Below are 125,839 nucleotides of genomic sequence, written 5' to 3'. Positions count from 1 at the left end.
TTGTTAGTTCGGATGAGCTTTAATCCCATCTTTCTTGTTAATTTAGATGTGCTTTTATCGGATCTTTCCTGTTAAAAAGTAAAATCACAAAAATACTGAACTTAGAGGAAAATCAATTTGGAAAGTCCATAATCACATGGCAATTTCAAATAACAAAACGCATCAAAAACGAATAGACAAGAACTGTCATATTCTTGACATGGTACAGGCATTTTCAAAAGTAGAAAATGGTGGATTAAACCTGGTTTTAAAGCGCTCACCCTCTCACTTTGATGACAGTCTCATCAAATTCCGTTATATTTACATTGATGCGTTAACTAAACAGACACAATAAATAAATAGTCAAAATATGGGTACATCAGTCATAATCGTATAACAATTTTAAAAGTGACAATTTAACAGAACACAAAAACATCTATCTACAAACACATTCATTGATTTATGTGTCTAATATGGATAAGTTTCCATCCTATTTTCTTGTTTATTTGGATGAGCTTGCTTGCTATCTTTTTTGTAATTTCAGATGAGCTTCCATCTTATTTACTTGTTAATTCGGAAGAGCTTTTATCCAGCTTTCTTGTTATATGGTTGAGTTTCCATCCCATTTTCTTGTTAATTTCGATGGTCTTCCATCTTATTTTTCTGGGTTTTTTTTAGATGAGCTTTCATCTTATCTTTTTTGTTTATTCAGATGTGCTTCTATCCTATCTTTATTGTTAATATGGATGAGTTTCGTTTGCTTATTAAGATAAAAAGTAATAACACGCTTCTACCTATTACAAGTACATGTATATCTATTGGTAAAAAAAAATGTTGTTTTCTGATTATTGAGTCTGGTCACGCATCGTTAAGCCTTTTCAAAAATAATATGAACCTTTTTGCTATGTAATAACATAGTTCTATTTAACTTGACTTTCTGAAACATAATAAATATTATTTTTCAACTTTCAAATATATCATAATATATTGAAATGCGACCATTTTAGATCCAAAACGTGATATTTTCTTAATGATTCTTTCATGATTGTATGTCGTCTTGTGTCATCTTAAACAAGTACTACAACTTGTCATTAACTTAGTGCGCAGTATTATTAAGCGTGGAGAGGGCTTACATAGGCTATGCCTGTTGCCCAATCCAATTCAATTTATTTGAATAAAATATTGTTTAAACTAAAATTAAGCAAGTTAAATCGTTTTGACAGACTTATTTTTTTTCTGATTTCTTCCAGCTTTTGAAAATACAGCACTTTTTCACAGATTTTGAAGCAGAAATAACACGATCCAATACCAGATCTTTCACGATTCAATTGCAATGCTTTACCACTATTAGTCATCCTTTCACGATAATTTTTATAGATAACCCTTGTGACACCGGTGTCATCCGAATTAACAAATGAATGTCCATCAGAATAAACAAAACTGATAGTGTGGAAGCACATCCGAATTTACAAAGAAGATAGAATGGAAGCACATCCGAAGTTACTAGATAGATAGGGTGAAAGCTCATCTAATTTAACAAGACAGATGGAATCTTTGAAACTGAAATTTAATGTGCGTATAGCTGTGTGTTTGTTTTATTCCAGATTGACTAGAGAGTAATAAGATTTCACACAACGTCGCATGTATGTACATATCCAAAATCAGGAACCTCTGGCCTTTTTAAGTATTGTGTTTTTATTAAGTTTAAGTTCATTTATATGTTGACTCTGGTGTACATTAATCTAAACAAGTATATTTCATGAAGGGGCCAGCTGAAGCCCGTCTACAGGTACGGGATTTTCGCATTCCATGCGTTTAAGACCCGTTAGTGGCCTTTAACTGTTTTCTGCTCTTTTGGTTGATTTGTTCTGTACTTATTCATCCCCTCATTGTGTTTTTTTTTGTGCTTTGATAATTTTTGTTTTCCTGTCTTTTATTTTTGCTAATGTGCTTTCTCTTTATGCCTTTTTGTGTTTCTTTGTTTGTGTTATAGTGATTAAGATTATTATTGACTGGTGTCCCTTGTTTTTGACATTTTTACCTATTGTGTCTTTGTTTTGTTCACACATCGTTTTTATGCGACCGTGGATTGAACCTGGTTTTATAGCTAGCTAAACCTCTCACTTGTATGACAGTCGCATCAAATTCTATTATATTGTCACCGATACGTGAACAAAACAAACAGACACAATAGGTAAAAAGGTAAAAAAAATAGGGGTACAGCAGTCAACATTGTGTTATCATCTAAATTATATAAAAACAACAAATGTAACGAAGAAGCACAAAAAGGCATACATCAAATTTAACATCCTCATTTTGTTTATATTATACGATTTAATTTATCTATGTAAAATGCACCCATAAAGGATGGAGGGTTTTAAGTACTGGTGTAAAATTGCGCGTTTGAAATTCGCACAGGTAGACATGAAATAATTTTGTCGTTCAAAGTTATCTATAGTTTTGGACTCGAAATTACATACATCACATATACGAGCTTCCCTTTTCAGACATATACCCTAAACTTGACTACATCGGTCACATAAATACCAGAGTATGTCAAACGGGATAAAACCTTAGAATATAAAAACAAAATCACTCACTAAAACAGCAGTTTACCCACTTCATTCTCGTATGGAATATTATATATTTATCAATTCACACGATGTTCGGGAGCTTGCAGATGATACTCAGTATATTAAGTTATCAAATTCTGAGCAAAAAAAATACTGAGCTAGGATTTTGTGAAAGTGTCAAGACCTTCTGATTGATAATATATTCAGTGTCTACTTCACAATTAATACAGGATGGTCTATAGTTTTATAATCTGCGTGAAAATTATGTGAAGAATTTCATCTACTTTACAGTTTTACCTTTATTTGTCTTTGAACTGTTATGTTACATTTGACTCTAGACGTGGTTCGGTATATGTGTTACAGTGAATTTGTATAATCAGGGATTATGTAGAATCCCTGATTTTTCAGGGAATATGTAGAATCACTGAAATCATTAGTAATTATATATAATCCCTGAATATGACCAGTGATTTTACATAATCACTGAACATTTTAATAATTATTCTACATATTCCCTAATATGATTTCAGGGATTATCAATAATGTAAGGATCCTTTGTTTGTTAAAAAATAAATAATATAAACAAATTATTATTTTTTTCTTTCATATTACTTGCCAGATGAAATAATTTTGCTTTTAAACACAGAGGATAATCTTAAATATATAACCAACACAGGGTTTCGAGATAAAGTTGAAGACTTCAAAATTAATAATAATCAACATTCCCTTTATAGCGATAGCTTTACATATAAAAAGAAGATGTGGTATGATTGCCAATGAGACAACTATCCACGAAAGACCAAAATGACACAGACATTAACAACTATAGGTCACCGTATGGCCTTTAACAATGAGCAAAGCCCATACCGCATAGTCAGTTATAAAAGACCCCGATAAGACAATGTAAAACAATTCAAACGAGAAAACTAACGGCTGTATTGTTTGTTGCTATTTGTAAATCCACAGAGCTTCCCGGTTTCAGGTTGTTTGCTTTTGTTTGTTTTGATGTGTTCCTTATTTATGAGGGTGAGTCCAGATATGCGATTCGAAGGCATAATAATTGTATTGAGTTGTTTTCATTTTGTATACCGTTTTATTTTTATTTTACTTATTTTGTATTTTATCTCGAAAGTGTATAATTATGCTTCACTATATTGACTGCATTATCAACTACCAAAACGTTTTTAGCGTCTTTATATAGATTTTGCGAGTTTTGGCGATTTTTTTCGGAATGGAACAGGGAAGACAAACCTAAGCGGTAGTCATACTATGCTTTACTATACTCTGAACACACAGAAAGACATGAATATGAGTAGCAATAATTATATCCAAAACTTACAGAATGGACCGCTCATGCAATGACAAGATTAAACAGCTAGATTTTATTCAAGGCATATAGCGTTGACTATTATACTGGTTATGGTCCAAGGGACGAAGCTACAGAGGAAGTAAAAAAGAGGTGTCCTACGAAATCTTGAGTGATGTAACAGCAAAAAGTACCTTACGTGATATGCTAATAGCAATGGGTGATAAATACAAAGATATGATCAGATAATGTTATATAAGGAGATGTGATGGAGAAGTATGGGTATGGTGTTATTTATGAGAATTTAAAATTATTTAGATCCTATTGTCAGACTAACAACCTTATTATTGGCTCCAGCATATTTCAATACTAAGATATTCATAAATACACATGGTCTTCGAAAGATAGAAACATCAAGAATCTGATTGACCACATCACGATTGATATAATCCTGGTACTTTTGAAAAGGTCTCTAGAAGATGTAAGATCATACCGAGTGGTGTTAATGTTGCTAGTGATCATAAATTAGATATTTTTAAAGTAAAGTTAAAGCTTTGTCTTCAGAGAATAAATAAAAACAGAAGAAAAGACATGAAACATATATATAAGTTACAGATACCGAAAGTTGCGCAGGAGTTCAATCTCAGGTTAAGGAACGGATTTCAGGTATTTGGAGAAACAGAAGGCATGAAAGAACAGTGGATAGATAACAAAAAGCAATATATGAGGTTGGTAGTCAAACACTGGTTTGAATATGCATGTGAACTTTGGGATAATATGGGTATTGTAAAAAAAATAGAACAGCTGCAGCTTGAGGCAGCCAGAATTGTAACAGGTCTTCCTATTTTTACAAGTAATAGAATTATTTATGATGAGGTTGGTTGGGAAACTCTAGCTGAACGAAGAGAAAGAAGGAAGTCACAATTATTCTATAATATTCAACATAATAATGCACCAGCCTATCTTTGCAATTCAATTCCACCAACAATCCAAAGTACAGCTGTTTATCCATTACGTAATGGGAATGATATAATATACCCTTTTTGTAGACTTTCATTAACCCAAGAATCCTTCATACCTTCAACAATACGACTTTGGAATAACCTTAATGTGGTGACACGCAACATTGACTCTTTAGGTAAATTAAAACCGAACTAAAAAATCTTAAATTGAATTCAAAAGCCCAAGTTCCAAATCATTATGACTTTGGCAATCGTAAACTAAATATTATTTTGACACAACTTAGGTGCTCAGCTTCTTTTTTTAATTATGATCTCAACAGAGTCAACATTATTTCAGATCCGTCTTGTAGTTGTGGTGCTAAGTGCGAAGATTCACGTCACTTCTTTTTTTTATTAACCTAATTATTCGAATATAAGAACCAATAAAATTAACGGTACCAATTTTGTTGCACCAGATGCGCATTTCGACAATACATGTCTCTTCAGTGATGCTCGTGGCCAAAATATTTGAAATCCAAAGCTTATAAAAAAGATGGAGAGCTTTAATCCAAAAGGTCCAAAAAGTATAGCCAAATCCGTGAAAGGAATCAGAGCTTTGCATGAGGGAGATACATTCCAAATTATTTAATAATCTACATTGGTTACCAGATAACTCTCTACTAAATTTGATTTAAACTAAACTAAAACTGGTTTTAAAAGACGGGAAACAACCAGAATGTATCACTGCCAACAGTATTCAGTATCCACAAAATTCATGAACGAAAGCAGATAAAATAAAAAAATCGGTGCTACCAGATCGCAATGACAGAAAAAGACAAAATTTTGTACAAGTATGATAAAAGGCAATGTATAGATAATACAACAAAAGCGTGCAGACGATACAGGAAACAAGGGAGAGCAAAACAAGTTATATATGCTGAACAAGAAAATTTCAATCAGTGTCATTAGAGGAAATATGCCTGAAAAGTCAAGAGAGACACGTAATAACAAACGAGAAGGTACAGATATAGAGATGGGAAGAACATTTTGAAGAGATTATTTTTATTTTGCAACATCCACCAGTGCTAGTAAATATGGAGATATTGTTGGTATGAACAGTGAACCACCATTCAACAAATATATTATAAAAAGTATAAGGCCACTCAATAATGGTTAGGCATCAGATATAGACACACTCAAGCTAGAGGATTGAAAGCTGATATAGACACACTAGCAAAAGTCTTTTGCCACCTATTTAAAAAAAGATTTGGAACAAGGCAGAAACACCAACCGACTTGCAAAAGGAAATTATAATCAAACTCTCAAAATAATGAAATTTAGAAGACTGTGGCAGTTTGAGAGCAATAACATTACCATCTATACATGAGAAAGTCTTCTGTATCATCAACCAAATTGTATATGCTATTGACAACATTCTACGGAAAGAACAAGGTGGGTTCCTAAAAGGTCGATGATGTATCAACCAAATATTCATCCTGAAAAATATAGTAGAACAGTGCACTGAATGGGACATTCACCTATTAATAACTTTATTGGCTTACTCTAAATGGTGTTCATCGAGAAACTTTGATAAATATCAAGGCAAACTATGGAATCCTAGGGTAAATCATCAGGGGATTGTTCCATTCAATGAACAAAAGATTTCTGCAACAACTGGCATCGAAATAAACAAGAGTTTAAGTAAAATCATGTGTGTAAAGATTAGCAAAATCCAGACTATTAGCTTTGGACAACAAAGAAATAGAGATGTAAACAATTTTACATACCTCGGAGCTGTTTCAGATACCAGTGACACTGCAACAGCAGAAAGAACAAATAGAATACCGGTACTTCAATCGAAGAAAAATATCGACATCAAACCAATACGTACGTTAAGAACACCAAATTGGAAATTTATAAAAATCAATGTAATTTCAGTGTTGTTATATGGAGAAGAATGTTGGCAAATAAGCGAAAGGGTAAATAACGAAAGTACCAAACACAAAGGAAAATTCAAAACAGAAAGTCCCTTCACAAATAGCAAAATCAAAAGGTCCAACATATCAAACATAGCATAAATGGAGAACCACAGAATTCTGACTCGTTACAAGTATGTAGAAGATGGTGGATCAAACCAGGTTATATGGCTAAACCTCTCACACAGTTGCAAAGAATTCCATTATATTGGCAACAATGTGTGAACATGACAAACATACATAAAAGGTAAAAATGTCAAACATTGGTGTACAGTATTCGGTAATGAGTTTTGTGTTATAATCTTAATTAATCAACTTTGGGCTAAACTTTTTTTCTAAATCAAATAGTTGCTGATAAAAATGCAGTGTTTTTGTGCGTGTGTGGGGTATTTTATTTTGCCTGGAATTGACGGTTTTTATCAGAAAACAATACTATAAGAACTCCGTACATAGACATTGGACCAATGGTGCCTTTTTTAAAGACTAGTTTATATATTAACGATCGAATGTCTTTTGATTATTTTTGTATTCCTGGGTTGCAGTATCGTTGACGAAGATCTTAAAGCTATTTTTTTTATCCTACTCAATGGAAACGAATGAAACCAATAATTTTTGGAATCAAATAGATATAACAATATCACTGTAAATTGAACAAGTTGTAATTAAAATTTAACAAAGGTTGTCTACAGAGAAGACAAACATGCTAGAAGAAAGATGCGCCGGAGAGACAAAGAACATCCCAAAATCTTGAAATCCAACATTAGAAATTCCAAAATGAATCCCTTTCTATTGGTGCCATGTTTGCTTCATCAGCAGATCTTGGAGATTCTGGAGGAGCCTCGATATCGATGATTAGTTCTATAGTATCATCGTCATCATCAGTGTCTGTAAATATTTGAGAATTAGGTATCCACCCCCAACTAGGCTTCGGTCGACTTGGTGCTGAAAAAAATATGGGTTTATTGTCATTAATAAGATAGAATTAACCTGAGTAGCGGACACCATGTTGGATGAAGAATTTTAGGTAAGGGGGGGCAAACTTTAAATTTGTTTGGAGGTAAAATTATCGAAATATTCTTCTACCGTTGGTGCAATGTAGACATCGCGCTGAGAATAACCCATGTTTTGCAAATTTAAGGGGGCGCAAATTAAAACAAGCACAACTTTGCAAGTTAGAGCTATATGTAACAATTAAATTTATCTCAATTACAAATCTAAGAAAAAAATATCAACTAAATTCAAACATAAAGTTCGATAATATTATTTTAATGTCCTTACTTTTAACCGGAGATGTACAACGTTCTTCTTGGAAGATATCCATAACTGTGTTCGGTCTTGATCCCTCTGGAGATATTTTACTTTGGTCTATCGGTGATTCGTTGTCTTCAGAGATTAATTTCTCTTTAGAATGACACTCAGTCGCTTCATTCCCATTTTTAATCTTTTCTGACCTTTCACCGTTTCGACAAGTAGCAGATGGAAGAACTAATTTCATAAACGACATTTCTCTTGGGACAAGCTGTAGAGGTCTAAAAGACTTTTTCTTCTTCTTATGAGTTGGTTTGTCTTTCTTTTTCTGTTTTTCTGTAGTCATTGTTTGTAGTAAGTGTTCCCATTCATCGTTATTCCCATCATCGTCTGATTCCTCTGTAATGTTTAATACATTTTAGTAGTAAAAAGCTTGTTAGAGCTTATGTTTAATATGTTTATAAAATATATCGTATTCCGGTAAAGTTTAACTTACTTACTATATTCTAGGTGGATGTGAAGGAATATACTTTAGAAGTCTTTGCGGATGTGTAAAAAATAACAAATGCTAAAGAGCATCCTTCTCCCCAGGGAATAAGTATAAGAAACAAGAATAAAATTGGGAAAGGAAATAAGGGAATGTGTCAAAGCGACAACAACCCGACCATAGAGCAGACAACAGCCGAAGGCCACCAATGGGTCTTCAATGTAGCGAGAAACTCCCGCACCTGGAGGCGTCCTTCAGCTGGCGCCTTAAAAATATGTATACTAGTTCATTGATAATGGACGGCATACTAAACTCCGAATTATACACAAGAAACTAAAATTAAAAATCATACAAAACTAACAAAGGCCAGAGGCTCCTGACTTGGGACAGGCGCAAAATTGCGTTGGGGTTAAACATGTTTTATATGAGATCTCAACCCTCCCCTATACCTCTAGCCAATGTAGAAAAGTAAACGCATAACAGTACGCACATTAAAATTCAGTTCAAGAGAAGTCCGAGTCTGATGTCAGAAGATGTAACAAAAGAAAATAAACAAAATGACAATTAATAATACATAAATAACAACAGACTACTGACAGTTAACCGACATGCTAGCTCCGGAACCTCAATTAAACTGATTGAAAGATTATGTCTTCATCATAAGAATATCAGGCTCAATCCCTCCCGTTAGGGTTTTAGTATCATACTATCATAAAATATAATAGAAGAACCTAACCCGTGTCATGCCAACAACTGTTTTTTTTTTTTTAAATAAATGTGTTAAGTTCCGATGCAAAGACCCTATAAGTGAATCAATATTAAAGCCACAATATGCAATCTTTAATGACCTGACAACAGTATCGTAACTATATTCCTTCTTAATAAGTCTGTTAAAAGGTTTTGTAAGCTTTGAGGTGAGTACTGACATTTCTGTGCTTTGTAAAGAATATTACCATAAAAGATTGGATGTGAAATACCTGAACGTATAAGATGTCTGCATGTTGAGTTATATTTACGAATTATTTCCTTATACCGATGATAAAATTAAGTAAATGTTTTGACTAGTTTGTGATATCGAAAACCATGGTGTAATAATTTTTCAGTAATACATAAATTTCTCTCGCTAAAATCTAATACGTTATTACAAACACGAAGGAATCGTACAAGTTGAGATATATAAACACCATAAGATGGTGACAAGGGAACGTCGCCATCTAAAAATGGATAATTAACGAAAGGAAATTATGAAAAATCATCTCTTTTATCATAAATTTTTGTATAAAGCTTCCTGTTAATGATATAGATATCAAGATCGAGGAAAGGACAGTGGTCATTGTTAGTACTAGCTTTATTTAAAGTAAGTTCAACAGGATAAATTTCTTTAGTATATATACTGAAGTTGTCATTATTGAGAGCCAATATAGCATCCAAATATCTAAAAGTATTGTTAAATTTTTGTATCAAATGTTGTTTCGATGGGTCTTTGCTAATTTTAGTCATAAATTGTAACTCATAACAATACAAAAACATGTCCGCAATAAGTGGTGCACAGTTAGTCTCCATTGGAATTCCAATAACTTGACGATATACGGAATCTCCAAAACACACAAAAATGTTATCAAGAAAAAATTCAAGCGCAGATAAAGTATCAAAGCATGTCCAATAAAATAGTTCTTTTGTGTATTGCTACTAAAAAATGACATAAAAGAGTTTGAACATATGTACTCACATTCTGACTTTTTAAATGCCCAGTTAATTAGTGAAGTGATTTTTCTTAATAAGAATATGAGGCAAAGTGGTATATAGGGTAGAAAAATCAAAACTTTGAACAGATTCAAAATCACAAATATATGCATGCAATTTATCAAATACTTCCAACGAGTTTTTGACACTCCAAAAGTAATTAATTACACTATTTTCAAAGGCCTTATTTGAACAATTTATTATCAGGTTTTTTATGGTACCAAGTGTACCAGTAAGTAGAATAGACAATTTAGTAGTGGAACCATGGCTTGAAGATGAAATAAATCAATATTTGTAAGGTTTTTTTGTGAAGATTCGGAAGCCAGTACAAAGTTGTATTTGGTTCTGCTTGTAAAGAAGTAGCTAAAAGTTTATGTTTGTTACATATGTCGTTTTCTGAAAATGAAGTCAGTTGGAATGTTGGTGAATTAGTGATTTCCATTTGCAGAACCTCAATATAAAATTTACGTCAAACAATAATGATATCATTGCCAGCTTTATCAGCCGGGACAAAAAACAAATTCCTTGTTCTTTTAGTTTATGTTTGATACGCGAAATAGAGTTTTATGGTTGTTGTTAAAAGTAAAATATTCTTTAAAATGTTGTATACGAATATCAACTATCTTCATTACTGAATTAAAAAAAGAGTCCAAATATTTTTTGTCAGTTTTTTCCCGTTTTACCCATTTCAAACAGTATGTACGGAGTGAGTCGTGGATGATATTACGACACTCATTCCAATTAATAATTGACGGGGGACAATATTTAGGTCCTTTACTGAGGAATGATTTTAACTCTCGGTCGCGAACGATGTTAAGGTCTCCTGTTATGACGTGCGAAATGGGGCCATAAGTGTATTCAGAATTACTGCAATTACATGACATAGGTGTATTTTCACTGATATTTACATCTTTACATAATTAAACACATATTTCCGGGTAGATTTCGTGTAAATATAACAAATAAGAGGGAGTTCAGTATTATCAAAATATCCAAGAATTTGGTCTTTAACAAAATGGTCGTTAAAAATACCGACAATATTTACAATCAAACCCTTTATTGACATACCTTATTTTAATAAAATGTCTTTTATGATCTTCAGGGCGATTAATTTTGGGAAACAGTTTAATGATAATTTATTAATGCCATTCATTATAATTTGAACGATTTGATTAAAAATTTTATTTAATTTATTTATAGGTAAAGAACAGAGCTTGGTTAACAGTAAATGTCTGCCGTTGTTTTTTGAAATAGAAATTAGGTCCGAAATATTTGTATGGCTGGTCCGAAATCAATAAATATAAATGTCTATTATCAAAACACAACTAAGCCACAAAACAGATTCCTGTTGCGAACTGCATTATTCACAATAACTATAACAACATGTAAGCGTCCTAAACAAAACTATTATATAAAATCATGTAGTTTCATGCAATACAAAAAATAAACGAAAGGAAATGAAAATATAATTAAACCAAAGCATGGTCGGTTTTTTTTATAATTTTGTTTCTGTGAATTGTATTGAGGAGTTATGTCATTTCCAGTTGGTAGGTAAGGCGGGGAATTCGACATCCGCAAACAATTTTCACCTCGTTGCCTGTCCTAAGTCAGTAGCCTGTAATTCAGTGGTTGCCATATTTGATTTGTGTTTATTGTTTTGTACACTTTGTTCTTTAGTTATGCTGCCGCAACACTGTCTAAGGTTAGAGGAGGATTACAAATAAATTAATAATAAATAAGCCTTATTTAGAGTTGGCATAGAAACAAACAAGGATATAACATCTAATAACTTGGGCTGGTGCACTTAGAATGTAACTGTTTCATGTATATGGCTCCCGAATTTCTACATTTTAATTGGTGAAGAAAAGGAAGAAAAATATAAATCAGATTATAAAAAAGAGAGTTCATAGATACCGAAAGTAAATGCTCACCCTCTAAGTTATCTTTGTCGAATGTTATAAAACTTCCATCGTCAAGGCTCACGTTCGCATCCTTTTTTATTTTACAACCTCCTGTTTCTCTTCCAAGAAAGTTATCTACTTTCTTCAAATTATCTTCTGTAATTTGTTGTAATCTTTCTGAACAAGCTCGACATTGAAAGTCCTTTCTCTGAAATTTTGGGGAGAAATCATTACACGTTCTGCAATAAAAATGTCTTTTGCAATTCAAAGGTTTAACTTTAACATTCCTTTGTTTGCAGAAATCGCAGTTGCCGCTTTCATAGGACGTCTGCATTATTGGAATACCGTTGAAGGCCATCTTGACAGTTGAAGGTTCTGGTAAAATATCCATGGACACACGCTTTGTGACGTTATGCTGGACGTCAAAGGCATTACACATTATTAGAGATAAGAAAATGTGGTATGAGTGTCAATGAGACAAATCTTCATCCAAGACACAATTTGTAAAAGTAAACCATTATAGGTCAAAGCATCGCCTTCAACACAGAGCATTAGCTGACACCGAACAACAAGCTATAAAGGGTCCCAAAATATGACCAGTGTAAAACCATTCAAATAGGAATAACAACATTCTAATCTACATTAAAAAAAAAACTGATCTGTAAATTGTGTAATCAATATTTCTAATGACAATTGAAAAAAGGTAAAGCCATGCATACTGAAGATACTAAAATAACTGCTTCTTTGTTTTCCACAGACAAACATTTATTTAAAAGATTTCTTTAATTCAATTTATATTAGAAATCTAAATTTTCAAAATCTCGATTTTACCCCAAAAAAATGAACTAGCTATAAATAATACCGAGAACTGTTTAAAAAGTTACCTTTTTTCTTTCTCTATTTTTGAGGGTTTTGTATCTTTTATCCCATGTTAAGGGAGCGCTCACATATATATTACACCCCGTAACATTATTTATTTGGCAGTCCCAACTTGTTGTCTGTCCTAATTTCTTTGTTCGCATACTGGCATCTAATATTAAAATATCATTAGGAAACCAGACTTTAGAATGTGTACAGAACTACACATACTTAGGTATAAATTTTGCATCATCCGGGAGTTTCCAAATAGCAAAGAAAGAACTTTATAACAAAGGAATGAAAGCATATTTCAAATTAAGGAAGACCTTTTCAGTGGAAAGCCCAAAACCTAGTACTTTATTACACATCTATAACCATACAATCCGACCAATCTTCTTGTATGGATCTGAAATTTGGGGTTATATACCACAGAAGAAACAAATACATTTGGATAACTTTATATCAAAAGAAACTGATTATCTTGTACTAGAGAAAATTCATACTAAGCTTTGTAAATTTTCACTTGGAGTTAATATAAAAACATCAAATATGGCATGTAGAGGAGAACTAGGTTCACTCCCTACACTGTAAAATAAAAATATGTAATAATGAATATGGTAAAATATTGGATCCATCTTATGAAAAATATTGAACCTTCAAATATTATTCTAAGGGAAGCCATAAATCTATCTCGTTCTATGGACAAACATAACCAGGAATCTTGGATAGGAAGCATTAAACATATATTTAAATTTCTAGACTTAGAATATCTATTTGTTTTACCAGTCAAACTTTAAACAAAACCATATTCTAAAAAAAGTAAAAACATCTTTAACTATTAGATTTAAAGAAATCTGGTTAACTAGTTTAGAAAGCAATTCTGGGAAGTGTACTAATTTACAATCTAGCAATAAATTAAGAACTTGCAGAAAATTTTAAAATATTTTTATGTTTGAACCATATTTAAAAATGAATTCAAAAAAAGACAGGCAAATAATCACAAGATTTAGAACTAGCTGTCATGATCTTGAAATCGAAAGAGGGAGGTATATTGGAATTAAAGCTGAAGACAGAAAGTGTAAGCTATGTAAGAACGCAGTTGAAGACGAACTACATTTTCTTTTAAAATGTCATGTTCTAAAAGATACTCGCTCTCAACATCTATCTAATTTAAATTCTAAATTCAAAAAATTTTTAAGATTATCTAATGAAATGAAATTTGTTTGGATTCTTTCATCTGAAGATTTGTTTGTTACTTCAAACTTATCTAATTTATTGCACTCCCTTTTTGAAGAACGAAAGAAAATTATAGAAAATATTGTTGTTTCAAAAAAATATAGAAGAAAAATATATATAGATATATATATATATATAGGAAATAAAATTGATCAGGAGTTGTCTCCCATAGACATAGAACTATAAAGAATTATGTAATTTCTCCAGGTCACAGTGGCACCCATAACAACTGTTTTGTCAATAACTTGGTTTATATCAGGTTAATTAGTGTAAATGTGTATTCATGTGTTTTTTTGTTTAAATGTACTTTAATCATTCTAATCATTTTCTGTGCTTTATTTTGTAATTCATTTGATTGTATAGCTCAAATTTTGGGCACCATGATTGGTTAATAAAATTATCTATCTATCTATCTATCTATCTATCTATCTATCTATCTATCTATCTATCTATCTATCTATCTTGCTTCTTTCTTTATGCCCATAATTTATGGGCATTAGCCTATAATTTATGGGCATTATGTTTTCTGGTCAGTGCGTTCGTTCGTTCGATCGTTCGTGCGTGCGTGTGTGTGTGCGTTCGTTGCGTGCGTGCGTTCGTGCGTGCGTGTTTTCGTTCGAGCGTTCGTTCGTTCGTTCGTTCGTTCGGGTTAAAGATTTTGGTCGAGGTAGTTTTTGATGAAGTTGAAGTCCAATCAACTTGAAACTTGGTACACATGTTCCCTATAAATAATGTCAAATTAGAGATTTTATCCCTTTACCTCATTTTCACGGTCCACTGAACATAGAAAATGATAGTGCGGACGGGGCATTCGTGTAATATGGACACATTCTTGTTTTAAATTGTTTTACCTTTTTTATGCTCATTTTTTTTAGCTTTCTATATGTATGAGGGACTTTCTTTACTAAGTATAGACTGTCGCTGCTATATGGTATACGTTTTGCAATTATATATATTTGGTACCATATTTGGTACCATATTTGGTACAATGTTGTATACATCCTCATCCAGTTTGATCTTTCGTAAGTAAAACTATAGTTGTCTCATTGGCAATCATACCAAACCTCCTTATTTCTACATAAATCAACTACATGTATATGCACAACAACAACAACAACACAACAATTTGTATTTGTCAAGTCAAGACGCCCCGGTGGTGATTTTTTTCATTGCGTGAACTATTTGAAATTACAATAAAATGTCCATGAAATTTCCTGTTGCATCCCAAACATTAAGGAATGACGGTATCTCCCTCATGCAAATCTCTGATTCCTTGTCCTGCCTTAGTTAAACTTTTTGTGTCTTTTTTTTGTTTATAGATTTTCATTTTTTTTTTTAACTTAAGCTGTGGATTTTCAATATGTAAGCCTCCAGTATCACTGAAGAGACATTTATCGTCAAAATGCACATCTGCGCAGAAACTGATTTGGTACCGTTTATGTTATTATCTCATTATGCACATCTATACTATTAAACGAGAAGACCTCATTTTTGGTGTCGCTTCTCTCCTTTCCACAATAAATTGATCAACACGCCTCTGTGTCCTATAGGTACAGTGCATAGTCGCATTTGTCATCCATTCATATGATTATTCAGATTGAGTTATTTTGGGAGAAAAACGAGAAAAAAGGCATCCGGATATTGTCCCGTCATTGGACAAAATTTTAAGTCAGATTAGACTTCCGGTTTGCGTTTTTCTGTATACTTTGAACATACATATACAAAAAATAAAGTGTATTTTCAGAATTCTATCTGCTATCATTTTCAAGTTTACTAACCACGGCGGTCACAGAGTTTATTAAATAGAGAGGGTCTGTATACTATATCAATGACCACCATGGATCGATTAGTAAACTTCGAATTGAAAGTAAATACACTATATTTATATAGTAATGAATGTTCATAATATACAGATAAGCGCTAAAAATATTCATGTGAACTTTTGATACCTTTTCTGAAATTAAATCTTTTACAAAATTCATTGATTACAAAAAAAAGAAGATGTGGTATGATTGCCATGTTGAGACAACTCTCCACAAGAGACCAATATGACACAGAAATTAACAACTATAGGTCACCGTACGACCTTCAACAACGAGCAAAGCCCATACCGCATACTCAGCTTCAAAAGGCCCCGAACTGACAATGTAAAACAATTCAAACCAGAAAACTAGCGGCCTTATTTATGTACAAAAAGTGAACGAAAAACAAATATGTAACACATAAACAAACGACAACCACTGAATTACAGGCTCCTTTATACTTAAATGTTCATAACATACTAAATGAAAACTATGTTCATATTGAAATTGATAGAAAACCAAAAATTGGGAATTTTGGAAATAAAGGAGGAGGGATAAAAAAAAAAAAAAAAAAAGCATTTTCCTGTCCCAAATAACCTATATATGACTTATGATACTTTTTGCTGAAATTCTCCAGTCATTCAATATTTTACAAAATTCTTCCAACAACACTTTACATACTTTAAACTACGCTCTGAATGCCCGCGATTTCGCGGGTGTGTTCTAGTTTTTTTTAATTTCGAGTGGTAAATTATTCCATACTTTGGTTACAGAATAATGTAAAGATTTTTTTATAAAAAAATGTATTTGGTCTTGGAACAAAAAGATCATTATTAGAGACAGATCGTAATGTGTGGTGTTACACTTCATCAATATTTAGCATTGCTAAGTAATCAGGTGTTTTATAATTTTATACATTAGAATTGATTGTTGGTATTTTATTCTTTTGGTAAAAGATAGCCATTTTAAAGATGAAAACATGACGTTAGATGGAATAGAAATATCGCATTCCAGTATAATTCTTGCTACTCTTTTTTGAAATTTTATGATTCTATCTGAATCTTTTTGTAATAAATTTCCCCAAACTGAACTACACTAGTCTATATATGGTAGAATATATGCATTATAAAATAGTTGCCTTGTGTGTATTGGCAAATATACTTTAATTTTATATTAAAGGGATATCTTAGATGAGATAATTTTACATATACGATCAACATGATCTTCCCAGCTTAAATTTTCATCAATGTCAATTCCAAGTAATTTTAAGGAATGGACATTCTCAATGCATGTTTCGTTGACGGTAATACATAATTCTGATAGTTGTGTTAGTTTTTGTTTTGAACCCAATTTCATACACTTTGTTTTTTGTGCATTGATTTTCATACTGTTATTGTTACACCAAGATTGTATAGCATTTAAATCATTTTGCAATATGCTGTTTTTTTTTAATCTTTTTATCATGAAAATGCAATGTTGAATCATCAGCATATAAATCCATGTTTGATTGTTTAACATGAAGTGGTAAATCATTTATATATATCAAAAATAACAGCGGACCTAAAATGTAATCTTGAGGCACTCCATACTTTAAACGATTTATCAGATTTAATGTTAGCGTATTTAACCTCTTGTTTTTTTTTTTCAGACAAATATGATTTTATCCAATCTATCATATGTTCTCCGAAATGATAAAATTTTAACTTTTCTAAAAGTATGGCATGGTTAATAAGGTCAAAAGCCTTACTGAAATCTAAAAAAAAAAACTGTACCAACTATTTCTCCATTATCTAAATATTTGAACCATTCGTCAATTAGTTTAGTTAGCGCTGTTTGGCACGAATGACCTTGTCTGAAACCTGACTGGGCGATATGTAACAATTTTGCATTGTTTATGAATTCATATAAATGTGTACATACATGTCTCTCGAAAATTTTAAATATGGTATTTAAAATAGAAATTGGACGATAATTTGAGGGAATATCTCTTGGTCCTCCTTTATGTATAGCAGTTACTTTGGCAAGTTTTAATTTTTGCGGAAAACGATTTGAAGTTATACTTTTGTTTATTACAAAAGTTAATGATGGCGATATTATTTCTGCACTTAGCTTTAAAAATTTGGGACTAATTCTTTCTAAACCTGCCGATTTATTAATATTAAGATGTTTTAGTTGAGAACACACCTCTCCAACAGACATGAGTTTTAAATTAAAATTTCCAGTTTTCTTTAATTTTTTACTAGTAAAATTTTGTAGCATAGAAAAATCCATATCTGAAGTATTATTTCCAATGAGTTTTTCAGCTACGAATGAAAAATGAACATTACGAGTATTTACAATATTTGTTGTTATAAACAGTTTGATTTTCATACTGCATTTTAGGTGGAAAAATATTATCCTCTTTTAGATTTTACTCTTTAATATGATTCCAAAGTTCTTTACTGTTTTTGGAACTAGTTATATAGCGTTTTGGTAATATTCCTTTTTTGCATTAAATCAAGGACGTATATTAGTTATACGTCCTTGATTAGATATTAACGACGTTGTTTTATTACGCCACTTTTAAAAGTTTACCCAATCTTGTTTTGAATGATACATATTCCTATATTGAATGGAATTTTAATTTCTTCATTGAACCATTCGGCTTGTTTAAATGTTTTTACTCTTTTAGTTTTCATTGGTGCATGCTTGTTTATAACTTGATTAAAAAGTTCATACTATTTGTCGACAGCAATATCAATATCATCTTCCATTTCAACAATATGAAAAGGGGTTTGCTGTAAATCTGTACAAAAGGCATCTTCCTTAATTTGTTTGAAACGCCTATATTTTATTTCAATATGATTTTCTTTCTTTATCTTTAAATTGATTTTTCTATTTAAGCATACAGGATAGTATATATTTTTTAACTCGTCAAATTTAGATAAAATATGTTTAACATTAAGGCATACAGCATTGAAACCTTTACATTTTAGATAAAGACAGCTACATTTTAGATAAAGACAGTTCAGTTTTTTTTATGTTTGTTTCTATTACTTTTATGTTTTGAGCTGAAGTTATTAGCACATTTACCATTTTCTGATTTATGACAATTTTCTCTAGAACTTTTGCATCAGGCCAATATATTTTAAACAGCAGCTTTCATACAAACATTCATCAACCTCTAATTGTGGTAGTTTGGGTATGCTAACGGTACATCGATGTCCTTCCATTAGGTTTCTCTTTAAGGGAAATAACTCATGCGCACAACTGACTGGTTTACGATGTAAACTGAAACCAAACCACAAAGTGTGGAAACGTTGTCGTTGGAAACTTTTACTTTATTTTTTCTGTAACCTGTTAGCTTAAATTATGTACAAAAGAAAACTCTTAGCTTTAGATTTTCCTCATCCAGAGACGTTTAATTCCGAAGGTAGGATGTTGTATAGGCCTTTAAAAGAACAGTTTGTTTTTATAAGATGCAGCACCGATGAGGCCGGTGCCCAGCCGTGTTTCTCTCCGTCTACTTACGAGATAACTGTATTGCATTTTAAGCTCCGACGACATCAATTGGGGATTTGATGTTCGCAAATTAAGTTTTCTGGCGACGCGTTAGCGGAGACAGTAAACGGGTATTTGCGACCATCAAATCCCACATTGATGCCGTCGGAGCTTAAAATACAATATTGTTATCTCCATTCTAATGAAACTTACAGAAAACAACGTTAAAACATGTATTTAAAATCTGTCATATGCCGTCTGCGCTTGCTTGCGTCCCATAACATCAATTGTCAATTGATGCCATGTAAGAAAGTGATGTTGTCCAATCAAAATGAATGTTACAAACGTTGTTGCATTAGAATTCGGCTTCCTCCTCCATAATGTACCACTACACCCCCTGGTAATTGGGTTACGGATTGTCCTAGCCTGGTATCCCGGCCCGATATCTAGCTGTGCGTCGCAATACTGACAAGATTAGCCAGGACCCCAGGCTACAGATTGTCCGTGGTGGTGAATTGTGTATAAGTTCCTGAAGTTAGTGATACACCTTGATTAGCCCCTAAATCATTATCAATGCCAAAATGGGGAGTGTACACAGATTCCACTGTACCCGATGTTCGGCCATACTTGTTTAGACAATACTGTCATTTGGGCCACACTTTGTTAAGTCGTTTCAAGCATGGGTTTTGTATCGCCTGCTTTGAAAGTCCCAGAATACAAGATACACAATTACAATCTGGCGGTGGTAGCCACAACTGCGTAAATTATGTGTTAAAAGCTTTATACTTCAGAAGTAAGAAACTATCCATAAACTATTTTAATTCCCCCACGGTAGCAGAGGGGGCATTAAGTTTTACCCTTGTCCATCCATCAGTCCGTACATCTCTAAATTAGTTTCTGTTTTCTAACTTCAAATGTATTGAAACTTATACAAAATGCTTATTATCAATAAACACAGGTCAAAACTAAATTTTGGTGGTGTCAATATACAGTTCAAGAGTGATGCCCTTTTAGAAAATCAAAATGGCTGTTCTGAAAATATAAAAGGTCATTTTTAAAATATCTTTGAAAATTGGAGTTATCTTTCTTTGTCCAGAATGATAGTTGAATCAACCAATGGTCCGAGACCACAAGTATTTTGTAGTACATTTCTTTTAGAACATAAATGAAAATTAAAAAAATCCCACCTGCGCTTTCTCAATGAAATTTTTACAGTGTGTTGTACTACTTTTGGGACAAATTATATCAAAATTACAGTAAACTTCATATGGTCTAACTCAAAATATGGACAATTTTATGTTTAGGGCATCAGGGCTCACGCTACCAGGCGACTTGGGCGAAGAAGTCGCCCTCCCGACCGTCACTTCGCTTTCCCCGACCCCCAAAAGCGAAAACAAGTCGCCCTGTTCTTGACGAAAGTCGCTTTCAGTCGCTTCCGTCATCGGACATTTTCAATTTTTACCAAGTTGATGAAACATCAATTTTTTACTGATAATTAAAGAAATTCAGACATAAACTATTCATTATCTTTAGAAAAGAGGTTGAAGCATTGTCTTCGCAGTGTGTATCAGGTTATTTGATAAAAAAACAACTTTTTATCACTTCGTGCATTTTCGCAAGTTCCGGTGCTTGTTACTCGAAAACGTACATCAACCTAAATTACGGCGGCAAAATAAGTTTGTTACTTCATTTAAACGTGATAAAAGTTGCCTCCAGTAAATGTTTAATCCATTTATTGCATTAAAACCGTCATGTTCCTTTCCAAATAACTTGTCAAACATCGTTTATTTTTGTAAATTTTCTTGCATTCGTCCGCCATTGACCGATTTCTAAACTACGGATCTGAACCGGACCAGCTATGACCGAAATCCGTATTTTTACAATAATTACTACGGACGCATGGATGGAACAGCTGACAGAAGAATATTGATCCCAAAGGGAAAAATTACGCATCCCACACGCATTAAGAGACTTTTGGTTACATCTAATTGATTGGTGTATATAATTCCCTATATTTTTTATGAATGTTTCAAACTATTGATTAAAGTTGCTTAACTCTGAGACTATTATACTAATATCAATATATTATGGCCCAGCTTAATAACTTTTATATTTTTTTTATGAGAAACACTGAATTTCATACACAAAATAATTTTTAATTAATTGTAATTGATATAATTTCTTTACATTTTTTAAAATAAATTTTTTTTTTTTAGTGCTAGATATTTAGTTAGTAGTTTCTCACAAGAACCTTAGTAAAACTTAAACAACTTTTAATTTCAAATGTTACTTTAATTGTAATTTTTTACTCATATGAATTGAACAACATAAAAAGAACATTATTTACATATGGCCCTTTATACTATTGTAAAATCCAAACATTGTAGCGCACCCGCGCGAATGAGCACTTCTCTTTCAAATCTCACCACTTCTCCCTATCAGTTTCAAAAAGAGAAGTCACTTCTCCCTATAATTCTGAAGTAGTGTGAGCCCTGGGGCATCTTGAAATCTTTTGACAGCTTCCGAAGTGCTAATTTTTAACCTTTTTTAGCTGGACAAAATCACTACTTTCCTTTAAAATTCTGGACCCAAATTTTTTACAGAGTAATTTCACCCCCCTACTTGCAATTTGAGGCTTTAAACATGAAGAAATAAATTTGGAAGGGGTATAAAAATTAATGACAAGTAACCCACTGTCAACACTAGGGACTATATTTGTAGACAACGAAAATCAAGGGACGACAATTGTGGTCTCGGACCCAATGCTTTATTCATTTTTACTTCTAACTGATAAATTAAAGCAATCTTTACAAATCAGTGCTTACAATCACTTTGATTTCCATTCAAGGGTTATGCCCTTTACAAATGGAAAAATTACTAAATATTTTCATTTCAATTCTCTCACTTTGAAAGTGTGTCTCAACTAAATTTACTGAAATGTATATATAATGCTTATTACCAGTAAACTCAGTTTAAGTTCAAATTTTGGCAGCTTCACTTTTATAGTTTTTGAGTTATGTCCCTTTATAATGTTAAACGCTAGTGGGGGCATCATCTGTATCCCTATGGACACATTCCCCATTTATTTTGTACTTCAGAGATTCTACAAATGTATTTGTATACTTTGTCCTGAAGATGCTGATCTAATCGGGGCAGCATGTTGATCAATAAAAGATGCGGTTTTCTTAAGTGCCGCTGTCAATTTTGATAGCAGTATTTATGATATTTTATTCATAGTGGTTGGATACAAGAATTTTTTGGATGAAAAATGAACCTTGAAATAGATAGTTAGGAATGGAAATGCAAAGACTCAAATCAAATCAAAAGCTTTATTTTTTTGGCATGTCACATAACAATAACATAAGATTCTTTGAGGTTTTATAATCAACTATTTATTATAACTGTTTTAAGTCATACAGGTAACTGTACACTCTCAATGATTTACTTATAAAAAAAAACCCAGAAAACAGTAGTCTACAAAATACAACAAAGAAAAATAAAGACTGATCAATACAAAAACCTGGGTAGATCACATGTGCTCCTGAAGGTAAATTGGAACACATCCTTATGTGAAACAAGTCGTCAATTATGTTTTAATATTATTGTTGCACACAATACATGTTCATGTACATTTCTTCTGTAGGTTCCCCTTGTAGACATTTTCCTAAATATATGATAAAATTTTTAAATGACAAGCCTTAGAATTGTACTTGAAATTTGAATAGATCCTGGGGTACATTTGTACATGTAGTTGTTGTACATTTGTACATGTAGTTGTTAGCTCCTAATACTAGAAGTTACATTGGTAATAGACAGAAATATAATATATTACTTAAAATTTATATTTTTCAGATGAGAATTACTTTAGAAATTTTATTGTTTGGTTGGAAGACCAGAAAATCCGACATTATAAGATTGAAGATAGGACAGGGCTACGTAACATGCCTAGCAGTGATTGGACAAAACATTTTCAGCAGTATTTAGAGGATTTAGGATGTCCTTACCAACCATCCCAAAGATCTTTATTAATTGATTGGATATTAGGATATTCAGTCAGATTAGAATATGGTGATAATGGTAAGAAATATGGATATTGATTGGAATTAGAATATTGGCCAAGTTGGGATAATGGTACTAAGTAATGGCCATTTCTGAGAAAAGTCTCTGGCTGGAAGAAAAGTGTATTTATATTAATTTGAATAATCTTTCCTGGCATTGACGTAAAAATCCCATTTTATACATTATATATTTTCCCGACAAATTGGAAATGTGCAACAAACAGCCTTACAGAAATACCCACAAAGAATATATAAATATATATGTAAATACATTCTGTTTACACCAAAATGCTTCAGGTTAAAGTTTTTGGTCAAGGTAGTTTTTGATGAAGTTGAAGTCCAATCAACTTGAAACTTAGTTCACATGTTCCTTATGATATGATCTTTCTAATTTTAATGCCAAATCAGAGTTTTAACCCCAATTTCACGGTCTACTGAACATAGAAAATGATAGTGCAAGTGGGGCATTCGTGTACTGGGGACACATTCTTGTTGGGTAAAGCTTTTGCTCATATTTAAATATTTTAAATACAAGATTTCAAAATGAGGCTATTTTGGTAGTTATGTTATTGATTGATGGATACTTGACAGTTTATGCATTTTTGCACAAATTTCAAGAAGAATTAACTGAAAAAATATTTAAAGATGACTCATAACTGTAAATGGTGATGGGCAACGGAGAAAGTATAAGGTCTCTTTTTTGCTTCTTGAATCAAAAATAAAAAAAAATATCACAAATCTACCAGATAACATAGACAATTACAATGTCTTAATGAGGAGACTAGAACATTATAATTATAAGAAAACGTGGTATGATTTTTAATACGAGACAACTATCCACCAAAGTTCAACATGTTCAAAAGGTGAGGATGCATTTATTCAAAAAAAGTAAAATAAAAGTTTTAAATCTAATCTCACCTATAGAATTTAAAGAGAAAAGAACTTAAAATATCTTGATCATGTTGATGAAAAATTATGAAATATTAAATTTTTTGAAAACTGAAATGTATGTCATATTTTATTTCAGTTGACCAGTATAAAACAGTTACACCAGAGAAAGTTACACATAGTAAAGCACCCCCTGGTGTCTCTTCAAATCCATTAGATAATTTAGATTGTAAGTATCAGTAGGTTTTGTTGGAATTACATGTATAATTCATTTAATCGGTATTGAAGACTGTGACAGGCATATCATCACAGTTCCTTTAGTTTGCCACAAAACTCATATCAAGTATACATTTGGGTAGCGTTGAATTTACTGTTCTTAAGTTATGTCCCTTTATAACAATATTGTCTTATCATCAGTCAATCTGGAAACGTTAAAAGAAATCGTTTCTTTAAAGCAATGAGGCCAAATAATAGTGAAGTCTCTTCTGTTTTCTAATGTTTCTGTAGAATAAACCTCATGGTTACTGTTGCTAAAAATAAAACATAAATTTTGTACTTTTCTTTTATATTATTCAGCTTTTTTTATGGAAGAATGATTTGATATTTGGTCTGGGACTTTATCTTATTGAGTTTCAGTGTCTTTCAATAATTATTTTACTCACCGTGTTTGGAAATTTCCTTGATTATTACTCATTAAGGTTTACTGTGTTAAAGATTTTTTAGATCTTTAATGCAGCAATTTCCTGTTTGTCAGTTCTTTTTAGTTTTATTATTTCTACTTAGCATGAAATTCTTGCTGAAAAGACAACTATCCAACAGAGTCCAAATAAGGCTGATACAACTATAGGTCATGTGGCAATCAGTAACATACCTCTAAATAAGGCTGATACAACTATAGGTCATGTGGCAATCAGTAACATATCTCTAAATAAGCAACAGTTTCTGATTTTTGGGATACGATTGCTTTTAAGCTATCTGTAGACTTATACCATTGACTCAGGGCCATGCCCTCACATCAACCGTTTTATTCTAATGAACATCTCAGATTCTTGAGATTGTCTTGCTTTAAATGGTATAAAAAACAGAATGATTGAATTTAAACAACTGTCCTATAATGTTCTTCTCATAATCTTCATGTGTCGATATTTCCCTTGACTTGTATGCATGTTTTTAACAACACGGAAAATCAGAATTTAGAAGTATTTATATTTAGTGTTTTTATAAATTTAGAAACAAGTCAGAGGGAATTCCCCAGTTTTGATAACATGCGAGAGTTCTCTGAATTCCGATCGTTAAATCTATTTCTGAAGTATATAAGAACTGAAGTGGAGTTTTCATATACATGTATGTTACCGTTATGAAACTGATATTTGATATTGTACTTCCATAAAGAAATGGAGGTAATTTAATTAACATTTTATAAACATTCTTGCTACAAATCACAAGTCTAGGGTTTGTTTATGTAATTATGCGCATGCGTATAGTTTTCTTGACTTGAAAGGGTATCAGATTGAATGGTTGCTCTGGATTCCCCACTCCATTGATTAAATTGAAACTCACGAGATCTTTTGAATGTCTGTCTGCTATTGAGGGTTATTGTTTTTGCATAATTTAAAATCATATGCATCATTTAAATTAAAATAAATGTAGTCCACAACGCGAAGGTGTAACTAGAACACCCCTTCAGCCAAAATGGAGTCTTCCATATTATGGTTTTGAGTTGTCTCCCTTCCGTAAGTAACTTTCTTCAAACGACAATACGTCGAGAAAAATTAACTCATTCTGTCGATAGACGTTGTATTATATTAAAACCGATCGTAATTTACACAGAGGAATGTGTACTGAAAGGAGTCACGACCACTGACCCAAAGGAAATTAAATATTTAAAGAGTTAGGAATAGGGGTTCCACCTAGAATTCACGTAGGAAAATAGGTGATAAGGTACGAAGTGAAATATCTTCTCTCACTCTCAGTGACTGCTGTGGAAAGTCAACTTGGAATTAGTAGTACAAAAATAAAAGACAATAAGTACAATGTTCATACGCTTGTATTGAGGATTGGCTATTTTTAAAGTTGAATAACTATTCAGATTATGTAAATTACATTTTAGGAGTATTTTACACGTGCAGTTGAATTATTTTTGAAAATAATACTAATACATGTATCAATGAAAACAATGGCAATCGTATCCCTCAGAGCAATCTGCTCTTTGATTATGTAATGATACACCTATATTACTAAAGAAAGATACCTATTTCATTGAGCCATAACCCCTCATAAACCATACAAAGTCAGAAATAGCATCATTTTGCTAAATTAAACGACATCCACTTTTTGTACACAGGTGCAGAAGTGTCCAAAAATGAAATGGGCGTTGAACTTGTCAAAGCTCCCCCTACCCCTATTATCTGTAAACACAGGCATCCAATGTCCGCACCCCTCTATTTTTTATGTGTAAACATAGTTACCTGATGCCCTGACTCCTCCCCGTTTTTTATGTGTAAACCCCCCTACACAATGTTTTGTTTCAACACTTGCCCATTTTTACTGCGATTTTACTCGCATTTTCTAGTATACTTTTATATTAAAATATATTTGACATACTGTTGATTCATTAATTTTCTAGGGTATCAATTTACGTGGATTGAGGAAAACTTGCGCTTTTGTGTATATCTGATTTCATGGTTTTGCCAATCTCTTCATACAAAGCCTATATGTAGAAAATTTGTTATTCGTTGAACATTTAAATTCCTGATTCACCTTTTCCATTGAAACTCACAAAAATTGGTATCCAACGAATAATAAAAAATCAACAGTACCAGAAAATAAAATCACAAAAATACTGAACTTAGAGGAAAATCAATGCGGAAAGTCCATAATCACTTGGCAAAATCAAATAACAAAATGCATCAAAAACGAATCCACAAGAACTGTCAAATTCCTGACTTGGTACAGGCATTTTCAAATGTAGAAAATGGTGGATTAAACCTGGTTTTATAGCGCTAACCCTCTCACTTTGATGACAGTCTCATCAAATTCCGTTATATTTACATTAATGCGTTAACTAAACAGACACTATAAATAAATAGTCAAAATATGGGTACATCAGTCATCATCGTATAACAATTTTAAAAGGGACAATTTAACAGAACACAAAAACATCTATCTACAAACACATTCATTGATTTGTGTGTCTGACGTCAGAAAATGTTATACATCACATAGATTTGTCGTTCAATGTGCATACAAACAATTTTAAAATTTACATAGGCAATGTTAGCATATAGGGTTAAAAAATAAAAAGTGTGTAAGAATAAATTTCAGAAATAGACCGAGATTAAAAATAGTCCAAAAGTTATATATAGAATTTATAAGAATAGTTACCTTGTGTACACAAAAAGTAACCTTGTGTACACATCTCTATCATGTTACAAACAGTCAATAAAGGAAAACAAATCCTTGATTGATGTTTCATCTATGTACAAAATGTTTTTTTTCTTTCTTCAGTTGATGATCCAGACTTCAAAGCTGGTATACAATCTCTATCTATGATTTTACAAGTACCTCCATATCAAGATCATTTAGAACAACTTAAGGTTCGTATACTTGAATTTCATAAGTTTTAACTTGCAAATTTTTTATAACTTGCATGTGAGCTCTTTAAAGATGCTTAAAAGGTTCATATTATGTTGAGATACCTTTAATTCATAACTTTGAATTTTCTAAAAATATTTTTTTTCTTGGAATGTATTTCTGTTTAAAGTAATCAATAATTTTGATAGGTATGAATGAAATTGATCAAGATCGGACCAAACATATTTAATGTTACAAAGCTGTGTTATTGGGTTATCTGAAGAATCTAGAATGTTGCAAAGTAAGAAAAGCTGTTTCAGATTCAATATTTGATTTAAAATAATTGAATTCCAATAAATCCTTGTACTTTATAAACCCTGCCATGATATTATTGATTTGATTTTCAGGCTATTTGCTTAGTAGTCAAAGACAGATTATCAAAAGAAGCATTAGAGAGAGCTGACAAATATAAAGAGGTTAGATTATTTACAAAAATAGACAGAAATCTTTGATTTTTATTTGTCCTGAGAAGTACAAGACTTGTTAATCAATATGTTCTTGCCTATTTTCTCATAAACAATAATCGGTATGAACTATAAACAGCAAAATTAATCAGCAGTACAACTTCAGGAGTTATTGCCCTTTAAGGAAGATTTTGTTTTTAATCTTTAATGGTTTTGCCAATTATCTCACCTGCAGAGGACAGCTGAAGCCTGCCTCCAGGTATGGGATTTCTGCTCTTTGGTTGTTGTCACTTTGACACATTCCCCTTTCCATTCTCAATTTTACAATAGATAGGTAAAAACTGTAAACAACAAGAATATTATTAATACAAGAGTTACAAAAATGTTTGTATTATAGAAAAAAGATGGATGACTCCTCAAGAAGTGTGTAATTGACAACTTTTGTTTTTAATATATATATAAGTTTTCATGTTTTTGGCAATTATCTGGAAATTTTTATAGATAGGCAGAAACTTCAAACAAAAAAATGACTGAATATCAGTAAGGGCAGGCCATACATATAACTGTAAATTAATCCAAAAACTCTTCCTAAAACCAAATAAGCTGTCATAGGCTCTGCAAAACGACACATTGCTTGATCTAATATTAATTTATTTCTAAAAATATTTCTGAGGTTAGATTACTAATATCAAACAGAACTTTCACCTCCAAAATTTAAGCTTTTAACAGACATTAAACGTTACATAATTTGATTAACTTCTGCCTTTATACAACACTTATTAAATGTTGTTTATTGCTTTGATGATCTACTTCTCCTTAAAGAACCAGTCATGCTTTATTAATGTTGATATGAACATTATTTCAAATTTAAAGCATAAAGTCACAAAAAACCTTGAATTAATATATATATAAATTTATTGCAGGATAATATAGAACATCTTGAATTAGAAAAAACATCATTAGGTTTTGATACAGGAGGTATGTATAAACCTCCAGTTAGTAACATTATTATCCATGTACTAAGTTATAGTACAATTCTGTCAATGGTTTATGTAGTACTTAAGTGGTGACAAAGAATTGCTTATATATATGCAAAGAAAATAAGAAATGAATAATGGTTGTTGTATGATAAGAAAGAAAGATTTTAGAAATTATACTTTTTTTTCATCACCTTAAAACTTATATCAATCATATGGAACCATATTCATAAGGGAGGTTGACTATATATATAGCTAGCAGGAAGATATATGTTACAGATAAAATGAGGCATTGGGGAAGCAAAACTACTGAATCTAATTGTGGAAAATATTTCTAAGGCCACAAAATATGGAATTATAAGAGCCTATACACTAGTTAACCTAAAAAAGGCAGACTTATAAGAGCCTATACACTGGTTAACCTAAAAAAGGCAGACTTATAAGAGCCTATACACTAGTTAACCTAAAAAAGGCAGACTTATAAGAGCCTATACACTAGTTAACCTAAAAAAGGCAGACTTATAAGAGCCTATATGCTAGTTAACCTAAAAAAGGCAGACTTATAAGAGCCTATACACTGGTTAACCTAAAAATGGCAGACAACATATACAAAAGACTTATTTATTATGTTTAAAATGCATTCTGTTGTTTGTAAAAAAAAAAAGATTGTCAGAAAAGTCACATTAATTGGTCTCTGCAGTAACCATGGTAACCAGAAACAACTACACTTCTTTGGACCAGATCTTATTTCTCACATACTACAAGTTAATTCTGTTAGTTTTTATACAACCACAAAAAAAAAAAAAAATTTTGGCCTTATATTGGTATCATGTCGTCGTTGTCAGCATCGTCCGAAGATGGATTGTTTCCGGATAAAAACTTTTGAATAAGTAAAAAGAAATCAATAAAATTTTAACACAATGTTTATAACCACAAAAGGTAGCTTGGGATTGATTTTGAGGGTTATGGTCCCAATGGTTTAGGAATTAGGGGCCCAAAGGGACCAAATAGATATAGGAAAATGGTGTGAGTGCCAATGAGACAACTCTCCATTGAAATAACAATTTATAAAAGTAAACAATTATAGGTCAATGTATGACCTTCAACAAACAGCATTAATCTAGTTTCAGGAAAAAAAAGTTGTGTATTAGTATTTCAATTGTTCTGAAATTGTACCACAATGTTTAACACCATATTTAGAAGGTTAAGATTTATTTTAAGGGGTTATTGGGCAAATAGTCTAGGAATTAAGGGCCAAAAAGGGGCCAAACAAGCATTTTTCTAGTTTCAAGACAATTACTTGTGTGTAACTGTATGGACCTCTCTGACATTGTACCACAAGTTTCCATACAACACAGGGAAGGCTGGGATTCAGTTTCCAGAATATGTAGAAATAAGGGGCCAAAAAGAAGCATTTTTCTAGTTTAAAAATTTTTACAAGAAGGTTCAATACCTCTAAAGGAAGGTTGGGATTGATTTTGGGGGTTATTGTCCCAATAGTTATTGATGCCAAAAAGGGGTCCCAAATCATTTTTGTAGTTTTTGTCGAGCCTGCAACTTTTGTTGCAGAAAGCTCGACATAGGGGTAGTGATCCGGCGGCGGCGGCGGCGGTGTTAGCTCACTTCTTAAAAGCTATATATTTTAGAAGGTGGAAGACGTGGATGCTTCATATATTGTATATAGATGCCTCATGTTACGAAGTTTCCGTCAGTCACATGTCCATTGTCCTTGACCTCATTTTCATGGTTCAGTGACCACTTGAAAAAAAGTTCAGATTTTTTGTAATGTTAAATTCTCTCTTACTGTAAGTAATAGGATAACTATATTTAGTATGTGCGTACCTTGCAAGGTCCTTATGCCCGTCAGACAGTTTTCACTTGACCTCGACCTCATTTCATGGATCAGTGAACAAGGTTAAGTTTTGGTGGTCAAGTCCATATCTCAGATACTATAAGCAATAGGTCTAGTATATTTGGTGTATGGAAGGACTGTAAGGTGTACATGTCCAACTGGCAGGTGTCATCTGACCTTGACCTCATTTTCATGGTTCAGTGGTTATAGTTAAGTTTTTGTGTTTTGGTCTGTTTTTCTCATACTTTATGCAATAGGTTTACTATATTTGTTGTATGGAATGATTGTAAGGTGTACATGTCTAGCGGGCAGATGTCATCTGACCTTGACCTCATTTTCATGGTTCAGTGGTTATAGTTAAGTTTTTGTGTTTTGGTCTGTTTTTCTCATACTTTATGCAATAGGTTTACTATATTTGTTGTATGGAATGATTGTAAGGTGTACATGTCTAGCTTGACCTCATTTTCATGGTTCAGTTGTCAAAGTTAAGTTTTGAGTTTTGGTCTTTTTATCTTATACTATATGTCATAGGTCAACTATATTTGGTGTATTGAAATATTTTATGATCTATATGTCAGTCGTGCAGGTTTTATTTTACCTTGACCTGGTTTTCACGGTTCATTGCTCTGTGTTAAGTTTTTGTGTTTTGGTCTATTTTCTTAAACTATAAGCAATAGGTCAACTATATTTGTTGTATGGAAGCATTGTTAGCTGTACATGTCTGCCTGGCATATGGTTCAACTGACCTTGACCTCATTTTCATGGTTTATGTTAAGTTTATGTGACAGTCGTAATAAAGCTTTATATTTAGAAGGCGAGACATTTCAGTGTGTGCACTCTTGTCTATCAATAACTGATGTTTAAGTGTATGAATCTCTCTGAAATTAAACCGCAAGTTTCCTTACCATGATGGGATGGTTAGTATTGACTTTGGGGAGGGGGGTTATGGCTCAAAATGTTTCAGAATTAGGGGCAAAAAAGGAGAATATCTAGGTATTTCTGGTCAATGGACAATTAAGACAATTAAAAAGCAGGGTAAGGGAGGTATTTCTAAAACATTTAACATACAATTTTTGGAATGTTAGGATTTACCTCCCTTACACTACTTGTATATTATGTATAAAGATATGTCAGGTTTTGGACTAATTGCGAAAAAAGAGGGTGGTTTTCAATTTTTTCTCTCTCAAATTTCTCAAATTCCAAATTTTTGAAAAGTTATAAGAATTATCAAAAATTTGTTCGCAATCCAAATTCAGAGCTGTATCAAGCTTGAATGTTGTGTCCATACTTGCCCCAACTGTTCAGGTTTCAACTTCTGCGGTCGTATAAGGTAGCAATACACAGTTAGGAATTTAGTTTCGCATTTTGGCCCCTGTGGATTTTTCAAATAGAAAAGTTATTGTGTAATAAAATTCATTTTTAGACAGCTGAGTGCTAATTTAGCCTTCAAAGATGGTTTATAAGAGCATCAAGATTATTTTTTACATGTTTTATGGGCTGTTTTCTGTTTGACAATCCGTATTTTCATAGCTAGACCGGCCATCGGTCCAGAAATTAATGTAATCAAATGTTTACAAACACTTTTTTTCTACACGAAGTTTTTGACGCAATTTTACAAAAAAATGAGACGAAAGACATATGATTTTCATTGGATTTGCTGAACGATATATGTACACAGTTTCAGAAAAGGTATTACTTCAAGCGATTGAAATTCTACTTTTAGCCAAATTTTTGGGAAATATGTGACATCTTTTCCCCCCTTTTTGCAATATTTTATAACAAATAAATGCAGATTGTTGCCATGGATACACCAAAAAGAAATGATATTTTACCATTTTATATACTGAATTTAAAATCTATGGAAGATTCTGATTACATACATATGCCCATATATGACACAAACAGTAAGCTTGATATTGCAAGAAACAATGAAAAGGGGATGGTAAAATTTATAAGGGCAAATTTTAATATTTTTTCCTAACTGTTTATTGCTACCTAAAGCTGTGCCCTGCGGAACACCTGTTTTTTTAAATAAAGAATTAACAATTTAAATATTTACTTAAATTAGTTAATTTTATATGCCTGTAATTTAATTTATTTAATTTTTTCAGATTATATAATTAATGAAGCTGCAAAGATTTTACGTTTAATTCATATAAGAGATTTAAGAGATCTACAGAACCAAATAAACCAGGCTATTGTAGCTGTGCAAGCTCTGATAGCTAATCCTAAAACAGACAGTAGACTTGGCAAAGTCGGCAGAATGTAAATTTCCATCCAAGTATTGATAATGACGCAAAATAAAATAAGTGCTATTTTACCTTATCCTTCAGTTAGAAGAACAGGGACATTGATATTTTTGCTTTGCTGCAGATGCAAAAAACGGTATTGAATATAGTTTATTCAGCATTAAGACTGTTCAGTTGTATGGGCTCAATAAGTTATTTATGTCCCTTCCTCTAGGCAAGGTGGGCATTAAGTGTTACCCTTGTCTGTCTGTATGAATGTCACAAAATTGGTTTACATTCTCTAACTTATACTTAAGGTTTTAGGGAAACTTAAGCACAATGCTTATTACCATAAAACACAGATTAATTTGAATTTGGTGGCATCACTGAACAGTTCTCTAGTTATGTCCCTTTATAATGTTATATGCAAGAGTATAGCTTGTACAAAGTGAACACTGCAAAAAAACATAAAAAGGACTTTCTAACCCATTGAAATTTTTCGATTAAGTTTAACCATTTGTCCTTATATAGGTATCTTCTTTTACTTCAGGTTTTTCTGTATCAACTGTTCAGCTTTTTTTTTATTTTAGAGTTGGGGCTAATTAGGGTCAGTTATTGGTTAGGAGTAGGTTAAGGGTTCAGGTTAAGTTTTGGGGTTTGGTGCAGCTATATTTTGTTTGGACCCCTTAAGTAAAAGAAGACCACTAAATGGACACTACATGTACTTGTTTCCTCTATGACCTATCACAATTTGTTATTAATTTGATGTTAATTTGTACGATGTATAAAACTTGCTGGTGTAACTAACTTTACCTTTACATGAACTGTACAGTATGCACTCTATTTCCCAATATGAAATCTTTAATTGAAGATGGTAAATAGTTTTAAGGACACAGTACTGTTAGTTTTATTTTTCACAAGTTTTTTTTATTCCATTGTTACATATGTACTTAAGTTTGAATGTCTTAACATATGTTAGTGCCAAATAAAACTTTTCTTTGATCTGCTAGATATAAAATGGTTCATATTTATTTTACAAGAGTATACGTAGAAGCTACTTATTTGTATTGATGTAGCATCAGAAATAATTTATTTTTAGTGTCCTGTTCAAATTGTCATAGTACTTATATATGTTGGGTTGTTTAAATGGTTTTCAGTATATGATTAACCGAATTTTGTCTTAAGGTTGTAAACAAGCCCATTAACTCACAAACTGAATTAAAGTCTTGTAAGTCAACCAATAACTCTACAAAAAAACTGTTAAATCCTTATAATTCTTAACCCAGAAATTCATATTTTTTTCTTTCAATTTTAAACTTTCTTAGAACCCAAGGATTCAATTCTTGTATATATTTCCTTTAAATTATATCAGAGTGAAATCCACATAGTGTTTACTTATATCGGTTACAAAAGTAGTTTCTATAGCATGGTCTAGTGAAGTGAAATCCAGTGGTTGAATCTGGTGGTTTCTCATTAATTTCAGGCAAACATAACTTTGCTTTCTTGACAATTTGCTATAATGAATTGTGTACTTTCTGTGAGAATTAAGTGTGCCTTTTTGGTTATTGTACAATAGCAAAAACAGAAGAATTGAATTTGACCAATGGAAAACTGACAACTTGTCTCAATCAAACCAAAAATTATTATAAAAAAAAATTAACAACCATAGTCTTGGAAAAATATAAATAGGCATAGAATTAGAAAATGGTATTAATAACATCACCTTCTTTATACTTATTCTAATAGCTTACTACAGGGTATGAGTATTGTTCATTACCTGATAGTTTTTACATCTTTTTCTGTCTCATTTTAACAATTCTCCATTATTGTATACAAATGTACTTATTATGGTCAACTGTTAATGTAAACTATTAGTCATATTATGGTCAACTGTTAATGTAAACTATTTGTCATAGGCTGGATCTGTTTATGCAATAAATGGTTCAAAAAGGGAAATATTTTAATTCATTTCTTCCTCTTCTTGATGTGCCCTGCCTGTGGACTGTCACCATCAGATGGTTCTATCTACTGATTGTGTTTTGGTAATGGTATGATATAAAAGATAAATTCTCATTGTAAGTTTTCAGTTCACATAATTATGAGCCAGTCCATGCAAAGAGGTACAAAAAGTCCTTGGGATAAACTTTACAGGACACATTGTTAAAGTTTGTTTAAATATTTTTCCAAAAAAATTGATATTAATGTAAACATTTATGAAATTGTCAAGTCTGTCCCAAATTTATCACTTAAAAAGGAAAAAGACCTTTAGATATGTGAGCTTGTGTACTTAGGCAAGTGTAAAATCATGTGTTACCTGGAGCAATGCTATGTTGTGCAGAAATTAAACCATTTAGGACACTACAGCTGGAAAGGTTAACAAATTTTATCGTCTCTACCTATGCCTAGAGAAAGGAAGACAACAGTTAAATGTAAGGGAAATGCCGTAATTTTGTCATCTTGTGCTTTTGAAATTGAAATTAAAGTTAAGGCATGATATTTAATATTATAAACATCATCAAAGTCCTTGTCCAGGATTTTAACTGTTGTCCCCTATAACTATGAACAAGAAGATGTGGTATGAGTGCCAATGAGACAACTCTCCATCCAAGTCGCAATGTTTACAAAGTAAACATTTATTGGTCAAAGTATGGCCTTCAACACAGAGCATTGGCTCACACTGAACAGTAATCTATAAAGGGTCTTAAAACGATATGTGTAAAACATTCCAAACAGGAAAACCAACCGTCTAATATAAATAATCAAAGTACTTGTAAGCACTGAAGGGTAAAGAATGCTTTAATTTATCAGTGGGTAGCATAATTATACTGCATTGTATAAAGCATGATAGACAAAGGGAGATAACTCTTATTTTAAACATTACTTTAACCCTTTCCTCCATAATGACGCCTTTTGACGCCACCCCCTTTACTCCATAATGACGCCTTTTGACGCCTGTGTAGCACCTCAGTTGAAATGCTCTGACTACGAAATGTCTGGATCAGACGAAAAAATTGTTTCCAATATGAAAAGGATTTCCATGAGAATATCTGAATTGAATTTCATTGATGAAAAAATCCTATGTGAATCTAGTATGTAAAAAAAAAAAATCCATGGAGGAAAGGGTTAACAAGACATCATTATTATTTTTGAAAAGATATAAGCTTCTTGACTTTGCACTTGTAACTTAAATATCTGAGCATACATTTCATTGAAAAATTTCGGGAAATGTTCATTGATAGAATGTTATTACCATTGCACTATACTTTGTGTAGTGATAAACCTTGAAGGATTTAGATATCAAGTCAGTACCATAGGGTTTTGATTGCATTTCATGCAATCTTTACCCAAAAAACTAGAAAGAAGACACGCTTCTGAACCCCACCAACAAACTACATTGTACAACCACTGAACAACAGGAGTAGAAAAATAATGCAAATATAAATTGTCACTAATATGTTAAGCATGGAAATTTCCTTATTAACCTTCAGCAAGTAAATAGAAAATTGCTAAATGAAATAGACGTAGTTGACTAGAAAGGGTTAAATGCAAAATAAATTATCTGAAAATAAAATGATTTACAGTAGTCGTGAAATTATTCTCTTTCATTTTCATTTTTACCTCCATGAGCTTTTCTCATCTCTTGGCGTCAGTGGTTGTAAACTTTTGACATTTTGAATTTCTTTTAGAGAACCACTGAATGGAATGAAACCAAACATGACATAAATGTTCCTTATGAGGTACTAACCAAGTGTGGTTTCTTTGTAGCTGATCCATCATCCAAGATGGTCACCAGTGGGGGACTTAGTTTAACATAGGACCCTATGGACAATACATTCAAATGTCTTCTTTTAGAGAACCACTTAATGGAATGAAATAAAACATAGCATAAATGTTCCTTGTGAGGTGCTGACCAAGTGTTGTTACTTTGAAGTCGATCCATCATCCATGATGGCCACCAGAGGGGACTTAGTTTTAAAACATAGGACCCTACGGGAAATACATGTACATTCAAATGTCTTCTTTGAGAAGAACCACTTAATGGAATGAAATAAAACATAACATAAATGTTCCTTATGAGGTGCTGACCAAGTGTGGTTACTTTGTAGCTGATCCATCATCCAAGATTGTCACCAATGGGGGACTTCGTTTAGCAAAGGACTTTATGGACAATACATACAAGTTTCTTCTTTAAGAGAACCACTGAATGAAATGAAACTAAGCATGGCATGAATGTTCCTTATACTTATGAGGTGCTGACCAAGTGTTGTTACTTTGAAGTCAATCCATCATCCATGATGGCCGCCAGAGAAGTACTTAGTTTAACATTCCTAGGACCCTATGGGAAATACATACAAAAGTCTTCTTTTGAAGAACCACTGAATGGAATGAAATCAAACATGGCATGAATGTTCCTTATGAGGTGCTAACAAATCCATCAAACAAGATGGCTGCCAACAGGGGACTTAGTTTAACAAAGGATGTGCTATGGGAAATATATACAAATGTCTTCTTCTAGAAAACTGATTAATGGATTGAAACCAAACATGATTTGAATGGGTATTTTTAGGTGCTGACCAACTACTGTTACTTTGTAGCTGGTTTGTCATTGTCTTTATATAAAGTCATATTCTACAATTTCAATGAATTTATTAGTAATTTCTGTAAACTTTACAAAAGTTTTCTGTTTTAGGTTAAATTACGGGACCAATATCAAACCAATTTGGCCTCAATGATTTTTAGGGTAACTTTTAGGGTATCTATTAAGATTTTGATCTATTTTCACATGATTTTCAAAACCAAAGTAGAATCAGGTGAGCGGCACCGTAGGTGGATCCAGGAGAGGCCCTGGCCCCCTTTTGTTGGAAAAAAATTTGTTGATTATATAGGGAATCACTGAAGCATGACTGGAGCAGGCCCCTCTAAGGTCAAAGTTCTGGATCCACCACTAGCCGCAGGCTCTTGAGAGCCTCTAGTTTAATTTCAACAACTGTTTATTTTTATACTTTTTATTATGATTTTGAAAATTCCTATGGCATGATATGAAAGGCATTTTTATAAGAAATATACATAATTATTAATTATTCATTGTAACCCCCTCCCCCCTTTTTCCCTTGAGATGCAGGCACCTCTTAATTATATGATATTTTTTTTAATTAATATATCATCTGTTCTGTGAATTTGGCCGAATTTTCAGTTGTTTTTTGTAGATTGGTAAGTGGCAAAAAAATTTGCTGTCGTATATTGGTATCACTTTGTCCTATCTGCATCGTCCGAAGACATTTGGTATCCGGACAAACACTTTAGCATAAGTAAATAGAAATCTATGAAATTGAAACACAAGGGTTTATGACCATAAAAGAAAGGTTGTGATTAAATATTGGGATTATGGTCCCAACAGTTTAGGAATTAGGCGCCCAAAAGGGGCCAAAACAAGCATTTTTCTAGTTTCCAGACAATAACTTGTGGAATCGTGTATGAATCTCTCTGAAATTATACAAAAACTTTTTCATACCACAAAGGGATGGTAAGAATTGGCTTTGGGGGGATTATGGATCAAACCATTTAGGAATTAGGGGGAAAAACAAAAGTGTCTAGGTTAATGGACAATACTTAAGTACAAAACATAATTTAAAAGCAGTGTAAGGGAGGTAATTCAAACACAACATTGTCAATAACCTCTCTTGCACTGCTATTGAATTATGTATAAAGAAATGAGGTAATTAGCTGTCAATTTACTTTTAGAAGTTACTATTTAGAAATGCTGATAAAGGTACTTTTAATTTTAGCCATGAATATGTAAGTCATTTTCTATTTTAAGACTTTTATGCTGTATTTAAATGGGTTATTATGGTTGCAAACTCCATTGGAAATTAAAATTGAGATTAAGACCATATCTTGATGGATTTTTTTTTTGTTTGGTTGGAAAAGGGGGGTGGGGTTACATTTTGTTCTCAAGCTTATTTTTTTTGGGGGGAGGGGGTCAATTTGCAACAGCATAGTGTATTGCACAAAAGCAAAAAAATGAATATATATTCAAATCACATAACCAATTTAAGTTCTTTGACTACAGTTATTCTGTGTCAGAAACCTATTATGTGTCAAACTTTTAATTACAATCCAAATTGAGACCTGTATCAAGTGCGGATATTGTGTCCATTTTTGCCCAAACTATTCAGGGTTGGACCTCTGCGGTCGTATCCAGCTGCACTCAGCGGAGCAATTTATTGTTATAGCAAAATGACCTCACTCTTTCTCTTGGGGAAAATGGACGAACAACACCAGTATACAGTAACCGACGAAAAATAACATCTGTCGAAAGTATCAACTTCTATTCAATTGTTACTTCTTGACAATCGGCTTTTAAAAAATCATTTAAAACTGTCCATGAAAACTGACTGACAGTTTGCGATTAATAGAAAGATAGCTTAAATGATCACTGCTCATCACATCTGGTTTTACACACGCGGTCGTTCGCACATTCATTATCTTCAACCAATCAGAATCCAGATCTTGTCAAAATTACTTACTGATAACTTATTTTCTAGTGGAGAAGATCTTGAATGTGTGTCAGATTAAGATAATGTCTATGTAGTTATTTAACACCGGATTAACTCAACTCTAGTGCCTCTCTTTTAAAAGGATTATAAAATACTTCACACAAAATTCATCGTAGACAATGTATATAGGAAACTTTATGTTTGGATTTTTTTCAGTTTTATGTATTTTTGGATGTTCATTAGCTGTGCCTTTTAGTCTTTTCTTTCCATCGGGGGAAGACAGGGGAGACCGAGTATTGAGGGCTGGAGACGATGTCAGTTCGGATGAAATAGCTTTACAAACACCAATTGCTTACTATGACGATAGATATTCCAGTATTTTTGTAAGTTTATGTTTTATGTCACTTACTTATATGAAATGTAAAACAATCTGTTAATTAACCACTTCAATTAATTCTAAAATAAAATGAAAATAATATTGAGAGAAAGAACTTGATAAAAATGGTATAAAAGGTTGTATATAAAGAAGAGGACTAAATGGAAACCAGTGGAGCGAAGGCATCAATTTTAAGTGAAAAGATGGAACATCTTGCAAAAGATTATAGCATTTAACCGAGCATTTAACAAATCGGGATGAGATATTCGTGAACGCATTTCTATAGGCAGATAGGCGGGGTTTTCAGTAAACTATATTTTTTAATTAATAAAAAAAAACGTTATATTTATGATAAATGAAATTCAAAATTTGTATAATTAATTATGTTTTTAACGAGGCTATGCGCTTTAATTTAAAGTATGGGAAATATTTAAATAATGTTTAACACAAAATAATGAACACAAGTGTCTTGTTACAGGAGTTGCTTTTTCATTAAATGATTAATTTGTGTATTGTGGTTCAGAGAAATATGATAAGTAGTTATTATAACACAATGAATAGTAGTCATTCATGAATTAACAGGAAAGTCATTGTAAATAGTTAGTGTGAGTTCGAACTATGGTGACAATTATAAGAAAAGGCAATCAAGTTCAATAAAAATCCACGTCCTATAAATACTGCTCCGTATGATTTTACACAGAATGTCAAAAGCCTCATTCCACTACTTAATATAATAAATTTCATTTTACAAGTTCCACGGTTTAATATAAGAACATTTTCCTATTTCATATATACCTGTATCAAACAGCGTATTTATATGGTAAATTTAAATCAAGTGTATACTTACTATAAATTGGAAGATTTTGTGAAATGTTATGTTTACACGTTAAGATTGTGTATAAACTGTAAATGAAATTTGTTTACTTTCGAAGCAAGACTTATATTACATGAACGGTAAATATATAAACCATATGGCCTTTGATAACATGTCAGAAATTTGAAATAGTTTTGACATTCATCATACAGAATGCAGCCATTGTAGCCCTGGTTTTCGATGGTAACAAAGTATCAAATTCATGTATTAAATAGTTAAATAGCAGAGTCCACAAATCAGATAATTTGTTAATTTTCAAATGTCTAACACACAGGCGCTTGGGTATATGATACAATTTTTTTTATTTTTTTTTTTTTGTTGATTAAAATATTCAATTTTCTATATTTATAATGCATATCTTAGTATGGATAGTAAAATTTGGTATTTTCACTAAGTCGTTTAAATCACTCGAAACTAGGTGAGACATGCACAGAAGTGATAGATATGCATTATAAATATAGAAAATTGAATATTTTAATCAACAAAAAAAAAATAAAAAAAATTGTATCATATACCCAAGCGCCTGTGGTATGGATAGTAAAATTTGGTATTTTCACTAAGTCGTTTAAATCACTCGAAACTAGGTGAGACATGCACAGAAGTGATAGATATGCATTATAAATATAGAAAATTGAATATTTTAATCAACAAAAAAAAATTAAAAAAATTGTATCATATACCCAAGCGCCTGTGGTCTAACACTTTTGTCTAATGCTAAATTTATATTTTATGTAAAAAAGTAAACTGTGGAGAATGGGAAATAGATCCATGGTCATACGATAACATCTTTTAAAGACTTTCACCTTATGATCTCACAAATGATGGGGAAGAGAAAATATGCGTCTCAAATAAGCGCACACTATATGACAGTCACTAAAACTTATCAAAACGTATTTATAATTGTGAATTCTTTAACACTCACTATTAAATTGATTATGCTACCCATCATTCAGACAAATAAATAAGAAAACATTATACGCCTTGTAACCATGCTCGTCTTCAAGTCACAGTTCTTCCTGAACATGCATGAAATATTTACCACTGGACGTTGAGTAACCAACAACCAATCAATCTAAACATAATCGAATTCAAAAAGATTCAATTTTTTCTGTAACAACACATTAACCAGTTCTTTTAAAACTTGTTCAATATCATCTTCATGTAAATTTATGTTTCTTAATTTTCAATGACTTGCAAAATTGAACAGATTTCGGTAACGAAATGGCGAGCTGTAAACCATAATAATGCTTGACTCGGAATTTTGTAACGTTAAAAGCCTGTTTATCTGATATTTGAGCTGTTTCTTATGTTTGCTACACCTGTTTCTTCTGTAGTACACATGTCTTCCGACCATTAACTTCGCTCTCTATAAATCTTACTGTGCTACAACGTATTACAGACGCAATGCTAATACTATATCGTAATAGATGTTTTGGCGATGAATGGTTAAAATGGTTAAATACCGCCTATATCTTTTGAGTTTTTAAATTATATTTCTATACTTATGGTAATAATTAATGCACTCGTTTCTAAAACGTTCTTTCATGCTGGACAGGATATTGTGCGAAATTCACTTTTATCAAGAATGAACTTAAACTGAGAAAATTAACACGTTTTAACTCAAACTAAAGAACCCTTTACAATTTCGAAGCATCTTATAGAAATTGAGAGAAGAGGTCTTTCGTTTTCTTGATACATAACAAATACAAAATAACCGGCCGACTATTTCAATCAATATCAAAACTGATAATATTATACTGTTTTAAATTCATATTTTTATTCAAATTATTGACTTTGTATTCTTTCATTCATTATGTTCATTGTATTAATTTGCATGATTTGAGAAAAAAATATGACAGAAATAACATGATTATGTAAGCCTCTAAACATAAGAAAAGTAATAAATTGCCTCTCTATATCTTTTAAAGTTTTGTCAATTTTAGTAAAATGATAAGATAATCGGATGACGATCACAATTTAAAACCCCTTAACTACCCTTGCACTCATATATATAATGCATTATCTTTCACGATAGACAATTAAATATGATAACATAGAGTGCCCTATCAATAAACAGGAAAATGCTAAGATATATATACATGATATACAGATTATCAGATTTTCTCCGTATCTACGTGTATGTAAAATATCGGTTGTATCGAGGATTTATATAACAAGTCTTCTTACTATACAAATCCCTGGTTTATCTATTTATTTGAATTGTTATGTATTTGTGTAAGTTAACTTTGTTGTTTTTTTTTGTGCTCGAAGCAATTGATTTCTCCAAAACATAAATAGATATAAGAAGATGTGGTATGAGTGCCAATGAGACAACTCTCCATCCGTCACAATCTGTAAAAGAAACCCCATTATAGCTCAAAGTACGGTCTTCAACAGGAGCCTTGGCTCACAACAAACAGTAAGCTATAAAGGCGTCGCTAGGTTAACTCGATCTGCGACAGTAAAATCTACGTTTTACGAAGGCCAAGCTTAAAATACTATAGTTATCTCCGAACTACTGAACATCAGTTTCCTTACTAAGGACAGACCTGTGTAAACAAATGCAGCGGGTTAGAACGTTTTAATAGGTACATGTACATGTTTCTGTTCACTTTAAAGGTCGGTGGTTCTCTCCTGAAAATTCCTCCACAATATGCCCCCTTTGGTCGCCAACTATCTCATGATTTATTATATGCTTTTTGCTACTGTCTCGGCGTTTGTCAAACAATTTCTGTATTTCCGATTGCCTCAGGATTTCGAAAATCTTGGGTTGCGTTTAACGTCGTAGCAGCTAAATGATGCTACGTAAAAGTAAAGTAAAGTAAAGTAATCTTTATTTAAAGTCGGGTTTCATATATACATAATAACAAAGAACATGAGCTCTTAAGAGCTCTTTAACCGACTGATATTAATAAACAAAACATACATGTAATAACATCAGATAAACATACAACACAAACATACAGACATCACCGACAGACAGTAGATTTATGACTATTGAACCTGTAGCTAGCCTCACTGAGCCCAGCTACTACGTAGATATTGATAGCAGCTAGGCTAGCTGATACGATGTTGAACGCAACCCTGATATTTGCAATCGATTGGGTTCAGTCGCCTTTATCAACACATTTGTTTACATGTCTCTGCTCTGACTTGTTGGGGTTATCTTCAACTGACACCTTCCAATAATGATCAAAGCATGAATGCCGACTCTAAATAATGCTTATTTATTTATAATTATTTATTGTCTGTACGTCCGTCCGTAAGTACGTCACTGAGTTTGAATACTGGTGGCTTCACTTCTACCATTCTAGAGTTATGCACCTTTACAGATGGAAAAATTGCTGCATTTTCCGTTTCCGTTCATTAGCTTCTAACCACAGGAGTTTGAAATCCTAGCAAATATGCCAAACTGAACTCGACTATCACAGTTGGGCTTCTCTCGAACATATCTCATATGACATTGACCTCATTTTAATACCAATAATCTGTACCGATTAGATCTGGTTTTTATACGTCGTATATTGGTATGACCATAGATGTATGGGTATTATACTGACAGGATTAGCCAGGACCCCAGGCTATATGGGTATTACATCTTTGGTATGACGTCAGAGTATGACGTTGTCGTCGTCCGAAGACACATTGGTTTTCGCACTATTACTTTAACCCTCTTGCTGCCGGAGGGACACATATGTCCAAACCGGCAGTGCCGGAGGGACACATATGTCCATGGATAAATTTATGCAAGCTTCTTATCAATGCTGTATCTCTTTCAATTAAAATACGGAAGAATAAACAGGGTTATGTTTTTCTCCAATTGGTCCCAAATGTAGTGGTCATTTTGTCGTGACGTCATATATCGAATGACGTTGTTGTTTGGCATGTTACGTCACAGACGTTGAGCTGTCGTATTTTCCGGCATATGAAATGCAACCTTGAAAAACGGTCGGCAGCAAGAGGGTTAAAGTAAATAAAAGTCTTTGAAATTTAAACACAAGGTTTATGACCACAACAGGAAGGTTGGGATTGATTTGTGGATTTTTGGTCCCAACAGTTTAGGAATTAGGGGCCAAAAAGGGCCCAAATAAGCATTTTTTGTTGGTTTTCACACAATAACTTTAGTATAAGTTAATAGAAATCTATGAAATTTAAACACAAGGTTTGTGAACACAAAAGGAAGGTTGGGATTGATTTTGGGAGTTTTGGTCTCAGTGGTTTAGGAATTAGGGGCCAAAAAGGGCCCAAATAAGCATTTTTCTTGGTTGTCGCACCGTAACTTTGGTATAGGTAAATAGAAATCTATGAAATTGAAACACAAGGTTTATGACCATAAAAGGAAGGTTGGGATTGATTTTGGGAGTTTTGGTCCCAATAGTTTAGGAATTATGGGCCCAAAGGGTCCAGAATTAAACTTTGTTTGATTTCATCAAAAATTGAATAATTGGGGTTCTTTGATATGCTTTGATATAAGCTCCATTTACACAGATACAAACTTTTAAATTAAGATCAGAAAAGATCTAGAAAATAAATTTTAAAATCATAGCCCTATTTAATAAAAAGAAAGGTTGTGTGTGGACTGCAAATCTCATATTTTCTAAGGACCTGTTTTAGATTTTATAGACGAGAACGTGTGTGATATTGGTGTAGAGATATTTACCGGCAATTGTAAATAGTGTACATTGTTATACATATTCTATTGGTGATTGGATATTGTAATTTACTACTGTAAAACATTCTACTGGTGAAAGGATATTATAATTAACTTCATACTGATGGTGTGCCTATATTGGCAGAAACTATACAGATACAGATATGCCGAATCTAACTTAATGTAGATTCTTAATTTTTGGTCCCTTTTTATACGACCGCAAAATTTGAAAAATTTTTCGTCGTATATTGCTATCACGTTGGCGTCGTCGGCGTCGGCGTCGTCGTCGTCGGCGTCGTCGGCGTCGTCGTCGTCGTCGTCGTCGTCGTCCGAATACTTTTAGTTTTCAGACTCTAACTTTAGTAAAAGTGAATAGAAATCAATGAAATTTTAACACAAGGTTTATGACCACAAAAGGAAGGTTGGGATTGATTTTGGGAGTTTTGGTCCCAACATTTTAGGAATTAGGGGCCAAAAAGGGCCCAAATAAGCATTTTCTTGGTTTTCGCACTATAACTTTAGTTTAAGTAAATAGAAATCTATGAAATTTTAACACAAGGTTTATGACCACAAAAGAGAGGTTGGGATTGATTTTGGGAGTTTTGGTTCTAACAGTTTAGGAATTAAGGGCCAAAAAAGGGCCCAAATAAGCATTATTCTTGGTTTTCGCACAATAACTTTAGTATAAGTAAATAGAAATCAATGAAATTTTAACACAAGGTTTATGACCACAAAAGGAAGGTTGGGATTGATTTTTGGAGTTGAGGTCACAACAGTTTATGAATTAAGGGCCAAAAAGGGGCCCAAATAAGCATTATGTTTGGTTTTTGCACCATAACTTTAGTATAAGTAAATAGAAATCTATGAAATTTAAACACAAGGTTTATGACCATAAAAGGAAGGTTGGGTTTGATTTTGGGAGTTTTGGTCCTAACAGTTTAGGAATAAGGGGCCCAAAGGGTCCAAAATTGAACTTTGTGTGATTTCATCAAAAATTGAATAATTGGGGTTCTTTGATATGCCGAATCTAACTATGTATGTAGATTCTTAATTTTTGGTCCCGTTTTCAAATTGGTCTACATTAAGGTCCAAAGGGTCCAAAATTAAACTTAGTTTGATTTTAACAAAAATTGAATCCTTGGGGTTCTTTGATATGCTGAATTTAAAAATGTACTTAGATTTTTAATTATTGGCCTAGTTTTCAAGTTGGTCCAAATGGGGGTCCAAAATTAGTTCATTAGGCCACATTCATTCTGTGTCAGAAACCTATGCTGTGTCAACTATTTAATTTTAGATTTAAAAAGTTTGAAGAAGAAATCTTTAATTGATTTGTAAAATCTTGACATTTGTTTTGTGTAAAAAAAAAACCATGTAATGTCAAAAATTTGATCACAATCCAAATTCAGAGCTGTATCACGCTTGAATGTTTTGTCCATACTTGCCCCAACTGTTCAGGGTTCGACCTCTGCGGTCGTATAAAGCTGCGCCCTGCGGAGCACCTGGTTCAAATTGGTCTACATTAACATGATTAAGGTCCAAAGGGTCCAAAATTAAACCTAGTTTGATTTTAACCAAAAATTGAAATCTTTGGGTTCTTTGATATGCTGAATTTAACATGTACTTAGATTTTTGATTATGGGCCCAGTTTTGATGTTGGTCCAAAATTAAATTTTGTTTGATTTCAACAAAAATTGAATCGTTCGGGTTCTTTGATATGCTGAATCTAAACATGTACTTAGATTTTTGATTATAGGCCCAGTTTTCAAGTTGGTCCAAATCGGGGTCCAAAATTAAACTTTGTTTGATTCAACAAAAATTGAATATACGGGGTTCTTTGATATATGCTGAATCTAACCATGTATTTAGATTTTTGATATTTGGGCCCGGTTATCAAATTGGTCCACATTGAGGTCTAAAGGGTCCAAAATTGAACTTTATTTGATTTCATCAAAAATTGAATTCTTGGGGTTCTTTGATATGCTGAATCTAACCATGTATTTAGATTTTGGATATTGGACCATAATAGGTAATGTCCAATTTAAAATTTAAAGTTTTTAAGTTTAAGTTCTTAGTCCACATTCATTATGTGTCAGAAACCTGTGTTGTGTCAACTATTTAATCACAATCCAAATTCTGGTTCTGTTATCAAAATCATACTTTATCACTGCTCTTTTGTATGGCAATATGAATTGCTGTACAATCTTGTCTTTTTCTGATTTAAATCTGAACTTTATTCAGAGCTATGTCAAGCTTGAATGTTGTGTCCATACTTGCCCAACTGTTCAGGGTTCAAATTCTGCAGTTGTATAAAGCTGCGCCCTACGGAGCATCTGGTTAACAATTATACGATAGATCCATATAAAAGGCAAGGATTTTGTACAGTAAGCTCGGTAAAGGTCATAAGGTCGCGTGAGGACACCTTGTCTCATTGGCAATGACACCACATCTCTTCTTTTTAAAAAGAAAGGACATTCGTTTTATATAAGAAGATGTGTTTGATATGAGTGCCAATGAGACAACTCTCCATCCAAGTCATAGTAAACCACTGCCTGTCTAACACCATTGTCATGAGAAATAAGTATTGAAGTAGATTATGAGGTTAATTTAATTATTTATATTTACAGGTTAATAATAATGGACATTTATCATTTGAATCCGAGCTTCCAGCTTATCAATCAACATTAATATTACCAATAGGATTTAAAGTATTAGCAGCATTCTTAGCTGATATAGACACAACCTATGCAGGCACCGTTTATTACAGGTAATACAGTAAACTAAATATTAGGGGTTGAGATATCTTTTGAAAATATATAGCATACTCTGTTCATATAGAAATATGAAGTTAATCAGGAAATGGGCTGGTATATTTTCACTTGAAAATAACAAAATGATCATATAAAAAAGAAGATGTGGTATATCATTAACAGGAAGCTTGATACAAAAATTTATTATGAAAGAGATGATTTTCATTTCCTATCGTTAATTATCCATTTTTAGATGATGATGTTCCAACATCACCATCTTATGGTGTTTATATATATCTCAACTTGTAGGATTCGCTTGTGTATGTAACAACGTAATAGATTTTAGCAAGAGAAATTTATGTATTACTGAAAAATTATTAGACTAGGGTTTTCGATATCACAAACTAGTCAAAACATTTACTAAATTTTATCATCGGTATAAGGAAATAATTAGTAAATATAACTCAACATGCAGACATCTTATACGTTCAGGTATTTCACATCCAATATTTTATGGTAATATTCTTTACAAAGCACAAAAATGTCAGTATTCACCTCAAAAACTTACAAAACCGTTAAACAGACTTATTAAGAAGAGATATAGTTACGATACTGTTGTCAGGTCACTAAAGATTGCATATTTTGCTTTTAATATTGATTCACTTATAGGGTCTTTGCATCTGAACTAAACACATTTATTTAAAAAACAGTTGTTGGCATGACACAGATTATGTTCTTCTCATATATTTTATGATAGTATAATACTAAACCCCTAAGGGGAGGGATTGTGCCTGATATTCATATGGTGAAGACATAAGCTTTCAATCAGTTTAATTGAGATCTGGAGCTGGCATGTCAGTTAACTGCTAGTAGTCTGTTGTTATTTATGTATTATTGTAATTTTATTTATTTCCTTTTGTTACATCTTCTGACATCGGACTCAGACTTCTCTTGAACTGAATTTTTATGTGTGTATTGTTATGCGTTTACTTTTCTGCATTGGTTAGAGGTATAGGGGGAGGGTTGAGATCTCATAAACATGTTTAACCCCGCTGCAATTTTGCGCCTGTCCCAAGTCAGGAGTCTCTGGCCTTTGTTAGTTTGTATGATTTTTATACGACCGCAAATTTTGAAAAAATTTTCGTCGTATATTGCTATCACGTTGGCGTCTGCGTCGTCGTCGTCGTCGTCGTCGTCCGCCGTCCGAATACTTTTAGTTTTCGCACTCTAACTTTAGTAAAAGTGAATAGAAATCTATGAAATTTTAACACAAGGTTTATGACCATAAAAGGAAGGTTGGTATTGATTTTGGGAGTTTTGGTCCCAACATTTTAGGAATAAGGGGCCAAAAAGGGCCCAAATAAGCATTTTCTTGGTTTTCGCACCATAACTTTAGTTTAAGTTAATAGAAATCTATGAAATTTTGACACAAGGTTTATGACCACAAAAGAAAGATTGGGATTGATTTTGGGAGTTTTGGTTTCAATAGTTTAGGAATAAGGGGCCAATAAAGGGCCCAAATAAGCATTTTTCTTGGTTTTTGCACAATAACCTTAGGTTAAGTAAATGGAAATCTATGAAATTTAAACACAATGTTTATGACCACAAAAGGAAGGTTGGTATTTATTTTGGGAGTTTAGGATCCAACAGATTAGGAATTAGGGGCCAAAAAGGGACCCAAATAAGCATTTTTCTTGGTTTTCGCACTATAATGTTAGTATAAGTAAATAGAAATCTATGAAATTTAAACACAAGGCTTATGACCATAAAAGGAAGGTTGGTATTGATTTTGGGAGTTTTGGTCCCAACAGTTTAGGAAAAAGGGGCCCAAAGGGTCCAAAATTAAACTTTGTTTGATTTCATCAAAATTGAATAACTGGGGTTCTTTGATATGCCGAATCTAACTGTATATGTAGATTCTCAACTTTTGGTCCCGTTTTCAAATTGGTCTACATTAAGGTCCAAAGGGTCCAAAATTAAACTTAGTTTGATTTTGACAAAAAATGAATCGGTTGGGTTCTTTGATATGTTGAATCTAAAAATGTACTTAGATTCTTGATTATTGAAGTTTTTTTGGTCCAGTTTTCAAATTGGTCTACATTAAGGTCCAAAGGGTCCAAAATTAAACTTTGTTTGATTTCATCAAAAATTGAATCCTTGGGGTTCTTTGATATGCCAAATCTAACTGTGTATGTAGATTCTTCATTTTTGGTCCTGTTTTCAAATTTCAAATTCTACATTAAAGTCCAAAGGGTCCAAAATTAAACTAAGTTTGATTTTAACAAAAATTGAATTCTTGGGCCTCTTTGATATGCTGAATCTAAACATGTACTTAGATTTTTGATTATGGGCCCAGTTTTCAAGTTGGTCCAAATCAGGATCTAAAATTATTATATTAAGTATTGTGCAATAGCAAGTCTTTTCAATTGCACAGTATTGTGCAATGGCAAGAAATATCTAATTGCACAATATTGTGAAATAGCAAATTTTTTTTTAATTAGAGTTATCTTTCTTTGTCCAGAATAGTAAGCAAGAAATATCCTATTTGTGCAATAGCAAGAATTTTTTTTAATTGGAGTTATCTTTCTTTGTCCAGAATCAACTTAAATCTTTGTTATATACAATATACAATGTATATACACTTTTTACTACCAACTGATAAATTTAAATAATCTTTACCATTCAGTGATAACAAGCAGTTTTTTTACATCTTAATATTTTATGATGTATTTAAATGAGTAGTTATTGTTGCAAACTCAAGTAGAAATTTGAATTGATATCAGTTTTGAAAAAGGGAAACGGGGATGTGAAAAAAAAGGGGGGGGGGGGGGGGTTAAATTTTTCTCATTTCAGATTTCATAAATAAAAAGAAAATTTCTTCAAACATTTTTTTGAGAGGATTAATATTCAACAGCATAGTGATTTGCTCAAAAAGTTTGAAGAAGAAATCTTTAATTGATTTGTAAAATCTTGGCATTTGTTTTGTGTAAAAAAAAAACCATGTAATGTCAAAAATTTGATCACAATCCAAATTCAGAGCTGTATCATGCTTGAATGTTTTGTCCATACTTGCCCCAACTGTTCAGGGTTCGACCTCTGCGGTCGTATAAAGCTGCGCCCTGCGGAGCACCTGGTTAATTTTAGTTTCTTGTGTATAATTCGGAGTTTAGTATGACATCCATTATCACTGTACTAGTATACATATTTTTTAAGGGGCGAGCTGAAGGACACCTACAGGTGTGGGAGTTTCTCGCTACATTGAAAACCCATTGGTGGCCTTCGGCTGTTGTCTGCTCTATGGTCGGGTTGTTGTCACTTTGACACATTCCCCATTAACTTTCTCAATTTTATGATTGCCAATGAAAAAACTCTCCACCAGAGACCAAAATGACACAGAAATTAACAACTATAGATCACCATACGGCCTTCAACAATGAGCAAAACCCATACCACACAGTCAGCTATAGCAGGCCTCTAAATGACAATGTAAAACAATCCAAACAATAAAACTAACAGCCTAATGTTCATTGTAATTTCTCAACACCCCATAGAAATATGAAGATGAGAATGATGAGCAGGATGTATTGCTGTGTAGAAGATCCATTGGTTGCTAGTTTTCTACTCTATGGTCTGGTTGTCAAAACTCTTTACACATTCCCTTTTCCATTCTCTATTCTAATTATGCCCAAGAATTAATGAAGTTGTAACTTTTAAAATTTTTAAAACTTTTAAAACTTTTAAAATTCATTTGTAGATCTTTGTAGTAGGCCAATTTCAACATATCTCTATAATATCTAACATGCTAAGATATTTGAACAGAAAATACAGATAAGAAAATGTATTAAGGTTTTTCTGGAATCAATTATACCTTTGTTTTGAAACAAAATTTGTTCCATGAAGACCCTCATTACATGATACCAGTATCTTTCTATAGCATCACTTCTCTTGCATAATTGATGTAATTATCATGTGAATACAGCCTCCAATGATTATATAGTAGATACACTTGTAATAGGGTGCTGAGGAATCCTTTGATGATGTACAAATACAATGTCTGCTAACACCTTTATTGCCATGTGAAGGGTGGTTACATGAAAAAGAAAGTGTAAACTATATGTACAAAGCTTAATATTAAATTAGGTAATATGGTATTTAATGCAGGTTTCTTTTATAGTTTCTAATAAGATTATATTCACAACTTTCAAAGTATAAAATATTGTATAGACACTCAGGAATCTAGCTAAGGTAGCTATCATTATTTCTGTCTTGAGTTGAGATCCTCATTTTTATTTTGGGTTAGAAGAGTGTTTTTTTCCCCTGTGCCTAGCCTGTCACACCCCTTAGTGGGCATTAAGTTTTACCCTTGTAAGTCTGTATGTTATCTGGAAATTGGTTGTTTGTTTCAACCAAATGTTACATTTGTTATGAATCTTATGACTTTTACTGCACTTGTGTAATGCCCTTTTATAACTGGAAAAATTTGTTAAGTTGGCACTTGAACTGTTTTGTGTACTGACAAACAGTTTCATTGCCACTCTCAAAAGTTTGAATTAGACTACATTGACTCTTGCATATTTATAAGCAAGGGGTTACTGTGTTCAAAGGACACACTTTTATTATATTTGTTCATAATTATAGCATTTAATAAAGCAGGCCTTTTGCTTTCTTGAAATGCTTCACATTTTGTCTCACTGAGACCGGTTATAGCTTAAAATATAATTACTATATGGTACATGTTTTGCTCATGACCGAAGTCTGTTATAGCTAGCGCTAGTTTACATCTTTAAGTCCTTTGATCTATGTATAGTTTTCTCTTTGCAGTTTTCTGTCTGTCTGTCTGCAATAGGTCTACTATATTTGTGTATGAAATGATTGTAAGGGTTGTCTAGCTGCCTTCTGGCAGGTGTCATCTGACCTTGACCTCATGTTCATGGTTCAGTTGTGTTTTCCTAAACTATAAGCAATAGGTCAACTATATTTGTTGTATGGAAGAATAGCAAGCTGTACATGTCTGCCTGGCATGGTTCATGTGACCTTGACCTCATTCTCATGGTTTATTGGTCAATGTTTAGTTTTCTTGGTTGAGTCTGTTTCTTAGAAACTATAAGCAATAGGTCAACTACGTTTAGTGTATTGAATGATGGTAGGGGGCCATGGTGGCCGAGGGGTCTAAATAGTTACTACTGTAATCACTAGTCAGTCAACACTGAGGTGGTGAGTTCGAACCCTGCTTGTGCGGTTGCACTCGACTCCAATCTTAATTGACAAGGATTGTCAGTTTTCTTATCAAAGGTTGGTGGTTTTCTCCAGGCTCTCTGGCTTCTGCCACCAATTAAACCTAGCCGCCACGAAAATAGCCTAAATGTGGTGCTTAAAAGTAGTGTTAAAACATCAAAAATCAAAAATCAAAATTGAATGATGGTAAGGTGTACATGTATTTCTTGTTTGGTTTATATGACCTTGACCTCATTTTCTTGGATCATGTCAATTTTATGTGATAGTTGTAGAAAAGCTTTTTATTTAAGACGTAACATAAAATCAATGATTAGCAAAAAAGGCGAGATATTTCAGCTTGTGGAAAAGATGTATTAATAAAATATGTTTTTGCAAATACTTTTGACCATTTCAGGGAAACAGATGAGACAGATTTATTACAGAGAGCAGCTTTAGATGTTCATGCACATTTTGCTGATTTTGACAATTACATGCCAACTAGTCTGTTTATTGCAACCTGGGATCATGTTGGATTCTACAATAAAAATGACACATTGGTAAGGTTACAATACACATTCTTTCTCTTATTATTTATTTATTAGATGAATATTGTGACTTTTTAGGTGGATACCCTATTTATAATGAAACTCTGTTTTATCAAAATTGTAGCCAATCAATCATATTTGGATTGTTCTCAGCTGTTTTGAAAGGTATTATATATAAAAATTTATTACAGATCAGCTGTTTTAGGTGAAATACCACCAAATCATGGTACGTCACATCCGGTTGTATACGAAAATAGGTCGAAAAAAAATATTCCCTTGAATTAATCCTACATTTATTTGCAGTAAAAGATTTCTGTGTCATAAACATATGTCTTGGGTATTTCAAAGCACCATTATTTTTATATTTGGGATTTCTATAGAATATTTTGTAATCTTAAGGTTACATGGCTACTAAACCTTGTACACAGATAAAATAAGGGGAGGAATTTGATTGGTTATTTTCTTATATGCAATGAAATGTTGTGTGAATTTTTTTCCATAGTACTGGACAGGATCATGCCAAGTATTTCTTTATTTGAAACAAAGATAAGTTCTACACATTTTTTGGAAAAGTGCAAATTTAACAAAGACTAATAGGGGAAAATCAATGGTGGTATTACACCTTTATTTTTAAAATATTATTTAGGTTATGTAACTTATGTATTTGTTTATTGACTGGAACTATTGATTTTGCTTAAGACAAGTAGACTGATTTAGGAAGATACATAATTTTAAAATGATCTTGGAGATGCATTCACATTTAACAAAAAGTCAACTTAAAAGTTTTCAGTATTTCTTTTCAAAATCAACTTCTATGATAAAAAGTGACATACGTATGGGCTAAGGCCAATGATTATCTCCTTCATGTACTGGGGATGGGCTAAGGCCAATGATTATCTCCCTTCATGTACTGTGGATGGGCTAAGGCCAATGATTATCTCCTTCATATACTGTGGATGGGCTAAGGCCAATGATTATCTCCTTCATATACTGTGGATGGGCTAAGGCCAATGATTATCTCCTTCATGTACTGTGGATGGGCTAAGGCCAATGATTATCTCCCTTCATGTACTGTGGATTCTTTTATTTTTGTGGATATTTGATTTCATGGTTTTGCTAAAGTCTGCATAAAAGCTTATAGAAAATTCGTTGAACATTTAAATTCATGGTTCTGCTGTACCCACAAAATCAATGAAAAGTGAAGTTTGAACATCATTAAGTGACATCAATTCTGTAATTTTCCTTTATCTTTCCAATTATCAAAAGACTAAACATTTTTTACCTTGAAAATGCACCAGTTTGAAATAAAATTGAAGTGTAAGTACATAGTATATTTTTTGCTTTCAATTGTGCAATATGTCTCTATGCTTTAACTGTAGGCTCTTCAGAACTTAATTTGTTTCTAAATTTTCTTTAGTGTTTTTTGTTAACTTTGTAAAATTACCATATCAACCAATGTTATTTATCAGACAACATATTTTAAGAAGCACACAGTAATGTAAGTGCTACTATTGTTAAAAGATCTTAATGTGTACATGCATACTTTATGCAGACTGCAGTCTTTTACATATTTAGCAACAATTCCTATTTTTAAGGAAGCTCGCTTGTCATGTTTGGGAATTTTGGTCAGAGTTTCTGATCCTCTGGTTTTATCAATTTGAATGTCGTAACAAATTTAGCCCGGTGACCCCCATTTTTCTTTTTATAATTCTTTGACATGTATGATGGTACGCTGTCTGTTAAAGTCTTATAAAATTTTAATTATTCTTTAATAATTTAATTTTGGATATAACGCGTCTTCTGATTGGCTGACGTTATTTTGTTATGAGCCCATAGACATAATTTAGTCATGTGACCGTGACGTCATCAACATTTTTTCATGGTTTTCTACGTTTTAAAATGGATTTTAGAATTAAATTATAAGAAATGACTGTAATATTTTTTTTGTCTATTCGAAATAACATAAACAATGTGGTGCACACTGTTAAATAACCTGCTACACGCGTTATTCAGTGTGCACCAAATTTTTTATGTTATTTCTTCATAGACAGAAAAAATATTACAGTCATTCCTTAAATAGTTTTTGAGGTCGCTATGAAAAGTCAAGAGAAAACATTTTCACTCCAAGATGGCTAATATCTCGAAAACAAGCACGGTGACCAATATATTTTTTTTGCTCTTTTGATTCCTTTATAAATCCCTATCAATATATGCTAGTGTTTTAAAAAGTTAATTATTTTGAAACTGAGAAGCCAACTCCCTTAAGTTCATCATTTTTGCCAAATATTATCTTTTTAAATGTATCTATCAAATGTGCCAAATTACAGGACTCATTTGTGCTAATATATCTCGACTTATATTAATGAAGGAATGACTGTAATATTTTTTCTATCTATGAAGAAATAACATAAAAAAAGTGGTGCACATGGAATAATCTACAATGAACTTTTATTCTTCACAAGGACATCTACATGTTTATATTTTGGGGTGATATCATAAAATTTCAAGCTTCCAAATAAGTTGTATTAAGAGCAGTACTAATAAGAATAAGAATATTTATTATTCTAATCAAGGGCCCTTGATGGGCAGCATACCAGTACACATAAAACAATACATCATGATTTGTAACAGAAAAACGTTTTTATATAACTAATGCAACAATAGTTATAAGCAAGCTGAACATTTGCCTTTACAAAATACCATAATTATACAGGAGGAGAACATTGCTTGTTTCTTAAATTACAATTTTCAGCTTTTAATATAATTAGTATGTTGTCTGACTGTTAGTGGTAGCCAGTCTACATCTGATTTACATGGAAGTGATGAATAAATATCTTATCTTTTCTCTCCTGTTAAAAAGAGCAATTAGTTTTGATTAAATAGGAATAATGTCATAATTCAAATATTCCAGAAGCAGTAACATTTTCATAAGATGTTTTATAGTTATGGATTTTGATTGCAATCTGAATTGGTCTATTTTTCTGTTATCAAAATTATCATTGCTATTTTGTATGGCAATATGAATTGCTGTACAATCTTGTCTTTTTCTGATTTAAATCTGAACTTTTTGTTACTAAATGATAACACTTCTATGTAAGTTTTATTAAACGAATTTGAATGACATAACTTTTATGACTTTGTCAATGTGAAATGTCAGTCTAAAATTACACTGTCACTATCAAAGTTTTCTTGGTCAGAGTTCTGATTGGTTTTTATTTTTGACAACCATCAAGGAAAATTTTGAACAAACTTTGAAGGATGTTGATGGCATAGAATCTCATCCTATTTTTCTTGAAACTGGGATGGACTTATGGGAATTATCCAATCAAAGTGCAGTTTTTCTTTGACCAAGTTTTTGATGAAAATCTTGGATAGTGACAAATGATGACTGCCAAATTTACCTAAACTTTGACAAAGTTTTTTTCTGAAAAACTTTTATAGTTGCATCCTACTGATTTTTGTAACGATATCGCCTCGTCTTATTAATATTAGTGTTGGGGTTGCGACTAGCTCATGAACAAAAACACGTCTTACGTTCACGACATTTAATGAAAGAGAGCGTGTAAAACAAAAAGGCGTTTCCGGACATCACTTGTACAGTTCCGTAAAACATATAAACTGAATTACACATATACATATAATATATATCTAAATATATAACATCCCCCGGCAGAAAGAAAATTCCCAATGAATTTTTGCATATGTGGAATTCATACCATAATCAAATAAAATCCATGATCAATAATACCAATATAGCTTTCTAACTTCCATAATATTCAAACTTTCAATATATAAAAACGAACAAGTAACTGGTATGGATAACTTTGTGGAATAAGCATCTTGTAACAAATTGCAGAGTACTACATGTATAGAAAATATCTTGTTTGTCATAAACGTGACAGTTAATATCCTATGATATAAATTACTATGAAATCACCAGAGACCTTACTCTTATTTTGTAGATAAATGCTAAACGTGATAAAATATGCACACTTTCAAAGAGTCTCACACAAAAATACAATATAAGACCAGATCATAAAACTCTCATGCACTCTGAATTTCTCGCGAACCATACTATTCACAGCAATACTACTCAGGTTATTCGTGATTAACATATAAAAGTCATTGACAGATATTCATACAATCTCATTTGGTTATCTATGCCTTACTATTCCAATTTCCATGTTTTGGGGGTATTTAACTTATTTCACTAACAATCCGCACTACAGAAAAAACAATGTTCATTTCTTAAAATAAAGTGTAGTTTTCTTTATAAAGTTTTGACAATACGATTAAGTCTTTAACTAATCCTTGCAACTTTCGAAATTACAAACAAAAGTTTTATACGATACGCAAAATCCTATATTCAAAATGAAAAAAAAACACAAAAAAAACCCATTCTTTAAACTACATGTTCTAAAGTCAATGAATTTGCCTTTCAAAAGTAATTTAGGCTAACTGCCTTTTAATTCTAATAAAAGCTTCATTACAAAAAAAAACCATGTTTATCAAACAAAATTATTCATGTTATCAATAATCAATACAAAATATTGCAATAATCATATATGTAAGTGATGCCGGAATGATAAAATAAAACATCAATGCATAATAATACAAAATATAATAGGGAACACACAATAAATGTTCACAATTCTCTTTTCTTTTGCCTCTTGGTCTTCATTTACGGACATCCAGTATAACGGATATCTTACTATGAGATAAATCTCACAAGTAAGTTTGCGAAAGAATAAAAGACAGACGGCAAACACAGATCCTGGACAAATTATTAATATCATGAGTCGATGTTCCAAATTGCGATAAATGTTACGTTGTACATAGCTACTTCATTAAATTTTCATGAGATCAATCTCACAGACAAATAGTAACTTGTGAATATATACAGTTGTATTGCGCATGTAGTCATGAGAAAACTCTCACAGACAAATAGTCTACTTGTGAATATATATATATACAGTTGTATCGCGCATGTACTCATGAGATAAATCTAACGAGTATATAAATGGTGGACGCTAATTAAATAAAGATGATGATATGACAATAAAAATGTTTAAATTTTTGGCGGAGGTCGAGATTTTAATTTGGCCTTTGCTTTCGGTCCAAGCTGATGTTCTTGAAGCCACATAGCGTGTTGGGCTGGTTCACCAACTATATGAGCAAGATACGCTCTTTTTCCATTCATAATTTTGTGCGCTAGAAATCTTTTCACTTTTAACTGACTTGCAGACGTTGATTCGCTAGATACATCAACCTCACTAAAATGAATGAAATTATTATCTTTGAACCTAGCGGGTAATTTCTTAGTGCGCTTTGGGCGAGACATGGCTGTACTATTTTCAACAATCAAAATATTGTCTGATTTGCTTGTATTAGCAGAATCGGAAGTATTTTCAGATAAATTGTCATAATTAGTGTTCTGGTTGTCCTTAACAGGCGTATTATCCTCATCCATAGATGTATAATCTTGCACTTCAACATCGTCTAGTTTCGTATGAACAGGGTCCATAAAATATTTTGACGGATTTGGTTTTCTCACATACGCAGATTTCAGTCTATTGATATGCACTGACTTTGATAGAATTTTGTTCGTGTGTGGGTCCTTCAGGGTGTACATATGAGGGCTATTTACTGCAGAAATCACATATGGACCGGCAAATTTATTCTTAAATTTTTGTCCTGACCCGGTTGGCTCTTTCAACAAATAAACATAGTCGTTTTCATTAAATGAAATATTTGATATTTTGTCCTTATTTACTCGGTCCATCATTTTAACTTTTGAATTGATAGCATTTTTCTCGACTTCAGTACGTATAATGTTTAATTTGTCACATTGCTGTTTCAGATACGTATGGCAATCTTTAGGTACAGACGAAAAGTCGGTGTCCTTAATATGTAGAGACAACGGAAATTGGGGTCTTTTCCCAAACACTATTTCAAAAGGCGAAAATCCAACACTTTGGTTTGGCGTATTGTTCATCGAAAATACTATTCCCGGTAATACGTCCTCCCATGGTTTTCCTTTTACAATAAACGGTGTTAGTCTTTCCGATAAAGTTCTGTGAGGTCTCTCACATGCTCCCAAACAATGATGAGCGAAGCTAGGGGTATATTCCTGAATAATGTCCAATAAACGACAAACTTCTCGGAAACATTTACCAATAAATTCCGATCCTTGATCACTAACGATAGTTCGACAAACTCCAAATTGCGTGACTAATCTAAAAAGAGCATTTCCGACTGTTAACGGATCAGTGTTAGGTATCGGCTCTGCAAACATGTATTTACTAAATAAGTCAATTGCAGTAAAAATGTAAGAATTGCCACTTCGAGAGACAGGGACGGGTCCATATTGAAGGTCCATTTCCCAAACTTCAAATGGTGCACACGGCGTAGGAAATGACGTAATGGACGCTTTTGTTTTTAGTGTGGTATTTTTCCTGCTTTGACATTCATGACATGAACGAATATAATCAGTTACTTTTTCACTCAAATTCGGAAAATAGTACTGTTCTTGGATTAAATCAAGAGTATTTTGTATACCACAATGTCCACCTAATGTCGAATCATGATGTAATGCAATTATTGTTTTCAATGAAATTTCCGGGACAACTAGCTGAAAATTATTCATTGTTTTTGCACGCACTGATTTCCTATTTCGTGTATGAAATAATATTCCATTGATCAAGTGAAAATTTGGTATTAATAAAAGAAGTCTGCGCGCTTCTTTCTGCAGCTTTGGTAGTTCGTTTCTTTCAAGATACTTAATTAACGGTCTGCAGTTTGTATCATTACGCTGCAATTCATGTATCGACTCTATGCTAAATCCCTTTTCCCGAAAAATGTCAATCGATTTCAAAATATTTACATTTGGATCACTATCAATACCAGTATCAGAGTCTCGTTTGTTGGTATAATTGTTCGTAATTTCATTTTCACTGGTATAAGCATCCTGCGTTTCATTAACGTCAGTAGTTTGCTCAAATATTTTGTCCGAATCCTGTACATTATCACTTGCAGTGCTTTGATTAAATATTTTGTCTGGCTCTTCATTTTGAGAACTTTCAGTGCTTTGATTGAAAAATGTTGCATCACATTGAGAAGTAGCACTATCAGTACTTTGATCAAATATTTGATCCGATTTTGGTAAATTAGTCGACTGAGTGATTTGTTGATAAACTTTTTCAAACTGGTTCAACTGATCAGAAATCGATATTTGAGTATGCTTTGAGTCACAATCTGTCAGTTTCAAAGGTTCTGATTTTTTCACTACGTTATATTTCTTTCGAGGGTAAAGTTGTATCGTTTTTCGCGGTTTACGTTTCTTTGCTACACGTGCAAACTGTTGATCAATGTCTTCAGTGTCGGCATCATATTCATTTTGTGCCTGTAACAATACATTTTTGCGTGGAACACTATTATCGATGGTGTACATCGGAACTGGCGCAGGCAGACAAATATTGTTCAATTGTAAATTTTTACTGTCGCTAGTATCCGAGTCATGTAATAAAGTGGTCAATTGAATGCCTCCTGGAACAATTATTTTACCTGTATTTTCCGGTTCATATGGGAAGTATGGATCTTGCTCGTCTGGACTTTCAAAGGCGTTATTAGTCTCTTGCGTGCATCGTGACAAAGCATCCGGAACTTGCATTTCCCTCGCAGGTTTGTATTGAATTTCAAAATTATATTGCTGCAAAATAGCAATCCATCGCTCATAAATGGCGCCTTTCAGTTGGTTGCTAAATAGCGGTTTCAACGCTTGGTGGTCGCATTCTATAACAAACGGCTGTGTACGTAGGTATGATGAACATTCTAAAACGGCGGTAACCATGCCAAGTAATTCTAGCTTTGTTGGGCCATATGATTTCTGCCATTTACTAAGAGCCTTAGATCCGAATCGTATAACACGAATTTCATCAGTTTCGCTCATTTTCTGATATAGCACGTAACCAATCCCCTTACAACAAGAGTCTACAGCAAGTCTAAATGGTAAATTGAAGTTTGGAAAGGCTAGAATAGGAGAATCTAGCAGGAGTGATTTAACATTCTGAAATGCACGTTGTTGTTCATCGGACCAGCTAAAACGTTCATATTTCTTTAAAAGTCTCGTCAGAGGTTCCATTTCAGCACTGAAATTTTTAATGTATTTACGAAACCAATTAAATAAACCAACAAGGCGGCGTAACTCTTTCACATTTTTTGGTATAGGATAATCAACGATGGCCTGAACACGGTCCGGTGGTGGCTCAATTCCTTTATTTGAAATTTTATGACCTAAGTATATGCAAGAGTTCTGAGCAAAAGTACACTTGTTGGGTCCCAGCTTTAAACCAGCATTCGAAAGTCTTTGAAAAACGTTCCGTAAATCTTCAATATGCTGATCGAATGTTTCGGATGCAATAAGGATATCATCAAGATAGCACAAACATGATTTAAAAGTTAATCCTTTAAGTACTTTATCCATCAACAGTTGAAAAGATGCTGGAGATGAGCTCAGTCCCATCGGTAATCTTAAAAATTTAAAAGTACCAAAACATGTATTAAAGGCTGTGTAACGTTGACTGTCTTTTGAAATCGGTAGCTGAAAAAATCCAGACGATAAGTCTATAGATGTCAGAAAATTCGGTGTTTTTGTAGAAAACGATTCAGTGAGATCTTGTAAATCTGGGATTGAATACGAAAAGTGCTGAGTCATGGAATTTAAATACCTAAAGTCACAACAGAAACGAAATTTTGACAAACTAGTCTCTTTCGATGAAGCATTTGCTTTGCCTTTTTGGTACGTTCTTTTCGACACAAGTACAACCGGACTTGTAATAGGGACATCTTCTGTTTCGTCTACCGGTGCAATTACACCTTGTCTCAAAAGTTCATCTAAATGATGTCTTAGAATATCCTTCTTTTCAGGAGTTAAACGATATGAACGTTGGTGTTTCGGTTTAAAGTCGGGCTTCAAACATATTTGGTGTTGAACCACATTGGTAAAGCCTAAGTCAGGGTTTTCCTCGGTTACAAATAATTCTTTATTAGAATGTAAAAATTCAATCAATGTCGATTTCTGTACTTCAGTTAAGTATTCGGGAATATTAAAATAAGAAATAAATTTAGAGTCGATCTCAGTATCTTTAATCACCGGTTCAGTGGACAATTGAATATTTTGAACAAAATGAGTGTCATTATTTTCACTCAAAGGCATACATACATGATCCTTAGAAAATGGTTCAAGCTCCGCTAAAATCTGTCCTTTATTCAAATGTACAGTTTCATTAGTAAAATTCAATATTTTAATCGGGACTTGTTTCTCTCGATTTACTGTCACTACAGCTTTTGATATTATGACTCCTCGGTCTTTAGATATTTTAGAAGTACATATACCTTGCATTCCGTATTGCACTTTTCCATTTACGTGTCCCCAAATAAGGACTTCTGAATTCGGAGGTATAGAAGCGGGACTTTGAGTGAAAACCTTGAAATGTTTAGATCTTATGCGACAATCACTAAAGTCAAGAACGATATTCTTGGAATATAAATAATTCGTTCCTAAAATTAAAGGATGCGATGTTTGCACTAAAATATATACATGAATCCAGTGCTTTCCTTGAGGCACAGTAATCTTAACCTTAGCAGTTCCATAAATTTGCACTGTTTGGTTATTCGCTAAAGTAATTTTGTCACTCGTAGCACTGAACTCGGACTTCATTGAATCTGGTATTGAGTTAAAAAGTTGCGAAGACATGACATTTATTGAACTACCTGTATCAATTAATGCTGAAATTTCCAGATTTGCAATTCGCACAGGCATATACAAAAATTTACTAACTAATGTTGAATCGTCGTCACTTGTACATTCAGTTGATTCTGAATAATTTACCGATTTATCAGAAATGTTAACATGGGCAGACTCGTGTACAGAAATTTTATCTAGATGCCGACCCGGGGGTCCTGCCCTGTGAACCCCGGGTTCCTCCGGTTTCCCGAATAGTTTACACACTGTGGACTCTTATGGCCCGTTTGGCCACAAATATGACAAATAAATGAGGAATCTATATTACCCTGTTCATTCCAATTGCAGGCACGTGCAAAGTGTCCTGGCGCTTGACATTTACGGCACAGTCCACGGTTATATTGATATTCTTGACGATCTCGATTTCGTGGACGAGAAAACCGATCGTTTTCTTTTACATCACGAGAATTATCTAGTTGCTGTGAAAAGTTTGTGGCAAGTTTTGACACGGCTTGTGTTAGACTGTTTATTTGTCCTTGTAATTCACTAACTACATCGGTTTTGGAATTGTTTAAATCTTTCACCGCAGCGGGTGTGTAATTGGCAGATTTAGTAACAGCAGCTACAAGTGGTGCTTCGTCCTTTCGATAACCGTAAGCTTCACCCATTTTGGCAGCTGCTAGGCAATTTGCGCTATCACTATGGTGACCTGCCCGAACAAAAAAGGCGAGTTGATCAGGCAAACCCTTTATAAATTTAATCAGTATTTCGTGATCACTTTTGTGCAAAATTGTTGCTTTTTCAAGTAGTTGAGCATAAAAATCGTCAATTGATTGCCCTTTTGAAAGTTTTAATGTTTCAAATATTTCACCTTCAAGAAGTATAGTTGGACTTCGAAAATCAATATCAATATATTGCTTCTTGTAAACCTGTTCAAAAGTTTGCCATAATTGCTTGTTGTCGGCTGGAAGAGTATTGAACCAAGTAAGAGCTGGGCCACAAAGGTGCAAATGAAAAGCGGCAATTTTTCTAGCATCTTCTTCCGGTAATATATGATGTAACACGGCATAAGACTCAAACTCACTTAAAAACTGAAATGCATTTTCATGTGGGTATCCCCCAAATTTACGGCAATTTGCTAACTTTTCCATTTTGTGAAAAGAATTATGTTTGAAATTTGATATGGGAGGTTGAACTTCGTCGTCAAGTGTTGAAGAAACTACGGTATTTGGCGTACTAGAATTGGTAAAATCTGAGGTTTGAAATTTATCAAATTGTGTCCAGGCAGGGGTAATTGGTGTCTCTACATTTGGCAGACTAAACGAAGTATTTAACTGTAGTGGAGAAGCCGGTGGTTGCAATAAATAGCCAATATCGGGTTCTATGTCGTCTGTTATTTGGTTATATAATAAAAAATCGTCTGTAAATACAGACTCGTTGTCAGATTCCGACATTTACCCAATAAAAATACAATGTTTTATATATATATCACACGGAAAAATCAGTAATGAGAAAAATCTCACATACTGTACGCTCAACTGTAAGTAGACGAGCAGAAATGAGATAAATCTCACATTCTACGTAAACGAAAATAAATACAGGCAATGCATACTATAATAAATCTTTATTTTGGCAATCTTCAACTATCCTAAGTAAAATTCGAATCAACCACAAACGGGCCAAATATGGATGTGGGTGAATACCATCTATATATAGACCATAGTTATTTGAATATACAGGCGGACGTCCGTGGTGTTTTCTTACTTTAAGTAAGTCCAAACCAAAATCTGGTGAATGAACACGAAGCAAAATATTTGTTTCCCTGATAAATTTATTGACCTCGGCAATTTGACATTCTAACAGTCTATCCTGCACACGAAACTGCTCTGGTTCAAGATGTTGTTGGAACAAATTCCACAAATAAATTGAATAATATGGAAGCTCGAGAAAAACAACTTTAATGGTCGGATAATCGGAAAGGAACTTATAAATTTGTCTGTATGTTTCACATATGTAATTTACTCTCTCATTATTAACCGATCGCAATTTAATAAATTTTCCAGTTTTTTCTGTCAGGTCACAAGTACCTAGCCAAATGTAAATTGTAATATGTTGTGAAGAAAGTTCCTGAATTTTAGATTCTAAGTTTTCTTTTAACCAAGTAAACTGAGTTTCGGTGTCCGCACCACTTTTCCACCACCAAAATATTTTATTATCAGGATGCGATGACCAGTCAATAGTGTTAGCTAAATATTTGGCCTTACTATCAGACAATATTACAGGTATTGTGCGCAAAAGAGGCGCTTGGTGAAGTCTCTGCTCTAAATTACGCACTTGTTTACTCACACGGGCAAGACTCATTTATAATTGATGTGTCTTTGTATATGTTGAAAAAAACTGTGTTATAAATGAATATATATTTGTATAATGCTATAGTCACTGGTCAAAATGCTCTAATAATTTATCCATATTGACGAATCAACCACGTGTGTCGTCCACGTGTATGGGGTCTACATCTATTATCAACGGGAGTCACATTTTCAAAAATAATTAAAATGTCTTTTAAAAACAGCAAATAATCTCATAAAATTGTTAAAAGTCTCCTATTAATCTTTTTAGGGTCACTCCACCATGTAACGATATCGCCTCGTCTTATTAATATTAGTGTTGGGGTTGCGACTAGCTCATGAACAAAAACACGTCTTACGTTCACGACATTTAATGAAAGAGAGCGTGTAAAACAAAAAGGCGTTTCCGGACATCACTTGTACAGTTCCGTAAAACATATAAACTGAATTACACATATACATATAATATATATCTAAATATATAACATTTTGACCAAGTTTACCTGATCAAAGAATACTTTGATCAACTTAAAGTAAATTGTGATAGTGACAACTTGGCTTAACACTAGATGAAAAGGGGAAGGGGTGTAATTGATTTTTTATTGACATAAATTGGTATTCATTTTATTTTTGGAGCAAATGATCTTTGGTAACTAAATGGTATTTTGAAACTAGTGGCAAAGTACAAAAGGACACATTTGAGGTGCAAATGAATTTCTCCAAATTGCTATACATACAATTGGCACGTATTACCATGTCTTGAATATGAATTAATAAACATATGCCATTCTATAAGATATTAATGTTTAGCATACTATAATTTAAACATGTTTCACAGACATTTAAACATTGTGTCATATCTTGTTATTATTTTTAGCTCACCTGGCCCAAAGGGCCAAGTGAGCTTTTCCGATCACTTTTCGTCCGTCGTCGTTAACTTTTACAAAAATCTTCTCCTCTGAAACTACTAGGCCAAATTAAACCAAACTTGGCCACAATCATCATTAGGGTATTTAGTTTAAAAAATGTGTCTGGTGACCCGGCCAACCAACCAAGATGGCCGCCATGGCTAAAAATAGAACATAGGGGTAAAATGCAGTTTTTGGCTTATAACTCAAAAACCAAAGCATTTAGAGCAAATCTGACAGGGTAAAATTGTTTATCAGGTCAAGATCTATCTGCCCTGAAATTTTCAGATGAATCAGACAACCCGTTGTTGGGTTGTTGCCCCTGAATTGATAATTTTAAGGAAATTTTGCTGTTTTTGGTTATTATCTTGAATATTATTATAGATAGAGATAAACTGTAAACAGCAATAATGTTCAGAAAAGTAAGATTTACAAATAAGTCAACATAACCGAAATGGTCAGTTGACCCCTTTAGGAGTTATTGCCCTTTATAGTCAATTTTTAACCATTTTTCGTAAATAGTAGTTATCTTTTACAAAAATCTTCTCCTCTGAAACTACTAGGCCAAATTAATCCAAACTTAGCCACAATCATCTTTAGGGTATCTAGTTTAAAAAATGTGTCCAGTGACCTGGCCATCAAATCAAGATGGCCGCCACGGCTAAAAATAGAACATAGGGGTAAATTGCAGTTTTAGGCTTATAACTCAAAAACCAAAGCATTTAGAGCAAATCTAACATGGGGGGTAGAATTGTTTATCAGGGCAAGATCTATCTGCCCTGAAATTTTCAGATGAATCGGACAACCCGTTGTTGGGTTGCTGCCCCTGAATTGGTAATTTTAAGGAAATTTTGCTGTTTTTTGGTTATTTCTTGAATATTATTATAGATAGAGATAAACTGTAAACAGCAATAATGTTCAGCAAAGTAAGATTTACAAATAAGTCAACATGACCGAAATGGTCAATTGACCTCCTAAGGAGTTATTGTCCTTTATAGTCAATTTTTAACAATTTTCATAAAATTTGTAAATTTTTATTAACATTTTCCACTGAAACTACTGGGCCAAGTTCATTATAGATAGAGATAATTGTAAGCAGCAAGACTGTTGAGTAAAGTAAGATGTACAAACACATTACCATCACCAAAACACAATTTTGTCATGAATCCATCTGCTTCCTTTGTTTAATATTCACATAGACCAAGGTGAGCGACACAGGCTCCTTAGAGCCTCTAGTTTAATTTCAAGAAGTTTTAAGACTTTTCAGACATATGCAATTGATTACAATGCACATTTATAAATTCAGGATTACATAAAATAAAATATGAGATATACAATTGGTGAGATAAGGTTTTTTTTAAATATATATTTATATTTTTGAGATTACAGGTGTCAGAATATTTTGTGTAATTCTGGGATCATTTGCATTAACTGATAGTTATTATTAGCAGCTAGTGTGGTTTTTTCCTTGCTTAAACTATTAAAGATATAATAGTATAATGTATGGATAAATTCTCCAAAGTTGTATTTCAAAAATTATTTAATAGACTTAATATCCAAAATGTAAAGCATAATGAAGAATAAGATATAAATGTATCTGAAAAATAGTTGTAATTTGTTTTTTTTTTCAGTTAAACACTTTCCAGATTGTAATAGCTTCTGATAGTCAGTAATTTGGTTTTTTTCTGTAGAACACTTCCCAGATTGTAATAGCTTCTGATAGTCAGGAATTTGTTTTTTTTTTCTCAGTAAAACACCTTCCAGATTATAATAGCTTCTGATGGTCAGCAATTTGTTTTTTTTTTTACAGTTAAACACTTTCCAGATTGTAATAGCTTCTTATGGTCAGTAATATGTTTTTTTTCAGTTAAACACTTTTCAGATTGTAATAGCTTCTGATAGTCAGTCATTTGTTTTTTTTTTTTTCAGTTAAACACTTTTCAGATTGTAACAGCTTCTGATAGTCAGTAATTTTTTATTTTTTTTTCAGTTAAACACTTTCCAGATTGTAACAGCTTCTGATAGTCAGTAATTTGTTTTTTTCAGTTAAACACTTTCCAGATTGTAATAGCTTCTGATGGTCAGGATTCCTTTATTTGTTACCATTATCTTGATGATGGAATTAACTGGATCACTAGTTCAGGGAAGGAAAGCCCATATTACCCAGACCCTCCAGCTCAGGCAGAGTTTGATTCTGGTGAGGGAAGACGTTATTACAGATTACCAAACTCTGGAACAAAACAAGTTAAGGACCTTGCTACGTAAGTAATCTAAACGAATGAAATATCCTTGAATATTTGCATTTATAAATGACCAAGTGTGCTTTTCTCATCTTTTATGTCTGATGACCTAGCCTGCCAACTAACAATGGCAAAATTAAAATATGAAGGTAAAATAAAAGTTTTGTGAATGTTCTAGAAGAATCAATAGTAAAGATGAAATTTTGAAAGGAGCAAAATGTTCTAAATGTTTAGATCTACCTGTCATCAATTTACATTGAAACTGTGGGATGGCTTCTTATATAGGAGTTATTGCCATTAAATGACAAATTTTACCTTTTTTTTTCATTTTTGCCTATGATATTGAAGATATATAATAAATAGAGCAAAAAGCAAAAATGATCAAGAAGACAAGATCTACAAATAAGTCAACATTGCAGAAATCTTATGAATCCTGACTTTATTGCCATTCAATCACAATTTTTATCACTTTTTATTGCCTGTTTACCTTTTATCTTGAAAACTATGAAAGACAAATAGAAACTTTACAAAGCAAAAATGATTATCAAGACAAAAACTGTGATGATAACATTGTCAGTTGTCCTCTATAGGAGGTATTGCTCTTAAATGTTGATTATTACCCTTTTGTGTGTTTTGGGGAAAAGCTTGACAAGATAGAAATTGTGAAAGTTAATAAATGATGATCAATACAAGGTCAACAAAACAGAGATTTTAGTCCCAAATTACATCTTAGTCAGTCATGTTGGAGGGTGTCAATTGTTGAAGATGTACTTAGAACTAGATGAGCCTTGTGTCAATTGTTGAAGATGTACTTAGAACTAGATGAGCCTTGTGTCAAGTGTTGAAGATGTACTTAGAACTAGATGAGCCTTGTGTCAAGTGTTGAAGATTCACTTAGAACTAGATGAGCCTTGTGTCAAGTGTTGAAGATGCACTTAGAACTAGATGAGCCTTGTGTCAAGTGTTGAAGATGTACTTAGAACTAGATGAGCCTTGTGTCAAGTGTTGAAGATGTACTTAGAACTAGATGAGCCTTGTGTCAAGTGTTGAAGATGTACTTAGAACTAAATGAGCCTTGTGTCAAGTGTTGAAGATGCACTAAGAACTAGATGAGCCTTGTGTCAAGTGTTGAAGATGCACTTAGAACTAGATGAGCCTTGTGTCAAGTGTTGAAGATGCACTTAGAACTAGATGAGCCTTGTGTCAAGTGTTGAAGATGTACTTAGAACTAAATGAGCCTTGTGTCAAGTGTTGAAGATTCACTTAGAACTAGATGAGCCTTGTGTCAAGTGTTGAAGATGCACTTAGAACTAGATGAGCCTTGTGTCAATTGTTGAAGATGCACTTAGAACTAGATGAGCCTTGTGTCAAGTGTTGAAGATTCACTTAGAACTAGATGAGCCTTGTGTCAAGTGTTGAAGATGTACTTAGAACTAGATGAGCCTTATGTCAAGTGTTGAAGATGTACTTAGAACTAGATGAGCCTTGTGTCAATTGTTGAAGATGCACCTAGAACTAGATGAGCCTTGTATCTATATTCAAAACTTGTATTGCATCTATGGAAATGTTAAACTGCCTTCACCAAATATTTTAATATTATTGATATTGAGATTGAGAGCCACAAAACAGTGTCAGTTTAAAGTATGTAGAAAGGAAAACAAATTCTGTTCTTTTCATCATCTAGCCCTTATGTCACATTTTCATAAAATCAAAATGAAACGAACTTTACACATAGTGCTTTATAGATGAGATCAACCACCTCCATGTATAATGTTAAAACCAGATGTACCTCAAACTTCAGTCTGTAATAGATATATATAGTGTTTATAATTGATCCATGTCAATAGGGCAGCCAGGTTGCAGACTGTAAATTACAGAGTGCTTAAGTTAATTATGTGGTGAGGGAAAAGTAATTGGTTTTCCTGATTGACTTCTGATGTGTGGAGTGTGGAGTGATAGGCATTAAAGACATATACAAACTCAATTTAATTACATACATGCATAAAAACATAAATACATGTGTAATATAATTAAGCAATTTAACCATATTTCAAATTTCACTACCTCCAGCTGGAAAACAGATACCAGTAGCCTAGTCAAACTGGAGCACCAAGAGAACCACTACCTATGATAGGAAAACTGACTAGTAAACACTGTCTATGCATTTCTTAAACCACTCATCCAGCAAATCCCAAGACACTTTATTCTGTTTTCAGTTGCATGTTGGTATGATGTATCAATCGGACATTGCCCTCTAATGTAGATAACATTTTACATTCTGATAATATAATGAGTGATAGCTAATGTTTATTTTACAGGTCTTCCAATAGAAATGTACCTTGAGCCTAGATTTACAGAATTGATAGTGTATGATTATTTTATAGGTCCTCCAATATAAATGTACCAGGAGCCTGGATTTATAGGATTGATAGTGTATGTTTATTTTATAGGTCCTCCAATATAAATGTACCAGGAGCCTGGATTTATAGAATTGATAGTGTATGTTTATTTTATAGGTCCTCCAATATAAATGTACCAGGAGCCTGGATTTATAGAATTGATAGTGTATGTTTATTTTATAGGTCCTCCAATATAAATGTACCAGGAGCCTGGATTTATAGAATGGGTAGAACTAATGGAGGCAATATCTTATCTCCTGATCTTAACACTGGGGATGGTAATTACTCATAAGTATATTTATTGATAAAAGGAGAGGGTTGGATAAACATCGATGGGAGAAACACACAATAACCAAAGATGTCCAAACACAAAAATACAATTTAATTAGTATACAATAGCTTCTAATAATAGCCTCATAACATACATCTTTGTTAGAAATAAAGTTTTAACTATTGATTTTTTAGTGGTTATTTAACCCTTGTTAAATAAATCAGTTATTCTAATATGCACTTGAATCATGAAAAAAGTATGAAAGTAATTTAGACATTATTATTAAACAATAGATAGGAAGATGTGGCATGAGTGCCAATGAGACAACTCTCCATCCAAGTAACAATTTATAAATGTAAACCATTATAGTTCAAATTATTGCCTACAACACGAAGCCTTTGCTCACACCGAACAGCAAGCTATAAAGGGTCCCAAAAATTACTAGTGGAAAACCATTCAAAAGGGAAAAACAACGGTATAATCTATATAAAAACAAGAAACGAGAAACACTTATGAAACTTAGACGACAACCACTGAACATCAGATTCCTGACTTAAGACAGATGCAAACAATTGCAGCGGGATTAAATGTTTATATCTGATCACAATATGAATGAGTCTCCAGTCACATTTAAATTCTGTGCTTTGTCTGGTCTAACTGATTTTTTTCCATAAATTCAGGGGCGTAGCTAGAAAGAAACGATGTGCAAGCAACTACCGCAAATTTTTTTGACCCTTTTATGCAGAAAATGTTTTTTTTTTCGGTTTTCGGTCATAGGACTGTTAAAAGAGGAGCTATATGTAGATAGGACTTATAAAAAAATTATGAATGTAAAACTATTAATAAATCTTCTGAATAGAGTAATACATAAACATGTGACCCAATCCCATTAAATACACATCCCTTAGATATTTTAATGTATGCTGATGATGTAGTTCTTTTATCATCATCAGAGCAAGGACTTCAAAATTGTGTTAACAAATTAAATAAATTTACAGTTGATTATAAAATGACAGTTAACACAAAAAAGACCAAGGTTCTTGTATTAACAAATCAGGAAGACTTAAAAATATTAAAATATCATTAGGAAACCAGACTTTAGAATGTGTACAGAACTACACATACTTAGGTATAAATTTTTCATCGTCTGGGAGTTTCCAAATAGCAAAGAAAGAACTTTATAACAAAGCATATTTCAAATTAAGGAAGACCTTTTCAGTGGAAAGCCCAAAACCTAGTACTTTATTACACATCTATAACCATACAATCCGACCAATCTTGTTGTATGGTTCTGAAATTTGGGGTTATATACCACATAAGAAACAAATACATTTGGATAACTTTATATCAAAAGAAACTGATTATCTTGTACTAGAGAAAATTCATACTAAGCTTTGTAAATTTTCACTAGGAGTTAATATAAAAACATCAAATATGGCATGTAGAGGAGAATTAGGTTCACTCCCTACACTGTATTATGTAATAATGAATATGGTAAAATATTGGATCCATCTTATGAAAGATATTGAACCTTCAAATATTATTCTAAGGGAAGCCATAAATCTATCTCATTCTATGGACAAACATAACCAGGAATCTTGGATAGGAAGCATTAAACATATATTTAAATTTCTAGACTTAGAATATCTATTTGTTAACCAGTCAAACTTTAAACAAAACCATATTCTAAAAAAAGTAAAAACATCTTTAACTATTAAATTTAAAGAAAGCTGGTTAGCTAGTTTAGAAAGCAATTCTGGGAAGTGTACTAATTTACAATCTGGTAATAAATTAAGAACTTACAGAAAATTTAAAAATATTTTTATGTTTGAACCATATTTAAAAATGAATTCAAAAAAAGACAGGCAAATAATCACAAGATTTAGAACTAGCTGTCATGATCTTGAAATCGAAAGAGGGAGGTATATTGGAATTAAAGCTGAAGACAGAAAGTGTAAGCTATGTAAGAACGCAGTTGAAGACGAACTAAATTTTCTTTTAAAATGTCCTGTTCTAAAAGGTACTCGATCTCAACATCTATCTAATTTAAATTCAAAATTCAAAAATTTTTCAAGATTATCTGATGAAATGAAATTTGTTTGGATTCTTTTATCTGAAGATTTGTTTGTTACTTCAAACTTATCTAATTTATTGCACTCCCTTTTTGAAGAACGAAAGAAAATTATAGAAAATATTGTTGTTTGAAAACGAAAAAAAAATAGAAGAAAAAAATATTTATAGATATATACATATATAGGAAATAAAATTGATCAGGAGTTGTCTCCCATAGACCTAGAACTATAAAGATTTATGTAATTTCTCCAGGTCACAGTGGCACCCATAACTATGTTTTGTCAATAACTTGATTTATATCAGGTTAATTAGTGTAAATGTGTATTCATGTGGTTTTGTTGTTTAAATGTACTTTAATCATTCTAATCATTTTCTGTGCTTTATTTTGTAATTCATTTGATTGTATAGCTCAAATTTTGGGCACCATGATTGGTTAATAAAATTATCTTATCTTATCTTATCTTAAACAACACATATTTGTGATACAGAATTTACTCAAAATTGTCCAAAATCTGCTCTTCGGGTCTATAGGCAGAAACAAACTTCTGTATTACTTTAATTGTCAATATTCACACTGAAATCCCGATGAATATGCAGTAATGCTAGTAACTGTCGTTCATTGTTGATCGTACATTTGTTTTGAACATACTTAGTAAACTGATAGATCTCCATGGTAGCACTCGCGAGATGTTATGAACCAGCGTACATGTTCAGCATCGAGCGACCTCCCAATTGAATTCGTCAAAATCACATTCCAGGTCAGTTTCGTATATCTCAGATAATGTTGAGATTTTTTCGTTTGTTGTATTTCTTACAACACGATGGAGCAGATACAGCGCAAAAGTGCGATTTTCTGATAATACTAGACACGTCTCCACTCTCCAGTTCCCTTATCATATCATATGGTCTATGAACGCAAAAAATAATGAGACTTTCCAATACTGTTTTGGCGTGTTTGCAGGGTGATTGGCTCTGGTAGTCTGTCGACCACATCGCCTCGGCATATTTTCAACGATATCGAGGGGTTCTGATAATTCTAATGCCGATTGGTACATCTCATTCCAAACTGATGAACCGTGCACTGTAATATGTGCTCCAAAAACTACATGTCTTAGACTGAGTATTACAAATTCAAATCTAGTAAAAGACACAAGTTACTGTCCGATTTTGTCATAATCTCCAATGAAACTTTTATTTTGAAACCAAATGCCGTTATTTAATGATATTTCATCAATTAAAAAAGTGACAGCATAGGTGTTTCCTTTAACATTCAATCTATAAATTTTTATTTTGCCATTTTTTTTTTGCATGCCGAATCGATGTGCACGCAACTGCATGTTAGCGTATAGGCAGCTACGCGCCTGAATTTAATAAAATGTAACATGTAATACGGTAAAACATTACTGAGTGTCCACTATTTTTGCATAATTCCAATGTAGCAATAAATGTATAATGTCATATTATTTCAGTGACCATCTTTGAACCTGACATGGGATCAGATACATGTTTAGAAGGAGCCAAAACTTGTCATATCAATGCACAATGTGTAGACTTTGAGAAAGGTTTCTGTTGTGAATGTATGACACCATTCTATGGAAATGGATTAAGCTGTTTGAAACCAGGTTTGTTTATGTCTGGTCTTTTTGTTCTGTTGTGAATGTTTAACACCAATCTATGGAAACATATTAAGCTATACTGTGTAACGGTTGTTACTAGGATCATGAAAAAGGTAAAAAAAAAAACAGCTTTAAAAAGCCCCAAAACAGACAGTTAAAGTATAATGTTTAAATCAGTTCAGGGAATGATTTGTTTTATTTTGATGCTAAACTGCCACAAGGAACCAAAAAGTTTAAATTGTTCCAAACTTCAACTATGACTTTATAATCAGAATTTATATATGGGACTTTTCATTTGAATTGAAACAATATGATTTTATGTTATGGTAACATGAAGGAAAATCATTTCAGGGATTTATAAAAAATTGATCTTATATCAAACCAGGGGAGATAATTTATAAGATCTTTTATTTTTATTAAAAATGCACAATAAATGTTGTAATATAGCATGAAAACAAGTATGGTGATGTTAATTTTAATTTTCTTTTTCTGAAAGCACATTATAAGAGCTCTCTCCTTATACTTTATTTTGACATTCTATTGTTTAGTTTTCTTTCTGTATACACAATTCATTTTTTTTCATTTACAAATGATGTGTAATCCTTACAAAATCTGCCAATTCTGCGCAATCTGTAGTCTGAAGCTGACCCATACTTTTTATAATAATTTTGAATAGGGCATTAGTAGACTAAATTTTTGCAAAGTATGAAAAAAATCTATCATTGTTAATTTAGATCCCTCCCTGACCCATGTAGCCTATTAGGTGTAGTGATATCATCTTTGATGAAACACACACATATTGGTAAGATTCCATCGTTCCCAGGTGAGTAATTTGAGTCTATAGGAGATTCTAAGTTATAATAGAACTATTTGAAAATGGAGCTCAAATCTGATTTTCAACTTGTGCCTTTGATTGTTTTATAAATCTCCATTTATAAGGAACTTGGAAGCAAGTTTGTATTTTTTTTTGATGATTCGCCTTTTCAGAATCTAAAGGACTATGGGTAATCTCATTATTCATACACCAAAATAAAAATAACGTTACATCATTGGTTGAATTTTTTATTGTTTATCACGTTTTAAACCAATCACAATGCTTTGATACAGGCTTTTGGAAATATTTACCCAGAATGCATTAGATTCTGAAACAGCAAATTGTGGTGTATGATTCTCAATAAGCTTCATACTTTTGCCAAGGATTATCTGTTTATTGTCTATTTCTTATATATGAAATACAATTATAGCAATAAAAGATGATATGTAATCATGATATGGCAAATGAAAATAACTTTATTAACTGAAGCACTTTTCTGAATTTACCTACAACATCAAGAAAATTCAAAACCAAAAATTTGAAAGCCAAGGTTGTATAAGAACCTGAACATTTTAAGAGCTTTATGACCAGAAGGGCTTAAAAACTAACAAGGAACATAACTTAATATACATGTGTATAAAACAATCTTTAAAAAACACCTTTGAAACTGTATTAACCTTAGTTGATCAAAGATATCTCATTATATCAATAGGTGTAGCCCAGAGACTGAATGGCAAGCTTAATGGGGTATTGAACAGCCAGTCTCTAACGAACCTAGACATGCATGCTTATGTAGTGACCGCTGATGGTAGAGCCTACACAGCTATTAGTCGTATTCCCAGAGCCATCGGAGCACAGATGTTGACACTGAACACTATTGGTGGTATCGTTGGATGGATGTTTGCTGCCACCCAAACAGATAGAGCTAAAAATGGGTATATGTTGACAGGTAGGGCCATCCAAACAGATAGAGCTAAGAATGAATATATGTTGACATGTAGGGCCACCCAAACAGATAAGAAAGGATAAATGTTAACAGGTAGGGCCACCCAAACAGGTAGAGCTAAGAATGGGTATATGTTGATAGGTAGGGCCAACCAAACAGATAGAGCTAAGAATGGGTAAATGTTGACAGGTAGGGCCACCCAAACAGATAGAGCTAAGAATGGGTATATGTTGACAGGTAGGGCCACCCAAACAGATAGAGCGAAGAATTTGTATATGTTGACAGGTAGGGCCACCCAAACAGATAGAGCGAAGAATTTGTATATGTTGACAGGTAGGGCCACCCAAACAGATAGAGCTAAGAATGGGTAAATGTTAACAGGTAGGGCCACCCAAACAGATAGAGCTAAGAAGAGCTAAGAATGGGTAAATGTAGACGGGTAGGGCCACCCAAACAGATAGAGCTAAGAATGGGTAAATGTTAACAGGTAGGGCCACCCAAACAGATAGAGCTAAGAATGGGTAAATGTAGACAGGTAGGGCCATCCAAACAGATAGAGCTATTAGAATGGGTATATGTTGACAGGTAGGGCCACCCAAACAGATAGAGCTAAGAATGGGTATATGTTTACAGGTACGACTGTTAGAATATCAAACATTTCAGAAATCTGAGGATGTTAGAAATCAAAATTGGAATTAAATCTGACATAGATGCTGCAGATATCTTTTTTTCTCATAATTAAAACACATCAATTTCTGATTAACCATGAGTTGAAAGATACAAAAGCTAGTCTATATTAACTACTTTAAAGTTTGATATGTGAATTTAAGAAGATTTAAACAAAAAATTCTGCCAAAAGAGGTTTTCACATCTAAGTCAAAGTTTTCTTAAAACTAGTCATGCTAGTGTTCAATTGATCCAATCTTTTCATTAAAAAAGAAGTCAATCATTAAAATTGGATTGAAATATTTTTTATTTCACTGCATTTTCTTTATATCAACAACCTCACAGTCACTAGCAATGAGCTAAACAAATTACAATTAGTCATTTTGCCTTGGGAAACAAAATTGGCCAGTAAGTATTGTAGAAGAACAAACCTTATTGTATGAGCACAATGATAAATAGATCTTGTAAGTAAAGCTTTGTTATTTCTAGTATGATTTAATTTTACTTTTTAGGCGGTGAATTTAACAGAACAGCAGTAATTAAGTATCAGAGTGGCCAGACTGCTTATGTAAGACAGCAGTTCTTTGGCCATGATGCTCTAGACAGCATTGCTCTACAGACCACCATAGAAGGAACTGTCCCTGATATAATCAATGGAGTCAAGATCACAATAGATGATTATAAAGAAGAGTATAGGAGGGTCTCTCCAGGTAATAAAAAATGAAAACTATAGGAATCAGGCAATAGAAAATAAAACAAATATTCACATAATTTTCATATGATTAAAATGATATAAGATATATGGTTTATTGCTGCCCCTTACATACCAAAGAGGGCTTGTAAAGTCTGTAAGGGATGAGGCTGAATGACAACTACTATGCACTATGGATCTTTAGGGGTCAGTAGTGAACATGTAACAAAGGAGTAGGTTTGGTAAGGTCCTAAAATGGCCCCCTTATTTAGCATAAATTTCAAATTAGGATTTATTGACCAATATCACAATAAATTAAAGCTAATACAGCGACTAGATAGGAAATACGCTATTTTGTTGAAAATTTACTACATTCATGCGTTTTATAATGACGTCACAAGTTGTACTCGTATTGATTTTCAACAAAAAAATCAATGAAAATTATTAAATTTCCATTGATTATAGCAAACATAGAGCACATACGTCGACAACAACGATCTTTTTAAATAATGTTTGTGAAGACATTTCATGTGTACTATTTGAATATTTAAATTGTTTACGCCTGCGCTCTATGTTTCCTGGTCCTAAATTAGGTTGAAATACAGCTGATTTTGCCAAATTTCACCTTATCTTGACCTTTTTGGGATGTAAAAATCAACATGTTAGAATTAAACTTTGACAAAAATAGTTCTATTTAACTTTCTCACATGTCATTAAGTCAACTTCAAACATTTTTTGTCTTGTAAAATATGGCCCTTACCGAACTTACGCCTTTGTCACACAGGACTTTTCCTGCTTAGTTATATATATAAAGATAAGCAATAAGATACAATAACAATCCATGGATGATGTCATTATTAACAGCAAATGTGACATCATGAAATATGAGGGGCCTGATGGGGGGGTCTCATCACGATTCACGGGTTGATTTTTTGTCAATCACGATTCACAGAAAAAAAATATCCATGATCACGGATCACAAAAGTATAAAAAGATCATCCCCAAACAATCTTGATTATAGAGATTCAGAAGCTGGTTGTGTTGAAGATTGGTTCAATTAAGCTACAATCAAATACATTACTGGCTCATTACTTGTTTACATGTTGAATTCTCCCAGGTTCTAAATTAAATCTTTAAAAACAGTCACATTCTGACTTGTATTGTATCATATAATATTTCATAGAAGTGTTTTACTGGCGTAAAATACCATGGAACCACGTCTGTGTTTTATCTTGATACTAAACTCAGAGATTATATCGTATGTATATTTATTTTGTCAATAAAATTTACTGCTGAGCCTGATTGTTCTCCCACTCCTGCTGGTTGTCCCTTAAAGAAAAGCAAGACATTCTGGGGTTTCAATAGCATTGTCCGTTTCTTCAGTGTCATCCACATTCAGAAACTTGATCGTAGTCCTTGTTACCTTCTTCAGTTATTGAAGGAAATGTGATTTGTTCACTTGTGGTACTGTAAGTGTCATTTTTGTCCATATTAAGTGGTAATGTGCCAGTGTTGTACATTGTCATTTGCTGTCGTACTGATCTTTGTCGAACACACTTTCCAAAGTCCTGAGCCCACTCATGCATTTCTCGTTCCTGGTCTTTTGACAGCAGGGCTTTTGGTTTCAATTGCTCCATAGCACTCAGGGACAACAATGGCATGTCATTTTCAGGAAGAGGAGGGATGCGTAAAGTAGTAGGCAGCCCACAGAACGCTCCTTTTTATTCCCTCATACACCGTATTACTTAAGTTCTTGGCTTGTTCTAACATTGTTGGTAATTGGCATTTGAAATGTCCAAGAGCATGCAAGTTTTCAACACATACAGTGAGACATGACAACATGTTTATCGGAATTGATGAGTGAACTGATGTTATTTGACTTTGCAAATAACCCAGTTCATTATGGATCATGTCTAAGGACTTCAAAGTTTTCGATGATATGGTTCCATCTGGTCCATTAAGTTGTCTTTATATTGAAAAAAATCACCAGAACGAAATATGTGTCTCAATTACGAAGAACGAACATAAAACTCCAATGAAAACGATTCATGAGCAATGCTTTTATCACGAATTACGAAAAATAAATCTGTAGAAAAATGGATCACGATAGCGAAAATGTGCCGATCACAAAGAACGAAAATAACCCATCAGGCCCCTCAAATATACTGACCCCATACAGATCTATAAGGGGTCACAATGTTAAATCTACCATGAAGTCAGAGGTGCAACAACTGTACTGATTTGATCAAATTATCATATCATGGTGTCTATGAAATAAACATAAGATTGAAATGTTTAAATACTATATTTGAATTGTTTGTGTGTTACATTTTTGAGGTTGAATCTCTGATTATAAACCTCCTACTGTTAGATAATGAAATACAAAATTATGGACGATTATTAAGAAAAAATTTTAAAATAGCAAGCATGTATAATATTTCAGTGTTGATATATTCTGAGAGAAAGTTTACTTTCTTCATTGACTAAATGTTATAATTTTGTTTTCTCATTTATAAGGTGTTATAAAGTCGTTTTCCACTAGAACATACAGAATGAATGAAGTAGCATACAAGTATACCTGGGATCAAACCATCACATTCAATGAATGTCAACACGATCCATCCAGACTCATTTCTGACAGTATGAGATTAGGTGTAACGAGAAACTTTGTTGTCTATGATGACCAGAATGATGTTGTCAGATATGCCATGTCCAATAAAATTGGAATTATGACTGGTAAGTATAATGGAAATTAAACATTCAGAATTTTATTGACTGTGTAAATAATTTATTGTCATGTTGGCATGAAAGTTTAAAGAAGGTGAGACACATGAATTTAGGTCAATTCATCAGATACTATAACAGGGCTACTCATTCACTTTTTTTCTCTTTGATCTCTATGATTTGGGCCAAATCTCTTACCTTCGCTTTATGAAATGTTAGCTGATCTGTTATAAGCCAAAGGTCCACAATATTTGATCTATTGGGTAGTTGTAAGATGTATACGTCAATTGAGCAGGATTAATTTGACTTTGGCCTTATTTGTATGGTTCAAAGATTCATGTAAAAAATCTACAATAAACATCAGCTATAGAACAGTAAAAGTACAGCTACATTTGGTAAATAGAACTCTGGTTATATACAAATGCTCATCTGGTGAGGAATAATTTATCTTGACTACACTAAGTTTAATGATTATTATGATTGAAATAAATGTATAGAAATATATAATTAAACCTAGAATATTAGAAACATTCTGTTTGTAGGAATGGATCCCTGTCTTGAAGGAATACAGAATTGTGATCCTAATTCTAATTGTATACCTCGTGGTGACCAGTATGATTGTGTATGTAAGACAGGATTCTCTGGCGATGGACGCGCCTGTACAGGTATGTTATATAGATATTCTAATTCTAATTGTATACCTACTGACGATTGTGTATGTAAGACAGGATTCTCTGGCGATGGACATGTCTGTACAGGTATGTTATATAGATATTCTAATTCTAATTGTATACCTCGTGGTGACCAGTATGATTGTGTATGTAAGACAGGATTCTCTGGCGATGTACTTGTCTGTACAGGTATGTTATATAGATATTCTAATTCTAATTGTATACCTCGTGCTGACCAGTATGATTGTGTATGTAAGACAGGATTCTCTGGCGATGGACGTGTCTGTACAGGTATGTTATATAGATATTCTAATTCTAATTGTATACCTCGTGGTGACCAGTATGATTGTGTATGTAAGACAGGATTCTCTGGCGATGGATGGGCCTGTACAGGTATGTTATATGGACATTGTTTTTATTCCTATTTACAAGAATTCAAGAGTCAGGGCTTTTTTTTTTTAAATTTTGCACTACATTGATATGAAAAAGATTATTGTTAAGTTTTCATAATAAAATTAAAAAGTGAAGAACTTAGGCTATAACCACCAAAATTGAAAGGTTAAACAACCTTTAAAAAATATCATTGCCAATAAATACATGTATGAAAATATCATAAACAGTTATTTTGGTGCTGGTATTGACTGGATTTCTCTTGTAGTGTGTATGGTATTTTTATACGACCGCAAGCGGTCGTAAATTGGTATGATGTTGGCGTCGTCTTCTGAAGACACATTGGTTTTCGCACTATAACTTTAGTATAAGTAAATAGAAATCTATGAAATTTAAAGTTTTTAAGTTTAAGTTCTTGGACCACATTCATTCTATGTCAGAAACCTATGTTGTGTCAACTATTTAATCACAATCCAAATTCAGACCTGTATCAAGCTTGAATGTTGTGTCCATACTTGCCCCAACTGATAGTATGTAATTTTCATTGTACAAGGATCCAACTCGTTAGATATGCTCAGCACCAAATATTTGAAATTCATTTAATTTTGTGTAGAAGAGGCAATTTATAATGCTTAATTTAATACCTTATTTCCATTTTTACTGAGGTTAAATTGAATTTGTCTGGAGGTATTTTCCCTGTCAATTTTATCTGACCATGACTTCAATTTCACACTACAGTTATTTTTATTTGGTGATTTTTTTCATGATAAAGTCTGCACACAGTAACTATACAATTAATAGGTCAACAATTTAGATTTATGGATTGGTTATTATGAGAAAGTCAAAAGTCAGTTATAGAAAAGAAGTCTATTTATTCTGTAGTTTGTGTAACGACAAGTATTTGACTATTGTGTAGGTTGTATGGTAGTACCAGTGTTTTATATTTGTCCTTGTTGTCTTCTATTACCAGGTAGTATGACAAAAATATACTTGGAAGATGGAATTAAATACAAAAACATGTATATTTATATACCATAATTAACAAATCATTATCTTATTTAAACAGTGTTATAAATATTCTGTGCAAAAGTGTCGAAAAAAAATCATCCATTGACAAAAAAAAACCAGGGAAAATGTATTGGATAAAGAAAAACTTTGTTGAAACATAATATTGAGTTATCTCAAATTCTCAAGAATTGATTTTATTTTCAACATTTGTCTTATTGAAACGCTGTATTAGAAAAATGATGGCACTTTATAAAGTTCTAAAAATCTTGTAATCATATAAAATTTGTACTTACGTAACACAAACACATATAAGAATTACAGTCGATTGCATTTAGTGTGTAGACAAAGGTAATATCTTTGGTTAGCTTGCTTGCTAGCTGAACCGTGAATTCATCATAAGGACTAAAGGTTATGTAAATTATCCTTCTTTAAGAGTAGGCTAGTCCGACAGATAACCAATATGTCTGTAGGACTAGGTAACTTTGAAAGGAGGATATTATACCTTACCTAATAATGACTTCATGGTTCAGCTAGCAAGCAAGCTAACCAAAATATAACCTTTGCCTACACACTCAATGCAATCGACTGTAATGATTCTTAAATTTTAATAACAGTTAACTCAACTAAATTGAAATAACAATGTTATAATTTTCTTTATATTACTTAAAACCTTATATTTTATCATATAATAATCCTATTAATATTTTAATAACTCTAGAAAGGATGGAAAATATCAGCTGAGTTTGATTTGATACGATTAAAGAGCAGTTTTTTTTCAAAATAGTTATATGAATTGAGTTTTAATTCTATGTTTAATATCTTTTATTTAAAACATAATTGTTTAGGAATTAGTTACTGAGAATAACATTGAAAGTATGGTCAGATCATCTCTTTTCTTCTTAAGTCATAAAAAATTTGTACTAAGAATGCTTTTCCAATGGAAATTGTGACGTCACATTGCATTCTTAATAGAACGAAAACCCATAAGACGAGGATATATCTTGTATATTACTTCAAGAACTTTTGAATTTTCTAAAACATGAATTTGTGCATTATTAGAACAGGATTTTTTTATCTTTTTTTCCCCTTTAATATATAAACTTGTAGTACCAATTATTATACGACCGCAAAAATTGAAAATTTTTTGGTCATATATTGGTATGATGTTGGCGTCGTCGTCTGCATCGTCGTCGTCGTCGTCCGAATACTTTTAGTTTTCGCACTCTTACTTTAGTAAAAGTGAATAGAAATCTATGAAATTTTAACACAAGGTTTATGACCACAAAAGGAAGGTTGGGATTGATTTTGGGAGTTTTGGTCCCAATATTTTAGGAATTAGGGGCCAAAAAGGGCCCAAATAAGCATTTTCTTGGTTTTCGCACTATAACTTTAGTTTAAGTAAATAGAAATCTATGAAATTTTGACACAAGGTTTATGACCACAAAAGGAAGGTTGGGATTGATTTTGGGATGTTTGGTTTCAACAGTTTAGGAATTAGGGGCCAAAAAAGGGCCCAAATAAGCATTATTCTTGGTTTTCGCACAATAACTTTAGTATAAGTAAATAGAAATCAATGAAATCTAAGCACAAGGTTTATGACCACAAAAGGAAGGTTGGGATTGATTTTGGGATGTTTGGTTTCAACAGTTTAGGAATTAGGGGCCAAAAAAGGGCCCAAATAAGCATTATTCTTGGTTTTCGCACAATAACTTTAGTATAAGTAAATAGAAATCAATGAAATGTAAACACAAGGTTTATGACCACAAAAGGAAGGTTGGGATTGATTTTGGGAGTTGAGGTCCCAACAGTTTAGGAATTAGGGGCCAAAAAGGGGCCCACATAAGCATTATTCTTGGTTTTCCCACCATAACTTTAGTATAAGTAAATGGAAATCTATGAAATTTAAACACAAGGTTTATGACCATAAAAGGAAGGTTGGGTTTGATTTTGGGAGTTTTGGTCCCAACAGTTTAGGAATAAGGGGCCCAAAATTGAACTTTGTTTGATTTCATCAAAAATTGAATAATTGGGGTTCTTTGATATGCAGAATCTAACTGTGTATGTAGATTCTTAAGTTTTGGTCCCGTTTTCAAATTGGTCTACATTAAGGTCCAAAGGGTCCAAAATTAAACTTAGTTTGATTTTAACAAAAATTGAATCCTTGGGGTTCTTTGATATGCTGAATCTAAAAATGTACTTAGATTTTTGAGTATTGGTCCAGTTTTCAAGTTGGTCCAAATCGGGGTCCAAAATTAAACTTTGTTTGATTTCATCAAAAATTGAATAATTGGGGTTCTTTGATATGCCAAATCTAACTGTGTATGTAGATTCTTAATTTTTGGCCCGTTTTCAAATTGGTCTACATTAAAGTCCAAAAGGTCCAAAATTAAACTAAGTTTGATTTTAACAAAAAATGAATTCTTGGGCTTTTTTGATATGCTGAATCTAAACATGTACTTAGATTTTTGATTATGGACCCAGTTTTCAAGTTGGTTCAAATCAGGATCCAAAATTATTATATTAAGTATTGTGCAATAGCAAGAAATTTTCAATTGCACAGTATTCAGCAATAGGAAGAAATCTTCAATTGCACAGTATTGTGCAATAGCAAGAAATTTTTAATTGCACAGTATTGCGCAATAGCAAGAAATCTTCAATTGCACAGTATTGTGCAATAACAAATATTTTCAATTGCACAGTATTGGGCAATAGCAAGAAATATCTAATTGCACAATATTGTGCAATAGCAAGAAATTTTCAATTGGAGTTATCTTTCTTTGTTCAGAATAGTAGTTGAATCAACTTAAATCATTGTTTTATACAATATACAATGTATATTCACTTTTACTACTAACCAATCTTTACCATTCAGTGATAACAAGCACTTTATTTTACATTTTAATATTTTATGATGTATTTAAAAGAGTAGTTATTGTTGCAAACTCCATTAGAAATTTGAATTGATATCAGTTTTGGAAAAAGGGAAAGGGGGATGTGAAAAAAAAATGGGGGGGGGGGGTTAAATTTTTCTCATTTCAGATTTCATAAATAAAAAGAAAATTTCTTCAAACATTTTTTTGAGAGGATTAACATTCAACAGCATAGTGAATTGCTCAAAGGCAAAAAAAAAAAAATTTAAGTTCATTAGACCACATTCATTCTGTGTCAGAAACCTATGCTGTGTCAACTATTTAATTTTAGATTTAAATAAGTTTAATGAAGAAATCTTTAATTGATTTGTAAAATCTTGACATTTGTTTTGTGTAAAAAACCCATATAATGTCAAAAATTTGATCACAATCCAAATTCAGAGCTGTATCACGCTTAAATGTTTTGTCCATACTTGCCCCAACTGTTCAGGGTTCGACCTCTGCGGTCGTATAAAGCTGCGCCCTGCGGAGCACCTGGTTAGATGTTTGTTAAACAGAAATTATTGATTATTTTGTTGCAGATGTTGATGAATGCACTGCAGATTTGAATATATGTGATGTAAATGCCAGATGTTATAATGTTCCTGGTAGTTTTCAGTGTCAGTGTAATTCTGGTTACCGTGGTGATGGTAGATCTTGCGTCAGTAAGTATATTTAATTTAAACTAGTGTTATAAAAATGTTAGCTGATACAATGTACTACGCAGATTTCAAATATTATTCTACTTACCATGGCAAAGGAAGAACTGTCAGTCTCATAATAAAGGTCCATGTGATGTTTTAAATCTTATTACTATTTTGGAATCTTGACTGAGATTTTGTGACATATTGTAACTTTCCGGGGTTTTCTTGTCAGGATATACACCCGTAGTTACTTTTGTGGGCCTCTGGTGAAGGAAGTAATAATAAAAATCATAATGGAAGTTAATAAGTTGTATTATTTCTATTTAAACAATACATCAAATACAGTGGTTCATGAAACAAAATACGTTAATAATATAATAAGCAATACGGCAAGGTGCATTACTTGCACCAAGTTTAATAAAACAGTTCTAGAAGAAGACCTACTTGGTGCACTGTATTTAAATACTCAGCATACTTGGTGCATTAAATATCATCACCAAGTACTCCTACTTGGTGCACTGCATTCATATACTCAGCATACTCGGTGCATTAAATATTATCATCAAGTACTCCTACTTGGTGCACTGCATTACTTGGTGCAGGAAAATCTACTTGGTGCACTGCATTCAAATACTTTCACCAAGCAACTTAACTTGGTGCAGCAAATCTACTTGGTGTACTGCATTATCACCAAGTGCTCTAACTTGGTGCAGCAAATTCTAGTTTAAGAGAGACTGCTACCTGCATGGAGATTTTTGGAGAGAAGCTCCACGTAGGAAAATGTGTTTTCCGTATTTTATACAACGTGTGACGTAATACACAAATACACAAGTTATTCAAGAACAAGAACACATAACGTTACATTTGGAGCGTTATACTGAAACTAAGTATAAACAAATACAAAATGAACAATTACACATATAAATAAAGAGTGTATAATATAAGGTCACAGTCAGCTTTTTCTTCTGTAAAATATGAATCCGAACACATCAACAGACATCTGCGTGTATCGATCATTAAGTGTGTAATGGAGACAACAGTAAAAATATCAGCTTTCAAATCACAGGGGCGTAACAATATTGATGTCCAAAAAAAAAATCTTCAGCATCAATTTGTCAGATAATTTCTGTAATGAGGTCAAAATTTTAAAAGAACATCTATGATGGCAAATATTGGCAAACAAATAGTATATGCAATCAGTTTAAAACCATTAGTAAAGATGAGGAACCTACAATATTCCACAATCAACAAATACGGTGAATGGATGGGAGGACTTAGCAGTATTCTTTGAATTATCTCCCCTTCTCTATAACAAGTGTAAGCATAAGTTGTGCACAGATCATTATGCCATATTTGTTTTCAGGTTATTGTTTTTGGCATATATAATACCATTGGTTTTCTCTTTTGAGTTGTTTCACAATTTTGTCAAGCCTGGTCTTTTTATACCACTTATTACACTGCTGACCTGCTATTGTAAATAATGTTTTATTTTGCTAATTTCAATAATGATGGTTTTACTCAAGCCTACCAATATGCAGGCAGTTATTAAAGTGCTAAAAAAAAAAAGGATTTGGCCATTACAAACCTAATTTGTTGATTAATCTATCTCTTATTTACAGAGGAGGTTGTACTGTGTGGTGATAGTACCTGTCATGATAAAGCTAGGTGTGTATATAACAGTGACTTACAGATACCTATGTGTGAATGTAACACAGGATTTACTGGGGATGGAACACGATGTGAACCTATACGTAAGTAACCATGTGTACAAACTTGTGCTTAAACTGTAGTGAAATTTTTTTATTTTGCAATCCAAATTAACCTATTATATTAATATGTCATACATTTACAAAGTCCACATAATTGCTAAATCTAGCACAAGACACCATCTTCCTTCAATAGTTTCAATTTCAATATTTATTGTTCAACTTTTTCTGTCCTGTGAAACTTTCTTGCCACATTTTCTCAACAAATTAAATAAAATCTTCTTTATACAAATGTATTGGTACCATGCTTTATATCGCCATTATTGGTAAGCTTTATCATGTAATAGATCTTCATTTTCTTCCTGTTTTCCGCAGACATATTTTTGTGAATTCAGATTGCAAATTGAGAAGAAATTGTTTTTAGTCAAATAAAATGGATGGTGCCAATGTAGATAATTTTGTCCTCATAATAGAAATAATTTTGTTCTAGACAGTTCACAAATTTGATATATAAATATATGATATAATATAAATAATTCCTTATTCCACTGTAGAATTTGGATGCAATGAAGTAGCTGGAGTTTGTCATGAGGATGCTGAATGTGTATATGATGTTGATGACGAAAAATACAAATGTCAGTGCAACGATGGCTACAGTGGTGATGGTGTCAGTTGTGAACGTTCTGAAATAGGTTGGTTATCTGAGGTCATTATTGTAGCATTATGAAATTGAGCATGGAAATGGAAAATGTGTCAAATTGACAACAACCTGACCAGAAAGCAGAAAACAGCAGAAGGCCACCAATGGTTCTTCAACACAACAAGAAAATCTCGAACCCAGATATGTGCTTCAGCTGGCCCCTATACAAAAATGTGTAATATTTCAGTGAAAATGGATGTCATACTAAACTTCAAAACTTATAAATGAACTTAATTAAATAATCATGCAATACACACAAAGGCCAGAGGCTCCTGACTTTGGACAGGTGCAACAATGCAGTGGAGTTAAAAATGTTTTGCGAGATCTCAACCCTCTCCCTATACTTCTAGCTAATGCAGAAAAAACATGTATTCTTATTCATTATGTCGTCTTGTATAATTGTCAAGCTGGTATGTGAAGATGGCAGACCTGTTTTATATTCTAATCAATCTGCATACAAATATATGTCTGCCTCATTAGGTTAACTTGCCTCTATAACCATTTCATCTTACTGTAATTGTGATCGTTATGCTGAGTGCCTGTGGGATATTGTGATGTTCGCCTACACATATGTATGTCTGCCTGGGTTTACTTGCCTATATATAATTTGTTTGTAATTTCATCTTACTGTAATTGTGATCGTAATGCTGAGTGCCTGTGGGATATTGTGATGTTCGCCTACACATATGTATGTCTGCCTGGGTTTACTTGCCTATATATAATTTGTTTGTAATTTCATCTTACTGTAATTGTGATCGTTATGCTGAGTGCCTGTGGGATATTGTGATGTTCGCCTACACATATGTATGTCTGCCTGGGTTTACTTGCCTATATATAATTTGTTTGTAATTTCATCTTACTGTAATTGTGATCGTTATGCTGAGTGCCTGTGGGATATTGTGATGTTCGCCTACACATATGTATGTCTGCCTGGGTTTACTTGCCTATATATAATTTGTTTGTAATTTCATCTTACTGTAATTGTGATCGTTATGCTGAGTGCCTGTGGGATATTGTGATGTTCGCCTACACATATGTATGTCTGCCTGGGTTTACTTGCCTATATATAATTTGTTTGTAATTTCAACTGACTGTAATTGTGATCGTAATGCTGAGTGCCTGTGGGATATTGTGATGTTTGCCTATAGATGTGTATGTCTGCCTGGGTTTACTTGCCTATATATAATTTGTTTATTATTTCAGCTGACTGTAATTGTGATCGTAATGCTGAGTGCCTGTGGGATATTGTGATGTTTGCCTACCGATGTGTATGTCTGCCTGGGTTTACTGGTGAGGGAAGAACATGCTCTCGTATAGGTAAGACTTATTTATTGCAGTTGATTTTGTTATAATAATATATGCAACAGCATGTTTATATAATAAGGATATTAACCCTGTACTAAACAGATAGACTGAGCAGATTACAGAGGTAGTTTACAAGGTAACAGTCAACTGGGAGACAGGTCATTCTACCTAGACACAGTATTCCAACTTCAAGCATACCTGTCTTTGCTCTTAATTACTCTTAAATACTAAAAATTTAGCAGAGAAGGAGCAAGTAATTTTGTTTGACTTGGCCTGAGTTCAAACCAGCAACCTTTTGCACTCAATGAGGAAACAAGAACACTGAGACAGTAACAATATGAAGAGAAAAATAATTGATGCCTTAACACTTTTCTTACTGACTGAACTGGTATGATGTCTCTATGGCATTTGTGAAGCTGCACGCAACCATCCCAAGCCCAAATTTATTGCCTGTTTTTTTAATGTCTTTGCATGAACAGATGTGTAGAAACGATCCAAGGAGCTGGCATACCTTGAGGCATCATTGGTAATGGTAAAAAATGTGTGCCTGCATGTTTTTTTTTTAACATATTCTCATCCTGATGTGCATGAGAAATTTGCCACTGGACATTAAAAACAAATACATCACCAGCATTCAGCTTCAGAACTTACTTTTAAATCAAAGCTATTTCTATTTTAATCGTTCTTAGATAAGATATGAACAAGCACAAAATGACTTCATTGGATATATGATTTGCACAGGTTTGTGACTAGTGGTTTATATTATTTTACAGAAGTGCCCTCCATATGTAGCAACTGCCATGTTAATGCTCGCTGTGTTTACGATGAGATAACACGAAGACATGAATGTGTGTGTTCTAAAGGATGGACTGGTGATGGTACAGATTGTCAGATGGAAGACTGTCGTGTCACACAGAACTGTGATCCTAATGCTGATTGTGTGAATGATGTAATTGTTGGCAAATTCAGATGTCTTTGCAAAAATGGTTTTATGGGTAAGGCATCAAAATTAAGTCTAATTTATAAGCAAACATGTAGAGAAATTAACAGTTGAGGACAATTTCCTACTGAGCTGTGAGATAATCTGATTGAACTATGTCTCAAATGAAATAATCTTATTTCAGGCATTATATTACAGATTGTTAAATACATGAGTGGCAAAGAAATGATTCATATGGTATATCATTTTAACAGAACTTTGACAATGTACTGATAACCCATTAAGAACCAGACGGTTGTGAAATTAACTGCCTCCTTATAATTAGGGTTTGTCAATGCAAAGCCATCAATAGTATAATATGCGTCACCTGCAAGTTATGATTTTAAATAATTAAATTTCTGAATGTCTGGTAGACTTGATTTCATATGTACAGCTGATTTGAAAGAGTACCAGAAAGATTGCCATTCGAGAATATTTTCACTGAAATTGCGCAAAGCTAATTTCGGAAGGTGGTGTGTTTGATTGCTAAACTTTGACAGTGATGGTGTGAAATAACTCTGTTGTAGATTTTTAATACAAGAAGTAGGAATAGAAGGTGGCGCTTCATTATTCAATGTTTGATGGGATGAAGTAGACTGTTGATTTTTATGATTGTTAGAATTATCTAAACTGTATGAAAATAAGCAAGTGTCTTCGTTTAGTTTCTAAATCTAAAGTATACTCATCAGTATTGAGAATTTCTTCTTCCTCCAAATCAATTGCACTTATAATCTGTTGATTTAAATAGTCCAAAAGTTTCTTCTTTTGTTCTACACTTTCTAATGTTGCTTAAAGACCTACCATGTCTCATTCCAAATCATTGATTTTTCATAAATGTCTTGTCACAACACTTTTCAGCTTATTCAAATCCTGGTAACGGCACCAAAATGTCAAGCATATGTGAATTAAGGAAGAAAAATATTATAATAAGTACTCGATCTATATTTCTGCCCAAAAATACAAGTGACACGACACAAAATCTTCACATTATAATATAAAAATTAAGTGATGTTCCAGTGTTGGGTTTACACCGTATTTACAACATATACAATGACCGTTTAATATTTTAGGTGATGGGTGTCGTTTTGAACCTGTGGGTTGTAACATGTATAATTGCTGTTTGATATTTCAGGTGATGGGTATCGCTGTGAACCTGAGGGCTGTAACATGTACAATGACTGTGATATTAATGCCCAATGTGTTGTGGATAGTAGAGTGAATAGATATAGATGTGTATGTAATACTGGATATGATGGGGATGGTAAAGTTTGTATTTCAAGAGGTAAATATGACAGATTTTAACAGATTGTCAAATTGTTTATTTATTTATTATTTTATGGTTATAGAGACAAACCGAGGTAAATTAAATAAATCATAAGAAACAAGAATGTGTCCATAGTACACAGATGCCCAACAAGTACTATTTGCTATGTTCAGTGGCCCGTGAAATTGTGGTAAAAACTCGAATTTGATATTAAAATCAGAAAGATCTTACAGTGAACATGTGTACAAAGTTTCAAATTGATTGGACTTTCATGAAAAACTACCTTGACCAAAAACATTAATGTGAAGCCGGACAAACATACGAACAGAAGGAATAACTTTTGAACAGACGCAGACCAAAAAACAAATGATGCCCTAGTTTTGTTTCTCAACTTCATTGATTCACTGTTTCATTCACTGGCATATTCCAACTTCAATCCTTGATGCAGGGGATATGAGTCTAGCTTAGTGGACAGTTCTACATTCATTCAATGTTCTAAAAGATAAAAAGCATTGTAGTATTTCAGCTCAAACAGATAAAAATTCGGTATTTACACATGGATTTACTTAGTCAACATCTTGATGACCTAGTATGTCTTTTACTATGAAGTGCACACTGTTTTTGCTATACAGTAAAAATTATGCACATATATTACTTTCAAAAGAACTCAAATGAAAAAAAGGATGGAGATCGTGTTTTTATCGACAAGGGAGATGTTCATACTCTTGAATGATGAAAGAACTAAAAGGATAGACTTCAAATTTGAAAAGGTAAATTATCCTCATGCACTACTAGAATTTGAGCTTTGACAGGTATGCATGAAATAATCTTGCTTATGTCAATGACATTTATATAGAAAATTAGATAATACTCTTATAACATGTGTAATAAATGATATTTAAATATGTTTGCAGTGGTGCCATGTAACCAAGTAAACAATTGCGGACCTAATTCTCAGTGTTTGTATGATCCTGATTCCTCGTCATACAGATGTCGATGTTCCGCGGGATATCAAGGAGATGGGCACAGATGTGAACCTAGAGGTAAACAGAGCACTTTACAATATTCACTGATAATAAACTCAGTTTTAAGAAGAAAACATGATATATTGTGTTAAGATTAATAGTTGATATTTAGATAATTATAGATTATCTTTGATAAAAAAAAATGATTTTCTCGCTTCAGCCAGTACGGCAAAAGTGAGAAAAGCAGTCGTTGAGATGACCAATGATAATCTGTTAATTGCTGTTTTACCTATGTTGCCGTTGTTAATTTTATTGACAACAGGCATGTGCGCTTACCAGTCAGTAAGATCAAAGAAAATTTCATTAAATAGCAATAATACACATTATTTTCTCAGCTTGTAGTTTTAAACTGTGTTGGTAAAATACTTGAAATGACATCTACTCAGCATCATTTATTGCAACAGCATAAATTTCAGTTTTAAATCAAAAGATCAAAGGTTTCCTTAAAAAAAACTCAACTTTATGGATCTGTATGTTCATTTTGTGAACTTTGAATTCACTTTTTTTATGCATGAACATAAAACAGCTCAGTTAAAAATCTTAATCTTAATGATGTACATTGAAATGGATGTACAATTGTTATTTAGGTTTGGACTCCTGTAGACGTGACCCCAGAGTGTGTGACAGACATGCCAGCTGTATATTGAATGTAGATATTTATTCTTGTGTGTGTAATGATAATTACAGAGGTGATGGTAGAAGATGTGAACGTAAGTTTACTGTCAAGATGTAGAAATGAATTATAATTGCCAATAAGACATCTATCCACCAGAGTTCAATTGAAGCGGTAATGTACGGATTTAACCTATGAAAAGAAAAAAAATACTGTATATTCAGCTATACACGATCCCAACAACTGTTTTGTAACCAATTAACTTTATGACAGGATAGTTATTACAAAGGGAGATAATTTCTCAATTTCTTTTTTTCACTCATTTCATGAATAAATTTTCATATATAGTAAAACCTGTTTAAATGAAACAAATCCTCTTTTGAAAGGTCTAATAAAGCTTTTTGTATGAACATTAGATTCACTGATATTGTTACTTTTTTCTTTCATAATAGACTTATCATTAGAAACAAGATTTGATTGCATTATATAAACTCATATGCTTATGTTTTTAGCAATGAGTAACAGAGATAACTATTTACTGTTTAGTAGAGGTTACACTATACACAAAGTACCTTACATACAGACTGAGGATGATACGGGGGCCAGAGTACTTTATAAACCAGGTAATACACAATTTTATAAACTGTAACTTTCTAAATAAAAATTGTTAAAAGACATAAAGAATTTGTATTAGCCTGGAAACATCTGCATTTTTGAAAAATGACGCTTAAAAGCGACATGTTTCTATACTAGTGAACTGAACTTCCATTATATTTCTCTGCCTACCGCGCTTGGTTCGTATTTACTTTCCATTACATTTCTCCGTCTACCGCTCTTGGTTTCGTATTTACTATTTTACATTTAAACTGGAATTTGCTTTTATTATGATTTCTGTGTAGTAATCAACCGGGAACCAGTTTACATACCTCCGGTCCTTCTTATTACCAAAAAGATCGAAGTGTAACAACCACTGTTGTTAAGATACTCATAAATCTATTTTTATAACTTTATTGATTATGTGAAGTAAAACTAAAACATTGTTAAAACATTAAAAATCTATAATTAATCGGGGAAAACTTGATAGTCTTTTCTTTTTACAAACCACTGCCTTTTTTATAAGAAAATATAATGTGTCCGTGTTGGTACACTTTCTATTGGTTATAAGACAGATCGAAGTACCGGACATCCGACTCAATCTTTGTTTACAAAGTTACAACAGTAGAGTCTGTAACAACCTGTATCTGTATGACATGTGCATTGAAATGTGCATAAATTGTCGATATCGATGCTGGCTTTAATACAACGGTTTTATTGGCGGGGTGGGATCGTTCGCCCTGATCGGGCGCGATCACTGTCTTACGGAATTCTAGTCAAATCGGCACTTGGTTAAATCGGCACCTGGTCAATTCGGCACCAGGTATAGTCAAATCGGCATCTAGTCAAATTGGCACCTGGTTAAATCGGCACTTGATATAGTCAATTCGGCACCCATGTTAGATTTGTTTAATATATATTTTAACAGTATTTTAAGCAAAAATAGTAAAATAAAGGAATTGGTTGTCCAGAAATTTTACAGTATTTACCCAAGAAAAGGTAGATAAGGAAGGGGTTGGCCAGAAATATTAACCTAATTTTATCATGTTTATTCACATTTTTAAAGGTTGAATTATTTATATTTATTATTGGATGCCTAATTGACTTTAAATAGGTGCCGATTTGACTAGATGTCGATTCAACCAGGTGCCGATTCGACCTGTACCATATTATTAAGGCCCTAAAGTGAGTTTGAATATTGTACGGTGTTTTACTTGGCGGAATGTCAATACACTCAAAGTAAGAGTTATTCTTTACTTGTTTTTCCACAATAATTGTTTCGTGGTATTCTTTGAATTTCTCGGCAGTTATGGTTCTCTTCGGACATGCTTTTAAGGGGAATTCGTCTGGTTCAATAGCGTGAATCAGCCCCTCAACTTCTTTGTACATAAATACTAACTTTTTCTTGAACGTTTTGTTCGTCCTTGTCTGGAGATCTTGTTGTAGTTCCAGTTTGGCAAGCATTTTGGAGACTTATCCATCCTCTTTTGACTTGTAAACTCTGGTGATAAATATTGCCGCTTGACATGTTTATTTTTGTTACCGGGTAGGGGTTGCATACGATGGCTCCATATTAAATTATGAGATCAATTCCTAAAGGTCTAGTTCATTATCCAATCTGACACAAATTTCAATAACTGGAATGCCACCCAAGTTGAATATATGGTGACCCACTATAACAGCATAATTACTTGGGATTGTGTTTAATACCATGATTGTTCAATGGCATAAACTTAAATGGAGACAAAATTTAACATGAAAGATTGTGGATTAGTGTAAAATAAAAAAAAAACTAGCTTACTATAATATATGGTTAAAGAATGAATATCAAATTATATGGGTCATGGGCAGAGTTGTTATAAAATATCAATATGGCAGAGAAGTGGTTTCAAGTTTCATATAAAGGGACCTGACTGACATGAAATAAAAAAATCAAAGGAGTATCCCTATTTGTCTAATCTTCAATGTGAAATAAAACAAGTATAACAATATTGTGTAAATCTAAAGAAATAGAATTTGCTTCAAGTAACAGAAATAACTACATTTGTGTATGTCACTAGTAACTTATTTAATGAGTATGTGGGTAATTAGTCCTATAACATATGACCTCAGGGGCATTATTTACTATTTCTATTTACTGTTCTGATAATTTTTTTTTACTATCAATGTGTCACACTTTGCATTCAAAAATTAAAAAAAAATGAAAATATCAGTATAAAAACGTTAAAAATTGAATAAGAATGTGAAGTTATATGTTTATAGGACTAGTGGGGTATAAGAGCTTATTACAACAGGCTCTTCATAATCATTTGGTTTGAAAGGATACTAGTAGTCTGTATTCTTGAATTAGAAAAATGTAATTGCCAGAAAAAAAAATACACATTAATTAGAATACTTTAAATCATTCAGGTAGTCTTTATTTAGTATGTACAAAAGAACAGCAAGTAGTCATTGGATATTGTAGATCATATAAATAGTCTTGACCTATTTATTAGTACAAAAGAACAGCTAGTAATCATTGGATATTGTATATCATTCCAGTATTCTTGACCTATTTATCTGTACAAAGAAAAAAACAGACAGTAGTCATTGGATACTGTAGATCATTCAGGTAGTCTTGACCTATTTATTTGTACAAAAAAAACATGCCAGTAGTCATTGGATACTGTAGATCATTTAGGTAGTCTTGACTCTTGACCTATTCATTTGTATTAAAAAAAAACCAGTCAGTTGTCATCTTCACTTTACACACTCATATACGAATATCAATTATATGCTTACGAGACATGTTGCAATGTTCAAGTTATTACGGTATGTGAAAATTAAGACTTGCATAAAAAATATCCCAATATTAGAGGCAGTGGCGTCATTTTTCCTCAGAGCTTTTAGCTCTTTGATTTACTTTCCCAGGAGAGATTTTAGCATTACCGGTACAAATTCTTAAAATTGTTCCTTTTTTGTGATTCTAAAAAAATTTTACATTTCTGCATCTGTTAAAAATAGATCAGCATCTTTGTAACACAAACTAAAGATGTGCTTTACATGAAGTAGAGCTAACTTCCTATCCCTTTAGAACTTTATTATGTTGTAGCTAGAATAAAGTCCTAAATTTTTCCAGAAGATTCAGTAGAGCCAAATGGTTATTGTGCAAAGATTTGGGCCTATTTCCTTTCACTATTGTATACATCCTTCAGGAAAATATGCAGACACTCTGCCTTAATTTCTTTAAATAAATGATACAACTTTGCATAGGATTACATCTATCAGTTTTGAAATTTCAAATGGAAATGATCCATGCAGATATAAGTAAAAATTAAACTTTCAGAAAACTTATTAACTGAAAAAGATTTTGAGCATTTTTGCTTTAAGAAGTGTTGATAATTAGATTAACAGTATTTATTCTGTTTTCCAGATCAGTTAATTATTGATGTGGATACAGACTGTGTGGACGGAGATATTTACTGGACCGATGTGTCCGGTGGTAAAATAAGCAGAGCAAAACTGGATGGTTCTAACGAAACAGTGGTTGTTAGTGGTTAGTAATCATAACTGTATTTTAAAGAGCAAAAATGACAACAGTAGCTAGAAAAGTTTTATAATGAAGGTTTAAGAAATATACTTGAGTGTTGGGTAGCCACTGAATATAGTTTTGTATAATACATCAGAAGTGTACACTAAAATTTCTAACAAGCACACACTGCATAAAAGACAACCATGGTTAATGCTCAAGCGTTATATTCTAGGAGTAGTGATATTATTTGTTTTAAAAAAGTATTGCTTTCAACTGATTGTGTAGATGTTCAAGGCTAAATTTGTATTTTATAGGTCAGAGTTCACCTGAGGGTATTGCCGTTGACTGGTTATCTAGAAACTTGTTTTGGACTGATTCAGGTTTAGATATTATTCAAGTGTCAATGCTGAATGGAACATACAGAAAAACTTTAGTTTCAGAAGATTTAGTCAATCCTAGAGCCATTGTTGCTGATCCTAACCAGGGGTAAGTTCTATTACTTGAAATAAAGATGAAAGTTGTGACTTGCAGTTATTATTGACATTAAAATGAAACTAGTGCTATAATATAGGCACTAATACACTATTAGTATATAAAATTGGTTGTTATATTTTAGTATGATAGCCAAAAAGACAACTGTTCACCAAAGTTTAAATGAAGTATATGTAAGCAATTATAGGCAAACATACAGCCTTCAACAATGAGAAAAACCCATACCATATGGTCCGCTATAAAAGGCCATTAAGTTCATTATTTTCCTTTTCATCTAGACATTTGCTTTTACGATAAGAACTGTTTTATTATTTGCAGAATGATATACTGGACAGATTGGAACAGAGGTGCACCAAAGATAGAGAAGGCCTATATGGATGGAACACATAGAGAAGTCCTCGTAGATACAGACCTAGGACTACCTAATGGACTCACCCTGGACTTTTATACCAATCAACTTTGCTGGGGTGATGCTGGTCAGTATTCATCTCTTTAAGTTTATCTTCTGTAAAAACAATCATGTTTGCCAATATTTTATAGATAATAATTGCTCTTCAATTTTTTCAAATTTGTTAAAGAAAAAAGGTATCTGATTACCAATATTTATTTGAATTTTGAAAATTTTAAATTTTGGCTGTAGAAAGTTTCAGAAATTAACATTCCTTGTCTCATTTTGAAACATTAGAGTAACAACATGGCATATATAAAAAAAAAAAAAAGAAAACCAAAAAACATAATTCCAACTTATTACATATTAGTAATGTAGCATGGAATTTCTCTATCTATAGACTTTTTATAGACAATTGATTGATTGTAGGTACAGGAACAATAGAATGTATAAGAACAGATGGTGTAGGTAGAGCAATTCTGACAGATCAAGCACCTTATCCATTTGGTTTGACATTCTCTGGCAGCAGCATATATTGGTCAGATTGGACTATGTAAGTGTTATATTAGGTCTAACAAATCATTGTAACCTTGTTTTGTTTCCTTACAAGAATATTTTCTAACTGTGTGTGTTAAGTTTTCCTCAATCAGGCCTTAAAACTTCAGCTTTATGGCAAAACCATGACAGAATATAGTAAGTTAATATTTTCTGCTTAAACAGAAAAGCCTCAAAATTCAAAGTTCCCTTTGGGTTAAATTGAAAGTGTTAATACATCTGGCATATGGCAGTTGTCCTTGGTCTCCTTCCGAGTTCAGTAACTTAAATAATGTTATATGCATGATTTGGCAATATTAGAATTTTTTATTGATAAATATATATTCAATGTATATGATTTTACCTTCATTATTGAAATATTTTCAGTTAAATAGGGAGATAACTTAACATTAACAGGAAGCCTTATCTTTTCAGATCAAATGGTGTTTCAAGTGTGAATCGTAATGGTCAAGTATCAGATGAATCTTTAAGTTTACCTATTGGAGGAAATGGTAAATTGTATGGTATAACAGCAGTCAGCGCTCAATGTCCTAGAAGTAAGTTAGATTTTTAAACCACCATAGTCAGATTTGAAATAAATATATCTTTAATCTAGATATTGGTTCTTAAGCAAATGTCTGCATGTTAAACAATATTCTGAAAATGAATGGCAAACATACCAAAGAAAGGACCCAAAAAATACAACCTTTTTGTTAAGCAGCTAATTTAAGATTCCAAAAACAAGCTTTCTTACACCATTATAATAGTGTCCACTGTAGATATATGGAGCTTAACTCATTCGCCCCCAAGTCATTTTTGGAAAATCAGGCATTTTCGAAAATTTGCAAACATATGCAAAAATATTTTCTCGTGGGTTTGAACCCACCCCCAGTGAAAAATGGTAATTTTCCGTCTATTTTCCGATTTCAAAACGACCTTGAGAGGTGAACACTGACAAGACTGTGTTCTTTGGTCATTCAAGTATTACCCTATAGTTACAGTAGTCCATTCTTGCTAGCTGGGAGTATATTGGACTTCAGTGTCTTGCTTGGGAATTATTATTGTCAAGTCAGGTCTGCCTAAATGTCCGTTTTTATGGATTTTTGACAAAACGGTGACCTAGATTTTACAGACTAGATTCCTATTGGCCATATTATACCTCGTTGTGTTCCTATACCACCTATGCATGCATATATGATAATAGTTTTTACCAACAGTGACTGCCAGTTACGTAGTGGCCATCAAAAGATGCCCACCCCCACCTGATTTTGGCTACTTTTCATGTTTTTCCGATTTTGAACTCTTAAACGGCTTTCAAAGTGCCAAATTTTCATGAACAGACATCCGAGAAGAGTTGATGGACCATGAACTGCTTGGTTGAAGTCCCTGCTATCATGACAGTTCAGTTGGGGCAGTTCAAAAAAAGTATGGAGGGTCATACGGGCCATCAAATAATGGTTGTCGCCATCACGCCTACAGGCGGGATTGGGGGTTAAAGGGTTAAGCAAGTTATGAAATTTTGAATTAATGCAAACTGAATAAATTGAGTGTGGTCAGTGTGGTTTTTGTCGAGCCTGCAACTTTTGTTGCAGAAAGCTCGACATAGGGATAGTGATCCGGCGGCGACGGCGCTAGCTCACTTCTTAAAAGCTTTATATTTTAGAAGGTGGAAGACCTGGATGCTTCATACTTTGTATATAGATGCTTCATGTTACAAAGTTTCCATCAGTCACATGTCCAATGTCCTTGACCTCATTTTCATGGTTCAGTGACCACTTAATTGAAAAAGAAGTTCAAATTTTTTGTAATGTTGAATTCTCTCTTATTATAAGTAATAGGATAACTATATTTGATATGTGCGTACCTTGCAAGGTCCTCGTGTCTGTCAGACAGTTTTCACTTGACCTCGACCTCATTTCATGGATCAGTGAACAAGGTTAAGTTTTGGTGGTCAAGTCCATATCTCAGATACTATAAGCAATAGGGCTAGTATATTTGGTGTATGGAAGGACTGTAAGGTGTACATGTCCAACTGGCAGGTGTCATCTGACCTTGACCTCATTTTCATGGTTCAGTAGTTATAGTTAAATTTTTGTGTTTTGGTCTGTTTTTCTCATACCATATGCAATAGGTCTACTATATTTGTTGTATGGAATGATTGTTAAGTGTACATGTCTAGCGGGCAGATGTCATGTGACCTTGACCTCATTTTCATGGTTCAGTGGTCAAAGTTAAGTTTTTGAGTTTTGGTCTTTTTATACGACCGCAAAAATTTAAATTTTTTGGTCGTATATTGCTATCACGTTGGCGTCGTCGTCCGAATACTTTTAGTTTTCGCACTCTTACTTTAGTAAAAGTGAATAGAAATCAATGAAATTTTAACACAAGGTTTATGACCGCAAAAGGAAGGTTGGGATTGTTGGTCCCAACAGTTTATGAATTAGGGGCCAAAAAGGGGCCCAAATAAGCATTATTTTTGGTTTTTGCACCATAACTTTAGTATAAGTAAATAGAAATCTATGAAATTTAAACACAAGGTTTATGACCATAAAAGGAAGGTTGGGTTTGATTTTGGGAGTTTTGGTCCCAACAGTTTAGGAATAAGGGGCCCAAAGGGTCCAAAATTAAACTTTGTGTGATTTCATCAAAAATTGAATAATTGGGGTTCTTTGATATGCCGAATCTAACTATGTATGTAGATTCTTAATTTTTGGTCCCGTTTTCAAATTGGTCTACATTAAGGTCCAAAGGGTCCAAAATTAAACTTAGTTTGATTTTAACAAAAATTGAATCCTTGGGGTTCTTTGATATGCTGAATTTAAAATGGACGTCAAGTTGGTTACTTATTCCCTATTCCCTATTCGTTACCTATTCCCTATTTCCTATTCGTTACCTATTCGTTACCTATTCCCTATTCCCTATTCCCTATTCGTTACCTATTCGTTACCTATTCCCTATTCCCTATTCGTTACCTATTCCCTATTCGTTACCTATTCGTTACCTATTCCCTATTCCCTATTCCCTATTCGTTACCTTTTCGTTACTTATTCCCTATTCCCTATCGTTACCTATTCGTTACTTATTCCCTATTCATTATTCGTTACTTATTCGATTTTTAATATCCTTCCCCCTTTTTAATTGTTTATACTCTTATATCTGGTAATAGTTCTAAATTTGTTGAGGTAAAATGATTTTTTTATGACCTATTTATATGTGTTTGTGCTCAACCGATCGTTTTAGTTTATGTTCGATACTCATTTGTTCCTTCTTTGATTTTTATACGTTCTACCTTTTAACTGCTTTATGTCCGTATGTTTGAAGATGGATCTTGGTTCGAAGCGATGAAATCACCGTGTTAGCGCTTGTATAAAAAAGAAGATGTGGTATGATTGCCAATGAGACAACACCCCACAATAGACCAAAATGACACAGAAATTATCAACTGTAGGTCACTGTACAGCTTTCAACAATGAGCATAGCCCAAACCGTGTAGTCACCTATAAAAGGTCCAGACATGACAATCTCAAACAATTCAAACAACAAAACTAACGGCCGTATTTCATATACAAAAAAATAAACGGAAAACAAATATGTAACACAAAAACAAACGATAACTACTTAATTTCAGGCTCTTGTCTAGGGACAGGCACATACTAACATAATGTGGTAGGGTTAAACATGTTAGCAGGGTGTACATCGTTTCCGAGCATGCTATTACCTTGTTTAATTCGTTCCATCACTCGCTTATAATTCGCTTATAATACGTGTATCATACGTTGCACCTTTTAAAACATGATTTTCAATTGTTTTGTTGTCTCTGGTGGTAGATTTGGGTTCTTAGAGGTGATATAACTCTTTAAGCGCATATGTACCCGTTCCAGCACTCGGATAATACCCTGTTAAATATTCTTTACTTATTCGCTTTTAATACGTTTGTTGTACGTTGCACCTTTTAGAAAAGGATTTTCAATTGTGTTCATATCTCTGTTGGTAATAATGTGTTCTTATAGATGAAATACCCCTATTATCGCGTATGTACCCGTTCCAGCGCTCCGATAATAGCCTGTTACTTATTCGTTCCTTATTCGCTTTTAATGCGCGGGGTATACGTTGCACCTTGAAATAAATCGTTTTTTAATTGTGTTCATGTCTCTGGTGGTAACAATGTGTTCTTAGAGATGAAATGACCCTGTTAGCGCGCATGTACCCGTTCCAGCGCTCGGTTAATACCCTGTTACCTATTCGTTACCTATTCGTTACCTATTCACTTATAATACGTTTGTTGTACGTTGCACCTTTTAGAAAAGGATTTTCAATTGTGTCCATGTCTCTAGTGGTAACAATGTGTTCTTAGAGATGAAATGACCCTATTAGCGCGCATGTACCCGTTCCAGCGCTCGGTTAATACCCTGTTACCTATTCGTTACCTATTCGTTACCTATTCACTTATAATACGTTTGTTGTACGTTGCACCTTTTAGAAAAGGATTTTCAATTGTGTCCATGTCTCTGGTGGTAACAATGTGTTCTTAGAAATGAAATGACCCTATTAGCGCGCATGTACCCGTTCCAGCGCTCGGTTAATACCCTGTTACCTATTCGTTACCTATTCGTTACCTATTCGTTACCTATTCACTTATCATACGTTTGTTGTACGTTGCACCTTTTAGAAAAGGATTTTCAATTGTGTTCATATCTCTGTTGGTAATAATGTGTTCTTATAGATGAAATACCCCTATTATCGCGTATGTACCCGTTCCAGCGCTCGGATAATAGCCTGTTACTTATTCGTTCCTTATTCGCTTTTAATGCCCGGGGTATACGTTGCACCTTGAAATAAATCGTTTTTTAATTGTGTTCATGTCTCTGGTGGTAACAATGTGTTCTTAGAGATGAAATGACCCTGTTAGCGCGCATGTACCCGTTCCAGCGCTCGGTTAATACCCTGTTACCTATTCGTTACCTATTCGTTACCTATTCACTTATCATACGTTTGTTGTACGTTGCACCTTTTGGAAAAGGATTTTCAATTGTGTCCATGTCTCTAGTGGTAACAATGTGTTCTTAGAGATGAAATGACCCTATTAGCGCGCATGTACCCGTTCCAGCGCTCGGTTAATACCCTGTTACCTATTCGTTACCTATTCGTTACCTATTCACTTATAATACGTTTGTTGTACGTTGCACCTTTTAGAAAAGGATTTTCAATTGTGTCCATGTCTCTGGTGGTAACAATGTGTTCTTAGAAATGAAATGACCCTATTAGCGCGCATGTACCCGTTCCAGCGCTCGGTTAATACCCTGTTACGTATTCGTTACCTATTCGTTACCTATTCGTTACCTATTCACTTATCATACGTTTGTTGTACGTTGCACCTTTTAGAAAAGGATTTTCAATTGTGTCCATGTCTCTGGTGGTAACAATGTGTTCTTAGAGATTAAATGACCCTATTAGAGCGCATGTACCCGTTCCAGCGCTCGGTTAATACCCTGTTACCTATTCGTTACCTATTCGTTACCTATTCACTTATCATACGTTTGTTGTACGTTGCACCTTTTGGAAAAGGATTTTCAATTGTGTCCATGTCTCTGGTGGTAACAATGTGTTCTTAGAAATGAAATGACCCTATTAGCGTGCATGTACCCGTTCCAGCGCTCGGTTAATACCCTGTTACCTATTCGTTACCTATTCGTTACCTATTCACTTATAATACGTTTGTTGTACGTTGCACCTTTTAGAATAGGATTTTCAATTGTACCCTTGTCTCTGGTGGTAACAATGTGTTCTTAAAGATGAAATGACCCTATTAGCGTGCATGTACCCGTTCCAGCGCTCGGTTAATACCCTGTTACCTATTCGTTACCTATTCGTTACCTATTCACTTATAATACGTTTGTTGTACGTTGAACCTTTTAGAAAAGGATTTTCAATTGTGTCCATGTCTCTGGTGGTAACAATGTGTTCTTAGAAATGAAATGACCCTATTAGCGTGCATGTACCCGTTCCAGCGCTCGGTTAATACCCTGTTACCTATTCGTTATCTATTCACTTATAATACGTTTGTTGTACGTTGCACCTTTTAGAAAAGGATTTTCAATTGTGTCCATGTCTCTGGTGGTAACAATGTGTTCTTATAGATGAAATGACCCTATTAGCGCGCATGTACCCGTTCCAGCGCTCGGTTGATACCCTGTTACCTATTTGTTACCTATTCGTTATTCGTTACCTATTCACTTATCATACGTTTGTTGTACGTTGCACCTTTTAGAAAAGGATTTTCAATTGTGTCCATGTCTCTGGTGGTAACAATGTGTTCTTATAGATGAAATACCCCTATTAGCGCGTATGTACCCGTTCCAACGCTCGGTTAGTAACCTGTTACCTATTCGTTACCTATTCACTTATAATACGTTTGTTGTACGCTGCACCTTTTAGAAAAGGATTTTCAATTGTGTCCATGTCTCTGGTGGTAACAATGTGTTTTTAGAGATGAAATGACCCTATTAGCGTGCATGTACCCGTTCCAGCGCTCGGTTAATAACCTGTTACCTATTCGTTACCTATTCACTTATAATACGTTTGTTGTACGTTACACCTTTTAGAAAAGGATTTTCAATTGTACCCATGTCTCTGGTGGTAACAATGTGTTCTTAGAGATGAAATGACCCTATTAGCGCGCATGTACCCGTTCCAGCGCTCGGTTAACACCCTGTTACCTATTCGTTACCTATTCACTTAGCATACGTTTGTTGTACGTTGCACCTTTTAGAAAAGGATTTTCAATTGTGTCCATGTCTCTGGTGGTAACAATGTGTTCTTAGAGATGAAATGACCCTATTAACGCACATGTACCCGTTCCAGCGCTCGGTTAGTAACCTGTTACCTTTTCGTTACCTATTCACTTATAATACGTTTGTTGTACGCTGCACTTTTTAGAAAAGGATTTTCAATTGTGTCCATGTCTCTGGTGGTAACAATGTGTTTTTAGAGATGAAATGACCTTATTAGCGTGCATGTACCCGTTCCAGCGCTCGGTTAATACCCTGTTACTTATTCGTTACCTATTCACTTATAATACGTTTGTTGTACGTTGCACCTTTTAGAAAAGAATTTTCAATTGTGTTCATGTCTCTGGTGGTAACAATGTGTTCTTAAAGATGAAATGACCCTATTAGCGTGCATGTACCCGTTCCAGCGCTCGGTTAATACCCTGTTACCTATTCGTTACCTATTCGTTACCTATTCACTTATAATACGTTTGTTGTATGTTGTACCTTTTAGAAAGGGATTTTGAATTGTGTTAATGTGTCTGGTGGTAACAATGTGTTCTTAGAGATGAAATGACCCTATTAGCGCGTATGTACCCGTTCCAGCGCTCGGATAATACCCTGTTACTTATTCGTTCGTTATTCGCTTTTAATGCGCGGGGTATACGTTGCACCTTGAAATAAATCGTTTTTTAATTGTGTTCATGTCTCTGGTGGTAGCAATGTGTTCTTAGAGATGAAATGACCCTATTAGCGCGCATGTACCCGTTCCAGCGCTACACTGATACCCTGTTACTTATTCGTTCCTTATTCGCTTTTAAAACGTGTGTTATGCGTTGCACTTTAAAAAAGAAATATTTTTGTGTCTCTGGTGGTAACTGTCGGTTCTTACAGGTGAAATAACCCTAATAAAACATATGTACCCGTTTCAGCGCCCGACTGATACCCTGTTACTTATTCGTTCCTTATTCGCTTTTAATACGCGTGGTATACGTTGCACCTTGGACTAAATCGATTATCTATTGCTTTCATGTCTCTGGTGGTAATTGTGTGTTCTCTGTAGTGAAAAACCCCTATTAACGCATATGTACCCGTTTCAGCGCAACACTGAGACCCTGTTACTTATTCGTTCCTTATTCGCTTTTAAAACGTGTGTTATGCGTTGCACTTTAAGAAAGAGATATTTTTGTGTCTCTGGTGGTAACTGTTGGTTCTTAGAGGTGAAATAACCCTAATAGAATATATATACCTGTTTCAGTGCCCGACTGATACCCTGTTACTTATTCGTTCCTTATTCGCTTTTAAAACGTGTGTTATGCGTTGCACTTTAAAAAAGAAATATTTTTGTGTCTCTGGTGGTAACTGTCGGTTTTTTGAGGTGAAATAACCCTAATAAAACATATGTACCCGTTTCAGCGCTCGACTGATACCCTGTTACTTATTCGTTCCTTATTCGCTTTTAATACGCGTGGTATACGCTGCACCTTGGAATAAATCGATTATCTATTGTTTTCATGTCTCTGGCGGTAATTATGTGTTCTCTGAAGTGAATAAACCCTATTAGCGCATATGTACTCGTTTCAGCGCAACACTGATACCCTGTTACTTATTCGTTTCTTATTCGCTTATAAAACGTGTGTTATGCGTTGCACTTTAAAACAAGAAATATGTTTGTGTCTCTGGTGGTAACTGTCGGTTCTTAGAGGTGAAATAACCCTAATCGAACATATCTTTCCGTTTCAGCGCTCGACTCAGTGATACCCTGTTACTTATTCGTTCCTTATTCGCTTTTAAAACGTGTGTTATGCGTTGCACTTTAAAAAAGAAATATTTTTGTGTCTCTGGTGGTAACTGTCGGTTCTTAGAGGTGAAATTACCCTTATAGAATATATGTACCCGTTTCAGCGCTAGACTGATACCCTGTTACTTATTCGTTCCTTATTCGCTTTTAATACGCTTGGTATACGCTGCACCTTGGAATAAATCGATTATCTATTGCTTTCATGTCTCTGGCGGTAATTATGTGTTCTCTGAAGTGAATAAACCCTATTAGCGCATATGTACTCGTTTCAGCGCAACACTGATACCCTGTTACTTATTCGTTTCTTATTCGCTTATAAAACGTGTGTTATGCGTTGCACTTTAAAAAAAGAAATATGTTTGTGTCTCTGGTGGTAACTGTCGGTTCTTAGAGGTGAAATAACCCTAATCGAACATATGTACCCGTTTCAGCGCTCGACTGATACCCTGTTACTTATTCGTTCCTTATTCGCTTTAAATACGCGTGCTATGCGTTGCACCTTGAAATAAGAATAAGTAACAAGGTATTAGCATTTCATCTCTAAGAACACATTGTTACCACCAGAGACATGAACACAATTAAAAAACGATTTATTTCAGGGTGCAACGTATACCCCGCGCATTAAAAGCGAATAAGGAACGAATAAGTAACAGGGTATTATCCGAGCGCTGGAACGAGTACATACGCGCTAATAGGGTCATTTCATCTCTAAGAACACATTGTTACCACCAGAGACATGAACACAATTGAAAATCCTTTTCTAAAAGGTGCAACGTACAACAAACGTATTATAAGTGAATAGGTAACGAATAGGTAACAGGGTATTAACCGAGCGCTGGAACGGGTACATGCGCGCTAATAGGGTCATTTCATCTTTAAGAACACATTGTTACCACCAGAGACATGAACACAATTAAAAAACGATTTATTTCAAGGTGCAACGTATACCCCGTGCATTAAAAGCGAATAAGGAAATGAATAAGTAACCGGGTATTATCCGAGCGCTGGAACGGGTACATACGCGCTAATAGGGGTATTTCATCTATAAGAATACATTGTTACCACCAGAGACATGGACACAATTGAAAATCCTTTTCTAAAAGTTGCAACTTATAACAAACGTATTATAGGCGAATAAGTAACGAATAAGTAACAGGGTATTAACCGAGCGCTGGAACGGGTACATACGCGCTAATATGGTCATTTCATCTCTCAGAACACACACTGTTACCACCAGAGACATGAACACAATTGAAAATCCTTTTCTAAAAGGTGTAACATACAACAAACGTATTATAAGTGAATAGGTAACGAATAGGTAACAGGGTATTAACCGAGCGCTGGAACAGGTACATGCACGCTAATAGGGTCATTTCATTTCTAAGAACACATTGTTACCACCAGAGACATGGACACAATTGAAAATCCTTTTCTAAAAGGTGCAACGTACAACAAACGTATGATAAGTGAATAGGTAACGAATAGGTAACGAATAGGTAACAGGGTATTAACCGATTGCTGGAACGGGTACATGCGCGCTAATAGGGTCATTTCATCTCTAAGAACACATTGTTACCACCAGAGACATGGACACAATTGAAAATCCTTTTCCAAAAGGTGCAACGTACAACAAACGTATGATAAGTGAATAGGTAACGAATAGGTAATGAATAGGTAACAGGGTATTAACCGAGCGCTGGAACGGGTACATGCCCTCTAATAGGGTCATTTCATCTCTAAGAACACATTGTTACCACCAGAGACATGGACACAATTGAAAATCCTTTTCTAAAAGGTGCAACGTACAACAAACGTATGATAAGTGAATAGGTAACGAATAGGTAACAGGGTATTAACCGAGTGCTGGAACGGGTACATGCGCGCTAATAGGGTCATTTCATCTCTAAGAACACATTGTTACCACCAGAGACATGAACACAATTAAAAAACGATTTATTTCAAGGTGCAACGTATATCCCGCGCATTAATAGCGAATAAGGAACGAATAAGTAACAGGGTATTATCCGAGCGTTGGAACGGGTACATAAGCGATAATAGGGGTATTTCATCTATAAGAACACATTATTACCAACAGAGATATGAACACAATTGAAAATCCTTTTCTAAAAGGTGCAACGTACAACAAACGTATTAAAAGCGAATAAGTAACGAATATTTAACAGGGTATTATCCGAGCGCTGGAACGGGTACATATGCGCTGATAGAGTTATATCACCTCTAAGAACCCAAATCTACCACCAGAGACAACAAAACAATTGAAAATCATGTTTTAAAAGGTGCAACGTATGATACACGTACTATAAGCGAATTATAAGCGAGTGATGGAACGAATTAAACAAGGTAATAGCATGCTCCGAAACGATGTACACCCTGCTAACATGTTTAACCCCACCACATTATGTTAGTATGTGCCTGTCCCTAGACAAGAGCCTGAAATTAAGTAGTTATCATTTGTTTTTGTGTTACATATTTGTTTTCCGTTTATTTTTTTGTATATGAAATACGGCCGTTAGTTTTGTTGTTTGAATTGTATGAGGTTGTCATGTCTGGACCTTTTATAGGTGACTACACGGTTTGGGCTATGCTCATTGTTGAAAGCCGTACAGTGACCTATAGTTGATAATTTCTGTGTCATTTTGGTCTATTGTGGGGTGTTGTCTCATTGTCAATCATACCACATCTTCTTTTTTATACAAGCGCTAACACGGTGATTTCATTGCTTCGAACCAAGATCCATCTTCAAACATACGGACATAAAGCAGTTAAAAGGTAGAACGTATAAAAATCAAAGAAGGAACAAATGAGTACCGAACATAAAGTAAAAGGATCGGTTGAGCACAAACACATATAAATAGGTCATAAAAAGATCATTTTACCTCAACAAATTTAGAACTATTACCAGATATAAGAGTATAAACAATTAAAAAGGGGGAAGGATATTAAAAATCGAATAAGTAACGAATAAGGAATAGGGAATAAGTAACGAATAGGTAACGAATAGGGAATAGGGAATAGGTAACGAATAGGTAACGAATAGGGAATAGGTAACGAATAGGGAATAGGGAATAAGTAACCAACTTGACGTCCATGAATTTAAAAATGTACTTAGATTTTTAATTATTGGCCTAGTTTTCAAGTTGGTCCAAATGGGGGTCCAAAATTAAACTTTGTTTGATTTCATCAAAAATTGAATAAATGGGTTCTTTGATATGCCAAATCTAACTGTGTATGTAGATTCTTAATTTTTGGTCCAGTTTTCAAATTGGTCTACATTAAGGTCCAAAGGGTCCAAAATTAAATTAAAGTTTGATTTTAACAAAAATTAAATTCTTGGGCTTATTTGATATGCGTTATCTAAACATGTACTTTGATTTTTGATTATGGGCCCAATTTTCAAGTTGGTCCAAATCAGGATTCCATATCAAGTATTGTGCAATAGCAAGAAATTTTCAATTGCACAGTATTGCACAATAGCAAGAAATATCTAATTGCACAATATTGTGCAATAGCAATTAATTTTCAATTGGAGTTATCTTTCTTTGTATAGAATAGTAGTTGATAATATATGTTGGAAATTTGCCAGACATGACTATGATGTCATTTTCTATTTTTATTTGCCAATAACTTTATGTAAATAACTTCATTGGAAATTTGCCAATATAAAATGTTGCTGATGAAGCTTTTTTTCCTTATCTTATCTAAAATGTTTTTAGATAATGTATGTTGGACATTTGCCAGACATGACTATTTACATTTTGGATATTGAACCATAATACAGTAGTTTAATATTAAATTTAAAAACTTTAAATTCTAATTTTCATTTCTTAAACCAAATTCATAATGTGACATAAACTTATGTTGTGTCAACTATTTAATCACAATCCACATTTATAGCTGTATCAAACTTAAAAGTTGTGTCCATTCTTGTTCTCATTTCAGATTTCATAAATAAAAAGAAAATTTCTTCAAACATTTTTTTGACAGGATTAATATTCAATAGCATAGTGAATTGCTCAAAAGCAAAAAAAATTTTACAGCTTTTACATTAATGCTAGCAAGACAAATCTTTGTTTGGCTTGCTTGCTTTATTTATATCAGTGTTTGCTCAAGCATGGTAATTAAGATAGGCGGGGCTTCAGCTTGTATACATCATACTTAGATTGTATTGGACGTTATGTCTGAGGTTAAGGACACTTAATTTTAAAACATCACATGACAAATATTCTCACATGTTTTCTCACCTGTAAAAATACAATAATTTGTCAATGAAAGAAAAATATAAACTTTTTTCTTGTATGAGGCTGAGAAACTGGCCTTCAACATTAATTGACCTAATATTGTTTTTATAACATACCAATCTATTAGTTCAGTCAGTTATTTCCATGTCTGTCCTTCGACTATGCAACTCAAGAAAATATTCCAAAAACTGGGAAACAATTGTATCAAAAAGAGAAAATCGAGTGCACCTTTTTTATGTTAGGGTGTGTTTGAGATGAATATTTTGTCTTAAAAATGTACAAAACAAGAGTATTTGATACATCATCTCGCTTCAGACTCTATCATTTTATATAGCAAAGCTACAGGTTGACTTTATAACATAAAAAAAAAATCACAGTACTAAAAGATGAAATATAGGGGTCAAGTGAAATACCTATCCAATTGATCACAAAATTGGAGTAGGTGTGTTCGAATAGCTATTTTACTAAAAGTGCTTGACGACAGTCTTTAAGTTGGATCTCTGAAAAAAAAATGTCTTCCGTTTCTACGATTGTGAAAATGAACTGGCGCAATAGAAAGATAATTTCGACGAAGTAGAAACCTGTCTGTATTGTATATTTACAGGTAAGGAAACATGTGAGAATATGTATCATGTGATGTTTTAAAATCTATTGTCCTTAACCTCCAACATAACGTCCAATAAAATTTAAGTATGATGTATACAAGCTGAAGCCCCGCCTATCTTAATTACCATGCTTGAGCAAACATTAAAACAAACAAAGCAAGCAAGCCAAACAAAGATTTGTCTTACTGGCATTAATGTAAAAGCTGTAAGTTCATTAGACCACATTCATTCTGTGTCAGAAACCTATGCTGTGTCAACTATTTAATTTTAGATTTAAATAAGTTTGAAGAAGAAATCTTTGATTTGTAAAATCTTGACATTTGTTTTGTGTAAAAAACCCATATAATGTCAAAAATTTGATCACAATCCAAATTCAGAGCTGCATCACGCTTAAATGTTTTGTCCATACCTGCCCCAACTGTTCAGGGATCGACCTCTGCAGTCGTACAAAGCTGCGCCCTGCGGAGCACCTGGTTATCTAATGCTATATGCCATAGGTCAACTATATTTGGTGTATGGAAATATTTTATGATCTTTATGTCAGTCGAGCAGGTTTTATTATACCCCCGCTTTATTATACCCCCGCTTTAAAAAAGGGGGGGTATACTGTTTTACCTCTGTCTGTCCGTCAGTCCGTCAGTCCATCCGTCAGTCCGTCCGTCAGTCCGTCCGTCAGTCAGTCCGTCCCATGAAACTTTCGTCACATTTTTCTCAGGAACTACACATCCACCCTTTCTGTAATTTGGTATCAACATTTATATATGTTAGCCATACCGTGTGATGCGTTTTCAGATTCATCACTTGACAACTTCCTGTTTACCGAACACTTGCATATTTTTACACTATTAATATTATCCACTTGCGGCGGGGGTATCATCAGTGAGCAGTAGCTCGCAGTTTCACTTGTTTAACCGTGACCTCATTTTCACGGTTCATTGCACAGTGTTAAGTTTTTGTGTTTTGGTCTATTTTTCTTAAACTATAAGTAATGTGTCAACTATATATGTTGTATAGAAGCATTTTTAGCTGTACCTGTCTGCCTGGCATGGTTCATCTGACCTGGACCTCTTTTTCAAGGTTCATTGGTCTTTGTTTAGTTATCTTGGTTAATGTTAAGTTTATGTGACAGTTGTAATAAAGCTTAGCTTTATACTTAGGACTATCAACATAATATCAATGATTAGTATAGAAGGCGAGACATTTCAGCATGTGCACTCTTGTGTTTACATATTGTAACTTAAACCTATAAATATGTAAGAAAATGATTTTTCTAACCATTGTTGTATTTGCTACACACGGATTAGTTTTGATGTGACTATTTATTTTTCCAGTAAACAATGCGTGTGCCAGGAACAATGGAGGCTGTACATTCCTGTGTTTACCCAGCCCTAATGGTGGTAGAACCTGTACTTGTCCTGATGATATAGATCCCGAGAGCTGTAATCAAGTAGCTCTACTTAGAAAAAGATAAACGTGAGTTTAAAGTTTAAAAAGGCACATAGTGTTTTGATTTTTTGAAGAATTATGGTTGTACCTAACACCTTGACTAAAATTATTTTTTTACATAAAATTTATTTTACAAAATATTTTTTCTTTGATAAAAAAAAAAAATCATGCCCATAGCCAGAAATTTTCAAGGGGGGTTATTTGGACCCATGAATTCGACTTTAACAGTCACAATTCGAACAGAAAGTTGACTTTAACAGTGCTTATTTGTTTTCAAGGGGGGGTTCGTCTGAACCCCCAACCCCCCTGGCTACGGGTATGAACTTGAACCACACACTTTATCAGAAATAAAAAATGATTGGCTATATAGTAGTTTTACCAACACTAATATGATCATTGAGATGCCTAATATTGTCTTAATAGAACATGGTTAAAATGTTCAGCAGAGTTATCTCACTGTAGAATTATGTACCACCTTAAAGCAAAAATACAAATTCTCAATCGATGTAAAGAATTTGAAGTTAACAAGCCACTGGTAACTACTAGTTAAGCATGATACAATTTGGACTAGCTGTACACTGCAAGCCAATTTGCAAAAAAAAAATATCACCTGAAAAGTAATTGAATTTAGATGCAAAAATCCTCTAATGTAATGGTAAGTAACAGTTTTAAGACACTTTTCTACTTCAAAACAACTTCATACATTATACACCATAAAAAATATATATTTTGATATCTAAAAACCTAATTCATAACTAATATTGATTTCATTTGCTTTTACAGGTTAATCATTGACCGCATAGAGAAGATGATAAAAAAAATCAATAGATGACAAAATTGTTAAACCAAAGATGTGTATTGTTAGTTATAGTAGTTATATGCAAAACAAATCATGTTCATATAGAGTTCCTAGGTATTATCTACATGTTAAATAGTATTATATTGAGTTAAATCTTTTTGTTTGTCATTCTCATAGCTTTTGAGTGAAAAACTATTTACATTCTAATATTGATTTAACTATTTCAGACTCTTTTTTTTTTACCAAATCTTATCTTGTTTTGGCTTATAAAAAAAAAGTTAATATTCCTATGAAAAAGTTTAAATGCAACATACAGAAGAAAAAATACACCAATTTTTTTTAACATCATGGGAAAATCGAACAATTTGAGATCAAAATGTTTTTTGGATCAAGTCTGTATATAAAGTCTCATGTTATAAAAACTTCAGTAAAGCATAGTGTGTTTTTTTTTATTTCCTTTACATTCTTTGTAGATAATATGTTTTAAGGTGGTACAATATGATAACAAGATCTGATGTATAAACATATTGTATAATTTGTATTAAAATACTCAATATATATGTTTGTATGCATAAATTTAGTGCCAAAATATAGTCCCTATCAAGAATTATATCTGAACAAATTTTAGATCTCTATGAAGAAGAACTTACTTTTTTATTTTGTTTGTGTTCTTTTACATGTAATTATTGATATTATTTTAACCTATATACAAATCCATCTTTTTATTAATCTGTAAAGAAGCACTTGTAGCTGCATACTCCTCGATTTGATATTTTAAGTTTTTTTTTAAATGTAATGTCAAATGTGTGCTATGTATGAATATTTGTTACTCTTTAAATTGTTGTTCCTGTTCCTTTCAAAACAATAAAACACTGTCCAACAGCACTAAAGAAAACATATATATGATGAACAAATAATAGGTTTAGCATCATCAGCTAGACTTTTTAACACTAAAAGTTCTTAGTGTCCACATGACATGATTTTACATCTGAGTATAAATATAATAATAGGTTTAGCATCATCAGCTAGACTTTTTAACACTAAAAGTACTTGGTGTCCACATGACATGATTTTACATCTGAGTATAAATATAATAATAGGTTTAGCATCATCAGCTAGACTTTTTAACACTATAAGTACTTGGTGTCCACATGACATGATTTTACATCTGAGTATAAATATAATAATAGGTTTAGCATCATCAGCTAGACTTTTTAACACTATAAGTACCTTAGTGTCCACATGACATGATTTTACATCTGAGTATAAATATAATAATAGGTTTAGCATCATCAGCTAGACTTTTTAACACTAAAAGTACTTAGTGTCCCCATGACATGATTTTACATCTGAGTATAAATATAATCAGCCAATCTCATGCTATTTATTATTGATATTTTATACTCAGATATTCAAGTTATAAAATGATAACCATACTAGTCTAGAAAACCATTTTACCATTTGTTTTATACAAGAACTGGTGGTATTTTTTAAACGATAAATTTCCACTTAATTCTTCGCCTCGATTGGCTCAGTAGCACCCAGGAAATTATGAAAAGTTTCATCATGGTGTATAAAAGAAATTTACGAAATCTCCTTTCTTGATATACAAAATGTTACCTTGCATACAAAAAAGATGCAAGCAAGAAAGAAAGTTTTAAAAATATACCAGGAAATGATACAGGTTTGAATCTCTTTTACAAAAACATTTGTAAATATCTGAAACTTCAGATTTAGTTGTAGGTATTTATGTTTTGTGAAATCCAATTTGGAAATTTTTTCTTGTTCTCTTCTGAAACTTAGCATTTGTTTAATGTTAAAAGCTGGTGTCTATTTAAGTGTCAGTATGATTTCATATTAATTTTGTATTTTTTTACATTCTGTTTGCCAAAGAATACTCAAAACATCATGCTCATCTTGATTTATTCTGCTCAAATAGACTCATTTTAAAACTTATAACAAGAGCACCTCCAGGATTTAATGCTTAGGAGGTGGAACCCTAAAAATTATGATCTACCAAGTAAGGCAACAGCATAAAAACAAATCCGTGCAAATCAACAATATTTTTTCTGATTTAATGAGGTTTGCATCTGATGTGCACTGAATCTGCCCCCATATATTTAGCTTTTCGACCTAATATTGGGAGAGTAGTTGTATTTGTATTGTATATTGTAGAATTCTTTAGTTATAATCCATGTTTTCAAAAACATTTCAATAGTACCCATATGTGTTAAAAGTAATACTAGTGGTATGAAGTTAAGGCTGTTACTAAAATATGATATTGCACTGCATCCTGATAAATTCTAATGCTCAATAAAAATGTTACATCACTTTTGATATTTGTTTTTATTTTCTATAACCTCTTTGGTCAGTACCATCTGGATCAAAGATGGAAACTTTAGTTTCATGTCCATCTTGGTGCATGCCTTGCTCTTTGAAGATATATTTAAACCTGTAGGTGTGGTGTTGTTTCATGTCCATCTTGGTGCTTGCCTTGTTGTTTGAAGATATGTTTAAACCTGTAGGTGTGGTGTTTTTTCATGCCCATCTTGGTGTTTGCCTTGCTGTTTGAAGATCTATTTAAACCTGTAGGTGTGGTTTTGTTTCATGCCCATCTTGGTGTTTGCCTTGTTGTTTGGAGATCTATTTAAACCTGTAGGTAGTGGAGTTTTAATTAGTGATACTGTACTGATAAAAGGCTGTAAATATCCACTTTCTCTTACTAATGGTGTTATATTTCTACTCGTAGTTTGGTTTAAAAAAATTAAAGGTATTTAGAAGTCCTCTTAAGATCACTATGACACAAGTCTGAAGTATTCAATTTACTGGTAATCATGTAGCAAGGGAAACCATAAAATTTGAGTCAGGTGAAACATTAGATTTAATTGGGCTTTTGTTTTGACTGCAACAAAAGTCTTAAAATGTGACTGTCGTTGCTTAATGCCCAGTGGAAAGTATTTCATACATTTTTCATGACAATCTAATGGGACACATAGGTAATATGCTACCCTAGTGGCCATGACTGGAACATATGTGTATAAAGATAATTATTTCAGAAGCTACAAGACTGGATGCTTCATATAAAGTATGCAGGTGATCTATTATCTGAAGTTTCCATTTGTCATATATCTATTGTCATTGACCTCATTTTCACGAACCCACCATAGCTTGCTTTCAGATGGTTTTGTATCGGACATGTGTTTAGAAGAAGACACCATCATATTTTGATTTATATACATAGTTTAGATCCTGCGTGTTGAAGTACTAAATTAAGAAACTTTTTACCATCCAAAGACATATGTAGATATAGGAAGATGTGATATGAGTGCCAATGAGACAACTCTCCATCCAAATTACAATTTATAAAAGTAAACCATTATAGGTCAATGTACGGTCTTCAACACGGAGCCTTGGCTCACACTGAACAACAAGCTTTAAAGGGTACTAAAATAACTAGTGTAAAACCATTCAAACGGGAAAACCAACGGTCTAATATATATAAAAAACGAGAAACGAGAAACACGTATAATTACATAAAACGACAACTACTGTACATAAGATTCCTGACTTAGGACAGGTGAAAACATTTGCAGTGGGATTAAACGTTTTAATGGTACCAAACCTTCTCCCTTTTTCTGAAACAATAGTGCAACATCACAACATAGAAAAACATATGATAAAATATAAATTGTATATGTGTTTATGCACCAACAAAGACAATAAAATATCAAAATATGTGCCAAAATTTTATTCTTGGCACAAAGGAATTAGTTCTATTTGTTCAGAGCATTTAAATGAGGTAAACATGGATAAGACCATTTCTGTACACACTGGATATTCTTAGTTGCTATACTAACTGACTGAGAAAATTGCAGTTTCTATTGCAGCTGACATTTACTTGTCTGCATGTCGGAAATCTAATTTACAAAAATCCATACACATGATGCCACTCGCTCTATATTACACTGCTTGTTCTTAACGGATAGATGTTATCTCCATATAATTGTCATAGCATAATTTCCAATATCTATACATAAAACGGTTTTAGAAATCAAGGAATTATATTACATCGATATTTACTGGTTAATGCGTTCTTTTTACGACGGAATTCTAAGTCAAATGTATGTCTTTTCATTTGACACCTGTGAAGATTGGGTTCATTATAACATAAGGACGTGACAAGGATATAATCTTCATACAACTTATTGAAAGTTATTATTATTCTCCCACAAGAGCCCCTTTGAATTGTAATGTGCGCACGTACATTATCGCATGCATAGTAAAAAAAGAATGGATGGAATTCTTCTGTGTGTGTTTATCTGCCTGTGTGCAATTGGAACAGTTTTATGTAAAACAGGTAAATACAAATTTACATTTGTTCCAATAATGACGTAATTTGCTGTTCTCATTATGAATAAATTGTCTTTGCTTTTATGTCTTTGAGATCGATTGAAACAAAACAATGAAGGTCAAATCAATTAAGTTAACTTATAGTTTTATATGGTAAACAGCTATAAAACGCAATAAGGGAAAGAAAAATGATAAATCTTGCATGGTAGCATATGATATGTATAAATGTAAAATATTTTAGAAATAAGGTTTTAATAATGTTAATAATTCTTAGCGATTCAGATATATATATATATCACTTGATTTCAAATCTGATCTGAATTGATTTGATCATGGGTATGATATTCCTACTTAATGTCTGTCTATGTATTATTCTAGTTATTACTAGCTACGAGTAAATCTAATGTAGTTTCCCAGAACCACACTAAAATCGGCATCATCTAAACAATAATTAAACATGTGAATTCCACATATATTTTAACTGGGAACTTCCACAGTAAATCTCATTTTGCAAAAACTGACTGTAGCATATATACTTCACATCAAACACTTCTAAATCGTACACTTCTAAATCGAAATTTATGAACCATAGAATATATGTTACACCGTATAAGTTTGTTTAACGACAAGTGGCAAATATTTCAAACATGCAGGACTAGGAAAAAGACATGATTAACCAAAAGTAAGTTGGCTGGGGTAGAACGTTTTCGAAGACCAGTGTAAACTGAGTGTATATTGAATAGGTCATATATTGTTCCGTGCAATAATTTAAGCTACCTATGGACCTATCAAATAGTTATTATAAAGGTTCCCACGAGGCGTCGGAGTTAAAGTCCCCATTACAACTGAGCGGAGAAGCCTACATACGGCGACCCTCTGCTTAGCATATGACATTTATTCCAGGGGGAAGACATCCAGAATGGCCATATTTTAATACCCTGTCCTGATCTTTTTTATGTTTTTATAACAAAAAATGTATTTTGATAAATAAAAATTAATGGATGTGGTACGATTGCCAGTGATACTATCAACTAAAGTTCAAATGAATTGGATGTGAGCAATTATAGAATATTATCGACGGTATGTGTTTGCTGATTCGCGACAAAATTGAATATATGTTTAAAATAAAACATCTTTATACGGATTATGTGGTCAAACTTGTCTGTGGGTTGTGGCAGTGATTTCAGCTCCCTCTAAAAGAAAGTCCACCATATATATGACCTTCAGCAAAGGTTTCAGATTCTATACTATTTTCTTAACTTGAATATCACAAAAGACTAAGAGATAAATATACCTATTTCAGCGGTATAAGCCTACAAACATTATTCCAATATGATATAGATATATCAATAGTATTGAGTAGTGTGCAGATACTAGAACAACGCCGTATGTGAAATGCTGTTATATAAACAATCAACAAATCCCCAATGTTATACGTTTAGTCATTCCATTCGTTATTTGAAACACCATCAATTTTATGATTAATCTGCATCAAATAGAAACACAATTTGATCAATTGATTTTGTATATCTTTTACTATTAAAATGGCATTGTAATCTATAGAAATATTCACCATCGTGTTTTCATTCATAGCCTGTTGTTTGAAGGTGCATATATGAACAAATGAAAACCCATGTCGCATGCTCCATTGTGTCCATGGACAATGTCGGCCCTGGCATGGAAATGAGGAATATATAGCTTGACATGATCTAACATCCACCCATAACAGAAAGACATGTACTTGAAACACAAAAGAAATACTCCCCCCCCCCCCCAAATAAACACTAAGACAATCTGACCAGTAACAAACACCATAATATTTGTGCTACATCTTAGTTTACACTTTTTTGTTGCTTGCTAATAGATATTATAATAACTACAAACACCATTATCATTGCTTGACAATATATTTTATTTTCATAACTACAAACACCATAATCATTGCTTGACAATATATTTTATTATAATAACTACAAACACCATTATCATTGCTTGACAATATATTTTATTATAATAACTACAAACACCATTATCATTGCTTGACAATATATTTTATTATAATAACTACAAACACCATTATCATTGCTTGACAATATATTTTATTATAATAACTACAAACACCATTATCATTGCTTGACAATATATTTTATTATAATAGCTACAAACACCGTTATCATTGCTTGACAATATATTTTATTATAATAGCTACAAACACCATTATCATTACTTGACAATATATTTTATTATAATAGCTACAAACACCGTTATCATTTATTTGTGCTCATAACATTTGATGATATTTGCTCTTAGATGAGTTTAGTTGCCATGAATGTCGATCAGATATGCAGCCATTGTGTGCAGATGAATTTGGAGGAAAAGACAACAAATTCCTGAAACCTTGCAATATGTCGGACGAAAGTATGACTGTTTCCTGTAGGAAAGAGGTTAACAAGGTTCAACCGTATAAAGGTAAGACATATTAAAAGAAAAACACAGAAAAATAAACCAAAAAAATAGTTTAACCCGAAACAGGATGGGGTCGTATGCCGAGCAGTTACAATGTCAGAAGAAAAGTCAATGTTTGAGACATAGCTAAAACTTCCTCATTAAATTCCACACTAGTATTAATGAAATAAGTCGCATTTAATTGTTACCACAGAAACAATGACCTCCAATCAATATAATGATTCAGCATCCACATAACAATTCAGATAACGTAATTAAGTCTTAAAGATGGCAGAGAACAAATAATATTTGATTACTAATGACAGAAAACAGGCCAAGGCCACCAATGAATCTTCAAAACAGTGAGAAAATCCCGAACCGAAGGCTCAACTGGTCCCTAAACAAGAATGTATACTGGTTCAGCGAAAGTGGACAACACACTAAACTCCGACACATATAAATGAAACAAAATGAAAAAAAAAAAAAAAAAAAAAAACGGACCGTAGACCAGAGGTTCTACACTTGCATTGCATATTACATTGTTAACCAATTGAAGACCTGTAAAAATAACAATTGAGTCAGTATAACGGATTTTAAATCTTTTTATCATGATTCAACTTTGTTACAGTTTTTTTTACTTAGCAATGACGATTTTTTATTTGTACTTTTTCAGGGGCAGTGATTATTCGAAGCTGTTACTATACCGATGGATTCAAACCCGAAGAAGAAATAGAGGTTTATGGTGCAACTTACTGGAATTGTTTTGACTACGGATGCAATGGACAGCAATCAGTGAAATCTACTTTTAGTTTGATAGGATTTATAATGACAATTTATAATATTTTGTGATGAGTTACGATACCAGTTTATTTCATTTATGTAATAGTTTGTTTAATGTTCAGTGGAGAGTATTACGCGAAAGCTTTTTTTAAAGTACACGGCGGGGAGTAGAACGCGAAAGCTTGCTTTAGATTATTTTTGTTTATGTTGCTGCTATCAACTAATATGTGCTGCAATGTACTACTGTAAACTACAATGTGCAACTTTAAACTACAATGAGCTACTTTAAACTACAATGTGCTACATTAATCTACAATGTGCTACTTTAAAGTCAATGTGCTACTTTAAACTACAATGTGCTACATTAATCTATATAATGTGCTGCTGTAAAAATTAATGTACCACTGTTAACTATAGACGGTTTATGACATTTAGTTGCTATCACCAGGCCGAGTAAAGCCTTAAATATTATATAGTTAGGAAAGTTGTTTATCATTCCAATGATTTTATACATGTAACCTGTAGCTTGAGGTGGCAATATAAAAAAAAATGTAAAAAAATAGATTAATATTATTAATTGTATAGCAGCGTCACTTTTCCGTAGAAAAAAAAAAACAGTTTTCTCTACATAACATTCTTAAACTTTTTCACAAACTTTAGATGAATAATATATGAACTTTTACAATCGTTAATTCTTAATCTATAATTATCTGTATTTCAATTTAAATTTGCAATTGACACGTGATATTAGAACATTTATATTGAACTAAATGTAAAAGGTGACTTATTGGTCCATTGGGCCGGGTGTATTATATATGTAATTTTATTTTGTACAAATTTATATAGTTATGCTGATTTACACATGTCACTATAATAAACAATTTACTAACTTACTTACTTACTGTATACACATACAACTGTCTACCTTATTATAATTAAATCAAAAAGCAATGCCAGTCTTTGTCTTGTCATAAACAGTATAGCTGTTAACTAGACGTTTATCTCGCATCCTTATACAGAATTTAAGTTCACCCCTAGGAAAGACGAATTTGTCGTGCGAAAATGTAAAAACACAAAAAATACCGAACTCGGAGGAAAATTCAAAACGGAAAGTCACTTATGGCAAAATCAAAAGATCATACACATCAAACGAATGGATAACAGCTGTTAATTCCTGACTGGGTACAGGCATTTTCTTATATAGAAAAGTGTGAATTAAACCTAATTTTATAGCTAGCTAAACCTCTCACTTGTGTGAACAAAACAAACAGACATAATAATTGGTAAAATGTCAAAATAGGAATACAACAGTCAACATTATGTTATAATCTTAATCCCTATAAAAACAAACAAATGTGTAATAAAGAAACACACAAGGGCATATAGACAAAGCACATAAACAAAACTGAAAGACAAAAATGAAAAAATGTACCATAGCACTATAACACAATGACGGGATGTACAAGTACCGAGCCACGTCAAATGGGTACCCAGTATCTATACTTCAAGACCATAGTGTATTATTTCTGAAGTTTATACGGAATATTCATCTACATGGTCTTGGAATCTTCCGATAAACTTAGAAAAAGAACGAAACGTTCCCTGGTTCATCAACGTTCTGCCCAGACACTAGTGACGTTTTATAAAGTCTGAGTAGCAGCTGCAAGCTCTCGAGCACCGAATAAGACGGGAAATGAATATTCCATGTGCAGGTGAAGTTGGTATATTGCTACTAAGGTAGACTTAGTTGGCCGTTCAATATAACGTACCCACAATCCCGTCCACCTTTCTACATTTTTTACGTTTATTGCAGCATTTTACCATCCTAAGCAGTTAATATGCCTAAAACAAAAAAAAACAAAAATAAAAAAAACATGAACAGTATCCAACCGTTATAAACGCAGGTATGCAAGTAAATAAATACCTACATTGTATCACATTT

General features: G+C 33.0%; 3 protein-coding genes and 2 long non-coding RNA genes across 5 annotated transcripts; 3 read left to right on the top strand and 2 right to left on the bottom strand.

Moving 5' to 3' along the window:
• Positions 1–7,418: 7,418 nt before the first annotated feature.
• Positions 7,419–12,562, bottom strand: LOC143066298 (uncharacterized). The gene is made up of 3 exons (XM_076239285.1): positions 12,185–12,562; positions 8,054–8,422; positions 7,419–7,717 (listed from the first exon to the last, which is right to left on the bottom strand). Exons 1-3 carry the CDS (start codon positions 12,543–12,545, stop codon positions 7,536–7,538), a joined length of 912 nt encoding a protein of 303 aa, XP_076095400.1. The 5' UTR covers positions 12,546–12,562; the 3' UTR covers positions 7,419–7,535.
• A 6,743-nt stretch (positions 12,563–19,305) lies between these two features.
• On the top strand, positions 19,306–35,526 carry LOC143067030 (RNA transcription, translation and transport factor protein-like). Its single transcript, XM_076239967.1, has 7 exons — positions 19,306–19,462; positions 23,383–23,607; positions 24,616–24,705; positions 27,984–28,072; positions 28,457–28,525; positions 29,437–29,491; positions 33,454–35,526. The coding sequence occupies exons 1-7, from the start codon at positions 19,402–19,404 to the stop codon at positions 33,609–33,611; spliced, it is 747 nt and encodes a 248-aa protein (XP_076096082.1). The 5' UTR covers positions 19,306–19,401; the 3' UTR covers positions 33,612–35,526.
• A 4,556-nt stretch (positions 35,527–40,082) lies between these two features.
• Positions 40,083–118,657, top strand: LOC143067025 (nidogen-2-like). Its single transcript, XM_076239960.1, has 26 exons — positions 40,083–40,450; positions 48,593–48,732; positions 54,345–54,486; positions 69,519–69,733; positions 72,295–72,389; positions 75,925–76,077; positions 77,598–77,834; positions 79,010–79,207; positions 81,706–81,924; positions 82,455–82,577; positions 87,433–87,555; positions 89,154–89,285; positions 89,795–89,932; positions 91,144–91,257; positions 92,019–92,240; positions 93,357–93,506; positions 94,403–94,531; positions 95,101–95,223; positions 95,639–95,749; positions 99,133–99,255; positions 99,546–99,717; positions 100,042–100,199; positions 100,541–100,664; positions 101,081–101,202; positions 115,409–115,550; positions 116,307–118,657. The coding sequence occupies exons 1-25, from the start codon at positions 40,247–40,249 to the stop codon at positions 115,546–115,548; spliced, it is 3,807 nt and encodes a 1,268-aa protein (XP_076096075.1). The 5' UTR covers positions 40,083–40,246; the 3' UTR covers positions 115,549–115,550; positions 116,307–118,657.
• LOC143067027 (uncharacterized) lies at positions 118,299–122,384 on the bottom strand. The gene is made up of 2 exons (XR_012975831.1): positions 122,246–122,384; positions 118,299–118,975 (listed from the first exon to the last, which is right to left on the bottom strand). It is a non-coding gene; the product is annotated as an uncharacterized LOC143067027 (long non-coding RNA).
• On the top strand, positions 120,312–124,790 carry LOC143067026 (uncharacterized). The gene is made up of 3 exons (XR_012975830.1): positions 120,312–120,679; positions 122,983–123,141; positions 123,791–124,790. It is a non-coding gene; the product is annotated as an uncharacterized LOC143067026 (long non-coding RNA).
• Positions 124,791–125,839: the final 1,049 nt, after the last annotated feature.

This window comes from Mytilus galloprovincialis, chromosome 3, assembly GCF_965363235.1.
Source record: "Mytilus galloprovincialis chromosome 3, xbMytGall1.hap1.1, whole genome shotgun sequence".
NCBI classification, from domain to species: Eukaryota; Metazoa; Mollusca; class Bivalvia; order Mytilida; family Mytilidae; genus Mytilus; species Mytilus galloprovincialis.
Note: the sequence above shows the minus strand (reverse complement) of the source record. Positions and strands in the feature narration are given on the sequence as shown.

Bases quoted from the DNA above. Each gene is read 5' to 3' on its own strand.
- LOC143067030 (XM_076239967.1), top strand. From the start codon at position 19,402: ATGTACAAAAGAAAACTCTTAGCTTTAGATTTTCCTCATCCAGAGACG. The intron at 19,463-23,382 runs GTAGGATGTTGT...TATATTTTTCAG, and splicing joins AGAGACGTTTAATTCCGAAG to ATGAGAATTACTTTAGAAAT. The intron at 23,608-24,615 runs GTAAGAAATATG...ATTTTATTTCAG, and splicing joins ATTAGAATATGGTGATAATG to TTGACCAGTATAAAACAGTT.
- LOC143067025 (XM_076239960.1), top strand. From the start codon at position 40,247: ATGTATATAGGAAACTTTATGTTTGGATTTTTTTCAGTTTTATGTATT. The intron at 89,286-89,794 runs GTAAGTAACCAT...ATTCCACTGTAG, and splicing joins AACACGATGTGAACCTATAC to AATTTGGATGCAATGAAGTA. The intron at 95,224-95,638 runs GTAAGTTTACTG...TTATGTTTTTAG, and splicing joins TGATGGTAGAAGATGTGAAC to CAATGAGTAACAGAGATAAC.
- LOC143066298 (XM_076239285.1), bottom strand. From the start codon at position 12,545: ATGGATATTTTACCAGAACCTTCAACTGTCAAGATGGCCTTCAACGGT. The intron at 8,423-12,184 runs GTGAGCATTTAC...TAAACATTACAG, and splicing joins CGACAAAGATAACTTAGAGG to AGGAATCAGACGATGATGGG. The intron at 7,718-8,053 runs GTAAGGACATTA...TATTTTTTTCAG, and splicing joins TTGTACATCTCCGGTTAAAA to CACCAAGTCGACCGAAGCCT.